Source organism: Pogoniulus pusillus, chromosome 22 (genome assembly GCF_015220805.1).
Source record: "Pogoniulus pusillus isolate bPogPus1 chromosome 22, bPogPus1.pri, whole genome shotgun sequence".
In the NCBI taxonomy this organism is placed as follows: domain Eukaryota; kingdom Metazoa; phylum Chordata; class Aves; order Piciformes; family Lybiidae; genus Pogoniulus; species Pogoniulus pusillus.
In genome coordinates this window covers 906,012-1,024,796 of record NC_087285.1, presented here as the reverse complement: position 1 = coordinate 1,024,796, position 118,785 = coordinate 906,012, and the positions used below count along the sequence as shown (strand labels likewise).

The 118,785-nt window shown below is 60.4% G+C and overlaps 1 protein-coding gene across 2 annotated transcripts; it reads left to right on the top strand.

The window, feature by feature from the left end:
• Nucleotides 1-17,424: 17,424 nt before the first annotated feature.
• On the top strand, nt 17,425-63,257 carry CXXC5 (CXXC finger protein 5). 2 transcript variants are annotated; one of them, XM_064161365.1, is made up of 3 exons: nt 17,425-17,505; nt 55,605-56,695; nt 62,509-63,257. In XM_064161365.1, the coding sequence occupies exons 2-3, from the start codon at nt 55,910-55,912 to the stop codon at nt 62,551-62,553; spliced, it is 831 nt and encodes a 276-aa protein (XP_064017435.1). In that variant the 5' UTR covers nt 17,425-17,505; nt 55,605-55,909; the 3' UTR covers nt 62,554-63,257. The 2 variants fall into 2 exon arrangements, with proteins under 2 accessions (XP_064017435.1, XP_064017436.1); XM_064161366.1 differs by lacking the exon at nt 17,425-17,505 and adding an exon at nt 54,123-54,428.
• Nucleotides 63,258-118,785: the final 55,528 nt, after the last annotated feature.

The following is a 118,785-nucleotide window of genomic DNA, read 5'->3' as shown; positions in this document are numbered from 1 at the left end:
CCCTTGGGTGATGCTTTGTTCTTCCTAGGGCCCTTGCTGGTGGGCTCAAGGCAGGTGCTGGGGTCCAGCTGTCCCTTTTCTGGGCTGCTTCTAGGACTAGGGGGGATGGAACAAAGCTGGAAATGGATAGATTCAGTCTGGGTATTAGGAAGAAGTTCTTCACCACGAGAGTGGTGAGACTCTGGCACAGGTTGCCCAGGGAGGTGGTGGAAGCCTCACCCCTGGAGGTAAGGGCAGGCTGGATGAGGCTGTGGGCAGCCTGCTCTAGCGTGAGGTGTCCCTGCCCATGGCAGGGGGTTTGGGACTGGCTGATCCTTGGGGTCACTTGCAGCCCTGACTGACTCTGTGACTCTCAGCCTGGCTCTGCCCCTGGCCTGCCTCACTTGCTGGCTGCTGGAGGAGTTTGGCCTCTGCTCGTTGAGAGCTGCCCATGTGTGAAGGCTGAACGGAGGCAATGTCACGTCCTGGCACTGCTGTCTCCAGGAGCAGCCCAGGGAGCTGAGATGTGCCAGAGGTCAGAGCTGCTGCTGGTGTCTGAGCAGCAACAGCTGAACAGCTTCACCCCTCTCAGACATCACCTGAGTGGCTCACACAGAGCAAAAGGATCCAGGACCTCCCCAGGGGCACCTGGGTCCCAGAGCCTCCTGCCTGCCACAGTCTGGAGGGTTGTGCCCATCCATCCTGCTGTGCCTGGCCCCTGCTGGGGGTGCCCCACTCGTCTTGGCTGGGCACTGCACCTTGCAAGTGGCTCCGAAGTGGGTGAGGAGCACTCACGACAGTGAAGGGGTTCATGAGACACCCTGGGAGGGGGAGGGGGGGGGCTGCTGGCCCTGCTTCAGCCTGTGACAGTGCTCCTGGCTTGAAGGACCTCAGGCACTCAGGGCCAGAGCAAGGGCTGGGCAAAATGTTGCTCATCACCCCAAGGTGGCCTGGAGCTGCTGTTTGGGTTGCTGTGACCTAAGGCTCCTCCTGGTCTGGAGAAGAGGAGGCTGAGGGCAGAGCCCATTGCTCTCCACAGCTTCCTGGTTGCAGCCAGGTTGGGGCTGGGCTCTGCTGCCCAGTCACAGGTGACAGAAGGAGAGGAAATGTCCTGAAATTGTGCCAGGGGAGGGTTAGGTTGGAGAGGTGGAAATATGCCTGTGGTGCCAGAGTGGTGAGGGATGGGCACAGGCAGCCCGAGGGGGTGATGCAGTCCTCACCCCTGGAGGCGCTCAAGAAACCTGTGGCCATGGCACTTGGGCTGTGGTTTGGTGCCCATGGTGGGGTTGGGCTGCTGGTTGGAGTGGAGGATCTTGGAGGCCTTTCTCAACCTAAAGAATTCCATGATTCTGAAAGGTGCTGGAGGGTGGTGGCAGGGGCTGGGCTCCAACAGCTCTCCTGGAGCTGAGCAGCAGCAGAGCCTGGTGGAGCAGCAGAGCCTGGTGGAGCAGCAGAGCCAGAGCCTGGTGGAGCAGCAGAGCCAGAGCCTGGTGGAGCAGCAGGAGCAGCAGAGCCTGGTGGAGCAGCAGAGGCAGAGCCTGGTGGAGCAGCAGAGGCAGAGCCTGGTGGAGCAGCAGAGGCAGAGCCTGGTGGAGAAGCAGGGTCAGAGCCTGGTGGAGCAGCAGAGGCAGAGCCTGGTGGAGCAGCAGAGGCAGAGCCTGGTGGAGCAGGAGCAGCAGCAGAGCCTGGAGCAGCAGCAGCAGAGCTGATGGAGCAGGAGCAGGGTCGGAGCCTGGTGGAGCAGCAGCAGCAGCAGAGCCTGGAGCAGCAGCAGCAGCAGAGCTGATGGAGCAGGAGCAGGGTCTGAGCCTGGTGGAGCAGCAGCAGCAGCAGAGCCTGGAGCAGCAGCAGCAGCAGAGCTGATGGAGCAGGGGCAGAGCCTGGTGGAGCAGCAGGGGCAGAGCCTGGTGGAGCAGCAGGGGCAGAGCTCAGCAAGTGGAGCAGTCTGAGAAAGTCCAAGGGCACTGCTGAAGGTGGGGTGAGGGGAAAGGCCTGATCCAGATAACCCCAGAGCACAGGTCCCTTGGGCTGTGTGAGCAGAGAGGAAGGTGGCAAAGTCCACAGGGATGAGGCTGGAGTCACCTGCATGAAAAACAGCCCCAAAATCAGCTCCTGGCTGTGAACCAGCCGGGCTGGAAGGATCCAGCTGCTCCCGGTGCTCCTCAGGGGTTAACTGCAGCCCCCCTAGAGCAGCTGCTTCCACACCATGTCCACTGCCCTGTGGTTTTATGGCCAGGAAAGGTAGGGCAGGGCAGGCCTGAGCAGGAGGAGGCTGCTGGTGGGATCCTGCAGATGGAGACTCAGGAAGTGGCAATGTCAGGCTGGGCATCAGGGAAGTCTCCTGGGCTGCATCAAGAGAGCTGTGGCCAGCAGGGCAAGGGAGGTGCTTCTGGCCCTCTCTGCTCCTGTGGGACCTCAGCTGGAGTCCTGTGGCCAGCTCTGGAGCCCCCCAGCACAAGCAGGATGTGGAACTGTTGAAGTGAGTCCAGAGGAGGCCATGAAGATGATCAGAGGTTGGAGAACCTCCCCTGTGGGAGAGTTGGGACTGTTCAGCCTGGAGAGGAGAAGGCTCCAGGGAGACCCCAGAGCAGCCTTCCTGTACCTGAAGGGGCTCCAGAAGAGCTGGGGAGGGACTCTGGACCAAGGCTGGGCGTGCCAGGGTGAGGGACAATGGCTGTGAGCTGAGAGAGGGGGGAGTGAGAGTGGAGATGAGGAAGGAACTGTTGGCAGTGAGGGTGAGCAGACACTGGCACAGGCTGCCCAGGGAGGTTGGGGAGCACAGAAGCACAGAATGGGATCAAAGATTCTGTGCTCCACAACCTCCCTGGAGGTGGCCAAGGCCAGGCTGGTGGAGGCCCTGAGCACCCTGTGCTGGTGGGAGATCCTGCCTGCACCTCTGCAAACCCCCAGCTCTGGGCTCCTCAAGTCAAGAGAGATGTTTTGGTGCTGGAAGGTGCTCAGAGAAGACAGCAAGGCTGGGGAGGGGCCTGGAGCACAGCCCTGTGAGGAGAGGCTGAGGGAGCTGGGGGAGTGCAGCCTGCAGCAGAGGAGGCTGAGGGCAGAGCTCATTGCTGTCTGCAGCTGCCTGCAGGGAGGCTGTAGCCAGGTGGGGTTGGGCTCTCCTGACAGGCAGCCAGGGACAGAAGAAGGGGACACAGCCTCAAGTTGTGCCAGGGCAGGTTGAGGCTGGCTGTGAGGAGGAAGCTGCTGGCAGAGAGAGTGATTGGCACTGGAATGGGCTGCCCAGGGAGGTGGTGGAGTGGCTGTGCCTGGAGGTGTTGAAGCCAAGGCTGGCTGGGCACTGAGTGCCATGGGCTGGTTGGCTGGGCAGGGCTGGGGGCTAGGCTGGGCTGGGGGAGCTTGGAGCTCTCTGCCAGCCTGCTGGATTCTGTGGCTCTATGACAGGTCTCTCTCTCACTGCACTCTGCTCAAGCCTGGGAAGATCTGGAAGCCTCTCCACAGTTCTCAAGATGCTGAGCAGTGCAACACTGCCTCAGAGGAGCCAAGAGGCTGTCTCTGAGTTCTACTCCACGCCACAAGCAGCGCAGACCTTCCTTGGGGCTCCAGGCTGCCTGTTTCCAAGTGGGGCAGAGCCATTTGGTGGCTAAGCCTTTGCCAGGGGTCTGATTCTCCTAAGTTGCTAACTTGGCTGTGAGCACCCTGGTGCAGGCTCTCCTGAGCAGATCAGAGCCCAGCTTTAGGTTTGTGGGCAGTTTGTGGGCAGGGCTTTAGGGAAACAGAGCAATACCCACACATGTTCAGGTCCTGCCTCATTCATTGCCCCAACCAAGCCAGGTGTCCTTGCTCATCCTGGGGTGGTCTTTGGGGTCCCTTCCAACCCAAAGCAGTCCATGATTCCATGAGTGGAATTGTACCAAACTCTGCTGATGGTGAATCTCAGTGCCCAGAGGGTAGAGACACAGAAGCCTGTGGGTCTGGAGGCCACAGGAACACTGTGGTGCTGTTGGACCTCAGCAGTGTGCCCCTGGGTCAGGATTGGGCACATGCAGGAGGCAAAGTCCTGAAGGACGTAGCTGGTGCTGGCCTTTGGGGTGCTGGACACCCCAAACCTCACCTCAAAGCACCTTGCAGAGAGTGTGGCCAGCAGGGAAGCTTTGCTCTGGCCCATGCCAAGCATCCAGGAGGCTCCCTCCTGCCTGGTGCCTCCTTCCAGGCAACCCAAGCCCAGGTGCTTGCATCATGTTTGCTCCCTCCTGCCTGGTGCCTCCTTCCAGGCAACCCAAGCCCAGGTGCTTGCATCATGTTTGCTCCCTCCTGCTCTCCTGCTCAGCCTTGGCTGCTCCTCCTCTTCCCATGCTTGCAGGCCAGAGAAGTTCCCAAGTTCTTCACACTCAAGAAATTTGTGTCCAGGCAGCAGCAAAGCAGCAGCATCCAAGTTGGATTTGGCAAAATTCTGTTGGTTTCCCTGGCCTGTGCAGGGCAGGACCTGAACAGGGAAGGTGGCTCAGGAGTTGACTTTCCAAAGCATCCCAGCATTTGCTGGCTGCTCCCTGAGGGCTTGGCTGGGACAGTGGCTGGGTGCAGGAGTCTGAGCTCTGGGCTCAGGATGCTAGGAAGGAGCATCCCAGGGCCAAGGATAAATGCAGGAAAGAGATGATGGCTTTTGATGGGATTTCAGCTTTGGGCTCCTCAATCCCAGAAGGACACTGAGGAGCTGGAGCAGGTCCAGAGAAAGACAACCAAGGTGGGGAAGGGCCTGGAGAACAGGGCTGGGCAGGGGCAGCTGAGGGAGCTGGGGGGAGGAGGCTGAGGGCAGAGCTCATTGCTCTCTACAGCTCCCTGAGAGGAGGCTGCCCTGAGGTGGGGTTTGGGCTCTGCTCCCTGGTCTCAGGTGAGAGGAGAGGCAGTGGCCTGGAATTGTGCCAGGGGAGGGCTAGGTTGGAGAGGAGGAAAAATGTCTTTGATGCCAGAGTGGTCAGGGGTTGGCACTCAGGGAGGTGGTGGAGTGCCCATGGCTGGAGGTGTGCCAGAGCAGTGTGGCCATGGCACCTGGGGCCATGGCTTGGTGCTGGTGTTGGACTGGATGACCTCAGAGGCCTTTTCCAACCCAAACCCTTCTGTGGCTCTCTCATTTCTGCAGACCTGTGGCTGGGGCCCAGCTGGCAGTGGGTGCCTGGCAGCAGCTGGCACTGGGTGCCCAGGCTGGCTTGCCTGAGCCCAGGCTGAGCTTAGATTCCTGCTCCATGCCTCTTCTCACCGGCAGAAGTAAGGAAATGAAGCAGGCAGCATTGAATGCAGCACTAAGGCTGCAAACTTCAGCAGGCAGCCAGCAGGAAATGCAAGCACCCAGGGTCTGCCTCTGCCCTGGCCATGGTGGCAGGGGCTGGCCCAGGACTGACCTTTGCCACCCTGCTGGAGTCCCTGGTGAGGCTCAGATGCTGCTCTCTCCTCCCTCCCAAACCCTTCATCTTCATCTGAATCAAAGAACCACAGAATCAGCCAGAGTTGGAAGGGACCACAAGGAGCAGCCAGTGCCAAGCCCCCTGCCATGCCCAGGGACACCCTACCCTAGAGCAGGCTGCCTACAGCCTCAGCCAGCCTGGCCTGAAACACCTAAGGCCAGGGCTCCCTCCAGGCTCCCTCTCTCTGCCAGCACTGAAGGGCACAAGGGGCACGTGGGTGGCACAAGGGGCAAAACGTTTGGCAGAAGGGGAGGAAGAGGTGGCAGGAGGGAGAAGGGCTGGCACAGGGTGGTGCTCGGGCTTGTCCCTGCCCCTTGTGGATGGTCTCCCTTCCTTCGGGACCCCATGCTCCTGCCTGGGGGTTGGGGCTCCCCTGGGGGCAGGATGGGGGGAGTGAAGTTGTGCCGTGGGTGCTTCAGCTGTCCCCAGGCCTGAGAAGGGAACAGAGGAAGGCTGCCTGCGGGGGAGGCTGCAGGAGCCCTTTCTGCAGCCGGCAAGCAGCTCCTGCTCCACCCCACGACTGCGCTGGCAGGGACCTGCTGTTCATAAATTTGGGTGGAAGGGAGAGTTTGGCAGAGCCCTGGGCTGCAGGGAAGGATTTATGGTGGCTCTGGCTGCTCCCTGCTCTCCTTGCAGAGCTGGGGCTCCTGCACAAACGCCCTTCAAGGGGACGATGAGGAGGAGGAGGAAATGGAAGAGGGAGCTGATGCTGGCGTGGGACTGGAGTGCCAGGCAGCACCGAATCAGGGGAGCAAGGGGGCTGGAGAAAGCAGGCTGAGGAGGGACATCCTTGGTCAGCCTGCAGGCCTGTGGTGACCACAAGGCTGGGAGTGCCAAGGCAGGGCTGGCACCCCTGTGTCTGACTGAGGGGACTGGTGGTGCCCACAGATGGGCACCAAGAGTCCCAGCAGTGGGGCAGTGCTGGGCAGACACCTCCTCTGCCTGCGGGAAGCTGAGGACACCTCCCAGCTCCAGCCTGGCCGCATGCTGAGGGCTCCTGGGACAGCTCGGAGCACCTGGAGCAGGTCGGACACGTCCAGCAGCTGCGGCGGTCCCCAGCGGTGAGCACTGTCCCGGGGCACGCTCCCAGGCTCACCGCTGCTGCCAAACGCTGCCTTTCCACCAGCAGCCCTTCGCCCCCTGCCGAGCTGGCAGCCCAGCGGCTGGCCCCAGCAGGTGCCCCTCGGCTCGGGCAGGGCACATCCCTGCAGCCCTGCTGGAACACATCCTGCAAGCCCAGGAAGCGTCCGGGGCTGGGTCACAGGCATGGAACGGGCTCAGCTCCAGCTCGCTCCAGGGCGGCAGAGGCGAGCAGCTGCTCTGCCCCAGGCGGCAGGGAAGGGACATTCTCCCCTCTTCCCACCCAGGTTTGGGGTTTCCAGGCAGCCTGAAGCAGCGCTGGAGCTTCCCGCGGGGAGCTCCATGGCTCCTGCATCCTTCGCTCCGCTCCTGCCTGCTCTCCTCAGCGCGAAGCTGGAAGGGCTGGAGGAGGGAGGCGCTCGTCGGATGTCCCTCCTCTCTCCTTCGCAGCCAGCTCACAATAGGTACGGGCCACGTTTCCAGATGGGAACGTGAGGCCTGGGGAGGAGGAAGAGTTTTCCAAGGCTTTGGAGCAAGGTGTGGACAGCGCTGAGAATAGCAGCGCCAATTCTCGACTGCCAAGCCCTTAGCCTAAGCAGAAGGTTATTCTTCTTCCCTTCTGCTCATACATATCCATTAGGATCAGACCATATGTGTGAGATGTAGATGAATTTCTTTCCTCTTGACAAGTCCAGTTGGTCTTCCTAGGTAAGGAGTGGATGGTCTGTTCCCATCCAACTCCGGGCTGGCTCCCTGCCGCCGTCTCTTGGGTACCGCTGGCCCTGGAGGGAACGGAGCTCAGGCTTGGAGCACCAGCCCCAGCTCAGCCTTGGAGCACCAGCCCCAGCTCAGCCTTGGAGCACCAGCCCCAGCTCAGCCTTGGAGCACCAGCCCCAGCTCAGCCTTGGAGCACCAGCCCCAGCTCAGCCTTGGAGCACCAGCCCCAGCTCAGCCTTGGAGCACCAGCCCCAGCTCAGCCTTGGAGCACCAGCCCCAGCTCAGCCTTGGAGCACCAGCCCCAGCTCCTTCCACTCGCCTGGCCTCTCGCTCTCGAGTGTCCCCAGGGAGCTGCAGGTGTCCCTGCAGGGAGTGGGTGAGCGCAGGGAAGCTTTCAGCAAAGGGGGACAGCAAAGTGGGGTGGGGTAATGGGGAGGAGCTGCTGGGAAGTCCCTGGGGAGGAAGGGAGCTGCAGGTCACAACAGGAATATCTGAAGGGTGAACAACTGATGTCATTTACCTGGCCCTGAGCAAGGCCTTTGGCACTGTCCCCACCACATCCTGGCCTCCAAGCTGGTGACACAGGGGTTGGGCCATGACATGGATACAGAACTGCCTTGATGGCTGCACCAAAGAGTGGCTGTCAATGGCTCCATGGCCTAGCACATGCCAGGGACAAGCAGAGTCCCTCAGGGATCAGTCCTGGAACCAGTCTTGTTCAACATCTCTGTGGGTGCCATGGGCAGAGGCACTGAGTGCAGCCTCAGCAGGTTGCTGCCCACACCAAGCTGTGTGGTGCTCAGCCAGGCTGGAGGGCAGGATCCATCCAGAGGGAGCTGGGCAGGCTGCAGAGGTGGGCACAAGCCAAGCTCAGGAGGTTCAACAAGACCAAGGGCAAGGTCCTGCAGCTGGGTTGAGGCAATGCCAAGCACCAATCCAGAGCAGGGCCAGGAGGATGCTCAGAGGCTGCAGCAGCTCTGCTGTGAGCACAGACTGAAAGAGTTGGGGCTGTACAGGCTGGAGCAGAGGAGGCTCCCAGGGGACCTTCTTGTGGCCTGCCAGGATCTGAAGGGGGCTCCAAAAAAGCTGGGGAGGGACTTTTGAGGCTGTGAGGGAGTGGCAGGAGTGGGGGGGATGGAGCAAAGGTGGAGGTGGGGAGAGTGAGGCTGGAGGTGAGGAGAAAGTTGTTGCTCAGGAGAGTGGTGAGAGGCTGGCAGGGGTTGCCCAGGGAGGTGGTTGAGGCCCCATGGCTGGAGGTGTTTGAGGCCAGGCTGGCTGAGGCTGTGGGCAGCCTGCTCTAGGATAGGGTGTCCCTGGGCATGGCAGGGGGGTTGGCACTGGCTGATGCTTGTGGTCCCTTCCAGCCCTGACTGATTCTGTGATTCTGTGGCAGTCCCTAGGGAGGAAGGAGCTGCTGGGCAGTCCCTAGGGAGGACCACTCAGGCAGTGGCATAGCTTGCTCCAGGAGGTGGTGGAGTCCCCACCCCGGAGGTGTTTAGAAGCCCCATGGGTGTTGTGCTGAGGGAGGTGGTGCAGAGGCTGAGCAGCAGTGGTGGGGTTGGGAGGTCTGAGTGAGTGCTGGGCTGGATGGAGTCTGCAGCACAGGAAGTTCCACCTTGACATAAGGAATAACTTCTTGAGTGTAAGGGTCCCAGAGCCCTGGCACAGGCTGCCCAGAGAGGCTGTGGAGTCTCCTTCTGTGGAGCCTTTCCAGGCCTGTCTGGATGTGCTCCTGTGCAACCTCAGCTGCGTTCTCTGGTCCTGCTCTGGCGGGGGGGGGTTGGACTGGATGACTTATGGAGGTCCCTTCCACCCCTTAACGTCTGTGATCTCAAAGGCCTCTTCCAACCTCAGCAGCTCTGCAGCTGTATCCTGTGAGCCCAGCCCAGTCCCAGAGGGCTTCCTGGTGCAGAGGTAGCTTCTCCAAGAGCAGGAGCAGCAGCAGAGTGCACCTCCAACGCTCCTGCCTTTCAGGTGGCTGCCCAAGCTGTCTCCCAGCAGACCTTGGTGGGACTCTGGCACATCTCAGCTTGCCCAAGAATTTGGTGCTGCCCTTGTAGCTGGACTCTGACATTGAAGGGTCCTTTGAAGATGAAGCAAGGAGAGAGAACTTGGAGATAACTCCAGGGTGGTTGAGGGTGTGATAGGAGAGACACAGAGCCATTGCTCAGCACCTTCCTGCAGGAAGAGTCAGCTGGATGTGCTGGGTCCTTCTGACACCTTCCCATCCTTCACAGGCTGCAGATCAGTGCAGAGGTGGCACCAGGCAGGATGATGGATGGTGTTTAGGTGCTCAAGTGGGGACAGCTTCCCATAGCAGAGAGCCAGATCTGTCAGCTCCCCTCAATAGCATCGACCCCGCGTTGCTGCTGACACCTTCTACGGGCAGTGAATAGGAGCAGAGCAGTGTGGGGGGGGGCGGGGCTGGGGCACTGCTCCAGCATCCCAGAGTCAGGCCATGACTGCTCCTCAGGCCTGAGAATGTGAAGCTGGGCAAAGGAGACCAAGCCAGGCAGAGTAGGCTGCATTTGACAGCCCTGTCTGCAAGGCAGGGAGTGCATGGCTCACTGCCCTGGGCCAAGGCTGAGCTGCAGCATGGCTGCTGGGAAGAGGGGAGGTGAAATGGGGAGCCCCTGGGCAGCACCCTGCAGTGGAGGGGCCCTCTCTGCCCCTCTCCTCAGAGGCCTTCTGACTGTGGGAGGCAACAGAGCATCCCTTGCCTGCCAGAACCTCCCAACCTCGCTCAGACTTGCTGCCAAGTGGGGAGCAGCCTGGCGGCTCAGCAGGGTGAGTGATGGACAGTGAGGGGGCCCCCGTGCCCCTGAGGGCTAAGCTGCTCTGAGGTGCCCATGCTTGTGAGGCTCCTGAGGCATTCACTTCTTCAGAGCATCCCCAGCTTGATGTCCTCTCTGGCTCTGCTGTGACTCTGCTCCCAGGGCTCCTGCTGGCCCAGCTGCCCCAGGCTGGGCCCTGCCGTGGTGCAAAGGTTTCCCTGTCACATGGAGCTGCTCTCTTGCTAGGACAGCCCCAAGGGCATCTCCTTCTCCTTTGCTCATGGATGTTGCTGGCTGCTGGGCCACATACACCAACATGTCTGGGGAGATGCTGCTGTGGAGCAGGGTTTAATGCTCTGAGCTCCAGGCCATTGCTTCTCCATGGCCTTCAGTGAAACATAAACGTGTTCAGATGAGATTCATCATCATCACCATCATCATCATCCTTGAGAACCCAGAGCCCCGAGACTGCCTGCCAGGGAGGTGTAGGGGCAAGAGCTGGGGTGGAGGCAGCAGGGAGGTGGTTGTGCTGGGCTGTTATAGAGGCAGGGAGGAGGCCAGCACAGCTTCCAGGGCTCTTTCTCCATGGCTCCTGGCTCAAGTCTGCCCAAATCAGCTCTTGCCATGAGAACCTTCTGGTATCTCCCAGGGAAGTGGTTTAACTTATCAGAAAGCCACAGAATGGGTTGGGCTGGAAAAGCTCTCTAAGGTCATCCAGTCCAACACCAGCCCAACCCCACCATGGGCATCAAACCATGGCCACAGGTGCCATGGCCACAGGGTTCTGGAACACCTCCAGCCATGGGGACTCCACCACCTCCCTGGGCAGCCTGTGTCAACTCCTGACCACTCTGGCACCACAGACATTTTGCCTCCTCTCCAACCTAACCCTCCCCTGGCACAATTTCAGGCCATAACCTGAGGCTACGGAGCAGAGCCCAACCCCCACCTGGCTGCAGCCTCCTCTCGGGGAGCTGCAGAGAGCAATGAGCTCTGCCCTCAGCCTCCTCTTCCCCACACCAACCCCCCTCAGCTCCCACAGCTGCTCCTGCCCAGCCCTGTTCTCCAGGCCCTTCCCCAGCTTTGGTGACCGTGGGAGGACAGAAGCAGAGCAGAACTCATTTTCGCCCTGGCCCAGCTTGCTCTGGGTGTCAGCTGCCAGCCGAGGGGCACACGCCCTGCTCTGAGAACGGCTGCATTCAGCCCACCGATGGCTTCCCAGCCCTGGCTGCTGAGCAGCAGCTTGAGCCGAGCCAACCCGCGCCGGCGCTAGGGACGCTCCCGAGGTACCGGCACCCAGGAGGCGATGTCCCACACCGTGTGCCCTCTGCTTGGCAGAGCTTGTGCCCCGTGTGCCCGCGGCGCCGGCAGGGGGGTGCGGGCGGCGAGGCGCCCAGCCCGCGGTGCCCGCCCTGCCTGCGCAGGCAGATGGCTTTCGCAGGGCGCTCCGGATGCTGGAGCCAGGCTATTTTGGACCACGTGGGCGTCTGAATTCCAGGCGAATCCCTGGCTCCAAACATCCCACCCCCAGCCCAGCGCCTGCCAGGGTCCCCGGAGGTGGAAAACGCTGCGGCTCGAGTGTCCTGCTGGCTCTGCTGCCGCCTGGCACGTAGGCATGCCTGCAGCCGTGCCACCCTGCCCCGTGGCAGTGACCCGCTCTGCCCACCCCCAGCGAAGGCTGCGGGTCCTGGGCACCCATCCGGCAGTGGTGTCCCTTAACCCCAAGCGAGCATCTCCTCGGCCCCCAGGAAGGGCTGAAGTGGGTGGGGGTCTTCCCTCACCCCTCTGCCACAGGCCGGGGGCCGCTTGCCAGCCCCTGCGGCTCCCCAGGCTGTGCTCCCTGCTGGCTCTGCTGAGCTGGGGCGGGAGAGGGCAGCGAGGATCCAGCTTCCTGCCCCTCTCCAACCACCGCCACTGCTCTGTTTGCTTTGAGGCCCGGGTCCTCCGCCAGGACATTCCCAGGCAGCTGCCGAGGAGCTGGGGGGCAGCCCAGACCGTGTCCCCCCCCCCCGGAAAAGGCCAGTGTCACACGGTCACATGCCTGCTCTGCAGCCACGTCCCCCCTCCCTCAGCGCCTGGGCACCCGAGCTGAGCTCCCATAAGGGGCATGAAGCATCCATCTGTCCTGTGGGCAGTGGGGGCTCCTGCAAGTCCCCCCCCTCCCCAGCCCTTTCCAGGAAGGGGTGGTGTGTCCCTGTGCCACCGAGCGAGCAGCTGTGGCACGTCCTGGGGAAGCAGGGACGGGGTGAGTGGCTGCGGCCAGCCCCCGCCGAGCGGAGACAGCTGGGGTTAAAAATTAACACAGGCACAGCCTGGGTTAGCAGGCGGCAGGGGCCTGCCAGGGGCTACTGCAGGCTTTGGCAGCTGGGAAGGTGAGAAAGGTGGGCACCCCCCTGGGCTTGGCCGGGCACAGCCCGGTCCGTGCCCCCGAGCAGCGCTGGCAGGCCGCTGGGTGTGATGTGGGTCACAGCGACCCCGGGCAGGCTCTCATAGAGGTCAGCACCCAAAACCATACCAGCTGCTCCAGCTCTGCTTACCGGCACCGCCGGGGCCGGGGGAGCACACCGGGGGCTGAAATAAAAGGTGGGGTTGGTGCCAGCCTGACCCCGGCTGGCCTGGGCAGGGGATTCCCAGCACAGCATCCCGAGGAGCTCATCCAGCTCCCCGCTGCTGCCTCCTATCAGACTCCTGAATCCTGGCGGCTGAAAAAATCCAGCCCCTTCCCTAAAGTCAGCGACGTCAGCACGGTCTGGGGCTCCTGGCACAGCTTCTGGCCAGATTCGGGTCCCCTCTGCCAGAAGATGCCCCGCACCCGGTGTGGGGGCGGCAACAAGCAAGTGCCAGCTCTGCAAACCGTTCGATGGCAGCGGCCGGGCGGGGGGGGGGGGGGGGGGTGCGCTGGGTGTTTCGGAGCGTGTTTGGAGGCTGTTGCGATGTGTCTCCTGCTCACGCAGCGTTGGCAGTCCTCCAGCTGCTGTCCCATGGTGCCCTGCTGCCACCCGGGGGGGGCCGTAGAGCTGCCTGACCCCCTCCTGCCTGCCGCAGGATCACCCCCGCGTCCCCTGCTCCCCACTCCCGCAAATTACTCCCGAGCCTGTGTCCTTGCCTAGAGCCGGGCACAGGACCCAGCTTTGTGCCCCGGGGAGGAGGAAGCGCAGAGCCCGCTGCCGGCGCCCGGTGCCCAGCATGGCGGGGGAGATTTTGGCACCGGTTCTGGCAGGCAGAGACCGGCGGCAGCGCTGCTATTTGCTGTTTGTCTCCACCCCGGCCCCTCACCAGCCAGCTCTGGCCCCTCGGTGCCTTCTGCCCTCAGCCCCCGTGGCCTCCAGCCCCCATCTACCTTGCCCTCTATCCCACCTCCCTCACTCTCCTTCCTCATCCCTGCCATCCTCTATCCCAGTCCTGCTCTTCCTCCATCCCTGTCCCATTTGTCCTCCCCATCAGCTCCATACTCCATCCTTGTCCTCCTCAATCTCCATCCCTCTTCCCACCCCCCTCACCCTCACCCCACCTTCCTCACTTTCCATCCTTGTCCCTATCATTGTCCATCCCTGTCCCCTCTTCCTCTATCCTTGCCCTCGTTGCCCTCCATCCTAATCCCTATCATCCTCCATCCCTGTCCCCCACAACCCCAGCACCCCAAGAGCTAGGGGTCCATAGCAGGATGGAGGCTCGTGGGCTGCATCCCTGGGAGGATCTGTTGTCATCATGCCATGGGAATGTGCCAATTTGGTGGCACTGGCCTCTCTGGGCAGTGGGTACCAGCTCAGGAGGCCTGGAGGTTTACTGGAGTGTGTTGGTGTCAACTCTGAGCAGGTCTCTTCCTGGCTCTGTGCCTCAGTTTCCCCTCTTGCAGCAGACTTCAGCCCTCAGCAAAGGTGACTTTTGCTCACGTTGAGTGCTGAAGTCCTGCTGTGGTAGGGAGAGGACCTTCGGTGGGTGGCAAGCTCCGGGAGTGACCTCTGTGGGCCTTTGCATGGGGTGCATCAGCACCCTGCAGCTCATGGTGGCACCAGGGGGTCAGGATGCTCTCAGGTCCTTCAAAATAGCAAGAGAAGGGCAAATGAAACCCCCGGGTGAAGCCCACCCTGGGGGGGACAGGGTGTCGTGTGCTGGGTGGCACTGCCAGTGTCATCACGGCCAGGCTGTGGTGACTGGGCTGCTGTGAGAGGGTGTCCCCTCTCCCCACATCCCCGGTGCCACCCACACCCACGCCCCCTGGCACAGGGCTCTTTCAAAGCCTTGGTTTTGGGAGCAAGAGGCTGAGTGGCAGAGGTGAGAGAGGAGAAGGACGAGCAGGGGTCGGTGGCAATGCCAGCCAGGAACTGGGTACAGAGGCTTATCCCAGAAGGATGAGGCAGTGCCCACCCCCACGGTTGCCATCCGGGAGGGAGGGAGGGAAGGAGGGAGAATTTTGGGAAGGCTGAGCGTGGTCCCAGCGCCCGCGTTCGAAAATCCCAGTCGCTAAAAATGCGAATTAGGGAGACGTGGATCAAATACAAACCGCGGCGGCACCGAGCCGCTCGCCGCCCCCCGCCCCCCGCCCCCCAGCCTGGCTTTTTGTGCTGCCATCCCAGGCGGGCGCGGGGTGGGAAGCGGGGAAGAGATTTTTGCATTCCTGTGAAAAAAAAAAACCACAACCACCAGGAAAAAAAAAAACCACACCAGAAAAAACACACGCGGAGGGGAAAAACTCAGCGGCGGCACAAACCCAGATTCATTTTTGTCAGGGTTTGTGCGCTGGGGGGGCGTGGGGGGGTTGGGTGTTTTGCTGGCAAGCGAAGAGGCTGCAGGAATTGGGGGTGGTGTTTTTTTTGGGGGGGCTGTTTGTCCCTGGGAAGCTGCTCACGGCCGAGGAGGGAGCGGCGACGAGAGGGGAGGTTGGAGGAATTTTGGAAACTTCCCGGTTTTTCAAGTGCCTACTCCCGAAAGGGGGAGGGGGGGGGGAGAGGAAAGAGGAAGGAAAAAGAGAAAAAAGGAAAAAGGAAAAGGGGGGGGGGGGGGGGGAGGAAAAAAAAGAAGAAAATAAGAAAAGGAAAAAAAAGAGAGAAAAATAAAAAAGGAAAAAGGAGAAAGACGAAAAAAAAGATGAAAAAAAGAAAGAAGAAAAAATAAAATAAAAGAGGAAAAAGAAGAAAAGAAAAAAGGAAAAGAAAAGAAAAAGAAAAAAGAAAGAAAGAAAAAAGGAAAAAGGAAAAAGAAGGAAAAATAAAAGGAAAGGAAAGGAAAGGAAAGGAAAGGAAAGGAAAGGAAAGGAAAGGAAAGGAAAGGAAAGGAAAGGAAAGGAAAGGAAAGGAAAGGAAAGGAAAGGAAAGGAAAGGAAAGGAAAGGAAAGGAAAGGAAAGGAAAGGAAAGGAAAGGAAAGGAAAGGAAAGGAAAGAAAAGAAAAGAAAAGAAAAGAAAAGAAAAGAAAAGAAAAGAAAAGAAAAGAAAAGAAAAGAAAAGAAAAGAAAAGAAAAGAAAAGAAAAGAAAAGGAAAAGAAAAGAAAAAAGAAAAGAAAAGAAAAAAGAAAAGAAAAGAAAAGAAAAGAAAAGAAAAGAAAAGAAAAGAAAAGAAAAGAAAAGAAAAGAAAAGAAAAGAAAAGAAAAGAAAAGAAAAGAAAAGAAAAGAAAAGAAAAGAAAAGAAAAGAAAAGAAAAGAGAGAAAAGAAATGCAAAGAAAACAGAAAAGGAAAAAAAAAGAGAAAAGAAAAAGGAAAAAGAGAAAAAAGAAAGGAAAAATAAAGAAATAAAGAAGAAATCAGAAAGAAGGAACCGACCTCTGCCCCCCACCAGCAGGAAAGAAGACACAACCCCCAAAGCGCTCCCGAAAAGCTGAGCGGGACAGTCCCTGTGTGCCCCGCGGGGGGAGGGCTGCGGGAGCTGCGCCCACCCCCGGGCGGCTGCCGTCCGCCAGTCCCTGTTCGCCCAGGGGCGTCTCGAGTGATGAGCTGCGCACCGCAGGTCCCTGCTGGCGCTGGTGGCAGCAGGCGCGGGGCCTGGGCACCTGTGGTTGGGGTTCCTCACCCCCCAGATCGATCCAGATCGATGCGGTGCTTGCTGCGGCCCCCGCGTTGTGTGTGTCCCCCCACTCCATCTCGGGCACCCAGGGTGATCCTTGCTTCTGTGCCCCTCTGCCAGTCGCGCCCCTCGGCGGGGGACAAAGGGGCGGAGGACACGAGAGAGGCATACCTGGGGGTGCCCCACAGTGGCGTCACAGAGGGGCAGGGGCGAGCCTGGGTGGCAGAGGAGCACACTGGGGTGACACCCCATGGGAGGGGGGGCGGGGTGCAGGGTGACACCCTGGGGCTGGGCAGGGGGCAGGCCACGTGGTGGGTCGGATGGGAGAGTGGGTGGCATGGGGACCTCACCCCTCAGAGCACAGGACATGCAGGGAGGCAAAGCAAGGTGACACCTGTGGTGTGACTGGGACATGAGGGGGCACACCGTGGGGGTGTCCCACGGATGGGTTTGCGGGGACACAGTCAGGTGACAGCCGTTGGGGGCAGATGAGACATGGAGAAGGGATCCACACTGCAGCCTGTCATGGGAGGTGGGTGGCACATGGGGGCAAGCCATGGTGGCACCTATAGGGGTGGGTAGGACACAAGGGAGATCCACACTGCAGCCTGTCATGGGAGGTGGGTGGCACATGGGGGCAAGCCATGGTGGCACCTATAGGGGTTGAACACATGTCCATGGTGGGACACAGCAGGGTGACACTTGTGGGGGAGTCTAGGACACCGCACAGTGACCCCTGGTGGGAAGGGGAGGGCAGAGAAGACTGAGAGGCCACTGCAGTGTGTGGGGTGGGTGGGATGTGGGGTCACAGCTGGGGGTGTGGGGGACAGGTAAGACATGGTGGCAGGGCACACCACAGTGGCACCCGTGCTGAGAGGGGTCACAGGAGAGTGGAGTGAACAGGCAGGGCATGAGGTGGCACCCGTGGGGTTGAATGGCACCAGTGGCAAGGTGACACCCGTGGGTGGGAATGGATGGACACAAGGACACGAGGAGTGTGTGAATGTGTGGGGTGTGTGTCCACGGTAATGGGGGAGGGGAACAGGTAGGGTATGAGGGTCACAGAAGGGTGGTGGGGCAAGTAGAATACGAGGGGGGGCAAACTACACTGACACTCGTGGGGTCAGATAACAGCAAAGGCAGGGAGACACTCGAGGAGGGGGGGGACACGGGGTGCGTGGGTGTGTGCGCCCACAGCGATGAGGAGGGCAGGAAGGACACGAGTGGGAGGGTACCACACACAGTACAGTGACACCCGTGGGGTCAGACTGCACCAATGTCGGGGTGACACCCGTGGGAACACACGCACTAGGACACGGGGGTGTGTGTGCCCACCTCTGTGGGGGGGGGTGGTCGGTCGCGGCCGGTGGGGGGGGTGCGTGTCGCGCGCGGGGCGACGGGGGGCGCGCGCGGGGCGGCGCGGCGGGGCGGTCCGGTCCGGTCCGGGTTTTGCCGGCAGCCCGCGGGCAGCGGCAGCGCCGTGCAGCGCGATTCGGGGGCTGTGCACTCCCAGAGCGAGCGGCGATGTGGAGGTGGGTGTGCGGCGGCGGCGAGGCGCCCGGCCCGCCTCGGGGTCCCCCGGTGTCCCCCGGCACCGGGCAGGTGCTGAGCTCCCCCCCCCCAACCCCTTTCTCCCCGGTCCCTTCCCTAACCCCCCCCTCCCCCGCCGCAAGTCAGTTCCCGGGCAGCGCTGCCCGCAGCGGTGGCTCCCGGACCGCCGGTGGGTGCCGGTCCGCGGGGGTCGCTCCGGTGGGTGCCGGTGGAAGTTGGGGTGCTGGGGAGGGGTGCTGGAAAAAAGGGAAGGGTGAAAAGAAAAAAGTTTGGCGGGGGGCGGCTGCGGCTCGCCCCGCTCCGCCGCCGCCGTTACCGGGCTGCCCGCGGCGGCAGCGGGGCGCGGAGCTGGCCGCCTGCCCGCCTGCCCGCGCCGGGGCCCGGCCGGTGCTGCCTGCGCGGCCCCGCTGCTTCCCCGGGCGGCGGCGGAGGGGGCAGCGGGGTAACGAGCAAAGTTTGTCTCGGTGCCGCGGAACCCCCGTTCCCGATCCCGTCGCCTTTCCTGGTTCCCCGCTCCCTGGCGGGGATGCGCTGGGAGCCAAAGGGAAGGGATAGCGGCGACCCCCCCTCCCCGCCGCCGCCGCGGCATCGCCCGGTGGTTTCCCGGGTGACAATGGTGGCGGCAGGGCCGGGGGGCGGCGGGGGCGGCCCCTGCCACCCGCGGCCGATCTCGCGTGGGGGGGGTTGATATCGGGGAGGTGGGGGGAGCCCCCGCCCGCGGTTTTGCGGCGGCCCCACGGCGCTCGGGTTCCCCGCGGGGGCTGCTCTCGCCTTCCCCCCCCCGGGCTGCTCCCAGCTCCAGTACCGGGGAGCCGCGGCGGGGGCGGCCGTGGGAGCGGCGCCGCTCGCTATCGCCCAGCCATGTGCAACAACTAACCCAACTTTATCGCCCCCCCCGGCTCCCTCCCGAGCCGTTCCCCCCCCCGCCCCCGCCTCGCCCTCAGATGGGATTCCCGGCTCCGCCGCTGCCCCCAGCACCGCCGAGGGGGGGCACCCAGCCCCCCCGGTACCGCAGCTCTAGCCGCTTCCCAGCCGCCCGCCCTGCGTGCTGCCAGCCCCGGAGCCAGCGGGGCTTGGGAATTGTCCCCGAATGCCGGGATTATGGCCCCAAACTCCAGCGGGTCGCGCACCCCCCGGGGTGCTGTTAGCTGTTTTTTCCCAGCCCTGTTTGGTTTGTATCGTTCCTGGGTTATTTTTTTTCCACCGCATCCCGCAAACCGGCAACGTCCTTCCCGCGGGTCCGCGCTCGCTTCGGGTCGGTTCATTCTTTCCTGGGATGATTGATTAGAGGGGGAGAAGGCGAGAGGGGGCAGAGTGGGATGGGGATGATGATGATGATGATGATGGGGGGGGAGACACAGAAGACACGCCAGAGAGCCCCGCCGCCCGCCCCGCTCCGCGTCCCACGCACAAACAAAGCTGCGCAGCCATCCTGCGATAAGGGCTCACATGTGTGACCCGCCCGGCAACCTTTACCCCCCACCCCCCCGCTCCCGGCCGGCGACCCTGGGAAGCGGAGGGGGTGGGCCAGAAGCCGAGGGGGGCGGGGGGTGATGTGATGCAGGGCCGGGGGGGGGTGAGGCAGGGCTCGGGGAAGCGGGCAGGGGGGATGCACAAGCTCGGCTACCTGGGGCGCGGGGCCGGAGCCGGCGGAAGTTTTGTTTCTCTGGAAACGGGGCCCTTGCTGTGTCAGCAGCCCCTTTGTGCCGCTTTGTCCCTCTGTCCCCCCCCTTCCCTACCATCCCACGGGCCCCTCGCCCGCCGGCGGCGCCGCCGCACCTGGGGCTGCCGAGGGACGGACACCTCGTGTCGTTCCCCCCACCCCAACCCTGCTCCCCGTCCACTCTCTGCTGCCGGGGGGGGCTGAGCGGCTGCATCCCCCTCCCCGGGAGACCAACGGCGCTGAGGTGAGGAAGAGATCTGAGGAGGGGGAGGGCAAGTGGTGACCCCCCCCCCCCCCCCGGAGATAGCGCTCTGTGGGAGCGTGTGTAGGCATGGAAACCCTTATCTGTCCGTCCGTCCGTCTCCCCCGAAACCCCCTCTCCGGCAGCGCTTTGCAGAGCCTCTGGCAGCGGCTGAGCCCGGCAGGGACGCCAGCTCTCGGCTCCTGGCAGTGCCACCAGCTCCTGCCACCGCATCGAATTCAAATCGGTGGCGGCATCACGTGGGCCGAGCCTCGAACCCAAAAAGTGTCACCGCCTGCGGCGGCTCCGGCACCTGGCGGACGCCTCCCCGGGCCTGACGGACCCGACGTGTCGGTGCTGGCGTCACCCGGGCCGTGCCACCCGGCGAGGCGGCAGATGTGGAGCCCTGACCCCGGGGCCGGCGCTGGGGGGTTCGGAGGGTGACACATGCTGGCGGGACGGGGGGGACGCGCCGGCGTGCGACAACAAAAGCAAAGTAACAAAGGACCCGCCCTGGCGCTCACAAGTTCGTCCTGGCCCCCGCCGCCGCCCGGCGCCGGATGGGGATTTGGTGGCCTCACGGGCAGGGAGGTGGCTCGGCCTGTTTGCCAGCCGGGGGTGCAGGCAGGGGTTCTGAGGGGAGGCGTTGTGCCAGGCGCCGTGTGGATCCCCCCCTCCCTGGCTCGGTGGGCAGAAGGAAGGAGGTGCCCGAGCCGTCCTTGACGTGGATTTTGTGGTGAAGCTGTGGGCAGCCAGCACCACACTGCCAGGTGCCCGTCTGCACTTCCCGCCCGGGCAGAGAGGGGGGCTGGGGGCACCGTGCCCCCAGAGCCAGCCTGTCCCTCCTCTTCCTGCTCCTTGGCAAAGGCAGTCAGGGAGGGAGATGCAGTGGGCACACGGAAAGGGTGTTTTGGGGATCCCTGGTGCCCCTCACCTGCTGGCACCCCTCAGTGTCACGGTGCCAGGTGGGTGTTGGCAGCACACATGCTGCTCACCTGGGACCTGCAGGATCTGGGGGTGACATCCTCTCCCCAAAACTGCCCCCTCTGCCAGAGCTGCTGTGGGGAGGGCTGGCAGGAGGGCCACATGTGGGGTGCTTGGCCCTCAGAACCAGCATCCCCCCCAGCACCTCCTGCCGTGGCTGTTGGAGGCTCAGCCAAGGCTGGATCCGGCCCTGGCTGGTCTCAGACCCTCCTCTTCTTTGCCCCCCCCGCCCCGAGGGCCCATTCCCTGGGGTTGGCAGGAGCGGGTGCTGCTGTCCCCCTGCCAATCCTGGCCCTGCCAGCACGTTTGTTGTGCCCGAGCCCGGGCAGGGGAGCAGCCTCTTGATTAAGTGTATTAATAGTTAAACTTTCAGCTCATAGCTTAAACTCAGCAGACCACAAAAAGCTCCCTCCTTTACTCATGCTCTGTTGCTCAACTAAAATATTGCACTCAAAAGGCTTGCCTCTTTTTTTTTTCCCCCTTCTTTTCCCCTCCTTTTTCCCCTGACTTGACTTTGACTCCTGGCAATCGTGGGGGGTCTTGCAAGGCCCCCCCCGCCCGAGGGGGCACCCTGAGTGGTGGCTGTTGCCCAGCGCAGGGAGGTGAGAGGTGCTCACCTGTCTGGGTGTCCCCCACCAGTGAAAGGGGATCTTGAAACTCAGCCAGGCTGGGCAGGGGGGTGGGAACCACCGTCCTGGGAAGATGGTCCCCCTCAGGGGGGACATGGGGGTGGGCTGTGGTGGCTGGGAACAGGATGGAGCTGCTGGAGGTGGCTGCTGTGTGGCTGCTCTCCTGCCAGCTGGGTGATGGGGCAGGAGGAACAGTGAGAGGTTCAGCCAGGCCAAGTGGCCTGCACCTGGGCTGGGCCAGCTCCCAGTGCCAGCACAGCCTGGGAATGTGTGGGTTTGGAGCAGTCCCACGGAGGACTGGGCAATACTGGGGGGTGACAGATGGGACATGAGCTGGGAATTTGTCTTCACAGCCCAGAAATGCAACCACATCCTGGGCTGCAGCATGGGCAGCAGGTCAAGGGAGGGGACACCACTGCACTCTGCTGAGAGCCTCCCTGGAGCACGGTGCCCAGCTCTGGGGTACCCAGCACCAGACAGAGCTGGGCCTGTGGGAGGGGGTCTGCAGGAGGTCACCAGAACGGTCTGAGGGCTGGGACAGCTCTGCTGTGGAGAGGAGCAGGGAGAGCTGGGGTTGTTCAGCCTGGAGAGGGCTCCAAGGAGAACTTACTGTGGCCTTCCAGCACTTAAAGCGGGGGCTAAGGAAGGGAGGGGGTAGCTACAGAGATGAAGGACCAGGACCTTTCAGTAGGGCCTGTTGTGACAGCAGAGGGGACAGTTTTCCAGCAGAGTGAGGGCAGGGCACCCTGTTTTCAGTGGGGTGGTGAGGCACTGGAGCAGGTTGCCCCGAGAAGCTGTGCGTGCCCTATCCCTGGAAGCGACCCAGGGTCAGGCTGAACGGGGCTTTGGGCAGCCCAGTCTAGTGGGGACCCTCTGTGTCCGTGGCACTGGGCTGGACTGGATGCTCTCTGGAGGAGCCTCTGTGTCCGTGGCACTGGGCTGGACTGGATGCTCTCTGGAGGAGCCTCTGTGTCCGTGGCACTGGGCTGGACTGGATGCTCTCTGGAGCAGCCTCTGTGTCCGTGGCACTGGGCTGGACTGGATGCTCTCTGGAGCAGCCTCTGTGTCCGTGGCACTGGGCTGGACTGGATGCTCTCTGGAGGAGCCTCTGTGTCCGTGGCACTGGGCTGGACTGGATGCTCTCTGGAGGAGCCTCTGTGTCCGTGGCACTGGGCTGGACTGGATGCTCTCTGGAGCAGCCTCTGTGTCCGTGGCACTGGGCTGGACTGGATGCTCTCTGGAGCAGCCTCTGTGTCCGTGGCACTGGGCTGGACTGGATGCTCTCTGGAGCAGCCTCTGTGTCCGTGGCACTGGGCTGGACTGGATGCTCTCTGGAGGAGCCTCTGTGTCCGTGGCACTGGGCTGGACTGGATGCTCTCTGGAGGAGCCTCTGTGTCCGTGGCACTGGGCTGGACTGGATGCTCTCTGGAGCAGCCTCTGTGTCCGTGGCACTGGGCTGGACTGGATGCTCTCTGGAGGAGCCTCTGTGTCCGTGGCACTGGGCTGGACTGGATGCTCTCTGGAGGAGCCTCTGTGTCCGTGGCACTGGGCTGGACTGGATGCTCTCTGGAGGAGCCTCCCTGTCTGTGGCACTGGGCTGGACTGGATGCTCTCTGGAGCAGCCTCTGTGTCCGTGGCACTGGGCTGGACTGGATGCTCTCTAGAGGTCCCTTCCGACCCTGACCCTTCTGTGGTGTGGTGAAGGGGCACAGGGAGGGCAGAGGGCAGAACTGTTGGAGCAAAAGGGGCAGCTGGAAGAGGAACCACGTGGGAAATCTCAGGCCAGGCCAGAGGCAGAAGAAACACCTGGGGCAGCACCAGGCCTGCAGCAGACTGTGCCGTCAGCAGAGGGGGGTGTCCTGGCGAGGGGGCTGTGACCCCTCCCACGCTGGGGCAGCTCCCAGGTGGGCATCAGGGCATGAGAGTGAGGAGCAGGCTGCACCCCTCTCCGTGCCCTGTGTTCCACGGGAGAGCCAGGCAGCAGGGTGATATGCCCCTGATTGAGGGCAAACAGCGGCGAGTCCAGAGGGCACAGCTGGCCCTTGAGCACCTGAACACCAGAGTCAAAAGGAGCTTCCAGGTCCCTCAGCACCACAGGCACAACCGCGTTGTGCAGCAGGTCCTGGTCCTGCTGGGCTGCTGTGGCTGTGCATCAGTAAGGTCTTTGGAGTGTTTCATCCTGGCTTGGCTTTTCCCTTGGCTTGCAAGCCCGTGGAGGGCAGCGGCAGCCTGAGATGCCAGCCCTGGTTGCACATGGGTGCCAGCCTGCTGCCAGCTGAATCAAAGGGTTTGTAAGGTCAGGAGGTTTTGCAGAGGCTGCCTTGGTGTCCCTGGTGTCCACCCGTCCGTCGCTGTGGCATGGCTGAAGGGACCCTACTGTCTCCACCTTGTGAAAGCTTTGGTGCCCAAGGCTGTGTTCTTGCCGTGGCTGTGTGGGAGGGGATTTTCCAAGCAGGATGTGCGTTTCCACCTCCCCTCTCCCAGCTCAGAGGGCTGGCAGCTGGGGAAGGGTTAGGTCACCGCCCCTGTGCCACATCAGTGCTGCTTCTGCAGGGACACGGCGATGGGTGGGACCTGCCCCACGGCGTGAGACGTTTCTTGTCATTGCTGGGGCCCTTCTGGGCTGGGCTTCACCCCAAGGGTCTGATTGTCACCTTTGTCACACCAGGCCCTGGTGGTGGCAGTGCTTGTCCTGGCCTTGTGGGCAGCGAGGTGCTTCTGGGGGATTCCCATGCATTTGCCCAGCACTTGCTTATGGTCCTGGGGCTGGAGCAGGCTGGAGCAGAGGCTGTGTTTGTGCTCTTTTGTGATGGTCATCTTTGATGTCCTCTGCTGCTGCTGTCTCTGGTCGCCTCTGGGGTGGCTGCTGGTTGCCTGCTGTTGGAGGCAGGCCTGGTCTTGCCCGTGGCTGTGGCTTGATGGATGTTTCATTGCTGCCTTTGCAACCCTGCCTTGATTTCATGCCTGTGTTCCAGCTCTCCGTAGGGATGCCTGGGAGATATCCATCTCCCGTGGTCCTCTTTGGCTGTGCCCGAACCAGCAATGCATCTCCATCCTCTTGAACCCTGGGCTGGTCTCATGGTGTCCTTGAAGGGCCTGGGGTCATCTGTCCTCACTTCTTTTTTCCCTGGGACCTGCCCTTGTGGCTCTTGTTCTCCTTGCTCTCCCCCAGAGGCTGGCTGTATCCCGGGCCTCGCACTTGGGCATCCTGACTCTGAGGGTCCCCAGGTGTTTCGGGATCCAGGTGCTCCCAGCTTTGCTGCCTCCATGCACTCCTCTACGCTTGCCTGCTGCTCAGGGGCAGGTTCCTGCTCTCCAGCCTCTCCTGGAGCTGGGTGATGACCAGGGAGGACCATTTGTGCCCAGGGGCGTGGATGGCTCAGGCCCCTTTGGCAGTGCTGTGAAGCTTGGTGGAGCGAAGTCTGCAGCCATGCAAGGTGCAGACCTCTGCCCCTGCTCCACAGAGTCTGCCTTTGGGCTTGGGTCCAGGCCCAGGGAGGGCAAACAGGCTGTGCCCACAGGCGTTAGCTGGAGGCTGTGTGGAGTCCTCTGAGTGGTTTGGGTCGGAGAGGACCTTCCAGGGTCATCTAGTGCAACCTCCCTGCAGAAGACCTAGGGCCAGCTTTCGCTAGCTCAGGCTGCTCAGAGCCCCATCCAACCCAAGCTTTGACACTTCCAGGCACAGGGCATCGCCAGCTTCTCTGGGCAGCCTGTGCCAGCATCTCACCACCCTCACTGTCCGACATCTCATCCTTGTGCTCAACCTAACCCTGCCCTCCTGCAGGTTAAAGCCATTGCTCCTTGTGCTGCCACCGCAGGCCCTGCTAAAAAAACTCTCCCTGACCTTTCCCTAAGCCTCCTTTCGATGTGGAAAGGTCTTTCAGTGCGTGCAGGTCTGGCCTGGGCCATGGGGAGGTGAGAGGTGGCAGCGGCTGGTGGCCAGGACGTGGCAGCAGGCAGCCTGAGTGCCAGGCTGGGTGGTCCTCCCCACCTTCTCCTCCTGCATCCGTGCTGTGCCCAGCAGGGACCTCAGCAGGGAGAGAGATCCCAGGCACCCATTGCTGCCACCCGCTGCCAGCTGGGGACTGTTCCCTTGGTTGCCCTGGCCCGTGGGAGCGGCGGGCGGCGAGCTGGGAGCGCTGCTCCTGCCCTCTGCTTTACCTCCTGCCTCTGGCTAATCTGATGGGCAGAGGTATGCAAAGCATCTCAAATATGGCCTCGTTAGCTGGCCCCGGACACAGCCAGGAGGCCTTGCTCACGCTGCTGCTCCGGGCGCCGGCTGGGGGCCTCTCCTCACACGGACACCCTGCTGGGACACCCTGCTGGCACACTGCTGCCCGCTGGGGCACCCTTCTGCCCGCTGGGACCCCTGCTGGCACACTGCTGCCCGCTGGGGCACCCTTCTGCCCGCTGGGACCCCTGCTGGCACACTGCTGCCCGCTGGGGCACCCTTCTGCCCGCTGGGACCCCTGCTGGCACACTGCTGCCCGCTGGGGCACCCTTCTGCCCGCTGGGACCCCTGCTGGCACACTGCTGCCCGCTGGGGCACCCTTCTGCCCGCTGGGACCCCTGCTGGGACACTGCTGCCCGCTGGGGCACCCTTCTGCCTGCTGGGACCCCTGCTGGCACACTGCTGCCCGCTGGGGCACCCTTCTGCCTGCTGGGACCCCTGCTGGGACACTGCTGCCCGCTGGGGCACCCTTCTGCCCGCTGGGACCCCTGCTGGGACACTGCTGCCCGCTGGGGCACCCTTCTGCCTGCTGGGACACCCTGCTGGGACACTGCTGCCCGCTGGGGCACCCTGCTGGGACATTGCTGCCCGCTGGGGCACCCTTCTGCCCGCTGGGACCCCTGCTGGGACACTGATGCCCATTGGGACACCCTGCTGGGACACCCTGCTGCCCGCTGGCATCAACACAGCTGGGTGAGCCTGTCCTGTCCAGCCACGGGGTGGATGTGTCCCTTTGGAGGTTGGGACCATGCGGTGGATGTGTCCCTTTGGAGTTTGGGACCATGGGGTGGATGTGTCCCTTTGGAGTTTGGGACCATGGGGTGGATGTGTCCCTTTCAAAGTGTGGCCATGGGGTGGCTGTGTCCCGTGGTGACTGGAGGGCAGGGCTGGGTGTGTGGGCGAGGAAGGAGAGCATGGCAGTGCCAGGGAGTGGGATGTCCCCTCTGCCCGCAGCCTTGGCAGGTGTCCAAGCCTCCTGCAGCACACCCAGCTCGCTGGCAGGATCTGGGGGGGCAGCTCAGGGCATGTGTGATGGATGGCCTCAGGGGGTCCCCTGGGGGTAGGTGGCTCTCTGGAAGGCCCCAGGGTGGGGGGTGTGGGGTGGTGGGAAGCACCCAGTGTGGGGAGCAGAGCTGGGAGCTCTGGGCAGAGGGGAGGGCAGACCCCACGAAGTGGGTGCTCCCCAGTGGGACCACAGCCCTGCAGCTCTCCAGGGTGGTCCTTGTGATGCTGTGCCCGTGAGGCACACCTCGGGGCCCTGTGCCTCTGCCAGCCGCTGGGGTGGCGAGCAGAGTGTCCGCCTGACCCTGCCCGTCCGTGCCCCTCGGGGACAGCCTTGGGTCCCTGGGGGGGGATGCCACGGCCTGGCACGGTCTCGGCAGCTCTGGGAGCTGGGGGCCAGACGTTGGCACTGCGATGCATCAGGACAGCTGGCAAATTCCAGGCTGGCACAGCGAGATGCTCTCTGAGGTCCAGCCTGGTTCGGGCCATGCTGCCAGGATCCATTAGCTCCAGGCCACCGGTGGGGGTGGGGTGCAGAGGCCCCCGGGGGGCTGGCAGAGCCCTGCCTACGCTGTGGGTGAGGAGGAGGTGGGCACGGCCCCAGCAGTGCAGCAGAGGCAGAGGACAGCCCCGGGACGGCTGTGGCACAGCTGGAGGTTGGCCCAAGAAGGGCAGATGCAGGGACCCTTGTCCCCACCCTCTGCCGAGCCCCTTGTGCCCTCCTTCCCGCAGAGCCCCTTGTGCCCTCCTTCCCTCAGAGCCCCTTGTGCCCTCCTTCCCTCAGAGCCCCTTGTGCCCTCCTTCCCACAGAGCCCCTTGTGCCCTCCTTCCTGCCGAGCCCCTTGTGCCCTTTTCCCCTCCTGACTGCCAGGAGTCCTGCTCCAGCCTTGCTCAGGGACCTCTGTCTCACCCTCTGTAAGGGTCCCTGCCCTGCTCTTCCGCAGGGACCTCTGTCCCTCTTGTCCCCTGCCCCTCCGGGGAGCCCCCTGCCCTCCTGCAGAGTCCTTTGCTCCCTCACCTCTGTCCTCCCTCCTTCAGGGACCTCTGTCCCCTTGGTCTGCAGAGGCTCTTGTCCCCAAGGACCCTGCCCCCCATTTTCTGGGCCCCATGCCCCCCACTCAGGCATCCTTGGTTCACCTTTCTGCAGAGCCCTGTGTGCCCCTCAGCTCCAGGGATCCCTGTGCCCCCTCCTCAGGGACTCCTGTCTCACCACCTCACTGTGGGCAGAGCCCTGGGGTGACTCCTGAGCCTGTCTGCCCTGGCACTGGTGGTGACCTGGAGATGGTTCAGGGGCAGCTGGTGCCACCCGAATGCCTGGGGAGAGGGGAGGAGCTCTCCTCTCACACGGGGAAACTGAGGCAGGGAGCAGCAGCACTGCTGCCCACTCCCTCCTGGGAGGTCCTCATGTCTGGCAGGCTGGGTGCCAGCAGTGGGAAATGCTGCCAGGGGGCCCTGTGTACCCTGCCCACATTGGGGTGCCAGCTGCTGGTAGGTGCCGTGCCACCAAATCCCTTCTGAGGGGCTTAGCCCTCCCCTGAAGAACTCCTGAGTCCTGTGCCCAGCAGCCAAGCACAGGCTGTGCCCCCAGCACCCTGCTGCTCTGCCACCTCCTCCCTGGCCTCACCTTTGGGTTCCTGGGTGAGAAGCCCTCTGGAAGCATCTCTTGACCACCTTGATGGGAGTCAAACCCTGAGGGCAGAAATTGTGGTACCCAGGGCCTTGAGCCCCCTCTCTGGGCTCTGGCTGCCCTGGGTGCTCTGGGTGCCCTGCATGCTCTTGGTGCCCTGGGTTCTCTGGGTGCTCTGGGTACTCCAGGTGCTCTGAGTGATCTAGGTGCCCTGGGTGTCCTGGGTGCTCTGGGTGCCTTGGATGCCCTGGGTGCTCTTGGTGCCCTGGGTGCCCTGGGTGTTCTGGGTGTTCTGGGTGCCTGGGATCCTCTGGGTGCTCTTGGTGCTCTGGGTGCTCTGGGTGCCTTGGGTTCTCTGGTTGTTCTTGGTGCCCTGGGTGCTCTGGGTGCCTTGGATACTCTGGGTGTTCTTGGTGCCCTGGGTGCTCTGGGTGCCTTGGATACTCTGGGTGCTCTTGGTGCTCTGGGTGCCCTGGATCCTCTGGGTGCTCTTGGTGCCTTGGGTTCTCTGGGTGTTCTTGGTGCCCTGGGTGCTCTGGGTGCCTTGGGTTCTCTGGGTGTTCTTGGTGCCCTGGGTGCTCTGGGTGCCTTGGGTTCTCTGGGTGTTCTTGGTGTCCTGGGTGCTCTGGGTGCCTTGGATACTCTGGGTGCTCTTGGTGCTCTGGGTGCCCTGGATCCTCTGGGTGCTCTTGGTGCCTTGGGTTCTCTGGGTGTTCTTGGTGTCCTGGGTGCTCTGGGTGCCTTGGATACCCTGGGTGCTCTTGGTGCCCTGGGTTCTCTGGGTGTTCTTGGTGCCCTGGGTGCCCTGCGCTCTCTGTGTACTCTTGGTGCCCTGGGTGCTCTGAATGCTCCTGATGCTCTTGCTTCTCTTGCTGCTTTCTCTGGGTGCCCTGGGTTCTCTGAGTGCTCTTGATGCCCTGAATCTTCTGGGTGTTCATGCTGCCCTGGGTGCTCTGGATTCTCTGGGTGCTCTTAGTGCCCTGGATCCTCTGGGTGCCCTGGGTGCCCTGGATTCTCTGGTTGCCCTGAGTGCTGTAGGTGCCCTGGGTTCTCTGGGTGCTCTTGGATTGTCTTGGTGCTGTGGACCCTCTGGGTGCTCTTGGTGCCCTGGGTTGTCTAGGTGTGGTGGCTGCCCTGGGTGCCCTGGGTGCTGTGGGTGCTGGCCAGCCGGGAGCAGGCTGGTGTGGCTGCCAGTGGGGGCTGGCAGAGGAAGGGCCTTTTCCCTTTGTGGAGGTGCTGGGGGATTAGTGAGGATTAGCAGCATGGCCCCAGGTAAGGATTAGGAGCCAGCCCCGGGAGCAAAGGTGGTGTTTACCCCATGCTGGTGCACCATAGAGATTAAACCAGAATGAGTTGGTGCCAGGGCCAGCACCTGGCTGAGGCGTGGGGGAGGATGGCAGGGAGGGATGAGAGGGCGCCAAGGTGCCAGAGCTGGGGGGAAGCAACGGACCAGGAGCAGCAACAACTGCAGCAGGTGATGGGGGTGGGATTTTGGCAAACTCCAACCAGCCTCATCTTGGAGCTAAGCTGGCACTGGGCTGTGGGGGGTGCAGCTTCAGCAGCTCGCCCCAGAGCTTGGCAGGTCGGGCTGGGAAACCAGCAGGGGAAGAGTGCCCTCACTGCCCACAGCTCCTCCCTGCACCAGTGGGACTGGCTCCTGGCATAGAGCCACAGAATGTGTGGGGTTGGAAGGGACCTCCAAGATTGTTCACTGCCAACCTCCCTGCCATGGGCATGGGCACCTCCACTGGCCCAAGCTGCTCAAAGCCTCATCCAGCCTGGCCCTGAGCACCTCCACGGAGGGGGCATCCACCTGGGCACGCTGCACATCCTGCAAACCATCCTCCTGTCCCAGCACGGGGCCACCTCTGAGGACTTGGTGCCCAAGCTCCTCACCCTCAGCCAGGGCCCCTCCTTCTGTGGCTCTGGGGCCAAGACAGTGCTCACAGCAGTGCCCTGCCACGCTGCTAGCAGTGCCCTACCACACTGCCAGCCATGCCCTGCCATGTTCCCAGCAGTACTTTGCCATGCTGCCAGCCGTGCCCTGCCATGCTGCTAGCAGTGCCCTGCCATGCTGCCAGTAGTGCCCTGCCACACTACTGGTAGTGCCCTGCCATGCTGCCAGTGGTGGGTTCTCTGCCACACTGCCAGTAGTGCCCTGCCATGCTGCCAGTGGTGGGTGCTCTGCCACACTGCCAGTAGTGCCCTGCCATGCTCCCAGCCATGCCCTGCCATGCTGCCGGCAGTACTTTGCCAGGCTGCCAGCAGTGCCCTGCCAATCTGGGCTTCTGCAGGTGCTGGGCTCCTGGGAATGCCCCTGCAGAAGGGTGAGTCCCTGCTCCGCCGTGCCCCTCCGCAGCCAGCAGAGCTCCCTGCCGCGGCGCTGCTGGCTGGGGAGGGGAGGTGCAGGGCCGGGAGCAGAGCACATTTGGGGTACCCTCCCCGGGCTGCCTGAGCCTCCCGAAGGGCTCAGCCCCAGAGTGTGTGCCGGGAGGGCTCCTCCCAGCACAGCCTTGTCCTTGTCCCTTGTCCTCCCTTAGCACCTGGGGCAGGGCTGGCCCCAGGGCAATTCCTCTCCTGGGAGCCCAGACCTCCCCTCCGGCTCCGTGGGTGCCCCACGAGGTGAGGCTTTGCCCATCTGCGGGGGCTCACCCCCCTGGTGGGGCTGAGCCATTCTGACTGGGGCTCAGGCTTCGTTCTGGGGAGCTGAGCACCAGCATGGAGGGTTCAGTGCTGCTCTGGGGGGGCTGAGCCTGCCCCACAGCTGAGCAGGCAGGTCCAACACCCAGGTGATGGGGACAGGTCTGGCCACCACCCACGCAGATGTTCCCCAGCCTGTGGGGCAGATCCAGCAGTGGTGAAGGCCAACAGGCAGCTGGGGGCTGGATCCCTCCTGGAAGTGCTGAGGGGGCATCCTGCTGAGGATGGCCTCTTGCCTGGCACCCCATGCTGCAAGGCTGGGGGTGCTGGGGAGGGTTGTTCCTGCTCTCTCTTTGCTCCCCGTCCCCCCTGTGCACTCTCACCAGTGTGGCTGTGGGGTAAGGAGCAGCTCTGAGTCTCTTGGCTGGCACCAAGTGTGTGGGCACATCCCAAGCTCTTCCTTGCCTCAGTTTCCCTCCTGCAGTGTGGCACTTCTAGGGGTCTCCCCTGCTGCCTCCAGGCCTTGCTGGTCTGGCTGCTGTGGGGTGTCCCTGCTTGGCCAGGCAGGGATGGGAAGGGACACCTCAGCCCCGTGCACTGTGGCAGTGCACTGTGGTACCCTGGGCAGCGCTGAGTGGTCCCCTGGGTTTTGGGTGCAGTGGGAAGTGCTGGCAAGCCCTTGTTCAACCAGCTCCATGCTGGAGCCTGAGCCTGCTCCCACAGCCAGCCCAGCAGCTGTCACCAGCCAGCAACTGAAGTCACCAGGAGCTTCTTCTGGAGCAGAGGTGGCCCTCAGGCTGCTACCCGTGTGGGTGCATGGAGCAGCATTGTCCCCTGGTAGCTGGGCTGCTGCTGCTGCCAGAGTGGGGACACCCACATGGTTCCCTCCCCCAGGGGTCTGCAGGTCTGGGACTGCAGGAGGAGGTGGTGCAGAGGAGCCTGAGCTGGCTCCCAGGAAGGCACAGGAGGACATAGGATCATAGAATCAGTCAGGGCTGGAAGGGACCACAAGCATCAGCCAGTGCCAACCCCCCTGCCATGCCCAGGGACACCCTACCCTAGAGCAGGCTGCACACAGCCTCAGCCAGCCTGGCCTCAAACACCTCCAGCCATGGGGCCTCAACCACCTCCCTGGGCAACCCATTCCAGCCTCTCACCACTCTCCTGCTCAACAACTTCCTCCTCACCTCCAGCCTCACTCTCCCTACCTCCAGCTTTGCTCCATCCCCCCAGTCCTGGCACTTCCTGAGCCCACTTCTTGTGCTTCCAGGGCATCTTGCACCCTGCCAGTCCCAGCCAGCCTGGGGACACAGCTGTCACCCTTCCTGCACCTGGGTGACAGCAGCTGCACCTTGCACCTCTGCCCAGGAAGGGTAGGGCCAGGCCTTGTCCCTCCTGCTGTCTGTGCCACAGCACCTGCTCTGGTGGCACTGTTTGGCTCCTCATGGCATTCCTGTTCATTCCATGGGGTTCATCCCTCTTTTTCCACTGGGATGCCTCCTGTCCTCCAGAGGGCCAGGGGACAGATCCAGTCTGGGAGGAGGATGCCTGCTGCTCCATGCCCAGCATCTGCACCATCAGCGCTCCCCACTGTGGGGACCTCCCCGCAGGGCTGATGCCAGTGCCATGGGCTTCGTGCTGTGTGGTGGCACTGGGAAGCTAGGTGGGGTCTGATGACAGTAGAAGGTGTTCTTGGAGGAGAGGGAGGAGTGGGGGACACAGGCCTTGAGTCCCATCCTGAAGGACAAAGTCCTGCTCTTCCTACCCCAGCTGGCTTTGCCCTGAGATGCTGCTGCCAGCTGCACCCTCAGCTGCCCCCTAAAGCTCTCCTGGGAGTGTCCGTGGGGTGAGGCACCAGAGGTCTCCCTGTACCCACCCCAGACTTGCCTAGGGACCCCATCCCAGAGGTGGAGTTGATGCCCCGGTGTGAGGAACGCTCGGGAGAGAGAGCATTGCACCTGGCCCTGCTGCCCCCAGGCACCAGCATCGCTGCCTTCCGCGCTGGCACTCGGAGGCCTTCAGCAGCACCCTGGGAGCAGAGGGCAGAGAGGGCCTGGGGCTGCCCACAGCTTTTAAAGGTGTGGGATGGGTGCTGGGGTGGGCAGAGGCTGCTGGTGGAAGGTGGGCAGGCACTGCACAGTCTCTGGGCACAGCAAAGTCTCCTCACTCTGTCGTGTGTGTGTGCCCCCCTGGCTCTCTGTGCCCCGTACTGGGGTGGCCACGGGATGGGAAGCAGCATGAAACCCCAAATCTTGCTTCCTTAGCATGGCTGCATCCGAGGCCTTCCCTGCCTCAGTTTCCCTCCAGCCCTCTTCAGGGCTCTCTCCCTGCTGCCTCCTGCCTGTGGGGGCTTTGGTCCTCCGGCTGCTTCCCCATGGAATGAGTGGGAGGGTTGGTGGCCTGGGTTGATGCTGAGATGCTGAGAGCACCCCAAAAGCCATCACACAGCTCCCTGTGTGCCCTCAAGAGGCTGAGGCTGCCCCAAACTCACCTCCTGGGTTGTGGAGCACGGGGAATGCTTGGAGGGCTCCTCCAAGCGAGGGCTTTGTGCTGCTGGGGGCAGCCGCACGCGTTGGGAGTCTCCTTGCTGGCAGACCTGGAGTTTTGTGGGAAGCTGCAGCTCCCCCGGCCGCCTGCTTCCCTCCCTGAGCATCTCCATCCTACCCCGAAACAAACTCAAACCGACCTTAAGCTGAGGATTGGGTCCCCAAACCAGCTGCCCTGCGGCGGCTTCCCAGCAGGCACGGGTGGGGGGGTGGTGGTGAAGGGCGGCGGCGGCAGCGGCGGGGAGGGGCGGGGGGGGGGGGGGGTGGAGGCTGAGGAGCCTCAGGCTGCCTCCCCGGAGCAGATGGTCCCTCGGCAGCAAAGCTGCCCCTTCCGCATCGATTACCCCGGGCTGGCCGTTTAACGATTGCTTGCCGGGGTTAATTAAACTCTCCTCGCCCAGGGCTGCGCTTGCCGTGCAGCGAGGTCCTACCTGCCTGCAGCCTCCCCACGCAGAAGACAGGGTGGGAGGGGATGAATCTATTGCTGGGAGTGGGGGTGGGGGTGAGAGGGAGTTTGCTTCCAAACCAAACCTCACCCTTAATCCCCATCCCTGGCGTGCCGGGAGGATGGCTGCAGGCTGCGCTGCTCTCGGCAGCAAGGTCAGCGGCCGTGCCCGGCCCCATCCCGCCGCCCGGTGCTGGAGGGGAGGCTGCTCGGCCTCTCCCCTCCTGAGCACCGCTTTGGCTCGTTGTTTTGGAAGCCATCCCCGCTGCCGGTGCTGCGCTGGGCTCTGGGGGCTCTGACTCGCCCGCACGTCTCTATTAGCGAGGGGGTTGGAGAAAGGCAGGCGTCGAGGCTGTGGCAGGCAAGGGGGGGGGCTGGGTGCGGAGCGGGTCGCCAGCCCTGGCCGCTGCTGGGATTTGCTGCTTCTTGCATATCTAAATGTGCCCTTTCAGCCGGCGCTCTCGGTCGAAACTGCCATCTTTCGCCTCATTGTCAGCCCCGCCGAGGTTACGCATCGGTTGCTGACTCACAGCCTCCTGCTCTAATTACTCGGCTCCGCTCCCTCCCTGGAGCCACCCGGCCCCAGTCCCGCCACACCGCGGCCCGGCTGGCGCTGCTGGCTGGGGGGAGGGAGCTACAGACCCCTTCCCCGCACCCGTTCCTGCCCCTACAGCCCAGGCTGATCGCCTGCTCCAACATCCCCGGGCTGCTTTTTGGGGTGCAGCTGGGGGCTGGTTGGGTGCTGGCAAGGCAAGCACATGGCGTTGTCAAACCCATCATCCAGACGTGGCGGCGGGGGGGCAAGGGGAGGATTGCAGGGCGGACTGTGTCTCACCGGGCATCCCCCTGGGCATCGCTCCGCTGAGGGATGCTCCTTCCCTCCCGCACGCACCCTCCAGGCTCCCCGTGAGCACCCTGGACGCGCAGCTCCCCCTCCGGAGCCCGGGCTCCCCCCTCGACTCCCCCCCCCGGCACTAAACCCGTTAGCTGAGCCCTTTTGATCCCCGTCTGATATGATCAGCGGCCGGTAAGCTCCCGGCCGGGCCCAGCGTGATTGCAGCGTCGCCGCGACTCCGACAGACGCCGCAATTACCGCCGGGGTCGGGCTGGGCTGGCTGCTGGTGCTGCTGCTCCCCCGCGCTGCCTGGGGCTCCCGTCTGCCCGCAAACAAAGCGGCACAGCCCAGTGCCTGCTCTGCCCTTCACTCCCAGTGTTATTCAGGTTTGGTTGTGTTTTGTTTTGTTAACGTCTCCCCCCTCCCCCCTAGTCCTGGGCTTGCCATCCTGCGGGTGTAGAACAGGAACAGGCTGCCTGGAGAGGTGCTGGAGTCTCCATCTCCGAAGAGTTTCAAGGCCACCTGGATGTGTTCCTGTGTGATCTGCTTGAAGTGATCGTGCTCTGGACTCAGTGAGCATCAGAGGTCCTTCCCGACCTGCCACTCTGGGATTCTGTGTGTGCCATGCTGGTGGGGAGCCTGCTCTGCTTGCACTGATGCACAGATGGCATTGGGTTGGAAGGGACCCTCCAAGGTCATCTTGTCCAACCCCCCTGCAGGCAACAGGGAAACCTCCAAGCAGAGCAGGCTGCCCAGGAACACGCAGAATCATAGAGTCAGACATGCTGGCAGAGAGCTCCAAGCTCCCCCAGCCCAGCCCAGCACCCAGCCCTGCCCAACCAACCAGCCCATGGCACTCAGTGCCCAGCCAGCCTTGGCTTCAACACCTCCAGGCACGGCCACTCCACCACCTCCCTGGGCAGCCCATTCCAGTGCCAATCACTCTCTGTCAACAACTTCCTCCTCACAGCCAGCCTCAACCAGCCCTGCCACAGCTTCAGGCTGTGTCCCCTTGCTCTGCTGCTGGCTGCCTGGCAGCAGAGCCCAACCCCACCTGGCTACAGCCTCCCTGCAGGCAGCTGCAGACGGCAAAGAGGTCATCCCGTGTTTGATCTTGGCTGTGTGCAGGGATGAGGCCTCAAGCACAGCCCTGGGCAGCCTGTGCCAGTCTCTCCCCACCCTCACTGTGCAGAACTTCCCCCTGATGTCCAACCTAGCTCTGCCCTGCTTCAGTTCCAAACCATTGCCTCTCATCCTATCCCCACAGGCCCTTCTGAGCTGCCCCTTTCCAGCCTGCCTGTAGGGCCTCCGTGGGCTCTGAGGTCTCTCCAGCACCTCACTTCTCAAAGGTTTTCATCTTCCAAAGGAAAGGAGACCCAAACCCACTCAGTCCCAGCTGGGTGCAGAAGCTCGAGTTGAGTTTGATCAATCTGCTGGTTTTTACCTCCCACTCCACGTTCTGGTGGTGCCAGTGGGACAGAAACAGCATCCTTGCAAGTCCTTCTTGCTGGGGGAGGTGAGACCCAGGCAGGTAAGCCTGTGCTAACGACAGCACTCCCAGCCCGGGGGCAGGACGGAGCTTATTTATTTGTGTGTCAGGAGGCAGGGAAAAGAACCAACCCAAACAACCCACCCCGGCCCCAGATCGCTGTGTTTGCACAGCCTTCTGCCTGTCACAGGATGGTACAACCAAGCACCTTATCTCCTTAAGCCATATTTTGGCTTCTTTTTTTCCTTTCATCCTCCCCCCCCCCCCCCCTCGCCCCCTCCCTCCCCTCCAAGACAGCGCATTTGAAGCACTGGGGAGGCAGTGATGGTTTCTGTGGAGCTGTTAGGATCTGCCATGTACAATAAATCCATCTTAGTTTCTGGATTATTGGCCCAATAGACCGGAACAGCTCTGCCAGCCCCCCCCGGCCTGCTGCGTCCAGCTCAGCCCTCCTCTGCCTTTGCCTCCTCCTGGCTTTTTACCCCACTCCCTCCCCATCTTCTAGCAGAAATTTCCTAAGGATTTATACTGGAAGGGGTTTGGAGCAGGGCAGCAAGGCTGAGGAGGGGCCTGGAGCACAGCCCTGTGAGGAGAGGCTGAGGGAGCTGGGGGGGTGCAGCCTGCAGCAGAGGAGGCTCAGGGCAGAGCTCATTGCTGCCTGCAGCTGCCTGCAGGGAGGCTGTAGCCAGGTAGGGTTGGGCTCTGCTGCCAGGCAGCCAGCACCAGAACAAGGGGCCCCAGGCTGAAGTTGTGCCAGGGCAGGTCTATGCTGGCTGTGAGGAGGAAGTTGTTGGCAGAGAGAGTGATTGGCACTGGAATGGGCTGCCCAGGGAGATGGTGGAGTGGCCGTGGCTGGAGGGGTTGAAGCCAAGGCTGGCTGGGGCACTGAGTGCCATGGTCTGGTTGGTTGGGCAGGGCTGGGTGCTGGGCTGGGGGAGCTTGGAGCTCTCTGCCAGCCTGCTGGGGTCTGTGATTCTCTGGTTCTGTGCTCCCTGTGTGTGCACAGCAGCTGCCAGGGAAGTCAGCAGCTCAGCTGCCTGCCCAGGTTCTTGGGGTTGTGTTTGGGTTGGTTTTGGGGTTTTTTTTTGCTTTTAAATCTATTTCCTCTCTGAAAAAGGCCCAAAGGCACAAACCTGCCCTGCTGGTGTCCAGGTTCTCCAAACAGGCTGAAGTGGGAAGGCAGAGCTGTGGCTGGTGGAGCACAGAAGGGGCTGGGAACTCTCAGCATGGGTCAGGCTCGTCAGGGATGGGCTTTTTTGCAGCTTTCCAGCAAGGTTTTTCCCTGGGAGGTCCCACTTCTGCTGGTCGTTGTTCCCAGTGCCCTGTGCTTGAGCCAAGCCTGGAAAACCAGGATTTCCCAGGGACAGTGTGGGATGGTGTGTTGGCTTTTCCATCCTGGAATGCTGTGCTGGCCTTCCTGTCCTCAGCAGGCAGGGTGCTGGGTGGCACACGCTGCTGTCACCCCTCTGAGGGGGTCTGAGCTCCCCAGAGAGGGAGCATCCTGCCCCAGTGCCAGGCAGCTCCTGGTCCTGCTGTGTGGGCAGTGCAGTGGGCGAGGTGTGAGGTGAGATGTGGGGTGAGTGTGGGTGGAGGCATGGGGTGGGCTATGGGGCATAGGTGTGTGGTGGGCAGTGGGGGATGCTCCTTTCTTCACAGCTTCGCTGATTGCATTGGGTTGAGAGGGACCCTCCAAGGGCATCTTGGCCAACTGCCTGCAGGCACAGGGACCTCCACCCAGAGCAGGCTGCCCAGGGGCACTGCAAGGCAGATCTTGAGTGTCTCAGGGGTAGGGCCTCAAGAGCAGCCCTGGGCAACCTGTGCCAGTGCCTCACCACCCTCACTGAGCAGAGCTTCCTCCTCCTTCCCTGGCAGTCTTTGCTCTCCCCTGGAGACAGCAGGGGCTGGGCAGGGATTAGAGCTGCTGTAGAGGCAGGGCGGCTGCAGGGGACACGCATCCACCTTTGTCCTCGGGGCCGAGCAGGGGACAGGGTGCCGGAGGAGGGCATGTGGGCTGCGGGAGCAGGCTGAGCGCTGGCAGCCAGAGCCCGTCCAGCACGGGGCTGGCAGGTGGCCCTGGCCGTGCCAGGGGCCGCCGGTGGCAGCGGTGCCGTGGGGGGCTGCCGGCGCCTTTAAGTCCCTGCAGCCCCTGCGCTGGGGGAGCTGCTCCGGTCCCAGCAGCTCCCTAAGCCCATTAAGAGCTCAGGGAGCCTTAGGCCTCGGGGGTCTGTAGGAGAGACTTGCACTAGTTCGGTTTAAACCCCTTGAGCCTAAGCAGGGCCACCTGCTGCGGGGACATGAGGATGGGGACCATCGTCTGGAGACACCTGTCCCAGAGTGCCCCCAGTGCCAGCCTCCTGCCCTGGCTGCGAGGGGTGGGGAGGGCTGCAGCCCTGGCAGCAGCCCAGCCTGGGGTCTTGGCTCTGAGGCCTCGCTGAGGTGAGGAAGCCTCTGCAAGGTCCTCACAGAGGAGGTTCTCCCTGCCCCGGCAGCGAGGCTCAGCCAAATGGACCCATCCAGGCTGCAGGAGGAGCCACCTCGGTGCAGAGGGCATCCTGCTCAGGGAGCCTTGGGGAGTTAGGGTCTGCTGGCAGCCTGCATGTGCTCCATGGCAGATGTGTCAGAGGCCACCCAAAGAGGAACCACCCCTCAGGATGGCTCCTTCTGAAGCCCTTGGGATGGAGAGGAGCCTTTTCCTGCTTTGTGAGCACAGCCTCCCCCTCCCCCCACCCTCACTCACCCCTTGGGTTTGCCGACCACCTGCTGGCATGACCCAGTCGTGCCCTGGCCTTGAAAAGCAAACAGCTCATCCAAGCCACGGGGCAAGATTCCTCCTGCCTGATCCTGCTCGCTGCTGGGGCCCCCTGCCCACCTTGTGCCCGTGGCCCCTGCCTCTTCCTCAGGCTCTGCCACTATGGAGCGAGTCACCAAAGGCAAGAGGTGCCAATGTGTGGTGTGGTGGTGCCAGCGTGGGGGAGAGGGAAGAGGAGATGGAGTAGGCTGGGGAAAGCAGCAGCTGGAGGAGGATGTCCATGGTGAAGGCTGAGTGGAGGGCGAGTTGGTGCCCTGTGCTCTGCACACCACCTGCCCATCTCGAGGGCTTGCCAGTGCTGCAGCAGGACACATCTGGAGATGGGGACACTGGGGCTGGGTTTCAGGAGGGTATGGGGTCAGAGCCTTCTGCATGTGTGAAGGGAGGTGGTTCTCCTGCAGCTGTCTCACCAGTCAGCCTTCAGGTCCCTGGGAGGAGGCCAAGGGCTCTGAAACCCAGCACATGGCAGGTGCTGGCTGTGAGGGCCACATGCAGCTTGTCCCCTGCCGTTCCAGCTTGCCACCTTGTTCCCCAGCTCGTTTGAGGGGAAGTGAGACAGGCAGGGCCTTGATACCTAACTCTAGTCCTAGCTGTAGCCCCGCAGAGCTCAGGAGCAAGCAGCAGCAGAGTGCAGGAGGCTTGCGCCCTGCAGCCAGGTCTCAGAGCACAGCTCCAGTGTGGCTGAGCCCTTTCCAGCTCTCACCACTCAGCATTTCCCCCATGCTCCAGGCTCAGTCTTGTAGCTCTTCCTTATCTTCTGTGCTGGGACATCATCTAGATGTTTTGTTCCCAGGGCAGCTCATCTTGAGGTGGCTTCTTGCTTTGTGTCCTGCAGCTCTTCCATTCAAGGGTCCCTTTGTCCTGCCTCATTCATGCCATGGCTGGCAGTGGTGCTGGTCCCTTCGTCCTGCCCCATGTCATGGCTGGCAGTGGTGCTGGTCCCTTCGTCCTGCCCCATGTCATGGCTGGCAGTGGTGCTGGTCCCTTTGTCCTGCCTCATGCCATGGCTGGCAGTGGTGCTGGTCCCTTTGTCCTGCCTCATGCCATGGCTGGCAGTGGTGCTGGTCCCTTCGTCCTGCCCCATGCCATGGCTGGCAGTGGTGCTGGTCCCTTCATCCTGCCCCATGTCATGGCTGGCAGTGGTGCTGGTCCCTTTGTCCTGCCTCATGCCATGGCTGGCAGTGGTGCTGGTCCCTTCGTCCTGCCTCATTCATGCCATGGCTGGCAGTGGTGCTGGTCCCTTCGTCCTGCCTCATGCCATGGCTGGCAGTGGTGCTGGTCCCTTCTTTCTTCCCAGGGCCCCAGCTCTGCTTTCTGAGGGTCTCATGGCGGTTTCTTGGAGATCTCCAGCTTCTCCATCTCACCTGTGCTTCCAAGGCTCAGTGCTGCTGGTTAAATTGCCATCGAGCCAGAGAATGGCTTGGGCTGGGAGGAGCCTTTGAAGACCATCCAGCCCAACCCCCTGTCATGGACAGGGACCTCTTGCACTAGACAGGTCACTCAGCCCCCTGTCCACCCTGACCTTGAATGCCTCAAGGTCACCCAGCTTCTCTGGGCACCCTCTTGCAGTGCCTCACCACCCTCTTAGCACAACTTTGCTTTCCTATGTCCAGCCTAACCCTGATGGAAGGTCTGCCCCCAGCTTCCTCACCAGCCCATTCACGCCTACGAAGGTCTTGGTGACTGTGGGAGACATCTAGGGAATATCTCAGTCTTTTGGAGCAGTTCAGCTGCTGTCTGCAGCCAAACTGGTAGCCAGCCAAAGACAGGAGCTGGGCCCTGTTGGTAGGACCCCTCCTTACCACACCACCACACCCCTGAGGCAGGGCTTCTCGTCCCAAGCAGTTGGTGGGAACCTTTCCCAATGCCTCTTCCCACCAGCTTGCCCAGGACTGCTGTTCTTCCACCCTTGCCGAGGGAAGGAGGTCACCCTTCATCCTGGGCTGACTCTTGAAGGAGCCTCAAGAGCCCAGAGAGCTGTTAGACAGCTCCTGCAAAGGGGCAGGTGCCCTGCCTGTGCCCCTCTGAACACACAGGCTGCAGCTCTGCCTGGCTGTGGTCCTGGCTGAAGGCAGAACTCGTTTATCACAACTCAGTTGCCACTGAAGTCCTGGGAGCCAGCCTGGGACTGTTCCTGCTCACTCATTCTGGGGTGCCCCAGCTCCAGGGCTTTTGGTTGCCCAGGACATGATGCAAACCCTGCCCATGGCTCTGCTCTCCCAGAGAACAAGCTGCTGGTTGCTCCCTGGGTGCCATCAGCTACAGAAGGGAGGAGCAGGACCAGGGGTGGTCCAGATGACAAATGGCATTGGATGCTGCACCCTGCCTGTCCTTGCCCTTGAGTGTGTGGACAGCTTGGGAGACCTGCCCTGCTGCAGACTGCATGTCATGGAGAAGCCAAAAGGGAAGAGGAGGGCAGAGAGGCTCCCAGGGCTGGTGGAAGCAGTGCCTGTGGTGCTCCCCAGGCTGAACTGAAAGGACAGAGCACCTGTGGAGCAGGTCATGAAGATGTTGGCATCAGGTATTGTGTCCTCTGCTACCCACTGGCCTTGCAGCAGCCTTCCCTCTGCCCAGGTCTCCAGCATGGTCCTCTTGACTGGGGGTTGGTTTCTTCTGCCAGGTCTCAGGTGACACAAAGAGAGGCAATGGCCTGAAATTGTGCCAGGGGAGGGTTAGGTTGGAGAGGAGGAAAATGTCTGTGGTGCCAGAGTGGTCAGGGGTTGGCACAGGCTGCCCAGGGAGGTGCTCTCGTGGCTGGAGGTGTGCCAGAACCATGTAGCCATGGCACTGGGAGCTGTGGTTTGGTGCCCATGGTGGGGTTGGGTTGGTGTTGGACTGATGGATCTCGGAGGCCTTTCCCCACCCAAGCTGGGCCGGGTGAGTCGCCCTCAGCTCGCTCTGCTGCTCTGGGCTGTGCTGGCTCTCCACCCCCACCCCCTCCAGCAGGACCCAGCTCACTGCTGGGCTCACCTGTGACCTCCTGGTGGAGTTGGGGAGCAAGAAGCTGCTGGGGCTCACGACAGCGAGTTTGGGCGAGCGTTTGTGCCTGGGCTAGAGCGTGCCAGGGTCTGCTCCACGTCCCTCTGGGTTTGGGAGGAAGAGCAGTGGTTGCTGGCTTGCTCTGCCCCGTCCCTGCCTTTCCTGCGAGCTCCCAGCTTATCTTCAGACAGCCTCAGGGGTATTCCCTGGGAGGTTGGGAGTTTAATCAGGCATGGCTGGGGCATGTGAACGCTGCGGCCACTCGCCGTTCCCAGGGACGGGAGCGCCTCTCGCAGATATTTGGGTTGGCGGCGCCCGGGCTGGGGGCTGGGCTGGGCTGGGCTGGCTGGGAACCAGCTGCCTTTTCCTGGGGATGCGACTGGGAATGGCTGGGGGCGCTGAGGATGGCCGGAGTGGCTGGGAGGTGATGGTCAGCCTGGCTGGGGGTGGCTGGGGGCTGATGGCTAGCTTGGCTGGGGGTGCCTGGGGGGTGATGGTCAGCCTGGCTGGGGGGTGAGGATGGCCGGAGTGGCTGGGGGGTGATGGTCAGCCTGGCTGGGGGGTAAGAATGGCCACAGTGGCTGGGGGGTGATGGTCAGCCTGGCTGGGGGGTAAGAATGGCCACAGTGGCTGGGGGGTGATGGTCAGCCTGGCTGGGGGGTGAGAATGGCCACAGTGGCTGGGGGGTGATGGTCAGCCTGGCTGGGGGGTGAGGATGGCCACAGTGGCTGGGGGGTGATGGTCAGCCTGGCTGGGGGGTGAGGATGGCCACAGTGGCTGGGGAGTGATGGTCAGCCTGGCTGGGGGGTGAGGATGGCCACAGTGGCTGGGGGGGTGATGGTCAGCCTGGCTGGGGGGTGAGGATGGCCACAGTGGCTGGGGGGTGATGGTCAGCCTGGCTGGGGGGTGAGGATGGCCACAGTGGCTGGGGGGTGATGGTCAGCCTGGCTAGGGGGTGAAGATGGCCACAGTGGCTGGGGGGATGATGGTCAGCCTGGCTGGGGGGTGAGGATGGCCACAGTGGCTGGGGGGTGATGGTCAGCCTGGCTAGGGGGTGAAGATGGCCACAGTGGCTGGGGGGTGATGGTCAGCCTGGCTAGGGGGTGAAGATGGCCACAGTGGCTGGGGGGTGATGGTCAGCCTGGCTGGGGGGTGAAGATGGCCACAGTGGCTGGGGAGTGATGGTCAGCCTGGCTAGGGGGTGAAGATGGCCGGAGTGGCTGGGAGGTGATGGTCAGCCTGGCTAGGGGTGGCTGGGGGGTGAAGATGGCCGGAGTGGCTGGGAGGTGATGGTCAGCCTGGCTAGGGGTGGCTGGGGGGTGAGGATGGCCACAGTGGCTGGGAGGTGATGGTCAGCCTGGCTGGGGGTGGCTGGGGGGTGAGGATGGCCAGAGAGGCTGGAGGTGGCTGGGGGGTGATGACAGCCAGAGAGGCTGGAGGTGGCTGGGGGGTGATGATGGCCAGAGTGGCTGGGGGTGGCTGGGGGGTGAGGATGGCCAGAGTGGCTGGGGGTGGCTGAGGGCTGATGATGGCCAGCCTGGCCGAGGGTGGGTTTGTGGGCATGATGCTGGCAGCACCCATGGGCGTTGAACTTCTCATTGAGTTTTTCCTGTGTGATCTGCTTCAGGTGACCCTGCCCTGGCAGAGGGGCTGCACTCAATGACCTTCAGAGGTCCCTTCCACCCCTGTGTGCTGTGCCTCTCGCATTGGGGCTGGGGCTGTGTGTGGATGCTCTGCTTTGGCAGCAGTGGGTTGGAGCTTTCGTCACCTTCATCTCTACCTCTGCCACCATCCTCTTTCTTCAACGCCACAGCTTGCCCTTGTAGCACTCCAGATGGAGTCCACTGGTCCCCACCACCCCTCTTGACCCTCTCAGCCTGGGCTGGCTGTGGCCCTGACCCAGCAGTGCTGCTTGGCTTATTTTGGATGACTCGGGCAGGGAACTGGGACGCAGGTGGAAGTGCCTGATGCTGGGCTCAGCCTCGCTGCCGGAGTGCAGGGCTTTTGTTGCTGCCTTTGCAGCAGGCAGGGTTTCTTTTTTTGGGGGCTGGATGTATTCCTGGCAGGGAGCATGACGGATGCTGTGTTTCGTTTCCAGTGGCAGCGTTTCAGATTCCTTGCTCCAGGGCAGGAGCAGAGCGAACTCTGGTTCCGGAGAAGCTCTGGTACCTTGGCAGCTCAAGGGCCATGGGGTTTGCTTGAGTGACAAGTGGTGCTGAGCACGGACTGGGGGGAGGGCTGGGGGGGGAGCAGGGGGAGGGGCGATGTTTTAGCAGCCTGACCTCCATCTCTGGCAGGGGTGGGAGCCCACCAAGCAGGGCAGCAGCCTTCTGTGCTCCTCACGCTGACGGGGCCGCAGCGGGAGGTGGGCAAGTCGGAGGGCTCACGGAATGGGTTGGGTTGGAAGGGACCTTAAAGCTCATCCAGTTCCAATCCCTGCACCGTGCACAAGGACACCAGCCCGGGTTGCTCAAGGCCTCATCCAGCCTGGCCTGGAACACCTCCAGGGAGGGAGCATCCACAGCCTCCCTGTACGACCTGCAGCGCTGCCTTGCTGCACGGCAGGGACGTCCCTGAGGTGCTGCTGGGTTGGGGAGGGCAGCTCAAAGTCTCATGGCATGGCTGTGTCTTCTCCAGAGGTGCTCTTGGATGCTTCTTACCCCAGCTCTGCCCACGCCTCCTGTTGTACCCAGCTTGGAGGGGTCCCAGCAGCTGGCAGAGCTGCATCCCGCAGCGCTGGCAGGGCCAAGCTGGCCCGGAGGAGTTCAGGGTCAGGTTGGATGAGACCTTGAGCAACCTGGGCTGGTGGGAGGTGTCCCTGCCCGTGGCAGGGGGGTTGGAACAGGATGATCTTGAAGGTCCCTTCTAACCCAACCCACTCCGTGAATCGGGGAGGGTGGTCCCTGCTGGCCTGCTGCCTGGGATGCTGGGCATGAGGCATGGGGGATGAGGGTCCACGGCCCAGGGGTCAGGCAAGTTGGAGCCCTGCCTGTGTGAGGCTCCCCAGCCTTTCTTGGCCTGCCTGGCAGGACCTGAGGCGGCTGTGGGTCTGCAGACAGGGCTTGGGATGGTGCTGGCAGGGGGCAGGATCTGCCCACCCCTGTCACAGCTCTCCTGAGCTTTTGTTTGCTGCTGGAGATGACCTTGGCTGCTGCCTGCACAGCAGGGTGCTGGCGGCTGGGAGCAAGACCTGCTCCCCTAAACCCCTCAAGCTGCTCCAGGCCGCCGGACTTAATGGGCTTACTGGGAGCGACTGGTCTGGGCACCAGGGGAGGCTGAGACCCCTGGGCTGGCCCTCCCCATCCCTGCAGCTGTGCTCAGTAGGGGCCGGGGGGGACACGGACCCAGACTCCTCCCCCAGAGCTCTGCTGGGCTTCTTCTCCTGCCAAGCCAAGCCCTGGCCTGGCAGCCTTCCTCTCCTTTCTCTTCTTCCTCTCTCTTTCGCTCCTGCTGGAGAGACCAAGCAAAGCTCGGTGCTGGCCAACAACAACACCCCCCGGCAGATGCAGACGACGGCCGAAGCCCCGGCCAGGCGCCCCGGGTGCTGCCGCAGGAGGGCATCATTCCTGGCCTCGCCCACACCTGCCCGGGGCGGCGCCTCCCGTGGCACAGCCACCCCTGCCCGCCAAAGCGGCTCCCGCGGGGGTCCCCCTGCCCAGCGGGTGCTGGCAGGGGGCTCAGCGGGGGTGGCACCGGCGTGGAGGCGGGGGAGGCACCGCCACGGGGACAGGCTGGGAGAGTTGGGGTTGTGCAGCCTGCAGAGGAGGAGGCTCCAAGGAGACCCTAAAGCAGCCTTCCAGTGCCTGAAGGGGGCTGCAGGAGAGCTGGGGAGGGACTGTTTGTGGTGAGAGCTGGAGGAGCAGTGGTCTGAAGCTGGAGCAGGGCAGGGTTGGGCTGGACGGCAGGAGGAGGTTCTGCGCAGTGAGGGTGGGGAGAGATTGGAGCAGGTCGCCTAGAGGTGGTGGAGGCCTCATCCCTGGAGACATTCAAGATCAGCCTTGCTGTGTCCCTGGGCAGCCTGCTGTGGTTGGAGGTGTCCCTGCTGCCTGCAAGGGGGTTAGACAAGATGCCCTTGGAGGGTCCTTTCCCACCCAATGCAATCTGTGACTGTGAGATGCCTTCTGTGGCCCTCAGAGGGGTTTCTGGCCAGGCTGGGTGCTCACAGCATCCTTCCATACAAGCATCCGTGCGAGGCAGGATGCTGTGAGCACCCAGCCTGTCTCTTGCCTTGCTTCCCTGTGCTTGCTTGGTCTGTGGGGCACAGGCAGGAGGTCTTAGCTTTGCCCTGGCACACTTGAGTTGGGGGTCTCATCACTAAGCACTACAAGGTCCCCACCACCCATTAATGACCCAGTTCAAATGCACTGAGCTGGTCCTGGTGCTGGTGGAGTTGAGCATTATTGGAGGTGGCACTAGTGGATTTGGGCACCACTGGAGGGTGGCACTGATGGATTTGGGTACCACCGGAGGTGGCACTTTGAGGTGGCACTGATAGATTTGGGCATACTGGAGGTAGCACTTGGAGGTGGCACTACTGGATTTGGGCACAACTGGAGGTGGCATGGATGAGTTTGGGCACCGTTGGAGGTGGCAGTGATGGATTTTGGGGCTCTTTGTCATGAACTGCTCTCATGGGGCTGCACCTACTACTTTGTGTCCTGTGTTTGATGCAGTTCCCAGCGCTGGGCACCTGCAGCTGGCTCTCTTGGTTCAGGCTCAGACCTCCAGTGACCGATGCCATCGGTGCCCCCATCTGTGGCAGGAGCCACTCACACATCTCAGCCTGGCCTTGGTGGGCTGCATGTGGATGCCCCTGGGTTGAAACCTTGCCTGGGCCCCCTGCAACCCAGGAGCTCTCGGTGCTCCTGCCGGGATGCCCATTGGTGCTGGCATCTGCTGCCGGGCAGTGCCTGTCCCTGTCCACCTGTGCCAGACGCCCTTGGGTCATTCAGGCCGCTCTGAACACCGCAGCCTTGAAATCACCTTGGTGACTGCCACTGGTGAAGGGGACCCCAGGACCGAAGAGGGAGGGTCTGGGTGTGCTCTGTGGGGGCAGAGGGGCTGCACCGGGCTGGGATGGATGCGGCAGCTCGGGGGGGCAGCGCTGGGCGCTCGGAGCCAAGGCGGGGGGGAGTGGGCGAGCGGCAGAGCCGTGCCACGGCGCGTGAATGTCAGCTGCTGCCTGGCTGCGAGCTGGGCTCGAGTGAGCGCGGATCTGTTCAATCCCATTTGGAGGGGGGAGAAGCGGGGGGGCCTCCCCAGGCTCAATCTGGTGGGTTTTAGTTACAGTCGCTTTAGGATTTGGGCAGCGAATTGGCGCAGCCTTGGCACGGGGCGGGGGATGGATGAGCGCCGGGGCGGCGAGGCTGCCAAGCTTCCCCCGTACCCCCCGAACCGGGGGCTGGTGGGGGGTGTGGTGGGGGGGTGCAGGTGGGGCGCAGCTCATCCTGCCCCGGGGCTGAGCAGCGTGGCTGTCACCCGGCTCTGTGGGCAGCAGCTGGGCGAGCGGAGGAGGGGAGGAGGTGGCTGGCGCTGTCCGCAGGGCACCTGCAGCCCTGCAATGCTCGGCTGGACGCTTCCCATCGCGTTAGCTGCAGCGGCGCCGGGGCCGGCCGAGCCGAGCGGCGGTGCGGGTCAGCGCCCTGCATCACAGCCAGGACACCGCCGCCTCTCCTGCCCGCCTGCTGTCGGCTGGCACCGGGAGGAGGCTGGTCCTCGCCGTGCCGGCTCTGGCCGTGCCGCGGGTGCGGCTGTGGCAGCTCGGCAGGGCAGCACAAGGCTGGCCGCGGGCTGAGTTAAGGGATGTGGTGTTCCTGGAGACATCTGGACCTCGCCCTGCCGGTAACCTCCTTGGAAGCCATGGAACCATGGGTTGGAAGGGGCTGCTGGAGGTCAGCCAGTCCAGGCCCCCCTGCCTTTGGGTCACCTAGAGAAGGTCACACAGGAATGCATCCAGATGGGTCTTGAAACTGGATGCTCTTGGAGATCTCTTCCAACCTGGCTGATTCTGTGATTCTAAGGAGAGTCTGCAGCCTCTCTGGGCAGCCTGCTTCAGGGCTCCTGCACCCTCACACCGGAGAAGTTTCTCCTCTCCATGTTGAGGTGGAACCTCCTGTGTTCCACTGTGCTTCCCTGGCCCCTCGTCCTTTCCAGGCCATGCTGGTCATAGGCTGGTGCTGATGATCCGTTCCTGGGTGATCCTGCTCTGGCAGGGGGGCTGGGCTCAATACCTTCAGAGGTCACATCCAGCCCTTACTGTTCTTGGATTGTATGTTTGCCCAGATTGGGTGTCCCTGGGCAGCTGTGCCACGCTGGCATGGTGCACCAGCAGGATGGGAAGCCCACAGCAGCCATGGGGTTATGTGGGGAAAGCCAGCAGCAGCCAGGAAAATTCACACCTTTGGGTAGGGAGCCCACCGGGGGAGGTGGCATCACCTTTCACCCCTTTGCTGCAGCCCTGGGTAGGGAGCCCACCGGGGGAGGTGGCATCACCTTTCACCCCTTTGCTGCAGCCCTGGGTAGGGAGCCCACTGGGGGAGGTGGCCTCACCTCTTGCCTGATCAGCTGGGCATCTGCTGCACAGCAGCATGGCTTCACCATAGCATCTCTGGAGGATGCCCCTGGCAGGACACGTTTCTGGCCCTTGCTGGCCAGGCTCTGTGTGTGCCCAGGGCTGCTTCTGGGGGGCACTGCCGCAGCAGCGTGTGGCTTCTGCGAGGAGGAGCCGGGTGAAAGCCACTCTGTGCGCCATGACGATTCACCATCTGCTTCCAGGGCTAACTCCAGATGCTGGATTTAATCTTCCATAGCCTTTTTAATTCAAGAGTTGGCTTCTTAACATCCCTCAGTGCCACCTCGGCTGCAGAGCTGAGCGGAGTGGCTGCCACCAGTGGCCCCTTAGAAGGACGTTGTGGAGCACTGGAGGTGAACTCATCCAACTCCTCATCTGGCCTCCCATCATACCTCAGACCTGTTAACCTGCCAGCCTTAGCTCAGCAATCCTCCCCCAGGCCTGGGCATCCTCTCCTGGTGTCTGCAGAAAGCACAGTGGGTGGTGGTATCTTGGTGGTATCTTCCATGGGGAATCCAGGAGTCAATCTTCTGACTGGGTCAGGTTTTGGTGGGAGGAATTCAAGCAGCAGAGCCTGGAGGCTGTTGGGCTGGCAGAGATGAAGTAGGTGCCTCAGGGTGCCTGCTGAGCCTTTGTTCCTCCTGAGTGGGTGTCCTGCAGGGATGTTCAGCCTCGGCTCTTTGTGGCCTGCTTTCTCTCTGCCTTCGCCTTGTTTCCACACCCAGCCACACAGAGGTGATGGTGCCCTGGGCTGCTGCCTACCAGCAGTCTCCACAGCTGACTCTCACCTGGCTGAGTCCTTGGCAGCTCAGCACTGGATGGTGTTTCCTTGTGTGCTCTGGGAGGTCCAGCAGGCCTTTGCTTCCTGACTTCTGGTTGAAGAGGCTGCGATGAGACATCACCACCAGATTTCAGTTGACCTCTGTCACCTGCTGGAGAGGGCAACAGGTTTGAGTGTGCTGTGGAAATTAGGGAGCTGGGAGCCGAGCTGGGTGTTGTGGTGCTGGGGTTAGAGCTGCTCTGGACCTTGCTCTGGCAGTGCTTGCTCTCCTGAGCCTTTGGCCTGGGTTGCAGCTGGACTGTTTGGACCCGTGATGGTGCTACACAGCATTGGTCCCATTCTGCCTGCTGCCTTTTCTCCTCCCAAGGTGTGGTTCAGACACCAGGATGCCCCAAGGGTGCCTTGGGACTCCCCAGAGGTCATTCCCACCACCCATGGCCATCCTGGCCATCCCAAGGTCCTGTCGGCCAGGGCTGTTGAGTGGCACAGGGCCTACCTCTGGCCCTTCTCTGGGGCTGAGTGGTACCTCCAGCAGGGAAGGTGGCTCCAGGTGCAGCCTCCCTCAGCCTACATCCTTCCTGGGCTGCCTCGGAGAGGGCCAGGAGCCGGTGCTGAGTGCCCTCGCTGGCTCTGCCCGTGGCACAGCTGTCTCGGTCCATCTGCCCGTCTGTTCATCTGTCCGTCACCGGGGCTGTGGCGGGGAGGTGGGGGCCGTGCCGGGCCCTTGGCGAGGGGGAGGAAGCGGCGACGACAGCCCTGCGGAGGGGACAGCGAGAGCCTTGCCGGGGGCTGAAAAGACGCCGGGGTCCCTTCCGTCCTCCTCCGGGCAGACAAAGCCGCCGCCCCTGGTGCCCACCCGGCGCCCAGGGAGCAGGGCGAAGCGGAGCTGTCTGCTCGCCTTTGTCTCTGGTGCCCGGGAGCTGCTGCGCTGCGGCTTCGCTGCTCGCTCCTCCGTGCGGAGCGCCCGGCGCGGCTCCGGGAGGAGGCTGCTGCCGTTCAGACGGAGAGGGAGCAGAAGTTCCCTCTCCGAGCCGAGCTCCTTCCCGCCGGCAGGAGCTGGTGCTTCCCGGCGCCGCGGTGAAGTGACACAGGGGAGAGCGCTGGGAACGGCAGCTGGTTCCGGGAAGCCACGCACCGACCTGCTCCCCTCTGCCAGGAAACGCTGCCCGCGGCCAGGGCCACTCCGTCTGGCAGCTGCCGGAGCCTTCTCCGGGCGCTGGACCACCAGAGACACTTTGGCAACCTTAGCTTTTTGGAGCTGGTAGGAAGAGTTGAGGTCAGCCCCTGTGTGGGGATGCATGGAGCCCCGGGGCAGAGCAAAGGGGGAGCGTGGGGGTGGTGCTGGGCTGAGCTCCAGGGGAAGCCTTGAGTGGAGGAGAGCTCCCTTTCTCCACCGCCTGCACCATGGGTAGTGATGCTGCCTCACCCCAGCCTCCCACCCTGAGGTGCTGGAGACTTTTGGGGTGATCCATGGAAATGGGATGGTGAGAGGGATGGAGCAATCGACCCTATGGGGCCAGGCTGAAAGCTTGGACTGGACAGGCTGGGAGAGTTGGGGCTGTTCAGCCTGGAGAAGAGAAGGTTCTGGAGAGACTTCAGAGCAGCTTTGCAGTACCTGAAGAGGCTGCAGGAGAGCTGGGAAGGGACTTGTAACAAGAGCTGGGAGTGCCAGGGCAAGGCTTTGAGCTGGGAGAGCGGAGAGTGAGAGTGGAGATGAGGGAGAAATTGTTGGCAGTGAGGGTGGGGAGAGACTGGCACAGGCTGCCCAGAGAGGCTGGGGATCAATCCCATTCTGCACTTCTGTGCTCCCCAACCTCCCTGGAGGTGCCCCAGACCAGGCTGGATAAGGCCCAGAGGAGCCTGGACTGGTGGGAGGTGTCCCTGCCCATGGCAGAGGGTTGGCACTGGATGCTCTTTGAGGCCCCTTCCATCTCAAGCCATTCTATGAACCTATGACCTGGGTGCTGGTGGGAGCAGGCAGGGTGGAGTGGGGGCTGGGCTCACCTGGCTGCTGTCGCTCGCTGGTCACTCGAGCCCCTCTGCCACTTGCCTTTCAGACCCTGTGGGCTCCCCTGTGCTCAGCACTGCTCAGGTGCTCAGCACCTTGGGTGCTGTGTCCAGTTCTGGGCCACTCAGCTCAAGACAGCTGCTGAGATGCTGGAAGGTGCCCAGAGCAGGGCAGCAAGGCTGGGGAGGGGCCTGGAGCACAGCCCTGTGAGGAGAGGCTGAGGGAGCTGGGGGGGTGCAGCCTGCAGAAGAGGAGGCTGAGGGCAGAGCAGGGAGGCTGTAGCCAGGTGAGGTTGGGCTCTGCTGCTGGGCAGCCAGCAGCAGAACAAGGGGACACAGCTTCAAGCTGTGCCAGGGCAGGTCTGGGCTGGCTGTGAGGAGGAAGCTCCTGGCAGAGAGAGTGATTGGCATTGGAATGGGCTGCCCAGGGAGGGGGTGGAGTGGCCGTGGCTGGAGGTGTTGAAGCCAAGCCTGGCTGGGGCACTGAGTGCCATGGTCTGGTTGGTTGGGCAGGGCTGGGTGCTAGGCTGGGCTGGGGGAGCTTGGAGCTCTCTGCCAGCCTGCTTGGTTCTATGATTCCATGACTCAGCCTGTACCTGGCAGGGCGTTTGCAGCGAGGGGAGCAGGAGCCTTTACAGGAGCCTGTGGATGTGGGTTGGGGCCTCCCGACCTTGGTGGTGTCCCCTTGAACCCTGGCGTCCCTCCAGGCTAAGCTGCCCGGTGCACAGAGCCGGGCGAGGGAGCCCATCACGTGCCCCTTAATGCGGCGGTGTGGGCTAAGCACCTTCTGACAGGGACCCAGATGACGCTGCCTGGCGTCTTCCCCCGGGGGATGGGGGCCAGGAAAGGGGCAGGAACGGGATGGGACAGGGGGGCCCTTGGGGTCTTTACTCGGGTCAGTCATAAAGAAGGGATTAAGATCATTAATTCCTCCCCCCCCTCACTGCAGTTAGCAGCCTGAGTGGGCAGGGGCTGGCGAGGAGCAGCTGAGGTACTTGCTGCTCTGGGTGGTCCTGTGGTGTTGGGGCCAGGGGGACACCCCCCGTCCTGCAGATTAGCCTGGTGGCTCCCAGCAAGCAGGTCCTGGGGTCCCTGGAGGGGAGACAGCATGGAGGCAGACCCTTTCCACCTGGCACGGCAACGGCGCCCAGTGGCCCTGGGAGGCTGCAGGGCAATGCTGGGCTGTTGCGGGTGGCAGGAGCTGGCAGAGGCAGAGTGGTGGTTGGGACAATGGTGGGACCGTGTGGTGGTGCTGCTTGGCGTGGCTTGGCAGAGCTTGATGCAGCACCTTGAGCCAGCAGCTTGGCATTGCCTTGCAGCGCTGGAGCTGAGAGGGGCCATGGTGATGTGCCCATGGGTGGCAGAGGAGCTGGGCTGGCTGGGCTGAGGTGGCCTCAGTGGGGCCACGTCCCAGGCTCTGCAGCCACCAGCCCTGCTTAGAGGAGGCTGCGACTGGTGGGGGACTGGAGCCATGGGCAGCACTGGGTATGGCAGGGTGGCACTCGCGGGCAGCTGTGGGATGCTGCCTGCAGAGTAAGATGTGAACTGGTGGAGATGGAGACCGTGGCTGGTGCCCTTCCCGTTTGCCACAACAAGGTGTCCCCCTCCAGCCCCACGGCACATCCTGTAGGGAGACCCCTTGGCAGCTGAGCCTCAGGTGGGCATGGCTGGCAAATCCCAGGCGCAGCCGGGCCAGCTCTCAGCTCCTGCTCTGCCCGGCGGGCGGAAGAGGCACAGGGGCACAGGAAAGGCAGCCGCGGGCGGGCGCGAGATAACGGCACCGGGAGGCTTTATCTCACATCCTCCTGCCCGCTGCTCTTCCTGCCCTGGCACCACGAGCTTGGGGCGTGAAGGTGGGACCTGTCCTAACGCCCCCAGGGACAGGTCCCCACCTCGCTGCTGGAGCTCCTGCTCGAGAGTGTCCAGAGAAGGGCAGCAAAGGTGGAGAAGGGTCTGGAGAAGTGGGCTGGGGAGAAGCACCTGAGGGAGCTGGGGGGGGGGTTAGTGTGCAGAGCAGGCTGAGGGCAGAGGGATGAGGTTTAAGAGAGCCAAGGGCTGGGTCCTGCACTTGGGGCACAATAACACCAGGAAGGCTCCAGGCTTGGGCCAGAGTGGCTGGTAACTGCTCAGGCTCAGACCTGGAGGTGCTGGGTGCCAGCAGCTGAAGGTGAGCCAGGGTGTGCCCAGGTGGGCAAGAAGGGCAGCAGCAGCCTGGCCTAGAGCAGCAGTGGTGTGGGCAGCAGGAGCAGGGCAGGGATTGTGCCCCTGGACTGGGGAGGCCAAATCTCAAATCCTGGCTTCAGTTTTGGGCTCCTCACTCCAAGAAGGACATTAAGGGGTTGAAGGAGTTCTAGAAAAGGGCACCAAAGCTGGGGCAGGGTCTGGAGAACAGAGCTGGGGAGAAGCAGCTGAGGGAGCTGGGGGGGTTGGCATGGAGCAGAGGAGGCTGAGGGCAGAGCTCATTGCTCTCTGCAGCTCGCTGAGAAGAGGCTGCAGCCAGGTGGGGGTTGGGCTCTGCTTCCCAGTATCAGGTGATGGAAGGAGAGGCAATGGCCCAAAATTGTGCCAGGGGAGGGTTAGGTTGGAGAGGAGGAAAATGTCTGTGGTGCCAGAGTGGTGAGGGGTTGGCACAGGCCGCCCAGGGAGGTGGTGGAGTCCCTATGGCTGGAGGTGTCCAGGAAACCTGTGGCCATGGCACCTGGGGCCATGGTTTGGTGCCCACAGTGGGGTTGGGCTGGCGTTGGACTGGATGACCTCAGAGCCTTTCCCAACCTTTACGATTCTGTCTCCCTGATTCTCTCCCGCACTAGCTCTGGGTGCCCCAGCAGCACCCCAGCACCCATTCAGGCTGCACCCCAGCCTCGCCAGCAGCCCTGCCTGGCGCGCAGCGCTGTGGGGCGGGCATGGGGCCGGGCATGGGGCCGGGCATGGGGCCGGAGCTGCCGCCGCAGCCCGCCCCGCCCACGTGTCCTGGCGAGCTGCAGGCTGGAGCCCTGCATCGATCCGCGCTGCATCTTAAATCCCGCAGCAGCTGAAGCAAGCGCTTTTCAGCGCGGGGGCGGGGGGGCCTCTCTGCAGGCACACCAGCGCTGGCACCGGCCTGAGACAGGCTGGCTGCTTCTGCCAGCACCACGGGGCTTGCTCTGGGCACCTCTTCCCCACCAGCGTTTCAGCGGCGATGCCCGCGGGGCAGGGTCCCGGGCTGTGGCGGGGTCGCTGGTGCTGCGTGGCGGCGCAGCTGTGGTGAAGGGGAGACGAAGGGTGACAGCTGAGCAGGGTGCAGGGGGTGCAGGGATGCTCCTCCACCTGCTGCCATCACCCCTGGACAGGAGCAGGAGTCCCAGCAGAGCTCTCCACGCGTGGCTGCCTCCTTGCCTGGGGTCCAGCCAGAAGGCTGCAGGGAGAGCCAGGGTGGAGGGAACAGGGTAGGCGAGGGGGCCTCCTGCGGGTGCTGCCCTCCCCCCAGCCGCTGCCGGGGTGGGGACGTGGGTTCCTGCTCCGCTAAGCCCTGCAGCTTTTCTCCTCTAAAGCCTGATTACTCCGGCGGTGCCTGTGCGTGCGTGCGTGCTCGGGAGGGGAGGAGAAGGAATTTCACAACAAGTGTTTGCTGCCACGCTGGGCCCAGATGCCCCACAGCCACCCAAGGCATGGTGGCGTCTCCCTTGCTCCAGGGAACAGCACCGAGGAGGGGCTCTTGCCGTCACCGCTGAGCTCCAGCCTCCAGCAGCGCAGCTGGGTGCCTGTGGTGGGAATGTGGGCAGGGCACGCTGGACGTGGCAGGAGGTCAGCACTGGGGCTTGGAAATGGACACCGCAGCTCCCTGTGCGGTTTAGAGGTGGATGCTGTGGCTTCTCGTGGAGCTTGGGAGTGGATGCTGCAGCTCCCTGTGGGAGCTTAAAGGTGGATGCAGCAGCGGCTTGGAAGTGGACGCTGCAGCTCCACATGAGACTTGGCGGCGGAAACTGCAGCTGACGATGGGTTTTGAAGGTGGATGCTGTGGCTCCCTGTGTGGTTCGAAGGTGGACACAGCAGCTCCCCGTGTGGCTTCCTTTCTCTGGCCAGGCAACAAAGGGTCCAATAGGAAGATGAGAAGGAGGAGGAAGAGGGTGAAGTGAGCAGCCTGGCCTGAGCTGGGTGATCAGCATCGTCCGGGGGGGGCTATGAGAGCCAGGGTGCAGGGAACTGCGGGAACATAGGTGGCCCCAGGATGGGGACTGGGCAGCCCTGACATGAGCTCCAGCTGCTGGCTGAGGGGCATCCTGCCGTCCCATCCGGCGCGGGGGGCCACACGCCGCTGGAGCGGAGCAGGAGACGACTTGCCTGGGGCTGCAGTTCCTGGGGGAGGAGAGCTGGGCACAGAGAGCCTTTAAGCAGCAGGGTGCCATTGCTCCCAGGCCAGGACTTCCCCAGTGACCCCCATCTGTGTCTGGATGGTGACCCTTTGAAAGCGCAGCGGAACGGATCTCCAGCGAGGTCCGTTCCCTGGAGTTTCTTTGTTCGCGGCGCTGAGACTTTTCATGGCAGGGGGAGAGGGAAGAGCCGCTTTGAAAAGCTCTGTCGGCCCTTGCCAGCTCTCACTGGCTTTTCTTTTCTCCTTGCAGAGCCGCGTGTTGTGTCCCAGAGCCGCAGAGCATGTCCCTGCTCTGAGAGCCCCGCCGAGGTCCTCCGCAGGCAGCCGGCGCGGGAGGAGCCGCCCGCGGATGAGCCTTCCCGTCTGAGCTTCCCTGGGGGGGCTGCCGCTTCCAGCAGGGCTTTTGGGGGAGTCCGGTTTTGGTTTTTGGTTCGGTTTTTGGTTTTGCCTTGGCACTCGGGGGTGGGTTCGGGGGTTGTCCGGGTTTTTTTTTTAAGCGTTTTTTGTTTTGTTTCGAGTCGCTCCGGGGGTTTGCGCTGCCGCGCTCCGGGCACCATGTCAAACTCGGGCTCCCACCAAGACACTGGGAACAAGCCAGAGCCGGAAAAAGCTAACCAAGATGACTCTCACCCCCCTGTCAGCTCCGAGAGGAGGAACAAAAGTGGGATAATAAGTGAACCTTTGAACAAAAGTCTTAAGAAGTCCCGGCCGCTCTCCCACTACTCCACCTTCGGCGGCAGCAGCTCAGTAAGCGAACATTCGGAGAAAGGCAACTCCTTAGCTAACGGCGGCGAAGCGGCCGTGGATAAAAGTCATTCTACCTCAAAGCACAAAAGCATCTCCAGCATGCTGAGCAAACTGGAGCGGGTGTCGGAGATCTCCTCAGAAGGACAGATCGCCCTACAACAGTTTGCTCAGTCGACAGAAATGCTCAAAAGAGTGGTACAGGAGCATCTCCCTCTAGCAAGCGAGCACGGAACTGGTCTCTCCGACATGGAGGCGGTCTCGGCGGCAGAGACAATGAACGGCCCCTCCGATTTTCCTTACCTGGGGGCTTTTCCCATCAACCCAGGCCTTTTCATTATGACCCCTGCCGGCGTCTTTCTGGCGGAGAGCGCTCTCCATATGGCCGGCTTGGCAGAGTACCCCATGCAGAATGAGTTGGCATCTGCCATCAACTCGGGGAAAAAGAAACGGAAAAGATGCGGCATGTGCCCGCCCTGCCGCCGCCGGATAAACTGCGAGCAGTGCAGCAGTTGTAGGAACCGCAAAACTGGGCACCAGATTTGCAAATTCAGAAAGTGTGAGGAACTCAAAAAGAAGCCTTCTGCAGCACTGGAGGTAACCGGCCCCTCTCAGGCACCCTAACCCCTCCTCGGGCCGCGCTCCTGCGTTCGGACCTGGCCCTGGTACTTCGCACTTCTTTTGCTTCCCCCTTCGCCAGTCACGGTGCTCCCCGGGAGGTGTGTGCTCTGCCCGGGGCTGCCAGGCTCTGCCCTCCCACACCCACTGCGGTGGGCTGGCCGGTTGGTTGGCTGGCTGGGGAAGGAGGGCTGGGCTTTCCTTCCCTGGGGTCCCTGGGCGCGCTGGCTTTCTGCTCTGCCTTGGCAGGCGTGGGCAGCAGCGGGGCTCTGCTGAGGTTCGATGCCAGCCTCCCTTGGCATGGGCAAGCTGCAGCTCGCTGACTTGAGGAGCAGATTCTAACCTGGCAGGATGGGGGAGGCAGGAGATGGCTTCTCAGGGCAGAGATTGAGGGCAGTGGGCAATGGTGAAAGCTGTGGTTGTGATGCTGCTGGAGCCCAGCCCTTTGGCTTGCTCTTTGCTCCCAGCAGGAGCTCAGCAGTCCCTGCCTTTGGGTGGTAAACAGCTGCAGCCTGTGCTGGGCAGCATCTCCTGTGCTGGGTCTCCCCGTGCCAGTCTGGGGTGGTCAGGATGAGCCCACGAGGGAGCAAGTGGATCTGTGGTCTCTGCTTTGGCACCCAGCTGAGCTGTGAGCACCTCTGCTGCTGCTGCACTGGCCGAATGTGGAGGTGCCCAGGTCCCCTGATGGGGCACATTGCAGTGGTACTTGGGTGCCTGGTCACTGCCACCGCAGCCACCTGATGGGTGTTGCCCTTGGCCTCAGAGGAGAGCCACTGCAAGCTGCTGTTGGGTTGAGGTGCCACCTGGCTGGGGAGGTGTCACCCACCTGCCTTTGTGGGGTCCCACACCTAAGGTCACTGCACAGGTCTGCAATTCAAGCAGGGCCTGGGCATGGGTGCAGAGGTGAGGGCACATCGCTCTGGCAGAGCCTGCTGTGGGTGCTTAGGGCCAAGACCAGAGCTGAGGCCCTCAGGGTTTGATTTTTCTGGCAGCTGATGCCACCACGAGCCTGTGAGTGCATCCCTAGAGCCAAGCAGAGGCTAAAACATCAGCAGCAGATCAGCTGGCACGAGGGCATTGCCCATCCTCTGGGCACCCTGAAGAGACAGGCCCCTGTTTCCTTGGGCACATTCCAGGTGCTTCCATTAGCACCAGCTCTGCAGGAAGGGCGAAGGGAGAGGGAGAAGCTCTGTTTGGGTGGTGGGGGTGAGGAGAGGGGGACTGTGGGAGAGGGGCACTGTGTCTTTCAAGACCTGCCCTATTGCTAAATTATGTCCTTGTTGTAATTTGCTGAGTCAGTGATCTGGAAAAAGGGAGAAAGAGGGGGTGGGGGGGTGGGGGGAAAGTTCATCTCTTCCAAAGAGTCCTAAAGCAGGTCAATAGACTGGGAGCTGCTGGCAGCTGAAGGAGCTGCTCCGTTCCTCCAGCACTGGGCAGGATCTGGGGAGGATGAACAGCACTGGGAGCCCACCAAACAGTCACCACTGGGAGTGCTTTGCCCATCCCAGGGCTGCCTGAGGGATCAAAGGCACTGCAGTAGGGCTCTTCATCTGATAGGGTTGGGCCTGGCCACAGATGGGTCCCTGTCCCTCCTGGGAGGGACCAGAGAGGTGTATTGAGGCTGGAAAGCAATGTGGGGATGGATGCCAGGGCAGGTGTGGGTCACTGAAGTGCATTGTGAAAATGGCCAGGGGTTTGGAGCATCTCTGTTAGGAGGACAGGCTGAGGGAACTGTGAGTGTTCAGCCTGGAGAAGAGAAGGCTCCAGGCACACCTTACAACTGCCTGCCAGTGCAGGAAGGGAGATAGAGGCACTGTCTGCAAAGGACATGGGGAGGTGGTTTGAAATGAGAGCAGAGCAGATTGAGACTGGATGTGAGGAACAAGTTCTACACCAGGAGGCTGCTGGAACATAGCAACAGGTTGCCCAGGGAGGTGGTTGGGGCCCATCCCTGGAGGTACTGCAGCTGGGCAGGGCGGTGGGCAGCCTGCTCTAGTGGAGGATGTGCCTGCTGAGTGCAGGGGGTTGGAGTGGAGGAGCTTTGGAGATCACTTCCAGCTCAGACCATTCTATGATTCTGTGATCAGAAGCAGCTGCTCCCCTCCCTCAGCATGCCCACTTGTGCTGTCTGGGGCTGAAGAAGATTGTGTCTGTAGGTATCTGGGACAGGGTCACTGGGACAGGGTCACTGGGACCCCAGCTGCTGTCCTAAGGTCACCTGGGTCAGTGAGTAGTTAAAGCTCACCCTGCAGCAGCCAGCCTCAGCAGTGCGCTGTGTTGGGCCAACCCCAGGGCTGTGCTATGCCTGGTGAGGAGAAGACTGGGAGGGGATCTGGTCAGTGCTTATGAACATCTGAGGGCTAGGGGTGAGGAGGGGGGGACAGGCTCTGCTCACTGCTCCCTGGGACAGGACAAGCAGCAGTGGATGGAAGCTGCAGCACAGGAGGTTCCAGCTCAGCACAAGGGGCAACTTCTTGACTGTAAGGGTTCCAGAGCCCTGGCACAGGCTGCCCAGAGAGGCTGTGGAGTCTCCTTCCCTGGAGCCTTCCCAGGCCTGTCTGGATGCATCCCTGTGTGCTCTGAGCTGGATTGTGTGGTCCTGCTGTGGCAGGGGGCTTGGACTGGATGAGCTCTTTGGGTCCCTTCCAACCCCTAACATCCTGTGAACCTCTGATCCTGTGTGATCTTAAGGCAACTTGGGACCCCTCAATCCACCACACCTGGTGGTGGAGACTTGTCTGGAGGTGGCAGTGTCCAGGACAGAGCTGCTGCCAGTTCCAGGCCCTGGTGAGGTACCACCACAGCATAGTGCTCGGTGCTGGGACAGAAGGGGCCGTTCAGTGGCCTCTTATATGTGGCTCAGAACTTCCCAGGGCTTTGTGGAGCATCCTGCAAGGACCTCTGGAGCAGGTCTCCCCAGGTGCAGGAGAAGGACAGACAGTGGTCACTCCTGTCTGCCAGCCTGGAATGCCCTCAGAGGGCCTGGGGAGGGGCTGCAGCTGTGGTTAAGCACTGATCTGAAACCAGGCAGTAACAACACCAAGGAATCAAAGCTTTATGGTGGCACAAGAACCAGGCTGGGCCCAGGGCTGAACCCCTCTGCTGCTGTGGAGCTTGACCTGCCCATCTGCAGAGCCTGAGGAGCTGGGTGCCTCTGGTGTCCTGCTGAGGCTCTAAGACCAGTGAGCAGGTTGGGTGCACTGAGCAGGCAGCAGCAGCACATCCCTGAACCCATCAGGCTCCTCCAGGCTCTGCCAGCCCCAGAAAGGCTGGGTAATGCCACAGGGGCTGGAGGTTAGCTCTGGACAGGTCACCCTGGGCTTGTCTGTAGGGCTGTAGGTCACACAAAGGCCACGAAGGTCAGGATTTGACTCGACAGAGCTGCCCTCCATCTGGAGAAGCCTTGGTGCCCCTGCTGGCTGCTGCTGTGAGGGCCACTCCTACCCTCGTGTGAGGCTCAGGGAGACCTCACCAAGGCCTGTGGTGACAGCACAAGGAGCAGTGTTGAAGCTGGAAGAAGGCAGGGTTAGGTTGGCTGTGTGGCAGAGGTGCCCTGTGCTGAGGGTGGTGAGACACTGAGCAGGTAACCCAGAGAAGCTGTGGGTGCCTCATCACTGGAAGGGTTAGAGGTCAGCTTGGGTGGGGCTTTGAAGACCCTGATCCAGTGTCAGATGTCCCAGTGGGGTTGGACTGGTCTGTGAATGTCCCTCCCAGCCCAAAGCCTTGTGTGATGGTGGGGGTGAAGGAGGATCTGCCCTGGGCATCCACCTCAGAGCTGGTTGTGCACCTGCCTTTAATGATGAAGGTGCAGAGGGTGTTTCAGATGGCCTGTACCAGACATCTCCTTCCAGCCACCTCAAGGAGCCTTCTCTCCCCTCATTCCTCTCTCCTGGAACCACAGAATGGGGTTGGGTTTAAAGGGACCTTAAGGATCCTTCAGTTCCAACTCACCTTGCCATGCCCAAGGACACCTCCCACCAGCCCAGGTTGCTCAGGGCCTCATCCAGCCTGGCCTTGAACACCTCCAGGGAGGTTGTGGAGCACAGAAGCACAGAATGGGATCTTTGCTCATTGATCACATTCTGTGCTTCTGTGCTCCACAACCTCCCTGGGCAACCTGTGCCAGTGTGCTTCGTTGGCACCTGTGTCTCCCCCAGAAGCTTGGTTACCTGCTGCAGGGATCTCTGGGCAGGTGGTGGTGCCTGCAGCTCTCTGCTCCTTGGCAGTCCCAGCTCAGTTTGCCCAGAGGACCAGACGTGGGCTGGGGGCAGGAAGAGGTGCTGAGCGTGGAGGAGGAAGCCTGTGTCTGGGCACCACCATCCCTTGGGCCCATCCTTGCCCTTTGCTTCCCTCCCCTTGCCCAAGCCTCAGGTTTGGGTCCTGGGTGTGGTAGTGAGCATGTTGGGGGGCCCTCAGGGGTGGGAGACTTTGCCCTGGTCGCTTGTTGAAGCTTGGTGGCTCTCTTGATCCAAGAAAAGGACCTAGTGGGAACTGGCTGGCTCCTGCTTGGGGTGCTGTGCACACAGGCTGAGTGCTGGGAGCTGCTGCTGGGACTGGCTGTCCCCACACTGCCTGGTGCCAGCCCAGCCTGCTGCCCCCACGCCTGTGCCTCGGTTCCCAGTGGTGCCCCTTGCTTGCTGGAGGTGCAGGAGCTGGAGGCTGCCTGAGGCACATCCTCTTGGTGTGGCCCTGGCTTGGACTTGCCTGGGGACTGTTGGCACAGAGAGACTCTGGTTCCACCCATGACCTCATGAACCTGTGAGCTTCCCACCCCATCCCTCTGGGACATGTCCCTGGGAATTCCAGGAGTCCTCAGAGCCCTTCTGGCCGCTGCCCCACAGCACTTTCCCTGGGGGTGGCTTCAAAGAGGTCTCACAGATGGCATGGGGCTGGAAGGGACCCTCCGAGGGCATCTTGGCCGACCCCCTGCAGTCACAGGGACACCTCCAGCTGGAGCAGGGACATAGCAAGGCTGATCCTGAATGCCTGCTGGGATGGGACCTCAGTGCCACCCCTGGAGAACCTCTTCCAGGATTCTGCCACTCTCATTGTGAGGAGCTTCCTCCTGCTTGCCAACCTAAACCTGCCCTGCTCCGAGAGGGAGCAAGAAGCTGCTTGCTGATCCTGCCAGCCCGAGCCAGGCGGTTTCAGCCCCTCCAGTCGAGCCCTGACCTCTCTGCTGTGTGCGGGACGGAGCCCGGTGGGACTCATCGCCCTTCCCCCACGAAATGCTGAGCTCCCCCGGCGGGGCCTGCCTCTGCTCTGCGGGGGGCAGCCGCTGCCGGTGGCCAAGTGGCAGCCTGGCGATGCCCCCTTGGTGCTCAGCAGCTCCTGGGTCTGATGGGCCCCAGCCTCAGTTTCCCCCTCAGTGCCCTCCCGAGCCCGTCCGTTGCCTGGGCTGCCGTCCGTGCGGTGTCCGTCGGTCGGCGGCGGGCAGCGGGGGCAGGCAGCGAGGGGTGGCCGGGCAGGGCCGTTGTGCTGGCCGCCGGCCGCGGGGGAGGTTCGGGGCCGCGCAGGGATGAGGGCTGCGGCGTAACGCCCGAGTTGCCCTGCAGGGTGCCCGGCCGGGGGTGGGGGCTGGTGCCAGGGTGCCACCCCAGCTCCCTCCGCCCGCTGCGGACCTCGGCTAGGGGGTGCTGAGCCTGGGCTGGGGACTGGGCTTGCCGGGCTGGGGGGAGGGGGCTGGGGGCTGGATGCACAACCCCCGTGCCGGACCCGACCTAACGCCTTGTCCCTTCTCTTGTTCTTCCGTCCCCCCCCCCCCCGCCCCTGTGTTCTCTCTTCCTTTCCAGAAGGTGATGCTTCCTACAGGAGCCGCGTTCAGATGGTTCCAGTAGGAACGGGAATCCCAAAGCTCTGTCATCCAAGTGCAATGTCACTGCTTGCTTGTGTTGTCTCAGGCAAGGGATTTTTGGCTGAAGTGAATGGATGCACCTGTGTCTCTCTAGAACCAAAAAGATTGCTCATTCCTGGTTTTGTACTTTGAGTTCCTCTTTCTTCTGCTTCTTCTTCTTTTCCCCCCTAAGCTTATTGCTTTCTTTTCCCTCTCTTTTTATTGGTTTGGTTTGGTTTGGTTTTCCTTCTCTCGTTGTTTTGCCTTTTTTTTTTGGTTAGGTGGTTTTGGGGTTTGGTTTTATTTGGGTTATTTGTTTTATATCCCCTCCCCCACGCTCGTTTTAACATCTCCAAGTCCTAGTCAAGACATTTAACTGCTTTTCAAGTAATAATAGACAGAATAAGAATCAAAAGGAAAGGAATTAAAAGAAAGATAATTAAGGGAAAAAAATAAAGGAATTGAAAGATTTAAAAAAATAATAATTAAAATAATTTTTAAAAAAAAGAATTAAAAGAATAAAAAAAAATGAAATGAAAAGAATTTAAAGAAAGGAATTAAAATAATTTTTGAAAAGGAATTAAAAGAATTTAGGAAAAGGAATCGAAAGAATTTTAAATGTTGAAATAATTAAAAATTTAGAAGAATTTGAAAAATTAAAATAATTTGAAAAATTAAAAGAATAAAAAAATTAAATAATTTTTAGAATGGAATGAAAAGAATTTTTTTAATTGAAAGAATTAAAAAAATAAGAGAATTTTAAAAATTAAAATAATTTTAAAATTAGAAAGATTTTTTTAAAAAGGAATGAAAATAATTTTTTTAATTGAAGGAATTAAAAAAATTAAAATAATTTTAAAATTAAGATAATTTTTAAAATTAAATAAAGGAATTTTAAAAATTGAAAGAATTGAAAAATTAAAAGAATTTGATAAAAGGAATGAAAAGAATTTTAAAAATTAAAAGAATTTTCAAAATTGAAAGAATTAAAAATTTGAAAGCATTAAAAATTTGAAAGAATTACAAAATTAAAAGAATTTTGAAAGTTGAAAGAATTTAAAAATTAAAAGAAATTTTAAAAGAATTTAAAAAATAAAAGAATGAAAAATTGGAAGAATGAAAATTTAAAAGAATGAAAAAGTTAAAGAATGAAAAAATTAAAAGGTTAAAAATTTAAAGGAATAAAAAATTAAAATCATTTAAAAAATAAAATAATTTTAAAATTTCAAAGAATGAAAAATTAGAAGAAAAAAGTTAAAGAAAGAAAATAATTAAAGAATTAAACAAATTAAAAGAATGAAAAATTGAAAGGATAAAAACCCAAAAGAATAAAAAGAATAAAAATTTTAAGTATAAAAATTAAAAGAATAAAAAAGCAAAAGAATAAAAATTGGAAGAATAAAGATTAAAAGGATAAAAATTGGAAGAATAAAAATTAAAAGAATAAACAAATTAAGAGAATGAAAAATTAAAATATAAAAAAAAACTAAGAGAATGAAAAATTAAAAATAATTAAAAAATTAAGAGAATGAAAAATTAAAAGAATGACAGGATAAAAAAATGAAAATAATAAAAAAGGAAAAGAATAAAAAGGGAAAAGAATTTAAAAGGTAAAGGATTAAAAAGGAAAATAATTTTTAAAAGGAAAAGAATAAAAAATTTAAGAGAATAAAAAAGTTAAAAGAATAAAAGTATTAAAAGAATAAAAGTATTCAAAGAATAAAACATTTCAAATGATAAAACATTTCAAAGAATAAAAAATTTCAAAGAATAACAAAATTTCAAAGAACAAAAAAATTTCAAAGAATAAAAAAATTTCAACGAACAAAAAAATTTCAAAGAATAAAAAAATTCCAAAGAATAAAAAAATTTCAAAGATTAAAAAAATTTCAAAGATTAAAAAAATTTCAAAGAATATAAAAAATTCAAAGAATAAAAAAATTTCAAAGAGCAAAAATTTTCAAAGAATAAAAAAATCAAAGAATAAAAATTTTCAAAGAATAAAAAAATTTCAAAGAATAAAAATTTTCAAAGAATAAAAATTTTCAAAGAATAAAAAAATTCAAAGAATAAAAAGAATTCAAAGAATAAAAATTTTCAAAGAATAAAAAAATTCAAAGAATAAAAATTTTCAAAGAATAAAAAAAATTTCAAAGAATAAAAAAATTCAAAGAATAAAAATTTTCAAAGAATAAAAAAAATCCAAAGAATAAAAATTTTCAAAGAATAAAAATTTTCAAAGAATAAAAAAATTCAAAGAATAAAAAAATTCAAAGAACAAAAATTTTCAAAGAATAAAAAAATGAAAAGAACGAAAAAAAAAGAAAAAGACTAAAAGATTTAAAAGGATAAAAACCTAAAAGCATTAAAAAAAGCTGAAGAGGATTTGTATAAAATGAAAAGACTTTAAAAAAAAAAAAAAAACAGGAAAAAAAAAGAGTAAAAAAAAAAAAAAACACCAAACCAACCACAACGCAAACAGGACAAAGCCTGCAGCCAACCAACCACCAAGAGGACCTGTAAAGTACCCAGAGCTCCCTCGCCGGAGGATGGACAATCAGTTTCTTTCTGTGTCTCGGTGTTGCTGTTGTTTCCGTGTGGACGATGCAGTTACTCGTGTAGGGAATGTAAGCTCGCAGTAACCTTTGCGATCCTAGTTACTAATAAGCACTACTGTAATTTAGCACAGTCGTTTGAATTGCACCCTCCTTTGTTTGGCTACTTTGGGGGTTTTTGGTTGTTTTGGTTTTTTCTTTTGGTTCGTTTTTTTCTTTCTTTTGTTTTTTTTTGTTTTGTTTTTTTTTTTTTCCTTTTCCTTTCTTTCTTTCTTTCTTTCTTTCTTTCCCCCCTCTCCCCCTTTCCCTCCCTCCCCCCCCTTTAATTTTCCTCCTTTGATTTGAGTCTTTCCCGTCGGCCTGATAGAGTGGAATAGTTTCTAGAATGCCTTCAACTTTCATGTTTATAAAAACGAGGCTATGTTTAAAAGCGATGTAGTGTCCCTTTTCCTAGCCAGTCAACTTCTGGGAGAAAGGTCCCGACCCCCCCCGCCCCCCCGACACCCCCCCCCCCCCCCCCCCCCCCAGCCTCTCCCTCTCCCTCTCCCTCTCAAGAAGGTTCAGGAGCGAAAAAAAAGGTGGCAGCAAACCCCCAGTGCTTAACGCGACCTGATGGGCTCCGAGCCGCGACACACAGAGAGAGAGTTCAAACTGACAGCGACAAAAGGAGAAACCCCCCCGGGGGAAGTCGATTTATTGCTCTAGAACAGGGAACACTGCCTAGGACGAGGCCCCAAACCCCTCCCTGACTGCAAAGGTTGGAAGGAAAGTTTTTTTGGTAAAGTGACTGAAATTTCCCCCTCCCCCACTCCCCCCGCCCCAAAATCACCATAAAAGTGGGGTGCAGGACCTGTGCTGAAGCAGTTCCACCAAGGGATGTTTCTCTGCCCCCCCCCCCCCCCGCCCCAGCTCTCTCTCTCCATCACTCAGTTAAATGCTGTTTGTAATGTTTTAGCGACCCAGGCTGTTTTTGTGAATAAAAGGAATGCATGTTTTGTGTCACCACTCACAGCTCGCTCATTTCTCTGCCTCCACCCCACCCCAGGGGTGCCCACCCCTCCCCAGCCCAGCAGGATGGTGCCCACGGACCGAGCTGGAGCCACCCTGGCGGCTGAATGCTTGTGGTTAGTCCTGGCAGTGGCTGGGCTAAGCCAGCCCTGGCTCCTCCTGGGGCTGTTTCCCGGCTTGACCTGCCTGTGTGTTGCTGGTTGGTGAAGCACACCCCTGACCGTGCCACAGAGAGCTGCGCTGAGGCTGATGCTCAGAGAAGCACAGAATGCATCTGGTTGGCAGAGCCCTCCAAGCTCAACCAGTCCAAGCCCTGTGCCACAGCTGCCTGAATCCCCCCAGGGATGGTGACTCCAGCGCTGCCCTGGGCAGACCTTTCCACTGCCTGAGAACCCTCTCTGTGAAGAAATATTTCCTGAGCTCCAGCCTGAGCCTCCCCTGGAGCAGCTTGGAGCCACTGCCACTGCTCCTGTCCCTTGGCACCAAGGAGCTGAGGCTGCCCCCTCCTCACCCCAACCTCCCTGCAGGCAGCTGCAGAGAGCAATGAGCTCTGCCTCTCGTGGGGCCAAGTCCAAAGCAAGCTCCTGAAGGTGAGGCAGTGTCTGGTGCAGCTGGTGGGTGGCCTGCTGCTGGCACCGGGGCAGCAGGAGCCATCCAGGATGGAGGAGAGGTTGGATGGACTCAGCCATGGAACACTGGTGGCTCTGCTGCTGGCGCTCGGGGTGCCACACTCAGCATCGTGCCGTGCAGGTGAGCTGTGTGCCCTCCTTCCAGCCCCCAGCAGGCTCTCCTGGCCATGCAGTCAGGGTCGTTCCAGCTTGGAGGGAGGTCAAACCTTCATGGACCTGGCAGTGCCTGGGAGGACGTAGGCAGAGCCTTTGTCCAGGGCTCCAGGCAGCGCTTGGGCCAGCATCTGCTGACCAGATGTGTGCCTGGAGGAGACAAGGGGGGTGACAGCAGAGTGTGGGCTCCATCCCTACCAGGCAGTGACCTGCTGGGACTGAGCAGGAAGTCCTTGGAGGAAACCAGCCCAAGTGTCCTCCCCAGCAACATTCCACGGGGCCACGCCAGCAGCTTGCCAGGAGTCTGCGCCCAGCCCCAGGCACTCAGGTCACACTGGGGGTGCCTGTGAGGATGGCTGGAGGTGGTGGAGATGGCAGTGGAGCTGGGCCAGCATGGCAAAGGCCTGTGGGGACAGACCGACCCTTCTCCACCCCAGGAGTGCTCTCAGGCATGGCATGCCCAGCTCGGGCACCAACCAGGGTGGCACTGGCAAGGGGCTGTGGGGAAAGCTGTTTCCCAACTTGTGCTGCCTGGGCAGCATCTGAGATCCCTCAGCAGGAATGTGGGGTGGGAGGTGATGGGCAAAAGCAGCCCAACTGGGTTCTTATGGCTGTGGCTAACAGCTGGGGCTGTGTGAACTCAGGCCTGGCACCTGGGGGGCAGCCAGCCCTTGCCCCGTGCTGGCAGAGCGCCCTGGGGAGTGGCACACAGAGCCCCAGATCACTGTGGGGGCTGCTGCACCCCACCAGCAGCCTGTGGTGCTGGCTTGTGGAGCTGGCCCATGGGGCTGTTCCCTACATTCTGGCCATGTCCCCAGCCCAGGCTTGGTGCAGGGTGTGCAGCATGGAGATGCTGCCACTGGCACGGGTGGGTGCTGGGTGAAGTGGCATAGGGGCAGCTGCAGGTGTGGCAAATCCACTGCCTGCTCCCCACGGGCACAGCAGTGTCCCCAGCTCTGCTTTCCCCTTGGCACAGGGACAAGTGTCCTCATAACCCCCGTGGAGCAGCAGCCACCCCTGGCTGGGGAGCATGGAGGAGGAGGATGGTGCTGCTCCTGAGCACGGTGCTGCTGCCACTGCCAGCCTGAACCCAGCGCTGCCAGCGCCCGCCTGCTCCTCTGGCCAGGGCATGGGCACGAGTGTGGGCACCGGCAGGCACCTCGGGCATTTGCAAGGTGTGTGGGCATCAGCAGGGGCGAGGGGCAGTGGCGGAGGGGAGCTGTAGCAGCCCCCAAGGCGCTGGCAGGGGGATGCAGAGCTCAGCCGGGTGAGGAGAGCAGGAGCTGCCCGCGGGGGAGGAAGCAAAACAGGTTCAGGAGGAAGACAGAGAGGGAGGGGCTCAAAGCCTGCCGCGGGGGGGATGGTGAGGTGTGGGCTGCTGGGAGCTGGGGGGTTTGTGGCCTGGCCCCTCCACGCCAGGCTGCATCTGTGCCCCCGGAGGCGCATGCGGGCTGCCAGCCCTGTGCTCACCGCCAGGCTTTGCCTAACGAGCTCCTGCCCCGGCAAGCAGGACCTCAGGCAGCCCCTGAGGGCACAGCCCATCTCCTCCACCCTGCTCAGCCGCAGCCCCACTGGCAGGCACAACCCCTGTGCCAGGCACAACCCCTGTGCCAGGCTGTCCCCACTGGCTGCCCAGCTACTGGTGGCACTCAGGGCTGCTGTCCCCAGGGCGGCCACCGGCACTGGGGTGGTACTGGGAGCTTGTGATGATGATAATGAGCTCAGCATGGCATGGGGAGAGAACCTTGGGCATTGCCACGAGGCCTGGCCTGGGGTCACTCTTAATTAACATCCTCATTAAGCAGAGTTAGTAGAAGAGCAGGGAAATCTGCTGCTGCCCTGCGGTGTGCCAGCCCAAAGGGCCACTGCTTGGCCTTGTTGGCTCCATCTGGGAATACATCAGCAAGTGATGCTGGGAGAGGAGACCCTGGCATGGGGCTGCTGCCACGGCACAACAGCGATGCCAGAAGTGGGTTGCACGGTGGAGCTGGCACGGCTCAGAGACTGCATTGTTCACTGCCCCAAGTCTGGAGTGAGCTGCAGCCTCTGCTCTGGTGCCAGAGACGTGTCTTGTACCACCACGGGGGCACCCCAGCACCTTCGTGAGCGCTGGTAGCACATGGCAGTGCCAGGCTGGACTGCAGGGTGTCACTTACCCCTCTCCAGAGCGAGCCCCAGTGCTCGCCCAGTGCAGTGGGCTGGCAGCCGCTTTGTCCTGCCATCCCCCGGGCTGCAGTCGGCATCCTGACCCCATGCTGACCCCCACCCCCGGTGCCGGGACGGGGCAGGATGCAGGAAGCAGGGAACAAAACGAGCCTGAGGCAGGCCGGATGGCAGCCGCACCACCAGTGCCGCCGGCCAGCCTCACCTCCCGCCCGCTGCCCGCTGCCAGCCCTGCCCCGCTCCTGCCCGGGGGAGGGGGCTGCAGCGGCAACCGGCGGAGGTCTGGGCAAGGGGGGGGGCTGGGAGCTGGGGGAGTGGCAGCAGCTATGAGTAGTGAATCCTGGTCACTGCTGGATGCCCCAGGGGTTCAGCCGGAGGGCAGGAGGCTGGCAGCGAGTTGTGGTGGTTGGATCTGCTCGGGTTGGCTTGGCAGGGACACTGCACCCCCTGGGGGACTGCAGGGCCAGGGCAAGGTGCAGCCAGGGCCCAGCCCAGGCATTGGAGACATCAGAGAACCACAGAGTGGTTTGGGCTGGAAAAGCTCTCCAAGATTGTCCAGTCCAACACCAGCCCAACCCCACCGTGGGCACCAAACCATGGCCCCAGGTGCCATGGCCACATGGTTCCGGAACAGCTCTGGCCATGGGGACTCCACCACCTCCCCGGGCCGCCTGTGCCAACCCCTGACCACTCTGGCACCAAAGGCATTTTTCCTCCTCTCCAACCCAACCCTCCCCTGGCACAACTTCCAGTGTGCCCTTCAAAGCTGAGCCATCGGTGGGTGCTCCTCAGCGTGCCCCAGTGCTGGGATGACACCAACTTGGTTGAGGGTTTTGGCAGCCCCACCACAGCTGGGCACAATGGACAGCAGGCATGGGCAGCTGTGGGGGATGCCCACCACCACACAGCCTCCTGACCACCTGCAGGGCTGGAGCCTAGGGCTGCTGTGCCAAGCCAGCTGGGAGCATGAATCAAAACAAACCTCCCCAGATTTATCTCCCTACAGCTGGCCAGGTGACCTGCCCTGTGCCACACATCACCTGCCCTGTGCCACACACCTCCTGTGAGCTCTCTGGACACATTTTCAGCCCTAGCTGAAGTTCTTCCACACAGTTGCAAAGTTTTCAACACCCTGGCTAAGGCTTCCTTGTCTCTGTAGCTTCTCCACTGGAACTGAGCATCCTGCTGGCTCCTTCCCTCAGAACCTGCCCATACCCAGGTGTGGGATGAGGGGGCAGTGGGGTCCCACCAGGACTCTAGGATGCTGACTGTGCTCATTGCTGGCTTCACGTCAGAGCAACCCTGAGAGGGACTCTTCTGGAGGAAGAGGAACCATGGGAGGTCCTTCAGCACCCAAAGGATTGACATTCACATCAGTTCACTTCTGGGACTTCAGACATCCTGACCTGCCACCATACAGTGAGGTCTTCCCCAGCCTGAGCCAGGGCAGGATGATGTTCACCTGGCAAGGATGCTGCAAGTAGGAGCTGGTACCCGTTCCTGTATGCCCTCAGCCCACCCTGGGCTGATCTGGACCCCAGCAAGGCAAAGCTGAAGCTGCAGCTGGCCGAGAGCCCTGGCTGGCCACCCTGCTGTGGCTCTGCAGGAAGCTTGGGGACTTTGCTGCAGCCATCATTGGTGTCTGTAGCTGGAGCTGTACACAAACTGCCTGAGGTTCTCCTGTCCTCCATTGTGCCACCAGGCCTGGCACCCTGCCTGCAGTTCTGCAGTGCTGCCTCTGCAGAGGAAGCCTCTTGGTCTGGGATTTCAGCTCCTGTCCTTGAGCCCTACAGGGTGAGTAACTGCTCTGGGCCTGCTGGTTCTGCTTGCATGCAGGAGAACACATCCTCAGCTCTTCCAGCCCCAGCAGCAAGCTCCAACCTCCACCACCCCACGGCTGTGGGCAGCTAAAGCTGTCCAGCCTGGCTGAGCACAGAATCACAGGATGGGTTGGGCTGGAAAGGCTCTCCAAGGTCATCCAGTCCAACACCAGCCCAGCCCCACCACGGGCACCAAACCATGGCCCCAGGTGCCAAGGCCACCGGGTTCTGGAACACCTCAGGCATGAGAACTCCATCACCTCCCTGGGCAGCCTGTGCCAACCCCTGACCACATTTCCTCTCCTTCCATCACCTGAGACCAGGGAGCAGAGCTCAACACCCCCCCCCCACCCCGGTGCAGCCTTTTCTCAGGGAGCTGCAGAGAGCAATGAGGTCTCTCTCAGCCTCCTCTGCTCCACACTAACCCCCCCAGCTCCCTCAGCTGCCCCTCCCCAGCCCTGTTCTCCAGACCCTTCCCCAGCTTTGGTGCCCTTCTCTGGACCTACTCCAACCCCTCAGTGTCCGTCTGGAGGTGAGGAGCCCAAGGCTGACGCCGGGATTCGAGGCGCAGCCTCCCCGGTGCCCAGTGCAGGGGCACGAAGCCTTCCCCTCGCTCCCGCCCAGCGCTCAGCTGCTCCCCGCTCTCGGCCGCGGCCGCTCCGCTCTCGCCGCCGGCGCCTGCTGGCTGCAGAGCCCTCGCCAAGCCGCGGCGGCTCCGCTTAATCAGGGGCTGGCTGCCGTGCCAAGGCCGGTCCCAGCACTGCGTCAAGATGTTTTAAGGCCAGAGCAGTCAGGATTTGTGAGAAATAGGTCGGGCTGTGACAGCAGGAGGAGGCTACTCAGCGCAAGACGCTCGGCGCTCGGGCAGCGGAGGGAGAAGCTGCTGGCTGCAGCCTGCAGCCCTGAGGTGACGACGGGTGGGTGACAGCAGCTGAGCAGGGGCTTAGCCGAGGTGACAGGTACCAGTCCAGGCCAGGGTGGGGTTTGCAGCCTGGAACATGCCCCCAGCCCTCTTGGCCAGACACCGATGTCAACAGCTGTGCTGAGGCATCGCTCTGGGTTGCTGTTTCTCCCCACACCACACTGCTGCGAGGGGAAGCAGTGAAGGAGTCCAGCTGGGACCCTGGGTAGTGGCAATGCAAGAGCAGACTGCCCTCTTCTTGCCCCCACGGGCAGTCCTGCAGCCCTCCTTGTGCCTCTGATCCAGGGCTGAAGGATCAGGCACCCATGGGAGATCCCAGGGCTGAAGGATCAGACACCCATGGGACATCCCAGGGCTGAAGGATCAGGCACCCATGGGACATCCCAGGGCTGAAGGATCAGGCACCCATGGGACATCCCAGGGCTGAAGGATCAGGCACCCATGGGAGATCCCTCTCCTGCCACTAGCTTGGGTGGACAGCTTGTTCCTAGCCTTTGAGACACGTGGGCTGCCTTCTGCACCTGGCTGGATAGACAACATGTTGCAAGCCTTTGGGCCCCTCTGGAGTGAGCTGGCAGGACACTGTGCCCCAAACCTGTCCCATCACACAGCCTCTTCTCCCTGAGCCCAAGCAAGCCTGGGGCAGGCCTGCTGTGAGTGGAGGATCTGCTGGCCTGTATGCTGTGGGCAAACCCATGAGCAGGTCGTGCTAAACCCAGGAAGGGTACAAGAAGAGGGCATGGATGAGACCTCCCTGTTTGTTATGCTCCTTTCCCTTGGTGTGCCAGCTGATGCCACCTGCTTTCTGGCCTTGTCTGCTCTGCTCCTTCTCGTTGAAGAAGAGCAGTGGCCAAGGTGTTTCACAAGGCCACCTTCTGCCATGAGGGTTCCTTGTGGCCAAGCACAGGCAGCACAGCACGACAATCTCCCCCTCTTTTACTTGCCTGTGCCATAACCCAGCATCATTTAGCCCTGGCACAGCACAGCAGGACAATCTCCCCCTCTCTTACCTGCCTGTACCATAACCCAGCATCATTTAGCCCTGGCACAGCACAGCAGGACAATCTCCCCCTCTTTTACTTGCCTGTGCCATAGCCCAGCATCATTTAGCCCTGGCACAGCACAGCAGGACAATCTCCCCCTCTCGTACCTGCCTGTGCCATAGCCCAGCATCCCTTTGACCTGGCACAGCACAGCAGGACAATCTCCCCCTCTCTTACCTTCCTGTGCCATAACCCAGCATCATTTAGCCCTGGCACAACACAGCAGGACAATATCCCCCTCTCTCACCTTCCTGTGCCATAACCCAGCATCATTTAGCCCTGGCACAACACAGCAGGACAATCTCCTCCTCTCTTGCCTGCCTGTGCCACAGCCCAGCATCCCTTTGCCCTGGCACAGCCCTGCTGCCCCTGTGCTTCTGCATCTCCTCACCTGCCCTTGCTGTTTGGGGACACTCTTGTCTCGGATGACATGGGTGAGGCAATGCCAGTGCCCAGTTACCTTCTGGGCAGGCAGGCTGGGCTGTGGCAGTGCCTGTCAGCCCAGCTCACCCCTAGGAGCTGAGGACCGATGAGCACATCCTGCCTGACCTTTACAGTCATTCATTTGTGCAGTTGCTCTCACCTGCTGGCCCCGTTCCTTTTCCATCTCCATCTGGTGTGGGCAATGATCCCTCCAGCGAGGGCACAGCCAGCAGCCTCCTCACCTCCAGCAGATGATTTTCCAGCTTCAGGAGAGGATCAGCCAGGAGATAAATGTCCACCAAGACCTCACAGGTCCTGCACCTCTCCCCTGCAGAGCTGGGTGGTGCTGGACTGCAGCAGCGAGCAGGAGCACTTGGCATAGCTCAGCACCACTCAGCTGTGCCCTGTGACCCTCTGGATGCTCCTGCTCGGGCAGTGGTGAGGTCAGCACTGCTGACATCCTTTCACCTTGCCACCATATTTTGTTTGGAAGAGACCTTTCAGACTGTCAGGTCCAGCTGTGAGCACAGCACTGCCAGGTCACCACTTGAGCCATGGCCAAGGCACCACCTCTCCACAGCTTTGCAGCCCCTCCAGGGGTGGGTCTCCAGCGCTGCCGTGAGCAGCCTGGGCCAGGCCTGGGCAATCATGGGCAGATACAGGTCCACCACCCTGTGGATCAGAGAATCATGGAAGTAACCAGGCTGGAAAAGACCTCTGAGATCATCAACTCCAACCTATCACCTAACCCTTCCAATGAACTAACCCCTGGCACAAAGTGCCTCATGCAGCCTCCTCTTAAACACCTCCAGGGATGGGCACTCCACCACCTCCCTGGGCAGCCCATTCCAATGCCAGTGTCTCTTGCTGGGAAGAACTTCTGCCTCACTGCCCGAGCAAGAGAAGCTCTTTGTCCTGCTGCAGGGGCAAGGGTGGTCACACCAGAGGCTTTGCTTCAGCTTTCACCCTGGGGCAGGTGAGGTGGAACCAGCCTGGGGCAGGGTCTTCTGCCAGATGTGGGCTATGGGCGCTGAGCTGCTGCAGGCTCTGTCCAGCCAAGAGGGCAACCTGCACAGGGTGATTTGGTTTGCTGCCTGCCCTGCCTCCTGGCACTGCTCCACCCAGAGAGCAGCAGGGCAAGCCAGAGCCTGGCTTTGCTGCAAGCCTGTCCCTGTGCAATGAGGGGTCCCTGCCCTGAAGTGCCTGAGCTGCCTGGTGGCCCCTGCAGATCTCTCTTAGAGCCTGGTTTGGACCTGGTGCCTTGCAGAAGTGGCAGAAGCATGGCAGGGGGTGGGGAGGGGGCAAGCCACAGGGCAGCCAGTGAGAGCAAATCCCTGCTCCTGGGGGCTTGTGGGGAGACTGAGCTGGAGGAAGGAGTCAGGGCAGGGCAAGGCATGAGGGGATGGGGACTGCACACTTGTCTTGGGGCAGAAGGTGAGAGAAAAGGGCAGCAGAAGAGACAGGAGGAAGGGATCAGTGAGGATGGGAGTCACTGGTGAAAACACAACCTGCTGGGCGTGGGGCATGGGGCTGGGTGCGGGTCCTGGCACCCCACATCCTACCTGGTCCTGCCAGGAAATGGGTCACTATGGCCCCGGGGTGTCACAGAGCCGCTGGGTGCCCGGGCTGATGGGTGCATGAGCCGATGGGTGCCTGAGCTGATGGGTGCCTGGGCTGATGGGTGCCTGAGCTGACGGGTGCATGAGCTGATGGGTGCCTGGGCTGATGGGTGCATGAGCTGATGGGTGCCCGGGCTGCTGGGTGCCCGGGCTGCTGGGTGCATGGGCTGATGGGTGCATGGGCTGATGGGTGCATGGGCTGATGAGTGCCTGGGCTGATGGGTGCATGGGCTGATGGGTGCATGAGCTGATGGGTGCCTGGGCTGATGGGTGCATGGGCTGATGGGTGCCTGGGCTGATGGGTGCCCGGGCTGCTGGGTGCATGGGCTGATGGGTGCATGGGCTGATGGGTGCCTGAGCTGATGGGTTCATGGGCTGATGGGTGCATGAGCCGATGGGTGCATGAGCCGATGGGTGCCTGAGCTGATGGGTGCCTGAGCTGATGGGTGCATGGGCTGATGGGTGCATGAGCTGATGGGTGCATGAGCTGATGGGTTCATGGGCTGCTGGGTTCATGGGCTGCTGGGTGCCTGGGCTGCTGGGTGCCTGGGCTGCTGGGTGCCTGGGCTGCTGGGTGCCCGGGCTGCTGGGTGCCTGGGCTGCTGGGTGCCTGGGCTGCTGGGTGCATGAGCCGATGGGTGCCTGGGCTGATGGGTGCCCAGGCTGCTGGGTGCCTGGACTGCTGGGTGCCCGGGCTGATGGGTGCCCGGGCTGATGAGTGCCTGGGCTGATGGGTTCATGGGCTGATGGGTGCATGAGCCGATGGGTGCCTGGGCTGATGGGTGCCCGGGCTGATGAGTGCCTGAGCTGATGGGTTCATGGGCTGATGGGTTCATGGGCTGATGGGTGCATAGGCTGCTGAGTGTTGGCCTCCTTGCACCCTGGGAAGGTTTACATCCCGAGTCAGCTTCTCAGCGCAGCGCAGCGCAGAGCTGCTGCCTGCCTCCCCCCACCTCCACTGCCTTGCACCTCCAGACAAAGTGCCCGTTCATCCGCCTGGCTTTCCAGCTGTGTGCTCAGCCCTGCGCTCACCCCTCGACTGGACACTGGCAGCAGCAGCAGCAGCAGGAGGACGAGGAGGTGGAGGAATGCAACCAGGCAGGTTTGTGCAAACACAGGCGCTGCGTGGTCCCCCTCGGTCTTTAGTCTGGTAAGCAAAATCAGCATCTAATCCAGATCAAACAGGACTTTAGCTCCTGTCAAAGGACTGATCCCATATTCTGCCCAGGCTGCGGTATTTAAAGGGACACAGGCAGGTTAAGTACAGCTGGAAACAAAAAAAGGGGTTGGGAAAAGACTCAGAACAAAAATAACAGCAGCCAAAGCTGGGAAAGCTAAGTGGGAAGAGAGGCTGCAAGGAAATGTAACTGCCAAAGGAAACTGTGATTAATGGAGACACCTCCCCTGAGCACTCGGAACCTCAGGTAGTGGAGCAGGAAAGAGATAAGTGGAACCACTCAGAAACCACCAGCAAAACAGAGCAGGCTCTTCCTGGATCAGGGCGAGATCTCCTCTCCTCTCCTCTCCTCTCCTCTCCTCTCCTCTCCTCTCCTCTCCTCTCCTCTCCTCTCCTCTCCTCTCCTCTCCTCTCCTCTCCTCTCCTCTCCTCTCCTCTCCTCTCCTCTCCTCTCCTCTCCTCTCCTCTCCTCTCCTCTCCTCTCCTCTCCTCTCCTCTCCTCTCCTCTCCTCTCCTCTCCTCTCCTCTCCTCTCCTCTCCTCTCCTCTCCTCTCCTCTCCTCTCCTCTCCTCTCCTCTCCTCTCCTCTCCTCTCCTCTCCTCTCCTCTCCTCTCCTCTCCTCTCCTCTCCTCTCCTCTCCTCTCCTCTCCTCTCCTCTCCTCTCCTCTCCTCTCCTCTCCTCTCCTCTCCTCTCCTCTCCTCTCCTCTCCTCTCCTCTCCTCTCCTCTCCTCTCCTCTCCTCTCCTCTCCTCTCCTCTCCTCTCCCCTCCTCTCCTCTCCTCTCCTCTCCTCTCCTCTCCTCTCCTCTCCTCTCCTCTCCTCTCCTCTCCTCTCCATCTCCCCTCTCCGTGCCAGGACGCCTCTGTGGGCAGGCAGAGCCTCGCTGCAGCCCCCAGATAGGATTTAGCCACCCGACTACTCCTGACCTTAATAGCTGGCGCTGGCTGCAGCGGGAGCCTGGTGGCTAAATCCCGCGCCGGGCTGCGAGTGTAGGAGTCAGTGTCACAAGTGATTTATTCCACGCAGCTCCCAGCCTCCGAAACTTGGGCGAGGCAGGATCTTAACCCAGCGCTGCCACAGCCTCGGCTCAGCACATCTGCAGCAGCCTCTCTTTGCACCCAGATTTCTCCTTCTCCCCCCTTTCCCTTGCTGCTGCTGCTGGCTCGGCCAGGCTGGAAGGCAAAGATCCTCCCAGTCCCTTACTCAGCAGAGGAACAGGCAACAGCTAGACCTGGGCTGCCACAGCACCATGGAGCATCTTGCTAGTCATGGGCAAGGCCCAGGCCAACTGCCTCCAAAAGGAGGGAAGATGGAATAGGTCCCAGGCAAGGTCTGCCTCATAGAGTCTTAGAATGGGTTGGGTTGGAAGGGACCTCAAAGCTCAGCCAGTGCCAACTCCCCTGGTATGGGCAGAGACACCTCTCACCAGCACAGGGTGCTCAAGGCCTCCTCCAACCTGGCCTTGAGCACCTCCAGGGAGGTTGTGGAGCACTCTCAACACCATCTTTGTCTTCCAGGAGCAGCTCTTGGGCATTTTTGCCCTTCTTTGGAGGTGGCAGAGCTCCAGAAGGGCAGGGCAAAGAGGGCACTGGGCCTGAGTTGCCATCTCTCTGCTGCCACAGCTGTCTCCCAGGAGTTTGCCAGGTGTCCTTAGTCATGCTTGGGCTGAGAGGAGCTGGCACTCAGCATGGCCCAGGCCGTTGCATCTGCTGCCTCCCACTAGAGAGGAGCCAGGGCACAGCCTGTCCTGCCTTGGCTGCTTGCCCAGGCAGGGGTAGAAGCGCCTTTGGTGCCCAGGGTGAGAGGGCTGCAGGCCCAGCAGCAGCCCCTGCCCTGAGGCTTAGCCTCTGAAGCTCTCCTGAAGGGCAGGAGCAGGGCTGGCAGATCCCCTGGCAGGCAGCAGCAGAAGGCACAGGGAGGATGTAGCTCAGCAGGCACCATGGCTGTCTTTGCCACGGCCAGTGGGGCCGTGCCAGGTAATGAACACTCCTGACTTTGTCAGCCTTGTTCTGGTAAGCTTCCTCCTGCTTACCTCCAGCCCCTGCCTCCTTCTTTACCTGCTTGTTGAGCTCTTCTGGGAAACAAAATCCTTCTGATGGCAGAAGGTTCTGGAGGAAGCTGCCCTTGGTCTGGGTATGAAGGGCCATCAACAGCTCCAGCTGCCCAAGGAGGGAGCCAGGAGAGTGTGCCCACGTGGGTGACTCAGCAGCCAGGTGTGAAGCAGGTGAGTCAGCAGCACCCTCTGAGCTGTCCTGCATGGACAACTTTCAAACCTGGTACAGAGAGACCAGGCCAAGAGTCACAGAATCCTAGAACTGATTTTGGCTGGAAAAGCTCTGCAAGATCATCCAGCCCAACCAGCAGCCCAACACCACCACGGCCGACAAACCACCGCCCCAAGTGCCATGCCTTGGGCACTCCAGCATGGGGACTCCACCACCTCCCTGGGCAGCCTGTGCCAATCCCTGACCACCCTGGCAGCAAAGAAATGTCTCCTGTAACCCAAGGAACAAAGAAGAAACCCCAGAGATGTCCTGCCTCCCCCTTGCAAAGCCCTTGAGCCACGCATCCCCAGGGCTGGGAGCGTGCCAGCCCTGCCCACCCTGCCTGCCTTCCTCCCCTAGCCACCAGCTGCTGGGCACAGTGGTGCTTGGACCTTCATCAGCCCCACTATGGCTCCCTGCAGGCTGCTTCGCTGGAGGTTCCCAGAGGCTGAGGCTCTCCTGTGGCACTGCCAGTCTGACCACCAACCTGCCAAGCATGTCCAGAGGCTGGTAACTCACCCAGGTCTGTGTGCAGCTCCGTGGGGGATGGAGCAGCCCTCTCCTGGTTCCCGACTCCAGGCGAGGCGAGTGGGAATGCTTCATCGCCCTGCTCAGTGGGCAAACTGTGCTTGGAAATGAAGTTTTGGAGAGGAAAGCAGAGTCTGACTCAGCCACAAAGCATGGCAGGCAGGCAGCCCATGTGTGGCAGAACGAGAAGGGGGGGTTGGGTTGCATTGGGTGGGCTGTTAAAATCAAAAACCCAGGGGAGAGAAACCACTTCAGGTCAACCCAGAGAAGCAAAAAGGGCTGCTTGGGCAGGAGCAGGCTCTTGGCTCATCCACTGCTGATGTTAGCCACATTGGTGGAACCACAGAGTGGGTTGGTGTTGGGAGGGACCTCAAAGATCGTCCAGTGTCAACCCCACTGGCATGGGCAGGGACACCTCTCACCAGCACAGGTTGCTCAGGGCCTCCTCCAGCCTGGCCTTGCACACCTCCAGGGAGGTTGTGGAGCACAGAAGCACCAAATCTATGATCACATTCTGTGATTCTGTGCTCCACAATCTCTCTGAGCAGCCTGTGCCAGTCTCTCTCCACCCTCACACTCAACAATTTCTCCCTCATCTCCACTCTCAGTCTCCCCTCTCCCAGCTCAAAGCCATTGTCCCTCATTCTGGCACTGCCAGCCCTTGTTCAAAGTCCCTCTCCAGCTCTCCTGGAGCCCCTCAGGTCCTGGAAGGCTGCTCAGAGGTCTCCTTGCAGCCTTTTCTCCAGACTGAACAGCCCCAACTCTGCCAGCCTGTCCCCACAGCAGAGCTTCTCCAGCCCTCTGGTCATCTTGGTGGCCTCCTCTGGAGCCTCTCCAGCAGTCCTGTGTTCTTCTTGTGCTGTGTTCCCCAGAGCTGGAGGCAGTGCTGCAGGTGAGGGCAGAGCAGAGCAGAGGGGCAGAATCCCCTCCCTGTGCTGCTGCTCTCCCTGCTCTGGCTGCAGCCAGCACACAGCTGGCTCTGGGCTGCCAGCGACCAGTGCTGGCTCCTGAGGAGCTGCAACTGAAAAGCTGCAAGTTCCTTTTCCAGGCATATTCCAAGACAGCAGAGACTCCTTCTGCTCCTAAACGGATCCCAAATTCACAAGTAATTGCAATCCCTCTGAAACCAGAGATTCCAGAGGGTAAACTGTTTGTGTGAACGATTCCAGCCTGGCTGCCTAGTCGGGAGCCATGGGTGAATCCACGACAGCACCTGACCTTCCTGCCTCCTCACCCAGAGGATGCAGAGTGCTGAGCTACCTGCATTTGGTGTGCTGCTACCACCCTGCCATGGTGCTCTGGCCAGGATGCCAGGGGCTTGTTGGCATGTGGGTTACCCTGGCAGCTTTGCCCATGGGTCTTGTTCTGGAGCTGAGAAGTACAGGCAGAGTTGGTTATTGACTTACAGAACTGGCTGTGAGTCTGGCTGAAGGATGGGAATGGTGTAGGACCCTCACTGGGAATGTGGTAGGAGATGCAGTGCACAACACCTGGGATGTGCATCTTCAGTGTGGCACAGCAGACACACTCCATGCCTTTGCTTGCCCACTGCTCCTGCTCCCTGTCCAGGCAGCCCTCAAGCAGCAGGACTCTGAGCAGGTCACCACCTCAGGTGGTCACAAACTCCCCAGGCCCTTCTGGACAGAGCTCTTCAGCCTAATTTCTGTGCCTGTTTTAGCAAGAGCTGTTTCTGAGCTCCATGGGGGTTCTCAGGCAGACAGCATCTGGCACCCTGGGGGAAGCTGCTGCCCTCCCTCTCCCCATCCTGCTGGCTTAGAACTCCCTGAGCTGGGGTTTGCCCAGCGAGGCTCATTAGTCCTTTGGGATGAGTTGGTGATCCTGAGGGTCTTTTCCAACCTGGATGTGCCTGTGACTCTGTGTGACTCCTCTGTCCCTTCCTGAGGCAGGACTAGAGCTCCAGAGCAGCTGAGCATGTCCTCTGCGCTGGGACAGCCTCTTGCCCCTGCTTTCTGCTCTGCTTCCTCGGCGGCCGTTACGCGAGTGGCTTTGAAAGCCAGACAAGAGAAGGAATCGGTGCGGGGCTCTGGCGGGAGCAGATCCCCTCCTGCGCCGCCAGCGCCGGCGGCCGCCGGCAGGTAGGGCCCGGAGGAGAGAGCTGCGCGGCTGGATGGGCGCTGATAAGAGTGCGGCGCCCGCGGGAGAAGGGCAGCGCCGCGCTGTGACGCTATGGAAACGGCCGGGCCGGGCAGGAGCCGAAACTGGGCCAGCGGCAGGGCGGCGGCGCGGGCAGGTACCGCCGGCAGCCTTTGTGCGCGCCGCCGCCGGCTGCGGCGGAGGGCAGGCAGCGGCCACCGGCCCCCAAAGTTGCTCCGCTGCCAGCGGCGGCTGCGCCCCCTCCCCCCGGCCCCCCGCTTGGCCTTTGAGCCGCCGCGGCGGCGTGACGGCCGCATCCGCCCGCGCCCAGGTCACGCTTAACAGCATTGGACACGGCCGGGCGCGGAGGTGGCAGCGGCGCCGCCGGCGGAGCCGCACCGCGTTTGATGGGAGCTGCGGCCGGGCGGAGCTCCCCGGCGCGCCCTGCCAGGCAGGGGCTCGGGCAGCGCTTTCATTATTCGCCAGGAAACGTAAGCCCAGGGGCCGTGAAATCGCCAGGCTGTGCGGAACCGGGCCCCGCCGGGCGGCTCTCCCGCACCGCCCTCGCAAACGTTCGACACCTTGAGTGTGCAGCTGCAGCCAGCGCCGCTCGCCGGCCCGCACCTGCGGCTTCTCCGCGGGGCGGAGGTGGGGGGAAGCCAGGAGTTGGGATTTGGCCACCTCGCCCTGGGCTCCTGGCAGAGGGGGGGAGGCTGTGCGGGAGGCGCTCGGGCGGCGGGTCCCGTCCTGCTGGGGAGGCTGCGAGTGACGGCGGCGCCGGGGAGCAGAGATCCCTGCCTGTAAATATGTTTGCATTATTTATTTTAAGCATTTTTATAAATCATAATAGGAGAGACATCTGCTGTTAAAACTGCAAACTGCATTCATGCCCAGGGCAAGCGGGGAAGAGGCTCTTCTTATCCCGGCAAAGCCTGGCAAACTTTGGGGAGCGCCACAGGTTTGGGGGGCGGGGGGTGGGAGCCACGGGGGGAAGTGCGTGGGGGGCATCTGCCTAGTGTGAGCTGAACGCTCAGCTCCTTCCTGGGCTCTTGCTTGGAGTGCCCGCGGCCCTCCCCGCCTCCCCCGGCCCTCCCGCTCTTGACGCCTCTTTACGCGAGGCTTTATCACGAGGGTGGCATCTCGGTCTGGCTCTCCTGGCGCCCGCAGAAGCCGGAACCAGTCCAGCCTGCTCCTCCGGCGCGTGTGGGCATCAGTGGGTCTCGTCCCAGCAGCAGGATCCGGAGGGGGGATCTGCACCATCTCAGCTGGTGGCACAGCCCCGAGCAGTCCTCTCCTAGAGCCCGGTGGCGTTGGCAGCTCTCCTGAGCAGAGAGCTACCCCGGAGACAGCGGTGGCTGGTTCTGGGTGAGGGGAGGGAGCTCCGAGTGACTCTGACTCACCGCTTGGCAAGATTAATTGCCGGGCGTCGCGGCAGGTTTGTCACTGCCACCCTCCGCTCGCCACGGCTCACCTCCCGGGCAGCCGGGGTGAGGAGCAGCCCACCGGCACCCCTCTCCCCACGCCGTGCACCGGGTGGAGCTGGAGCCGGAGTGATCCTTCGAGGGATGTTATTCCTCCCTGCACACTCTGCAGGCAGCCCCATCCATCAGCTCCGGCACCCCAGGGTGCGGCGCGTCCCGGATCCGCTGCTTGGTTCCCGCTGTCCTCTGCCCCAGTCCCCTGTCCCCTGAAGGCGAGGCTGGGCTGAGCTGGGCTCTTGCCGCTGCGCTGGGCTCCTCCCCGTGAGCTGTGCTACCTTGCAGCGAGGCTCCCCATGGGAAGCTGGGTGGCAAATCCGCTCTCCAGGGCTCATCCAGACTTCCTCTCCATGCCGCTGTCCTCGCTTGTCTGGTTCCCCCAGCAGTGGTGAGCTCAGCAACTGCGAGGAACAAAATCTTTTGCTTAATCAATAATTAATGTCTGGCAGCTAATTAATCGCCTGGTGGATTGTGAAGAAATGTATCTTGAGTTCAGTGGAGGAGCTTCCAAGCCAGGTGAGCAGAGGTTCCTGCTCAGACCAGGCTCTTCTGGCAAGCCACATCTTGAGTTCAGTGGAGGAACTTCCAAGCCAGGTGAGCAGAGGTTCCTGCTCAGACCAGGCTCTTCTGGCAAGCCACATCTTGAGTTCAGTGGAGGAACTTCCAAGCCAGGTGAGCAGAGGTTCCTGCTCAGACCAGGCTCTTCTGGCAAGCCACATCTTGAGTTCAGTGGAGGAGCTTCCAAGCCAGGTGAGCAGAGGTTCCTGCTCAGACCAGGCTCTTCTGGCAAGCCACATGCCTTCTAACAAGCTCTGGAGAGCTGCTTGCTCAAGTGATGCTGCTCGTGGCCAGAGAGTGTACAGTATTGATCATGAATATTTGCCTAATGAGATGATATCTGCCATGAATGACCTCAGAAGGCCTCCTGCCCTTTGGGTGAGCTTGTAAAGAGCTTAATTGTCTAGCTGAGTCTGGCAGCTCTGGAGGTGAGCAGCACCAGGCTTGTGTGGTGGGGTCAGGTCAGTCCCAGCTGCACTGTCTCAGGTCAGAGTAGGAATACTGGAGGCAGGAACAGACCTCTGCTGAGACACATCAGAGCATCCAGCCCTGCTGCTCCCACTCGAAAGCTGGGAAGGGCAGCACAGAAGGCATTTGGGCTCCAGAGTCAGGCCAAGGTTTGAGAGGTTTTCTCTGCATGGCTGGGTTCAGATTCCAGCAATGCCACAGGCTTCATCCAGTGAATCATGGAATGGCAAAGGCTGGGAAAGGCTCTCTAAGTTCAGAGAATCGAGAGGCCTCCAAGGTCATTGAGTCCAGTGTTAATCTGACACAGCCAGGTCCACTACCATACCATGTCCTCCAGCAGCACATCTCTGTGTCTTGTCAGTCCCTCCAGCGGTGGAGCCTCCACCCCTGCCCTGGGCAGCCTGTTCCAGGGCTTGGCAAGCCTTACAGGGGAGAAATCCTTCCTGATGTCCAACCTAAACCCCACTTGCTGCAACTTAGGGATGATTCCGCTTGGCTTGCTGCTTGTTCTTGGGAGAGCAGACTAACTCCCACTTCACTCCAACCTCCTTTCAGGGAGCTGTAGAGCGTGAGAAGGTCTCCCCATAGCCTCCTTTTTCTCCAGACTAAACTACCCCAATTCCCTCAGTTGCTCCTCACCAGCTCTGTTCTCCAGTTCCTTCACCAACTTTGTTGCCCTTCTCTGGACCCACTCCAGCTCCTCGATGTCCTTCTTGGATCATCAAGTCCAGCTGTCAACCCAACACCACCATGCCCACCAAACCATCTCTCAGAATCACAGAACCACAGAATGAAGCAGGTTGGAAAAGACCTCTGAGCTCATCCAGTCCAACCTATCACCTAACACATTCTGATAGCTGAACCCTGGCACCAAGTGCCTAACCCAGGGTCATTGGACACTGGAATGGGCTGCCCGGGGATGTGGTGGAGTCGCCGTCCCTGGGGCACTTCAAGGCAAGGTTGGATGTGGCACTTGGTGCCATGGTCTAGCCTTGAGCTCTGTGGTAAAGGGTTGGACTTGATGATCTGTGAGGTCTCTTCCAACCCTGATGATACTATGATACTGATGATACTATGATACTGTGATACCTCCAGGGAGGGTGGCTCCACCACCTCCTTGGGCAAAAGAAGATGCTTTTCCCAGTTGAAGCTGCCACCTCCAAACCCCAGAGAATCATGGAATTGCTTGGCTTGGAAACGACCTCTAAGAACACCAAAGTCCAACCATTGACCCAAGGCGACCATGGCCATTAAACTGTGTCCCAAAGTGCCATGTCCACACATTCTTCCACACCTCCAGGGGCAGTGACTCCACCATCTCCCTGGAAACAAGAACCTGAAGGGGGGCACAGTGTTCCCTGCTCCTCCAGTGGCTACACTGGATGTGCTACAGCAACAGCTCCTCTGCACTACCCAACCAGGCTCTACTTGGGAAGCTTCCATCAGGTTCACACCAAGTTCAGCAAGAGCTGAGCTCAGATACACCAGCCCTAGGCTAAGGCTTTGATCCAGTCAGGGGGGAACATGCAGAGAGCTTGAAAAGACATTGAGGAGGACCTGATGTAGACCTGTGAGGTCTGGTAGATAGAATCATAGAATGGTTTAGGTTGGAAGAGACCTCAAAGCTCAGCCAGTTCCAACCCCCTGCCACAGGGAGAGACACCTCCCACTAGAGCAGCTTACTCAGGGCATCATCCAACTTGGTCCTGAACACCTCCAGGGAGGTTGTGGAGCACAGAAGCACCAAATGTGATTGAGGACCTCCCTGGGAAACCTGTGCCAGTGTCTCGCCACCCTCACTGGAAAAAACTTCTTCCTCACATCCACTCTCAATCTCCCCTCTGCCAGTCCAAACCCATCCCTCCTCCTCCTCCCCAAGGTCTCCTCCAAGCCTTCTCCCCAGGCTGCAGAGCCCCAACTCTCTCAGCCTGTGCTCAGAGCAGAGCTGCTGCAGCCCTCTCAGCATCTTGGTGGCCTCCTCTGCACTGCCTCCAACACTTCCATGTGCTGCTTGTGCTGGGGGCTGCAGAACTGCCCCCAGGACTGCAGGTGGGGTGTGAGGAGAGCAGAGCCAAGGGGCAGAATCCCCTCCCTTGCCCTGTGCCCACACTGCTCTGGCTGCAGCCCAGCACAGGGTTGTGTCTGGGCTGCACTCCCACTGCAGGCTCCTGCTGAGCTTTTCACCACCCCAGACCCCCAGGGCCTGTTCCTCAGGGCTGCTCTCAGCCAGCCTGGATTTGTGCTTGTGCTGTTTGTGTTGGGGGCTCTAGAACTGCACACAGTAGTGTACCCCACAGCACCACAGGACTGCTTTGGCAGGCAGCCATGGCTCCTCCCCAGTGAGCAGGGCCAGGGCTTTGCTCAGGTCTCCACCAGAGGTGTCTCTGCTGTCCCCCGCCGTGCTGGGCACTGCTCCAGCCCAGGCTTGCTGCAGTCCATTTACATGTTCAGAGGCTATGAATTGGCTGTTCCCAGCTCTGGCTCCTCAGCTTATCCCAGAATAGCCAAGTCACCGACTCGTGGCTCAGTTTGAACGATTGCCAAGCAGCTGCAGCTGTCCTTGACTTTATCTCTGCTCCAGCATGGCTTTGCCCAGCTCCACAAGTTCACACTAGGAGACTCCACTCCCCCTTCCCAGAATAGAAGACACCCAGGGCCCAGCGTCAGCAAGTTTAGCAGCTGTGGGAAGTGTTATCCTCTGAGCACTCAGTAACTAGGCTGGTGGAAAGGGCAGAGTCCTTGTGGCTAATGAGTAGCTGGAGAGGAGACCTACGATCTCCTGACCCCCTTGAAGTCCTGCTGGTGCCTTCCAAAGAGTTTCTGGCTCTTTGCTCACAAATGGCCTTCTGTCATGGAAGATGCTCCTCTCCAGCAGCTCCAGAGGTCATGGGCAGCTCTGGTTATCTCCTGCTCCTCTTCACCTCCTGTTTCCATCACACTTGCTCTGTCCCTGCCTACCTGTCAGAGCTGTCACAGCCAGCACTGCTGTTTCTGGGAGCTAGGCTTGATTTTGGGCAATGCTCTTTGAGGACACATTGCAGGGAATGCAGAGGGACTGCTGGTTGGTGCTGTGCAGCCCCAAGCACAGGTCCAGCCCGGGTGGGGAGAGGTTAAATCTGTGCTCCTCTGATCCCAGAAGGTAGAGCTCTCATCAAGGTGTTCATAGCTCTCAGATCACAGAATCACAACATTGTAGGGATTGGAAGGGACCTGTGGAGCTCATCAGGTCCAGCCCCACCTGCCAAGCCAGGCTCACCTGGAGAAGGTCACACAGGAGAGCACCCAAGCAGGTTGTGAATCTCTCCGGCGATGGAGACTCCACCACCTCTCTGGGCAGCCTGCACCAGGGCTCTGTCACCCTCAAAGAAGTTTCTCTTCATGTTTAGATGGCTGAGAGCAGCCCTGAGGAGCAGGCCCTGGGGGTCTGGGGTGGTGAAAAGCTCAGCAGGATCCTGCAGTGGGAGTGCAACCCAGACACAACCCTGTGCTGGGCTGCAGCCAGAGCAGTGTGGGCAGCAGGGCAAGGGAGGGGATTCTGCCCCTTGGCTCTGCTCTCCTCACACCCCACCTGCAGTCCTGGGGGCAGTTCTGCAGCCCCCAGCATAAGCAGGACATGGAAGTGTTGGAGCCAGTGCAGAGGAGGCCACCAAGATGCTGAGAGGGCTGCAGCAGCTCTGCTGTGAGCACAGGCTGGGAGAGTTGGGGCTGTGCAGCCTGGAGAGGAGAAGGCTTCCAGGAGAGCTTGGAGTGGCCTTGCAGGATGTGAAGGGGGCTCCAGGAGGGCTGGGGAGGGACTATTGACAAAGTCTGGGAATGAGAGGAGGAGGAGGAATGGGTTTGGACTGGCAGAGGGGAGATTGAGAGTGGAGATGAGGAAGGAATTGTTGAGAGTGAGGGTGGTGAGACACTGCACAGGTTGCCCAGGGAGGTGTTCAGGACCAGGCTGGACGAGGCCCTGAGTGACCTGTTCTAGTGGGAGGTGTCCCTGCCTGTGGCAGGGGAGGGGGTTGGAACTGGCTGAGCTTTGAGGTCCCTTCCAACCTAACCCATTCTGTGCTTCTGTGGTAGCTAACTCCTGGAGTCTCCAACCCCTCTCAATCCTGTCTCCAACCTGGCAAAAACCACTTGGCCTTGTGGAGAGGCTTCATGATGTGAGGTCTGCCTTTGGGTTTGGCTTGTTCTGGGGGCAGGGGGGCTGTGAAACCAGAGGGTGGCACAGATAGCTCAGCTGCAGGGCAGGTTGGGTGGGCAGCACTTGGGTGCCTGTGTAGGTGCTGGCTGCATCCAGCTGCTCTTTCCTGCAGGAGAGCCATGGGAAAGGAAGCCAGGGTGGGATTAAAGGATTTACCTGAGATCTACCAAGCCTCCTTCCCTGTTGTTTTACCTCCCCCTCCATATCTCTGCTTCCCTAGGGAATGCTGAGCTCCTCACAGCAAGTGGCCTGCTTTTTCTTTCCTTCAGGGGTGTCCCAGTCCAGGAGCATCCCTGGCCCTGTGCAGGCAGAGGGCTGAGCTAAGTCTTGCTGGTTTGTCTTTCCTCGTTCTTAGAGCAGCCCAGAGTAGCATGGAATGGGATGGGATCTGCTCACCTGCCTTCCTGTTTAGCTGGGCTTGGGGTGAAGAGGATCACAAGAGCTCAGGGCAGCTGGGGAGGACTCTTGTCTGCTCCCAGCTGGAAAGGATGGTGAGAGCAGCAGTCGTGGGAGATTTATCCTTAGAACCATAGGAGGGTTTCTTTTCTCTTGCAAAAGACCTTTTAAGATCATGGAGTCCAAGGATCCTTGAGAAGGGAAAGGCTCAGGGGGTCCTGAGCAGCTTTCCATTATCGAGAAGGTGGAGCCAGACCCTTCAAAGCAGAGCACGGTGGGAGGAGGAGAGGCACAGAGTAGAAGCTGCAGGGAGAGGAGCTCAGACTGGCGATAAAGACAGAGTCTCCCCTGTGAAGGCAGCGATGCCCCAGTGGGTTGCCCAGAGATGTGCAATCTCCATCCTCTGAGGCTGTCAAGCCTGCCCTGGACAATGGCATCTTACAGCTGACCCTGCTTTGAGCAGGATGCTGCACCAGGAGCCTCCTGGGGCCCCCTCCAGCCTGAAGTATGCTCTGACACTCTGATGAGGCTGCCACAGATCACAGAGCTGTCAGGGCTGGAAGGGACCCCAAGGATCAGCCAGTCCCAACCCCCTGCCATGGGCAGGGACACCTCACACTGGAGCAGGCTGCCCACAGCCTCATCCAGCCTGGCCTTAAACACCTCCAGGGGTGAGGCTTCCACCACCTCCCTGGGCAAACTGTGCCAGGCTCTTGCCACCCTCATGCTGAAGACCTTCCTAAGGTCTAATTTCAATCTGCCCTCTTCCAGCTTGCATCCATTCCCCCCAGTTCTATCATTACCCAACACCCCAAAAAGTCCCTCCCCAGCTTTCCTGTAGCCCCCTCCAGACACTGCAAGGCCACAATAAGGTCTCCTGGGAGCCTTCTCCTCTCCAGACTGAGCACCCCCAACTCTCTCAGGCTGTGCCCACAGCAGAGCAGCTCCAGCTCTGCTCATCCTCCTGGCCCTTCTCTGGCCAGGCTCAGATGAGCCCCTAGGAGAGGCAGCACTCTGCTGCCTCACAGGATCAACTCCAACAAGCAGCTCTTGGAGTTCCTGAAGGCTGGAAGCAGGTGACTAAGCCAGGCCTGAGGCTGTGCATCACCACACACTGGCTGCTCTTGCTCCTGGGCTCTTTGCAGAGCTGCTTTTTAGTCCAGCAGTGATTCCCCAGGCTGGCCGCAGCATGGCCATGGGAGCAGTGGGTGCCAGCAAGAGCACACAGGGGCATGGGGAGGGTATCAGACAGAGGTAGGCTTGGGCAGTAGCTGCTGCAGGAGCTGGGCACCAGGGCACTGTGGCCTGGGCAGCAGTAGGTCATACAGGGGAGCTCTGCTGCTTTGGGATCCCTTCACTGTCCCATCCTGGGCTCCAAGCTGGTACCACATGGGTCCTAGGGCTGGGCAACTCACTGGATTAGAAGCTGGCTTGATGGCCACACCCAAAGAGTGGCTGCCAATGGGTCCGTGCCCAAGTGGAGGCAGTGCCAGGTGCAGTCCCTCAGGGACCAGTCTTGTTCAACATCTTCATCAGTGCCATTGGCATTGAGGCACCCCCAGCAGCTCTGCTACCCACACCAAGCTGTATGGTGTGGCTGAGAGCTGGAGGGAAGGATCCATCCAGAGGGAGCTGGGCAGGCTGCAGAGCTGGGCCCAAGCTAACCTCATGAGATTCAACAAGGCCAAGTGCAATTCCTGCAGCTGGGCTGGGGCAGTCCCAGGCACCAATACAGGCTGGGCAGTGCCAGGCTTGAGAGCAGCCTCTGAGGAGAGAGAGCCTGGGCTGCAGCAGGAGCAGTGTGGGCACAGGGCCAGGGAGGGGATTCTGCCCCTCTGCAGCCTCTGCTGAGACCACACCTGCAGCACTGTGCCCAGCTCTGGAGCCCTGGGACTGGAAGGGTCTGGAGGTGCTGGAAGGTGTCCAGAGCAGGGCCAGGAGGATGAGCAGAGCTGGAGCTGCTCTGCTGTGGGCACAGCCTGAGAGAGTTGGGGGTGCTCAGTCTGGAGAGGAGAAGGCTCCCAGGAGACCTCATTGTGGCCTTGCAGTGTCTGGAGGAGGCTACAGGAAAGCTGGGGAGGGACTTTTTGGGGTGTTGGGTAGTGATAGGGCTGGGGGGGAATGGAGCAAAAGTAGAAATGGGGAGACTGAGATTGGATGTTAGGAAGAAGTTCTTCACTGTGAGGGTGGTGAGAGCCTGGCACAGTTTGCCCAGGGAGGTGGTGGAAGCCTCATCCCTGGAGGTGTTCAAGGCCAGGCTGGGTGTGGCTGTGGGCAGCCTGCTCCAGTGTGAGGTGTCCCTGCCATGGCAGGGGTTGGGACTGGCTGATCCTTGGGGTCCCTTCCAGCCCTGACAGCTCTGTCAGTCTGTGCTGGGTGACTGAAGTCTGCTGCAGAGCAGCAGGGGCTGCACTGAGCCCCAGTGCTTACAGATGAAGTAGTGCCTGGGGAGAAGGGGCCCACAGCTCCTCTGGGGAAGAGGAGGATCAGAGTCTCTCCTGCCTCCCCCAGATGTCTGAGAGTTGCTGTTCTCTCAGCGTGGACACAGAGCCCATGCCCCACTCGTGGCTCCTCCAGGGCATGTGCCCCATGCCAGGCTGTTCCTAGGTGTCAGAGTCAAGCAGGAGGGATCCCACAAGGGCTGGCAGGCTGTGCCTGAGCCAGATGGACCCAGTGAATGCAAGGAGATGCAGCCACACCAGCCCCTGCTGATCTGCAGCCCAGCCTGGAGCACTCGGGGCCTCCAGGGCAGGAGAGGAGGTTGCTGCAGTGCCTCGGAGCTCAGACTCCTATGAACACCCTGCAGGCCACAGGGGCTGGTGGGGCTGGGCTGTGCTGTGCAGCAGCAGTTCCTCCCTCCCTGCTTTTCCTGACCTCTCTGGGAGGCAGCTGTTAGCAGGAGGCTCACATCCTCTGCAGAGCTGCTGCCTGCGTCAGAGCAAAGCTGCCTCTGCAGAAGCTCCCTCCCCAGCAGCACATCACAGAGTCAGAGTGCTCTGGGTGGGAAGGGACCTCCAGAGCTCCTCCACTCCAACCCCCTGCACTCAGCAGGGACACCTCCACCAGAGCAGGCTGCCCACAGCCCTGCCCAGCCTCACCTGCAGTATCTCCAGGGATGGGCCCCAACCACCTCCCTGGGCAGCCTGTTGCAGTGTTCCAGCAGCCTCCTGGTGCAGAACTTGTTCCTCAGAGCCAATCTCAATCTGCTCTGCTCTCACTTCAAACCATTGCTCTCGTCCTGTCCCTGCAGGCCTTTGGGAACAGTCTCTCTGCAGCCCTCTTGGAGCCCCTTCAGGTACTGCCAGGTCACTGTTGGGTCTCTCTGGAGCCTTCTTTAGCCAGCTGGGGTTGGGCTCTGGTGCCAGGCACCCAGCAACAGAACAAGGGGCCACAGGCTGAAGCTGTGCCATGCCAGGTTGAGGCTGGCTGTGAGGAGGAAGCTCCTGGCAGAGAGAGTGATTGGCACTGGAATGGGCTGCCCAGGGAGGTGGTGGAGTGGCTGTGGCTGGAGGTGTTGAAGCCAAGGCTGGCTGGGCACTGAGTGCCATGGTCTGGTTGGTTGGGCAGGGCTGGGTGCTAGGCTGGGCTGGCTGAGCTTGGAGCTCTCTGCCAGCTTGCTTGGTTCTATGGTTCTATGATTCTCTCCTCCAGGCTGCACACCCCCATCTCCCTCAGCCTGTCCTCAGAGCAGAGCTGCTCCAGCTCCTTGACCATTGTCATGGCCTCCTCTGGCTCTGCTCTCTCAGCTCCATGTCCTTCCTGTGCTGCCAGCTCCACAGCTGGATGCAGTACATCCACACTGCTGAGGGTTTCTGGACACCCCAGCTCAAGAAGGATGAAGAACTACTGGGGAGAGTCCAGCACGGGGCCACTGAGGTGCCAAGGGGACTGGGACATCTCTCACCTGAGGAGAGGCTGAGAGCTGGGCTTGGTTAGCCTGGAGGAGAGGAGGCTGAGGAGGATCCTGTCGATGCCTACAGACACCTAAGGGATGAGAGTCAGGAGGCTGGGGCCAGGCTCTTGGTGGTCCCCAGTGACAGGCCAGGAGGCACTGGGCATGAACTGGAAGATAGGAAATTGCATCTAAAGAGGAGGAGCAGTTCTGATGCCCTGGAGCAGGGGAGGCTGTGGAGAGCAGCCTGGCTGTGTTCCTGTGTGCCCTGCCCTGGCTGACACTGCTGTGGCAAGGGGCTGGACTGCAGAGCTCCCTTCCAGCCTCTCCCTTCTCTGGTTCTGGGAGACAGGGAGGTCCAAGCCCCTGGCGCCCTGGCACCTGGCAGGGCAGGTCCCTGCCAGCAGAGCCAACCTCATGGTGGGGCTGCTCAGGAGTCCTCCAGCTCCGGCAGCAGCCCCCTCCCAGCTCGGCTCCCCTGCGGGCCGCCTGCTGCTCTGGCTGGGGAATGCTCATTCCTCAGCAGCTCCACGTCCAGAGGAACCTGCAGGCACAGCTATTTATAGCCCGGGAGGAGCTGCGAGCATGGTGACGCGGCCGGGAAGCTGCTCCTGGCTCCTCTCCAGCGCTGCCAGCAGGGCGCCTGCCTTGGGCTGGGCAGGGGAGCTGGGGCCAGGGCCTTGGCAGCATGATGGGCTCAGGAGGGGACTTGGTCCTCATGTGCAGGCTGCAGGGGTGATGCCACTCATAGTGTTTGGGCCTTGGAGGGGATTTCAGTCCAGGTCTTTGCTAGCTGAAGCTTCCTGGTAGCTGGGACTGGGAGCAGCCCTGCTGTGGAGGCTCCCGATGTGCCCTGCTGGGTGCCTGGGGGTACCCTTCAGCCCCCCAGTGAAGGCTCTCAGTGCTGGGACTCCTGGGAAGGTTACAGGGAGGATCTCACCTTCTGGTTTCCTCTGGCCTGAGCACTGGAGGGTTTCCTGGGCTGTGAGACCCCAGGAGAGGATGGCACAAGCCATGGCCAGCAGCGCCAGGGCCAGAGCGCAGAAACAGGGCACACAGCCCCAGCTGCCTCTGCCACCCTGTCCCACACACTGCTCTGGGGGCAGCTAAGGAGCTGCTGGAGACCTGCTGGCCGTGCCAGTCGGTGGGCACTGACACCTCACCCAGGGTCATGTGTTCAGACTTGGCCATCTGCCATCCTGGGAGGACCTGTGGCACTGCCACCCCCCCTCTTCTCCCTGTGCCAAGAAGTGCTCCCAGAGGAGAAATCCAGCACAGAAAGGGACATCTCCACCCTGGTCCCCAGGCTGGCCCTTGTCACCTGCCTGCAGCAGGGGCTGGCCCCCATGCTGGAGAGAATCTGTGCCAGCAGCTCCAGCACTGCCCTCGCTCCTCACCCAGCTGCTGCTGCCACTACCACGAGAGCCTGGGCACAGCGTGCAGGGGGGGACAGGGCTGGCTGCTGGCTGCTGGCTGCTGAGAGCTTCAGCCAGGACTCACTTTGGCCCTGCTCAGTGCCTGCCAGCCAGGTGGGAACACCTGGGGCCCTTTCCAGGCCAAATCTCAAGTCGGCTTGATGAGATCTGCCTGCCAAATCCCTGTCTGCTGTTTGAAGCCTCTGGGGTGGGTTTTGGGGGTGTCCACCTCCTGTATCAGCCTGTGTGGCTCAGCCTGGGGCTGTGCACCCCAACGAGGGAAACCTGACCTCGACCCCTGCTGCAAATTGTCAGCCTGGAGGGGCTGCTGCAGACACAGCTCCTTGTGCCTGCTTGTGCCAAGGGGAGGGCAGGAGAGGGTCAGGGCAGCCCTCACCTCTGGGGTGTGCTGGGGGCTGTGGTCAGCACCCCTCAATCTGGATGTGCAGACCTGGTCTGTGGGTTGGTTTTCCCAGAACAGATCCCTTTGGCCATGATAACAACTTGAGTGTTAGCACTGGCACCTGCTGCTGGGAACCAGGACCAGCCTCTGCTCTGCTCCTCGGAATGGGTTGGGAGCTCTGATCATAGGAGCATGGAACTGTTTCAGCTGGAAAAGCTCTCTGAGATCATCCAGTCCAACACCAGCCCAGCCCCACCATGGGCACCAAACCATGGACCCAGGTGCCATGGCCACAGGGTTCTGGAACACCTCCAGCCATGAGGACTCCACCACCTCCCTGGGCAGCCTGTGCCAACCCCTGACCACTCTGGCGCCAAAGGCATTTTTCCTTCTCTCCAACCTAACCCTCCCCTGGCACAATCCCAGGCCATTGCCTCTCCTTCTATCACCTGAGACCAGGGAGCAGAGCCCAACCCCCACCTGGCTGCAGCCTCCTCTCAGGGAGCTGCAGAGAGCAATGAGCTCTGCCCTCAGCCTCCTCTGCTCCACACCACCCCATCCCACCCAGCTCCCTCAGCTGCTCCTCCCCAGCCCTGTTCTCCAGACCCTGCCCCAGCTTTGCTGCCCTTCTCTGGACCCAGGATTCGAGGTGCAGCTTCCCCAGTGCCCAGTACAGAGGGACAATCCCTGCCCTGCTCCTACTGCCCACAGCACTGCTGCTCCAGGCCAGGCTGCTGGTGCCCTTCTTGGCCACCTGGGCACCCCTTAGCTCATCTTCAGCTGCTGGCACCCAGCACACTTAGGGCCTTTCTACCCCAAGGTTGGAGTCTTCATGGGGTTGCTGTTACCCCTTGGCTTTGTTTAACCTCATCCCACTGATCTCAGCCTGGGCAGGACCCTGCTGCTCTGGATGAGTCTCATGCCCAAAGACCCTGGGCAAGGCTGGGGAGAGCAGCAGTGAACCTGGCTCATGGTCCTGGGTGGTTCATCATGTGGGCAGCCCTGGTAGGCAAAGTGAAGCCTGGAAAGCAAGGCACAGGACTGGGTTTGATGCACATTGTAATGCTTCCCACATCCTGTTTGGTGACTGCAGGAGCAGCCCATGTGATATTTGGATGTGGATGGTGAACATCATGGGAAAAAGTCTGGGAGAAGTGGGTGAGCAGCACAGAGCTGAAGCAAGGGGATAATGCCTCTTGTCCCAGCCTGTCCTCCCCTCTCTGCTCAGCAGTGACCACTCTGGATTCGAGCTTCCCTCCTCCCTGCCCCCCTTACAGTCTCCTGTAGGTCAAAATACGAATCCATAGGTTTCCCAGGGCTGCAGGAGCAGAGAGTGCCACAGCAGGAGTGCTTGGAAGCATCTGGAGCTGCTGCACAGAGCTCTCTGCCCAAATCCTCCACATCATCTCCTCCAGCAGATGTCTAGAGACAGGCCAACAAAATTAGACCTCAAAATGCATGGAATTGCCAGGCAGGACTTGGAGGCTGGAAGAGCTTCAAAGAAAACAGAGCTTATATGCCTGAGAGCAGCCTGGTGCTAACTCTGCCTTGGCTTCACCGGGACCAACAGCCGCAGCATCAGAGTGCTCTGGGCAGGAAGGGACCTCCAGAGCTCCTCCACTCCAACCCCCTGCACTCAGCAGGGACATCTCCACTAGAGCAGGCTGCCCACAGCCCTGCCCAGCCTCTCCTTGAATATCTTCAGGGATGGAGGCTCAGCCACCTGCCTGGGCAACCTGCTGCAGTGTTCCAGCAGCCTCCTGCTGCAGAACTTGTTCCTCATATCCAATCTCAACCTGCTCTGCTCTCATCCCACACCACTGCCCTGGTCCTGTCATAGGGCATAGGTCCTGTCATAGAATCACAGAACCAAGCAGGCTGGCAGAGAGCTCCAAGCTCCCCCAGCCCAGCCTAGCACCCAGCCCTGCCCAACCAACCAGACCACGGCACTCAGTGCCCAGCCAGCCTTGGCTCCAACCCCTCCAGGCACGGCCACTCCACCACCTCCCTGGGCAGCCCATTCCAATGCCAATCACTCTCTCTGCCAGGAACTTCCTCCTCACAGCCAGCCTCAGCCTGCCCTGGCACAGCTTCAGCCTGGGGCCCCTTCTTCTGTCGCTGGCTGCCTGGCACCAGAGCCCAACCCCACCTGGCTACAGCCTCACTGCAGGCAGCTGCAGGCAGCAATCAGCTCTGCCCTGAGCCTCCTCTTCTGCAGGCTGCACCCCCCCAGCTCCCTCAGCCTCTCCTCACAGGGCTGTGCTCCAGGCCCCTCCCCAGCCTTGCTGCCCTTCTCCAAACACCTTCCAGCACCTCAGCATCTCTCTGCAATGGAGGAGCCCAGAACTGGATACAGAACTGTCCCTGCAGGCCTTTGCAAACAGTCCCTTTGCATCCTGCTTGTACCCCTTCAGACCCAGGTGAGGTCTTGCCTCACTTGGTGCTTAGTCCCAGCAGTGCCTGCAGGTCAGAGCTGGCTCACTCAGGAGCCTGCTTCAGCTGAGCAACTTGCACCACTTCAGTGTTTGTTGGTTGGGATCAAAAATAGAGCCTGCTGGCTTTAGCAGCACACACAATATTCCCATCGAGCTCTTTCTCTCTTCCTACTGTCTCTGCAGCCTCCTTTTTTTCAGTGCATTGCCTAGAAACTGCCCTGCAAAAGTGGAAACATTGTCACTGGTGCAGGATCTTTCTTTGGTCAAGGACAGGTGGCTGGGAACAGCACTGAGGGACTGCGTCCCTGGTGCCGCTCTGCCTCCCCTGCCTGCCAGGAGGGCTCCTCAGGCAGCCCTGCCACCATCTTCTGCTCCAGCACACCTTTGGCCCCCAGCTGTCAGCCACCTCAGGCCTGCAGAAGTGCCAGGTCCCCAGCAGAGCTGCCCTGCTGCCTCAGGCAGCTTGGAGGTGGTGGTTGGTGGCCCACATGTCTGCAGGGTGGGTGGCAAGAGGTGTGTGCCCCCCCAGGGGCTGTGTGGCTGTGAGCTGTCCCTCCAGGTAACACAGGTGCTGTCGGAGGGCTCCCGGGGTGGCATCAGGAGCAGAGCTGGCTCTGGGGGCTACCTCAGTCTGTGGACAGGTTGGTTTTGTCAACCCTCACGATGGCAGCAGGGATCCTCATCCCAGGGTCCCTCCACACCTCCTCCCATCATCTCTGCTCTGCAGGATGTCCTCCCACATCCCCCTAAAGCCTCCCTGGCAGTAGCACCAGCCACAGCCATGCAGCCCCTGCCCCTAGCAGCATGGAATCACAGAATGGACCTTGAAGGTCAGCTTGTCCAAGCCCCCTGCAGTAAGCAGGGACATCTCCAGCTAGATCAGGTTGCTCAAGGATGTCTTCAAGGATCAGGTCCCCACTGCACCCCTGGGCAACTTGCTCCAGGGTATCACCACTCTCATTCCTCCTGATGCCCAACCTAAACCCACCCTGCCCTACTTTCAAACCACCTCCTCAGCCTCCTGGCCCTGACTGCCAGCACAGTGAGGAGTGTTTGGGTCCTCCCTAGCCCCTCTTTCACAGAGTCACACAATCAGTTGGGTTGGAAAAGACCTTTGAGGTCATCAAGTCCAACCTGTTACCCACCACTGCCTAATCAACTGAACCATGGCACCGAGTGCCACACCCAGTCTCATTTGAGACACTTGGAACCACAGAATGGCTTAGGTTGGAAGGGACCTCAAAGCTCAGCCTATGGCAGGGGGTTGGAACTCCCACTAGAACAGGTCACTCAGGGCCTCATCCAGCCTGGTGCTGAACACCTCCAGGGAGGTTGTGGAGGACAGAAGCACCCAATGTGATCTTTGATCACATTGGGTGCTTCTGTCCTCCACAACCTCCCTGGGCAACCTGTGCCAGTGTCTCACCACCCTCACTGCAAAAACTTCCTCCTAACATCCAGTTTCAATCTCCCCTCAGCCAGTCCAAACCCATTCCTCCTCCTCCTCTCATTCCCAGACTTTGTCAATAGTCCCTCCCAGCGCTTCTGGAGCCCCCTTCAGATCCTGCAAGGCCACTCCAAGGTCTCCTCCAAGCCTTCTCCTCTCCAGGCTGCACAGCCCCAACTCTCTCAGCCTGTGCTCACAGCAGAGCTGCTGCAGCCCTCTCAGCATCTTGGTGGCCTCCTCTGCACTGGCTCAAACACTTCCATGTGCTGCTTGTCACTGCCAGGGACAGGGACTCCACCACCTCCCTGGGCAGCCCATTCCAGTGCCACACTTCCATGTCCTGCTTGTCACTTCCAGGGACAGAGACTCCACCACCTCCCTGGGCAGCCCATTCCAGTGCCACACTTCCATGTCCTGCTTGTCACTGCCAGGGACAGGGACTCCACCACCTCCCTGGGCAGCCCATTCCAGTGCCACACTTCCATGTCCTGCTTGTCACTGCCAGGGACAGGGACTCCACCACCTCCCTGGGCAGCCCATTCCAGTGCCACACTTCCATGTCCTGCTTGTCACATCCAGGGACAGGGACTCCACCACCTCCCTGGGCAGCCCATTCCAGTGCCACACTTCCATGTCCTGCTTGTCACTTCCAGGGACAGAGACTCCACCACCTCCCTGGGCAGCCCATTCCAGTGCCACACTTCCATGTCCTGCTTGTCACTTCCAGGGACAGAGACTCCACCACCTCCCTGGGCAGCCCATTCCAGTGCCACACTTCCATGTCCTGCTTGTCACTGCCAGGGACAGGGACTCCACCACCTCCCTGGGCAGCCCATTCCAGTGCCAATCACTCTTCCTACGAAGAACTTCTTGCTAATACGTGCCCTGGCACAGCTTGAGGCTGTGTCCCTTCGTTCTGTCACTGGTTGCCTGGGAGAAGAGCCCAACCCCACCTGGCCACAGCCTCCTTCCAGGTAGCTGTAGCCAGCGATAAGATCCCCCCTGAGCCTCCTCTTCTGCAGGCTGCACGCCCCCAAGCCGCTCCTCGCAGGGCTGTGCTCCAGCCCCGACTCCAGCTCCTTCAGAAGCCAGGTGAGGCCCAGGAGTTTTTCGTCTCTGTGCTGGCAGAGAAGAGCGAGCAGATGGTGCCCTAAAATCCCTGTGCCCCGAAGAGTGAGCTGCCATCAGCTGTAAGCTCCGGAGCTCATTTCCCCCCCACGTCGGCTGCTGTCGAGCCCGGCAAGGACCATGACTGCGGCTGGGACCGGCTGGAGAGGGCAGGGCGCGGGTGGGCTCCTGCTCTGCGGGCTGCGGCTGGGGCCGAGCCGCACAAAGCACAAAGCTTTTCCCTTCCTGTTTGCTGCTCTCCCTCCGCGCAGCCTTCCGCTGCCTGTGCTCTGCCTGCTGGAAAAGATGGAAAGAGCAGGGCGCAGGAGGATCGCTGCCCGGTGCCCGCGCCTGGAATGGCCACTGGTGACGTCCGGCTCGGGGAGGGCTCCTCAGGACGCGACAAGCGACCGGAAAATGCCACAGAACAAAGTCAAATGAAATGCAATAAAATACTCATAACATGGAGCAGAATAAAATGAAATAAGGAAAACTTAAAAATAGAATGAAATAAAATAAAATATAAAAGGAAACAAAAACAAAACAAAAATAAATAAAACAAAACAAAATAAAACCAAATAAAAATAAAACAAGAATTTAAAAAAAAAATTAAATTTAAAAACGAAAATAAAAATAATTAAAAAATAATAAAAATAAATAAACCCAAGAAAAAGAAAATAAAAGTAAAATAAAATTTTAAAAATTAAAATAAATGAAATAAAACCAAAAGTAAAATAAAATGAAAAATAAATAAATAAAATAAAATACAACAAAACCAAACCAAAAGTAAACCAAATAAAAATAAAATAAGAATTAAAAAAAAGGAAAATATTTTTAGATAAAATAAAAATCATAAAAATTAATAAAAATAAATAAATCAAAATGAAATAAACCCAAGAAAAAGAAAATAAAAGTAAAATAAACATTTAAAAATTAAAATAAATGAAATAAAACCAAACCAAAAGTAAAATAAAATGAAAAATAAATAAATAAAATCGAATACAACAAAACCAAACCAAAAGTAAACCAAATAAAAATAAAATAAGAATAAAAAAAAATTTTATGTAAAATAAAAATAATTAAAATTAATTAAAATAAAATAAAGGTAAAAGTAAATTTAAAAAGTAAAATAAATAAAATAAAATAAAATCAAAACAAAAGTAAAGTAAAAAAAAGTTACATAAAAAAAAAAAAGATTAAGTAAAATAAAACTAAAGATAAAGTAAAATAAAAATAAAAATAAAATAAAATCAAACCAAAAGTAAAATAAAATAAAAGTAAAAGTTAAAAAAAACCAAACCAAACCAAAATAAAATAAAAGTTAAAAAATAAAATAAAATAAAATAAAAATAAAACAAAAGTAAAAGTAAAATAAAACTCAAAAAATTATAAAATCAAAGAAAATAAACCCAAAACAAAAGTAAAATAAAAGCAAAATAAGTTTTTAAAATAAATAAATAAATAAATAAATAAAATAAAACGACAGAAATAAAACTAAATACTAAAATAACTCCGAAAGAAGAAAAACAAAATAAAAGCAAAATAAAAATAATATAAAATAAAACTAAAAATAAAATAAGTCAAATAAGATTAAAAATAAAAATAAGGTGAAAAATAAAAGAAGATAAAATCTATGTTCCCAAAAAACCAACCCCAAACCCAGCCCCCGACCCAAAAGAGTCCTCGCAGCACCGCGGGGCTGCCCGCGGGGGGCCAGCGGGGAGCGCATCAAAGGGCTGGGCTGCAGGGGAAGGGACAATGAGGCCATCCCGGCTGAATCAGCAGCAGGGAGAGGGCTTCTGGAGGCAGCACAAAATCGATCGGGCTCTGGCAGAGGTCTGCCACTCACGCAGGAGATGGCACTGCCGCAGCAGCCTGCCGAGCTGAGCGAGGCAGCCGCCGGGGCTGCCGTGAGGCAGGGGTGGGCGCTGCCAGGGCCCATCTCTGTACGGAGATGCCATGGTACAGACAAGGGCGGCTGGGGACGAGTTGCTGCTGGGGAGATTCCCACTGGGTGCCAGTGAAAATATTCACAGAATCCCAGAATGGTCTGGGCTGGAAAAGACCTCTGAGCTCACCCAGCCCAGCACCCAGAAAGGACCTTCAGCTTTTCCCCACTGAGCTGGGAACCTCTGAGCTCACCCAGCCCAGAACCCAGAAAGGACCTTCAGCTTTTCCCCACTGAGCTGGGAACCTCTGGGCTCACCCAGCCCAGCACCCAGAAAGGACCTTCAGCTTTTCCCCATTGAGCTGGGAACCTCTGAGCTCACCCAGCCCAGCACCCAGAAAGGACCTTCAGCTTTTCCCCACTGAGCTGGGAACCTCTGAGCTCACCCAGCCCAGCACCCAGAAAGGACCTTCAGCTTGTCCCCACTGAGCTGGGAACCTCTGAGCTCACCCAGCCCAGCACCCAGAAAGGACCTTCAGCTTTTCCCCACTGAGCTGGGAACCTCTGAGCTCACCCAGCCCAGCACCCAGAAAGGACCTTCAGCTTTTCCCCACTGAGCTGGGAACCTCTGAGCTCACCCAGCCCAGCACCCAGAAAGGACCTTCAGCTTTTCCCCACTGAGCTGTGAGCCATTGGAACAAACTCCCCGGGGAGGAGGTGAATTCCCCATGGTCAGACAGCTCCAGGCCCAGCGTGGCAGGGGGCTGGGCCAGCTCAGTTCAGCTCTGTGCTTGCCCTGGGAGGTTGGACTGGATGGTCCTTGGGGTCCCTTCCAAGCTGCTGTTCTCTGACCCTATGCATCCATGAATATACTGAGGAACCTTGAGCACACAGAATCATAGAACCAGCCAGGTTGGACGAGACCTCCAAGCTCATCCAGCCCAACCTAGCACCCAGCCCAGTCCAGTCAACCAGACCATGGCACTAAGTGCCCCATCCACCTGCCCCATCCACCTCCCTCAGCACCAGGGATTTGTGGCTCTGGTGGCATCACCTTCCTGTCCCCTCTCTGTGAGGCTCCATCCCAGCACGGGGCATGGTGTGAGAGGCTGCTAGGGAGAGGTGGGAGCCCAGCGCCACACATCCTCCTGGCCACTTTCCTGCCTCATGGCTTTGGGCACCTGGGGAGCTAATTACACAGAGGCAAGCTGCAGAACAGCCCCTCTGGCTTTTCTGGGAGGTGCTTTAATGGCCACGGTGGCCTTAGGCTGAAGGTTGGGCTTGGTGGGCTTTGGTTTTCCAACCAAAACAGTTCCATGGTTCTATGAATCAATTGTCCCAGGAGATGCAGGAGCACGACCTGGGTTTTCTGGGGGCTTAGCACACTTGGGAGCTAAGGGCTGGTGATGATGCCTCCAGGCCTGATCTCCTCCAGGGAAAAACCTGAGGGCTGTGCCTGGGGCTGGGGGAGGCAGTGGGCAGAAGCTCCCCGCTGCTGGCTGGGCACTGGGACCCCTCACAGCTCCACTTGGTGAGAAAGGGCAACCCACAGAGACATTTTCTCCTTCAAATGCATTCGGTGTTTGACTGCAGCTTTCAAAGGAGGTTTAGAAAGAGAAGATAAAAAGGAAAGTTAAAAGCTGCCCAGTGAGGGGTGGGAACAGGAACGTGGGGAGACATCAGGGGCAGCGCCGGCAGCAGAGCAATGGCAGGACACCAACCGGCACCCGGGAGCGATGGGGAGATGAGGAGGAGAGCCTTCATCGTGTGGCTGTCCAGCCAGGGCGTCTGCTCCCACCCTCCAGCAGCTCTGTGCCCAGCTGCAAGCTGATTCTGCACATCTGCAGAGCCCTGAGCTGGTGAGAGGAGTGGGGCTGGAGGCTGGCAGCGGCAGGGGACTGTGGCGGGTGCTGGGGGGGCTGTGCCTGGGGAGTGGGACCAGCAGCGTGGGAAGGGCAGGATGCAGAGGGGACAGAGAGTGAGACACCGGGAGGGAAAATGTTAATCAACTGCAGTGCCTCCCTGAAAGGAGCCAAATGTAAATGAGATAATTAAGCTATTATTTAAAGACTGAGACGGTGGGGACAGGCCCGGGGTGGCCGGACTGCATTTTAATCAGCTGCCTGGCTGGGGCTGTTGAGCCCAAGCTTGTGTCCCTGCCTCTGCATCCCTGTCGCTGTTGCCAGGCTCCCCGGGTACCACATAGCAACTCTGCGAAGCACGGGGCCGGGGCCGGGGCCGGGGCCGTGCTGTGCTTCCCGGGCAGCCATCCAGGCCAGGAGGTGTAGGTGTACAGCCACGTGCCCAGCTCGCCATGGCACTCTGGCTCCAGAAGCCTCTCTCGAGCCTCGGTCTGCTGTTTGGGATGGTGAGGGGAAATCCACCCAAGGAGAAGTGGGACATAAACCATGGGATGGCTTGGGTTGGAAAAGCCCTCTGAGATCACCCAGCCCAACCATCAGCCGTTAAACCACGCCCTGAAGAGCCTTGGCCACAGCTTTCTTGAGCACCTCCAGAAGCTCCCTGGGCAGCCTGTGCCAGTGCCTGAGCACTCTTTCTGTGCTGCTCCAGTGCTGCTGGCTAGCCTGAGCTCCAGAGGCAGGCAGCCCTGTCCACCTTTTCCTGTGGAGTCACAAGGTGACCAGAAGAACTCTGAGTAATTGCCCTGTGGCTCAGTTTCCCCACCCCTGGGAGCAGCATGGAGCCTCGGCAAAGCTCTCAGCAAAGCTCTCAGCACAGCAGGGAGCTCCAAGGTCACTTGTGAACTGAGGCAAGCCAGCCAACGTGGCAGGACAGGATTCTTCTCCCTGTGTTTATTTGTTTTGGTCAGGAGTGGATGGAAAGTCACATCCCAAGCCAGCCAGGACGAAGGGAGTGAAGTCTCTTCGTGCCCTGCCATTGGGACCATCCTTCCCGGGGTTCCTGCAAGCAGAGACCTCTGGCCAGCAGAGTGGTTGGTCACTGCTCCTGCTCTGACACCAGCGGGCACCCAGGTGAAGTGAAGTCAGTAAGGGCCAAGTTCAGAGGGAACCCGAGGAGGTGTTTGCTCTGTGGAGCATCCTTGAGGGGAGCTGCTGGCCGCGGGGGGAGGGGATGCTCCCACCCGCCTGGGAGGTGTGGGGCTTCAAAGGCAGGAGGAAAAAGCCCACGGAGAGCTCGTTAAAGCAGGAGTGCAGCACCTCTGCAGCTTGGAAAGCACCCACTCCACGAGTGCCTGGAGATCAGGGAGCAAGGGAGCGCTGCACACTCCAGCCACAGTGCCAATCGCTTCCCCAGGCGCCTGGCATAGGCCCTGGCCGAGGTGGGACAAGGTCAGAGCAACACCTCCCCTGTGCCCGTGGCACAGCCCTCATCCTTCAAGAGGCTTTCTGTGGCTGAAAGGGAAATGAAAAGCTTGCTCCAGAGTGCTTGACGAGAGTTTGGATCTCATGTAGGTGCCTGATTCCTCTCCCTCGCAGAACTGAGCCCTTAAACCCTGCAGGCGCTTGGGAAGAGGTTGTTTAGCATGAGACTACCCCAGCGCCCTTCCTGCCAGCCCATGGGCCCCCGAGCACCAGCGGCTGGCCCCTGCATCCAGGGGGCTGCCACCATCCCGGCCAGGGGGCTGCCAGCTCCGTCGGGGTGGCTGCTGAAGGGGCTGGTATCTCCAAGCACGCTGACCCAGGCTGGCTCTGCTTGGTGTGCCCAGGGCAGCAGGCTTGTTCCCTCCTCTCCACCCAGCCAGGCAGGCTGCAGCTGCCTCCCCTCTCCAGGGCCTGGAGAGGAGCTTCAGGGGCAGTGGAACCAGGAACATTTCAGCACCAACAGCACCGAGCTCCTGCTGGCTTTGGGTTTGTCCCCTCAGCCTCTGCAGGGGCAGCTACCTTCCAGGCTACCAACTGGGTTTGCAGTGTTGTCCTCTCTCCCTCCCCGTCGCTGTCCTCTTCCTTTCCCTCCCCATTGCTGTCCTGTCCCTTTCCCTCCCCATCGCTGTCCTCTCCCTTTCCCTTCCCTCAGCTCTCGGGGTGAGGTGAGTGCCCAATGAGGTCCTTTTGGGGACAGGCAGAGACTGTGCCCAGGGCTCAGATTTCCTGAGTGCCACCAGCCAGCTCCCCTGAAAGTGCTTCCTAGCTTGGAACCCACTTGAGCAATGCAGAAAGTGACTCCTGTGTGGTGTCCTCTGCCAGTCCCAGGGCGGTGAGGAGATGATGGAGGTCTGGAGTCACACATGGCACAGGAGTTGCAATGCCTGGGTCTGAGCTGCCCATCAGGTGAGAGGAGAGAGGCAAACCAGGTGGCTCCTGGTGGTTTGTTTGCCATGGGAAGCAATCTGCAGTTCTTCCCCCCCCCCCAAGACAAAATAAGGCAAACAACCTCTCTGTGAGCTGAGTGACTCAGCTCACCTAGCTGTGATCTGGGGACACCAGCCCTTTCTTTCCCAGCCAGCCGTGTGGGAAGGTTTCTGCCCCTCTTCCCTCAGGCAAAGCTCTGTTCAGAGCATTCCAGAAGGGAAGAAACTGCAGCTGCCTGTCCTTAATCCCAGCTCCAGGACCAACAACTTCCCACACTGCTGGTGGGCATCTTATGGGACCATACAGTTCCATGTCCTGCAGACAGGAGCTGATGCTGAAGGGACAGCTGCTGTGGAGAGCACAAACACAGCCTGCTGCCTCACTCCCCTGGGGCCAAGCAGTGCGGCCCAAGGTGCTCATTTTGGGCTGAAGGAGATGCTGCAAGAGCTCAGAGGAAGCCTCACAGACTTGGTCTCTCTGCCTGGGAAGGAGCCATCCAGGATGTGCAGCCTTCATCTACAGAGGTCTGCTTGCAGATAACTTGAGGTGGCAGGGGTGACTTCTGGTCTTGTGTCTGTACTGAGCAGAAGGCATGGGGGGGTCACCTGCCCTGAAACTTGACACTGTCCTGAAGAGCTCTTCCGCGCCACCCCCTCTGGGGTGGAAGTGTGACTGGGGTGGGGCAGGGCTGTGGACCAGGCTGAGCAGGACCTGGCATCACTGTGAGGCTGGACCCATGCCTGGATGAGGAAAGCTTGGTGCCACTGCCTGCAGCACTGGCACAGCTTAGCAGGCTCCCAGCAGTGCTGCTGGCACAAGTGGTCCCTGGTCTGCTGATGCTGGGACACTGAATCAGAGGGCTACAGAAGGCATCCAGGGCCCTCATAGGCCATAGAATAGAATGATAGAATCAGTCAGGATTGGAAGGGACCACAAGCATCATCCAGCTCCAGCCTCCCTGCACCCTACCCCCCCTACCCTAGAGCAGGCTGCCCAGAGCCAGGTCATCACGTCCAAGCCCCCTACAGGGAGCAGAGGCATCTCCGACTAGAGCAGGTCTCTCGGGGCAGAGACAGGGAGGAGGGGGTGGGTGCTGGGGGTGGCTTTCAGATCCTGCAGAGTGACTCTGGGCAGGTCCATCTGAGGGTCGGACGAAAAGAAAGTAAAACCCGTCCGTGTGCCCCCCAGCACGTGTGAAGCTGCTATCTCGTGGGGTGTCCGGGAGCTGAACTCCTCATCCTGCCAGCGGGAAGGGGAGAGCGAAAACGGCAGGCACAAAAGGCGTGGGAGGAGGCTGTGGCTGGCGAGGGTGGGCAGGGGGCCAGGGCCGGGCGCTGGCAGTAATTTTCCACACGCAGCGGCTTAGGTGAGCCTCTCGGTCAGGAGCCTCCGCTGGGTTGTTGGGGTTTTTTCCACGTCCCCCCCGGCCCTGCTTCTTCCCCACCTCCAGAGATGGGCGTTGGACGCGAGCCCAGGAGAGGCGAGATAAAGGTCTGCTCTATCAGACAGCTGCGGAGAGCTCTCCGCTGAAGAGGCAGCGCCGCTCACGAACCGTTAGAGGCAGCAACCGTGAAGGGGGAGCTGCAGCGCAGGTACTGCTCCTGCCTCCAGGGGCCTTTGGGGCTGCTCCTCCCCGACCTCCAGCAGCCTGGTGCGCTGGGAGAGCTGTTGCCTGCCCAGGGCACAGCAGCAGCCTTGCCTCCCAAGGTGGGAGAGGACCAATCCTCACTCAGCAGCAGGCAGGGATGGGGCAACCACCGGCTGGGGCAGGGTAACCCTTACCCTAACTCTCCTACTATGAGGCTGCTGGAACACAGCAACAGGCTGCCCAGGGAGGTGGCTGAGGCTCCATCCCGGGAGACACTCCAGCTGAGGCTGGGCAGGGCTGTGGGCAACCCGCTCTAGCGGAGGATGTCCCTGCTGAGTGCTTTGGAGGTCCCTTCCCACCCAGACCACTCTGTGATTGACTCTCTTCAGCCTCCCACAGTCCCCAGGGTTGGTGGCTGCTCTGGAGCGGGGGGGTGGGCATGCAGCCAGCTGAGCTGAGCTCATCTCATTGCCTACACGGGCTGGCAGCCAGTCCTGACCCCGTCCTTGCCATCCCCCATGTCCCAGAGTACGCCAGGCTGCAGCTCTCCGCGCTGCTCCTGCCCCTCCTGCCGTGCCCAGCCCCCCACGCCGCGGGAGGGCGCGGGGCGGGCAGTGCGGTGCCAGCCGTGGCCTGGCTGCCACTCTGTGCTGTGTCACCAACCTAATCGGATCCCACGCTCCAGGGAGCAATGCGCGCCAGGCGCTCGCGCTGGGCCTGGCGTGTGGTGCCCAGCAGGGCACTGCGGGCAGCCCAGCGGTGCTGGCAGCGGTTACTGGGGCTGCTGGGAAGCTGCTGGGCTCTGCCCCAGTCCAGGAGGCCTTGGCTGGGCCACCCCCGTGTGGCTCTCAGGAGGACTTCTTGTTCACACAGTCATAGAATCAGCAGGCTGGCAGAGAGCCCCAAGCTCACCCAGCCCAGCCTAGCACCCAGCCCTGCCCAACCAACCAGCCCATGGCACTCAGTGCCCCAGCCAGGCTTGGCTCCAACACCTCCAGCCACAGCCACTCCACCCCCTCCCTGGGCAGCCCATTTGGCAATGTCAATCACTCTCTCTGCCAACAACTTCCTCCTAACATCCAGCCTGGACCTGCCCTGGCACAGCTTGAGGCTGTGTCCCCTGCTTCAGTCCCTTGTTTGTGTCTGTCTATTCAGTTACTGCTCCATCCTCTCCTGTTCCATCCCATCCTGTTCCATCCCAACCTGTCCCACCCCACCCATTCCATCCCCTCTCTTTTGTCCCATCCCACCATATCCTCTGTGCTGTACCATGTCCTGTCCTGTCCCAATGGTCCTCTCCCATTCCATTATCTCCTCATCCCACTCTGCCTGTCCCATCCTGTTCCATCCTACCCTTTCCCCAGCAGCAGCAGTGTCACAGAGCCGTCCCTACAGGACATCTGTTTCTCTTCCACCCCAGCCCTGCTTCATCTTGTGGTGTCAGCTTGTGCTGGAGGCAAGAGCTGGGATGGTGGAGCAGAAGCAGGACACAGTCCCTTGGCTGTCACAGCATACAGAGGGACCAGAGGCTGCCAGGAGGACTGGCAGCAATGAGCTCAGGGTGAGCTGCTCCTAGGGCAGCTCAGCTGTGAGTCTGCCCCTTGGGAGTCTTTCTCTAACAGCTCCTGGCACAAACCCACAGAATGGGTTGGATTGGAAGAGACCTCAAAGCTCAGCCAGTGCCAACCCCCTGCCACAGGCAGGGACACCTCCCACCAGGACAGGGTGCTCAGGGCCTCATCCAGTCTGGCCTTGGGCACCTCCAGGGAGGTTGTGGAGCACAGAAGTACAGAATGTGATCTTTGCTTCTGTGCTCCACAGCCTCCCTGGGCAGCCTGTGCCAGTCTCTCCCCACCCTCACTGCCAACAATTTCTTCCCCATCTCCACTCTCACTCTCCTCTCTCCCAGCTCAAAGCCATTCCCCTCATCCTGGCACTCCCAGACCTTGTCACAAGTCCCTCCCCAGCTGTCCTGCAGCCCCTTCAGGCACTGGAAGGTTGCTCCAAGGTCTCTCTGGAGCCTTCTCTTCTCCAGGCTGAACAGCTCCAGCTCTCCCACAGGGGAGGTTCTCCATCCCTCTGCTCATCTTGGTGGCCTCCTCTGGACCTGCTCCACCAGTCCCAAGTCTGATGCATCTCCCTCCTCCTGGGGCACTCCTGCAGGTACTCAGCAGTGACTGCAGGACAAGCAGGGACTGATTCACTCCCAGCTCTGTGGGGACTGGTTCAAGTGAGGTCCTAGTGGAGAAGGCAAGGTCCAGGCTTTCTCCAGGTGCCTGGGTCCAGCTGCCTGTGTGGTTTTGGCAGGCCCCGAGGGAAATGCCAGAGCCCTGCCATTTCCTAGCCTCTCCTGAGCTCAGTGAGGCTGCTGCTAAGCCTCACTCGCTTGGATGGTGAGCAAACAGGAGCTGGGAAGCCACATTCAGCAGCCAGTCCCCAGCTGCCTGGGAAGCTGCTGCTTCTGCAGCTTCCCCTTGGCTGGCTGGTGTGTGGCTGGGGACTCTGCCCCTCTCCCTGCTGGATGCTGCCTAAGCTCCTGCTCTGTGCATCCAGAGGAGCCTTGGGATGTGGTGGGGCTCAGGCACGTCTGTGGGAGCAACAGGCCTGGGGGATGCTGAGGGACTGGTGACTTGCACCTCAGCTGTGCTGATGTCCCTGGCTGATGGCAGAGCTTGGCATCCTGGGCAGGACGATGCCCCGGGGGGGGGGGGGGGGTCGTGCCCTTGGGGTCAGAGAGTTGCCTTCCTGGTTTGCTGGGTGAAGGTGAATGAGGACACTGGGGACCCAGGTCACTTAGCTTCTGGCCTTCTCGTTACCCCTGCTCCTCCTTTGGGGCAGGGTGCAAGGCATGGGACATGGTGTGGAGATGCAGCCCCCCCAGAGGGATGGCCCAGACATGGGTTTTTCAGCCCTTGGCTGAAGGAGCAATCCCCAGATTCCACAGACCAGGCACCAGCATGAGGTCTGTGGGTCCCCTGGAGAGGTGGACAGGCTGGGGTGGCTGACCAGGGGGTGCTTGCTGTGCTGGGACCCTTCCCCACTGTGCCAGCACAGCTCTGTCCCCACACAGATGCCCTCAGAGGGACAGAAGTTCCCCAGAACCCCCCTGGGCTTTGGCATGGGTCCATGAGGCGTGTGGGGCACAGGGAGAGGTGTGGGGCGTGGGGACAGGTTTGGAGTGCAGGGAGGGGTGTGGGGTGCAGGGAAGTGTGTGAAGTGCAGGGAGAGGTGTGGGGTGCAAGGAGAGGTGTGGGGTGCAGAGAGGGATGTGGGATGCAGGGAGAGGTGTGGGGCACAGGGAGGGGTGTGGGGCACAGGGAGAGGTGTGGGGTGCAGGGAGGGGTGTGGGGTGCAAGGAGAGGTGTGGGGTGCAGGGAGAGGTGTGAGGTGCAAGGAGAGGTGTGGGGTGCAGGGAGGGGTGTGAGGTGCAGAGAGAGGTGTGGGGTGCAGGGAGGGGTGTGGGGTGCAGGGAGAGATGTGGGGTGCAGGGAGGGGTGTAAGGTGCAGGGAGAGATGTGGGGTGCAGGGAGAGGGTGTGGAGTGCAGGGAGAGGGTGTGGGGTGCAGGGAGAGGGTGTCACTAACAGGCGCTGGGGGGGGGGGCAGGCAGCCATCCTCTCCCTGCTCCCACTGTGCCTTGCTCTACTTGCCACGGTCCCCAAGCTCCTTTCCCTTCCCCTCCACTGCCTTTCATGCAGCTCGCCCAAGGCTCCAAGGCCCGGGGATCTTTCCAGGCTTCCCCAGCTGGGGTTTGGCAGCTCTAATTTTAGGCACTTCTCAGTTTTGCTTTCTTGGCTGAGGAGCAGGCGTGTGCAGGAGGCTGAGCCTGGCCCTTCCCCACCGCTGCTGCCTTGCTCTTTGTCTCTCCCCTGCACGCTCCCGCCTGGTGCCTGCTGCACCGAGACGCCGGTGGACATTAATTAGCTCTTTCTTTTTGCAGCCAGTCTCCTTGCAGGGAGTGCAGAACGGGGATGAACGGGGAGCCAGGGCCCCTCCAGCCCTTCTGCTGCCCCATGGTGATGTTCTCCAGGCCGCGGTGTGTCCCTGAAAACACTGCGAGGAGCTGAAGTGCAGGGCAAGAGGCTGTAGGCTCAGAAGAGAGCCCAGCCGAGGCCATCAGAACGACCTCGTTTTGGCCACAGTGGCCCAGCCCCTTTCAGCCCACTCGAGTTCCCGAGAAGATGCTGGGGAACACCGAATGCAGAAGCTAAGCACGGAGGTGAAGCAGTGAATGAATGAATCCTTGCACAGAAAACCAGCACGGGCTGACTCAGGCCCTCCCTTGTGCCCTGCTGCAAGCTGTGACAGGACCTGGTCACCCTTGGGGCCGAGTCAGCAGGGCTGAGGAGTTTTAATCCACAAGTCCAAGCTCAGGGCAGCCCTGGCCACACGGCAGGACTGTTTTGCCCCACTGCTGTGCAGTCTGGGCACAGAAGTGGAGGCTGGGAACATTCCCCTCCCCACAGCCCATGGGAGAACATCTTCTGGGGAAGAGGATTTCCCCCCCAAGGAGATAAAAAAGCACAGGTGAGGACGGCAGAGGAGGTGACGGCAGCTGGGAGAGCTGTGCTGGCCGGGCTGGATCCTGCCCAGAGGGCTCCAATGCTCAGAGCAGAGGGGCAGTGAGTTTTGCCCTCTGTATCCATCTAGCTCACACCTTCCAGCAGGGAAGGGCTGGGGCTGGAGCTGTCTAAGTGGTTTGCAAGCTGCCTGCTCCTGAGAGGAGCTCTGCATCCCATTATCCACACACCCGTTCATGGCACACGGCTAATTCAGGCAATTTGTGACACGCTTACGCTGTCGATGTATGAAGCGAGCCGCGGGCTCAGAGCACCGTGTCCGCGGCGGCGAGCTGCAAATCAGGCTCCCGACGCTGCCCTGCGGCTGCGGGGCGTGCCCAGCGCCGTGCCACCCGCGGCGGGACCCGCGCCCCGCTTTGGCGGAGCCAGGCCCCGTGGGCTCGGGGTGCCCGTGCACCCTGCCTGCTGCCCGCGGGGAGCCGGGCTGGCAGGGTCCCCGCGGGGCGGTGCGGAGCTTAGCTGCTGCCCACCCGCGGCGCTGGCATCCCTCTTGTTACAGGTCTGCAGGACCCAAATCCAGCCTTATCAGCGGGCCGCAGCGCCAGGGCCGTGCCCAGCTGGCGGCTCCGGCCCTCTGCTGCCACGGCTGACGCGGAGCAGTGCGTGGACGCGGCCCCGGCGCTGCTCGGCTGCCAGCTCGGCTCTGGCACCGCCGCAGACGGACGCCCCAGGGGAGCGCGGTGCAGGGGCCCGCGGGGGGCGGCAGCGGGGGCCGAGGCTGTGCTGGCAGTGCCCCCGCGCCCACCGTCTGGGCAGCCGCTGCCCGGTGGCTGTGGCCCGGCTGTGCTGCCCGCTGCCACCGCCGTCCTCCCCCTCCTCGCCGCCGGCTGCCGGCGCTGCGTCACCGGCGGCTCGGCCGCTCCGGGGGCACCTATTCAGCGCCCGGGATGGATCGCGCCGTGCCAGGGCTCCCACGCTCCCTGCCCCAGATGCCCCCCTCCCACCCGGGCCGCTTCTCCCTGCCTCCCGTAACCAAGGAGAGAAATTAGCAGCGGGCGAAGCAGGGACTGCTGACGCAGGAGCTGCGCCAGACCCCCCTCGCCTCCGCCGCCGCGGCCGCCCTGACCCGGTGCGCCGGGAGGGTCACGGAGCCGGTGGGGGCCGGGGCCGCAGAGCGGCCGCTCCGCTCCCTGCTCGCCGGGCGCCCTGGGGGACGCTTCAGGGTGGCTGCGTTGGCCGCGGGGGTGAAGCTGCTTCCCAGCCCCCCCCGTGCGGGTGGGGTCCGCGGCGCGGTGGCTGCGGAACACAGAGTGGGGGGATGGGAGCGAAGGACCATGCCTGCTCCGGGGTCTCCCTGCTGGGTGCTAGACGGGGGCTGGGGAGCAGCTGCAGGGGTGGACGATGCACCCAGCAGGGTGGAGGGGGTCGCTGTGCTCAGGTGAGCACGGGGGCAGTGAGGTGGGTGCCCACCACGGCCTAGCTCCACAGCAGGTCTGTGGGAGCCCAGGCTGGGTGTGTGCATGGGGTCCTGTGTGCTTTCGAGAAGATGCCGCTGGGAGTTTGCCTGAAGGAGAACTGTTCAAGCACAGCTTCTCCTCCAGGCAGCTCCCAACACGGCTCACAGCTGTTGGTGCCTCCAGAGCTGTTGCAAGGGCAGTGGCAGCAGAAGGCTCCTTCCTAGGTGGGCACGGAGCGGCCAGGCTGTGGGTCCCTCGGGCTGTGCTGGCCCCTGGAGCTCACACACCCAGCTGCGTTTGGAGCCCAGCAGCTGGCCGTGGAGCTGGGGACATCTGCTGTGAGCCCACGTGGCTGGGCATGGGAGAGCCAACCTGCGTGGGTGGGTGTGCCTCACAGGATCAAAGAAGGGACTCTCCAAGGGCATCGTGTCCTACTCCCCTGCAGGCGGCAGGGATATCTCCAACCAGAGCAGGGTGCCCAGGGACACACCACATCTGATCTGGGGTGTCTGCAGGGATGGCTTCTCAACCACCTCCCCGGGCAGCCTGTGCCAGTGTCTCACCACTCTCACTGTGCACAACTCCCTTCTGGTGTCCAACCTAAATCTCCCCTGCTCCTGTTCCAAGACACTGCCCCTCGTCCTGTCACTGCCAGCCCTTGTCACAAGTCCCTTCCCAGCTCTCTTGGAGTCCCTTCAGGTACTGGAAGGCTGCTCTAAGGTCTACTGGAGCCTTCTCTGCGCCATGCTGCACAGCCCCGGCTCAGCCTGTCTCCATAGCAGAGGTTCTCCAGCCCTCTCATCAGCTTTGTGGCCCTTGTCTGGGCCTGCTCCAGCAGGTCCATGCCCTGCTGGACATGTACTGGGGCTCCCAAAGCTGGACATGGTTCTCTGAGTAAGGTGGATCTATGTGTCCCCATCCTCACCTCCATCTGAGGATCACAGGGGACAGAAGGGCAGGATCTCAGGGGGCAGAAGAGCAGGGTCTCAGGGGGCAGAAAGGAAGAGTCTCAGGGGGGCAGAAGGGCAGGGTCTCGGGGCAGAAGAGCAGGGTCTCAGGGGGCAGAAAGGAAGAGTCTCGGGGCAGAAGGGCAGGGTCTCAGGGGGCAGAAAGGAAGAGTCTCAGGGGGCAGAAGGGCAGGGTCTCAGGGGGCAGAAGGGCAGGGTCTCAGGGGCAGAAGGGCAGGGTCTCAGGGGACAGAAAGGAAGAGTCTCAGGGGGCAGAAGGGCAGGGTCTCAGGGGGCAGAAGGGCAGAGTCTCAGGGGGCAGAAGGGCAGGGTCTCAGGGGGCAGAAAGGAAGAGTCTCAAGGGGCAGAAGAGCAGGGTCTCGGGGCAGAAAGGAAGAGTCTCAGGGGGCAGAAGGGCAGGGTCTCAGGGGGCAGAAGGGCAGGGTCTCGGGGCAGAAAGGAAGAGTCTCAGGGGGCAGAAAGGAAGAGTCTCAGGGGGCAGAAGGACAGGGTCTCAGGGGGCAGAAGGGCAGAGTCTCAGGGGGCAGAAGGGCAGAGTCTCAGGGGGCAGAAGGGCAGGGTCTCAGGGGGCAGAAAGGCAGAGTCTCAGGGGGCAGAAGGGCAGGGTCTCAGGGGGCAGAAAGGCAGAGTCTCAGGGGGCAGAAGGGCAGAGTCTCAGGGGGCAGAAGGGCAGGGTCTCAGGGGGCAGAAGGGCAGAGTCTCAGGGGGCAGAAGGGCAGGGTCTCAGGGGGCAGAAAGGAAGAGTCTCAGGGGGCAGAAGGGCAGGATCTCAGGGGGCAGAAAGGAAGAGTCTCGGGGCAGAAGAGCAGGATCTCAGGGGGCAGAAAGGAAGAGTCTCAGGGGGGCAGAAGGGCAGGGTCTCAGGGGGCAGAAGAGCAGGGTCTCAGGGGGCAGAAAGGAAGAGTCTCGGGGCAGAAGGGCAGGGTCTCAGGGGGCAGAAAGGAAGAGTCTCAGGGGGCAGAAGGGCAGGGTCTCAGGGGCAGAAGGGCAGGGTCTCAGGGGCAGAAGGGCAGGGTCTCGGGGGGCAGAAAGGAAGAGTCTCAGGGGGCAGAAGGGCAGGGTCTCAGGGGTCAGAAGGGCAGGGTCTCGGGGCAGAAAGGAAGAGTCTCAGGGGGCAGAAAGGAAGAGTCTCAGGGGGCAGAAGGACAGGGTCTCAGGGGGCAGAAAGGAAGAGTCAGGGGGCAGAAGGGCTGGGTCTCAGGAGGCAGAAGGACAGGGTCTCAGGGGCAGAAGGACAGGGTCTCAGGGGGCAGAAGGACAGGGTCTCAGGGGGCAGAAAGGAAGAGTCTCAGGGGCAGAAGGGCAGGGTCTCAGGGGGCAGAAAGGAAGAGTCTCAGGGGCAGAAGGGCAGGGTCTCAGGGGGCAGAAGGACAGGGTCTCAGGGGGCAGAAAGGAAGAGTCTCAGGGGCAGAAGGGCAGGGTCTCAGGGGGCAGAAAGGAAGAGTCTCAGGGGCAGAAGGGCAGGGTCTCAGGGGGCAGAAGGACAGGGTCTCAGGGGGCAGAAAGGAAGAGTCTCAGGGGCAGAAGGGCAGGGTCTCAGGGGCAGAAGGGCAGGGTCTCAGGGGGCAGAAAGGAAGAGTCTCAGGGGCAGAAGGGCAGGGTCTCAGGGGGCAGAAGGGCAGGGTCTCGGGGGCAGAAAGGAAGAGTCTCAGGGGGCAGAAAGGAAGAGTCTCAGGGGCAGAAGGGCAGGGTCTCAGGGGGCAGAAAGGAAGAGTCTCAGGGGCAGAAGGGCAGGGTCTCGGAGGCAGAAAGGAAGAGTCTCAGGGGCAGAAGGGCAGGGTCTCAGGGGGCAGAAGGGCAGGGTCTCAGGGGTAGAAGGGCAGGGTCTCGGGGGCAGAAAGGAAGAGTCTCAGGGGGCAGAAAGGAAGAGTCTCAGGGGCAGAAGGGCAGGGTTTCAGGGGGCAGAAAGGAAGAGTCTCAGGGGCAGAAGGGCAGGGTCTCAGGGGCAGAAGGACAGGGTCTCAGGGGGCAGAAAGGAAGAGTCTCAGGGGCAGAAGGGCAGGGTCTCAGGGGGAAGAAGGGCAGAGTCTCAGGGGGCAGAAGGGCAGGGTCTCAGGGGGCAGAAAGGAAGAGTCTCAGGGGCAGAAGGGCAGGGTCTCAGGGGGCAGAAGGGCAGAGTCTCAGGGGGCAGAAGGGCAGGGTCTCAGGGGGCAGAAAGGAAGAGTCTCAGGGGCAGAAGGGCAGGGTCTCAGGAGGCAGAAGGACAGGGTCTCAGGGGGCAGAAAGGAAGAGTCTCAGGGGCAGAAGGGCAGGGTCTCAGGAGGCAGAAGGACCGGGTCTCAGGGGCAGAAGGACAGGGTCTCAGGAGGCAGAAGGACAGGGTCTCAGGAGGCAGAAGGACAGGGTCTCGGGGGCAGAAAGGAAGAGTCTCAGGGGGCAGAAAGGAAGAGTCTCAGGGGCAGAAGGGCAGGGTCTCAGGGGGCAGAAAGGAAGAGTCTCAGGGGCAGAAGGGCAGGGTCTCAGGGGCAGAAGGGCAGGGTCTCAGGGGGCAGATAGGAAGAGTCTCAGGGGGCAGAAGGGCAGGGTCTCAGGGGCAGAAGGGCAGGGTCTCAGGGGGAAGAAGGGCAGAGTCTCAGGGGGCAGAAGGGCAGGGTCTCAGGGGGAAGAAGGGCAGAGTCTCAGGGGCAGAAGGGCAGGGTCTCAGGGGGCAGAAAGGAAGAGTCTCAGGGGGCAGAAGGGCAGGGTCTCAGGGGGAAGAAGGGCAGAGTCTCAGGGGGCAGAAGGGCAGGGTCTCAGGGGGAAGAAGGGCAGAGTCTCAGGGGGCAGAAGGGCAGGGTCTCAGGGGGCAGAAAGGAAGAGTCTCAGGGGGCAGAAGGGCAGGGTCTCAGGGGGAAGAAGGGCAGAGTCTCAGGGGGCAGAAGGGCAGGGTCTCAGGGGGAAGAAGGGCAGAGTCTCAGGGGGCAGAAGGGCAGGGTCTCAGGGGGCAGAAAGGAAGAGTCTCAGGGGGCAGAAGGGCAGGGTCTCAGGGGGAAGAAGGGCAGAGTCTCAGGGGGCAGAAGGGCAGAGTCTCAGGGGGTTGAGGGGAAGGAGATGGGTTGGAGACAGACATTGATAGCCCTGGTGGGACCCCTGAAGCATCCCTGAAGCACACAGGACAGGTGTAGGGGAGGCAGAGCCTGCTGCCCCGGAGTGCTGCGGTGCCCTCCCCGCTGCGCGGAGCGGAGCAGGCTGCGGGGGGCAGCGGGGCCGGGAACAGTCAATTCCCATCGCTGCAGGCTGACAAGTTTAAAGCCGCTAATGTGCCCTGCAAGATGAGGCCTTCAGAGATTTACAGCTCTCCTCGGCTGGCTGCTCCCATCCGGTGCTGGTGTCAGCCAAGGAGCCTTCCAGAGAGCCAAGAGAAGGCTCCAGCGAGGCCGCAGTGCCCGCCCCACGGCGGCAGCGAGAGGAGGGAGGAAGCAGAGAGGCTGCTCTGCTCTGTCTCTCTCTGTGTGGGGCTTTTCCCTCCCCACCAGGCAGGCTGCTGAGCTCATGTCCCCTCCTGCAGCTGCCCCCACGGAGTTACTCCAGGTCAAGGTCAGAGCAGCCCTCCTGAAGAGAAGTTCCCAGCTGTGGTGGGAGGAGGCTTGTGGAGTGCTGCCGGCACCATCAGATGCCCACTGGGCAGGTGTGGTTTGTGGTGTGGGGCAGGGTAGCCTCATGGACGAGAGCCAGCCTGGGCCTTCCACTGAGCACTGGCAGGTTGGTGCTGGAGCAGGTGGGGTGGTGGGGAGAAGGCTTCTGGGTGGGCACCAGTGAGGGCATCGGGTGGCAGCAGGATGCCAGCTGGGCTTAGCATGGGCTCACACAAAGTCTAGGAGCTTCTGTGCTTCTGCCAGCCTGCTTTCTGTGCCACCTCAGGGCCAAGTGAGGTGCTCCCCAGGGCAGCTGGATTGTCCACTCCCCCTCTCTGCTCTGAGCCCCCTGCTGCAGCCAGGGGCATCAGCTCTTGGAGCAGACCTGTGGCCAGCACCCAGCCTTGTGCTGGTGCCAGCTGTGGGGTGCCAGCTGGCCAGGGCTCTGGCTGGGGCACCCTGGGCACAGGGGGTGTCATCCATGCCCATCCCAGCATGCTGGTGGTTTCTGCAGTGTGGGAGCCCTGTCTGCCATCACCCCTCTGCTCCTGCTCTGCCTGGCAGAGACGTCAGCAATGGGTGCCAGGGGGCAAGTCCCCTTCCCCAAGGTCACCAGAAGAAAGGAGCTGGAGCCATCCTGCCCGAGCCGAGGGGCTGCCTGGGGTGGAGGTGTTTGCAGAAGGTGGCACTGGTCCCTGTTCCAGGCTGCTGCTCTGGGACTCCCACGTCTGCAGGACTAGCAGTGCCCACACTGGGCCCTCTCACTCCCCCAGCTTTGCTCAGGCTCTCCAGCACAGAGCAAAGCTGCAGCCACGCCAGCAGGCTGTGTCTGAAGAAGGTGGCATTGGAAACAGGCAAGGTCAGGCATCCTCATACCTAGGCAGGACATTAAACCTGGAACAAGCCACCCAGGAAGGCCTTTTGTGCCTCCGTTTGCCAAGGGCTGCCCTGCTGCTGGGCTGCTCCAGAGGATGGGGCAGCTGGCAGGCTCCAGGAGGAGCTGAGGTCCTCTTAGATCTGCTACCCAGGTGAGTTGCTGGGGCTGGAGGTTTGGGTATGGAGGCCACCTCAGAGCCTGAGGACAATTCTTCTCTATTCCCAGCCCCTCGAAGGCAGAACTTGGCTGAGCAGCAGACAAAGGGCAGGTGTGGCCTGGCCCTGTGGTGGGCTGCAGAAAGCTGGTTTGGGGCTCAGTGGCAGCAGCAGGGGCTGTGAGGCTCCCAGCCATGGCACTGCTAGAGTGGCAGTGCTGACCTGGCTCCTTGGGGGTAGGAGAAGCCAGGCAGGCTGGGGGAGGCACTACTTGGTGATGCCCATTGGCTGCCTTGTTTCACCCAGGAGAGGGAAGGCAGGGCAGAAAACCCACCTGTGGGATGCTGATCATCAGGAGAGGCACCATGGAGTCTGCCTGCCCTGCTGCCAGGACGCCCCAACTCCTCCACGCGGCTGCAAGGGGTGGGGCTGTGCTGACTGCTTTGATGCTGCCCTTGGCCTCCTGTGCTGCAGGCTCACACTGCCTGCTCCTGCCCAGCTTCTCCCCCACCAGCACCCCCGAGTCCTTTCCTGAGGGCTGCTTTCTATCCCCTCCCCCCCAGCCTGTATTGACAGTAAGGGCTCTTCTGGCCTAGGTGCAGGGCAGTAACTCCTGCCATGACATAGCCTTCTCCTGGCACCAGGCACCAGACCAACTTACCCTTGCCCCAGCCTTGTCCCACCATGACCATCAGCAGCACTGGGCAGAGGAACATGGTCCTGTGGCAGGGCCCTTGGTGACTGAGGTGGCACAGGAGAGAGATGGATGT

What these genes read in the sequence shown, in the direction of transcription:
- CXXC5 (XM_064161365.1), top strand. Translation starts at nt 55,910, where the DNA reads ATGTCAAACTCGGGCTCCCACCAAGACACTGGGAACAAGCCAGAGCCG. An exon ending in AGCCTTCTGCAGCACTGGAG is followed by an intron (nt 56,696 to 62,508) that starts GTAACCGGCCCC and finishes CTTCCTTTCCAG; the next exon opens with AAGGTGATGCTTCCTACAGG.